Source organism: Anopheles marshallii, chromosome 2 (assembly GCF_943734725.1).
Source record: "Anopheles marshallii chromosome 2, idAnoMarsDA_429_01, whole genome shotgun sequence".
Lineage (NCBI taxonomy): Eukaryota > Metazoa > Arthropoda > Insecta > Diptera > Culicidae > Anopheles > Anopheles marshallii.
Genome location: NC_071326.1, coordinates 18,979,505 through 19,123,683, shown reverse-complemented (window position 1 = coordinate 19,123,683; position 144,179 = coordinate 18,979,505). Strand labels below are relative to the sequence as shown.

The 144,179-nt window shown below is 45.8% G+C and overlaps 9 protein-coding genes across 9 annotated transcripts in view; 5 read left to right on the top strand and 4 right to left on the bottom strand.

Moving 5' to 3' along the window:
• Positions 1 to 11,103, top strand: part of LOC128710470 (nuclear protein localization protein 4 homolog) — a 20,095-nt gene extending 8,992 nt beyond the window's left edge. Inside the window, exons 7-10 of the mRNA XM_053805524.1 lie at positions 10,291 to 10,524; positions 10,596 to 10,783; positions 10,866 to 10,991; positions 11,062 to 11,103. Coding sequence (XP_053661499.1) covers positions 10,291 to 10,524; positions 10,596 to 10,783; positions 10,866 to 10,991; positions 11,062 to 11,074 — 561 coding nt within the window. The 3' untranslated portion in view covers positions 11,075 to 11,103. The remainder of the gene's footprint in view (positions 1 to 10,290; positions 10,525 to 10,595; positions 10,784 to 10,865; positions 10,992 to 11,061) is intronic.
• Positions 11,104 to 12,223: 1,120 nt separating this feature from the next.
• LOC128716372 (uncharacterized) lies at positions 12,224 to 12,925 on the top strand. Its single transcript, XM_053811295.1, has one exon. The coding sequence runs from the start codon at positions 12,224 to 12,226 to the stop codon at positions 12,923 to 12,925; it is 702 nt and encodes a 233-aa protein (XP_053667270.1).
• An 11,367-nt stretch (positions 12,926 to 24,292) lies between these two features.
• LOC128708413 (uncharacterized) lies at positions 24,293 to 73,473 on the top strand. Its single transcript, XM_053803392.1, has 5 exons — positions 24,293 to 24,355; positions 24,433 to 24,519; positions 45,207 to 45,295; positions 45,365 to 45,425; positions 73,384 to 73,473. The coding sequence occupies exons 1-5, from the start codon at positions 24,293 to 24,295 to the stop codon at positions 73,471 to 73,473; spliced, it is 390 nt and encodes a 129-aa protein (XP_053659367.1).
• LOC128708412 (RNA-binding protein Musashi homolog 2) lies at positions 25,447 to 102,355 on the bottom strand. The gene is made up of 7 exons (XM_053803391.1): positions 102,256 to 102,355; positions 75,862 to 75,882; positions 44,825 to 44,924; positions 44,080 to 44,469; positions 43,313 to 43,989; positions 42,900 to 43,211; positions 25,447 to 25,585 (listed from the first exon to the last, which is right to left on the bottom strand). Exons 1-7 carry the CDS (start codon positions 102,348 to 102,350, stop codon positions 25,447 to 25,449), a joined length of 1,734 nt encoding a protein of 577 aa, XP_053659366.1. The 5' UTR covers positions 102,351 to 102,355.
• A 15,911-nt stretch (positions 102,356 to 118,266) lies between these two features.
• On the top strand, positions 118,267 to 120,543 carry LOC128707511 (SWI/SNF-related matrix-associated actin-dependent regulator of chromatin subfamily E member 1). Its single transcript, XM_053802467.1, has one exon. It carries the CDS (start codon positions 118,267 to 118,269, stop codon positions 120,541 to 120,543), a length of 2,277 nt encoding a protein of 758 aa, XP_053658442.1.
• Positions 120,544 to 120,763: 220 nt separating this feature from the next.
• Positions 120,764 to 121,627, bottom strand: LOC128719222 (proteasome subunit alpha type-2). The gene is made up of 3 exons (XM_053812846.1): positions 121,581 to 121,627; positions 121,172 to 121,504; positions 120,764 to 121,094 (listed from the first exon to the last, which is right to left on the bottom strand). Exons 1-3 carry the CDS (start codon positions 121,619 to 121,621, stop codon positions 120,764 to 120,766), a joined length of 705 nt encoding a protein of 234 aa, XP_053668821.1. The 5' UTR covers positions 121,622 to 121,627.
• Positions 121,628 to 122,272: 645 nt separating this feature from the next.
• Positions 122,273 to 123,136, top strand: LOC128708553 (uncharacterized). The gene has a single exon (XM_053803531.1). It carries the CDS (start codon positions 122,273 to 122,275, stop codon positions 123,134 to 123,136), a length of 864 nt encoding a protein of 287 aa, XP_053659506.1.
• A 314-nt stretch (positions 123,137 to 123,450) lies between these two features.
• On the bottom strand, positions 123,451 to 124,647 carry LOC128707671 (interleukin enhancer-binding factor 2 homolog). The gene has a single exon (XM_053802629.1). The coding sequence runs from the start codon at positions 124,645 to 124,647 to the stop codon at positions 123,451 to 123,453; it is 1,197 nt and encodes a 398-aa protein (XP_053658604.1).
• A 341-nt stretch (positions 124,648 to 124,988) lies between these two features.
• On the bottom strand, positions 124,989 to 125,617 carry LOC128719971 (28S ribosomal protein S10, mitochondrial). The gene is made up of 3 exons (XM_053813614.1): positions 125,609 to 125,617; positions 125,291 to 125,535; positions 124,989 to 125,229 (listed from the first exon to the last, which is right to left on the bottom strand). The coding sequence occupies exons 1-3, from the start codon at positions 125,615 to 125,617 to the stop codon at positions 124,989 to 124,991; spliced, it is 495 nt and encodes a 164-aa protein (XP_053669589.1).
• Between the last annotated feature and the right edge of the window lie 18,562 nt (positions 125,618 to 144,179).

Below are 144,179 nucleotides of genomic sequence, written 5' to 3'. Positions count from 1 at the left end.
GTCACCGCTGGCACACGCCCGACAGACGGCGGTGCTACACTTCAAACACCAGAGCGCGTTTGGCATGGCGTGTGTGAGACAGTTCTCACCCTTGCTGCGATACTTGCCCGAACCGATGGCACTGACCACACCCGCACCACTAGTACCGACGGCACTACCACCAACCGCACCAACACCGAGCCCGATACCACCACCACCACCACCTACCACCGCACTACCGATCACGCCCGCCCCGTTCGAGGGCATCCCGGTGGATCCGTTCGATGCCACCGAGGAACCGACACTGCTACCCGTTGTAACGACCACACTAATACCGCTTCCCACACTGCTGCTGCTCGTGTTACTACCACCGCTGCCACCGCCACCCACGGCCACACTGATACCCGACCCGGATGCTCCATTGCCGGCCGTCACACCACCGCTAGTGGTCGGTATCGGCCCACCGGTCAATGAACCGCCGTTGGTTGTGCTCGGGGTGGTGACCACCGCACCACAGCTATCGCCACCATTCGTCGGCTTGTCCGGTGGCTTTTTGTTGGTGGTCGCTATGCTACCGCTCGAGATCATGCTTAGGTTCTGCGACAGATACAGGATGGCGTTGTGTGTCGGCAGCGCGTCCGGCTTCATGTCCGGCCCGGTCAGCTCCGTGCGCTTCCAGCAGTGCACACAGTACAGCTCGTTACCCTTCAGCAGCACCTGGTTGACGCACTTGAGACAGAAGTAGTGCCGGCAGGAGAAGAGTTTCGGCAGTGCGTCCGTCTCGTTGAACGGCAGGTGGCAGCAGCTGCAGAGGATCAGCTCCTCCAGCTCGGATGGGAGCGGTGTGAAATCCATTGTCGTCTACGGAGAGTGATACAAACAGAAAGAGAGAGAGAGAGAGTAGGATTAAGAAAGGGAAAAATCAATATCAGTTAATATGATCGAATTTTAAAGGTATAGCCTTTTCGGAACGGTTCCCCAAAATGGTGGATCTCCGCTACAGAGACGAATCCTGCTCCGTGTAACTAGATCCTTAATTTAATTTAATTGCACGTCCCAGCAACGACATTCCCCAGCAATTCCTGCTTCGGTACAATTATGTTCGTGGGTGTGTTGTTAACCACCAACAAAACACTCCCTCCCACCACCACCCACCGAAATGAACGATATCATCCGGTCGGTCCAGATCCTATTCCTGCGTGTGACCTCTAAGTAGCACAAATTGTTATCGTTTGCCGTGGGGAGAATTTTGTTTTTTTTTTCACCGAGTTCGCTTTCGTCTCCCATCGACGAATTGGGTGTTTCTGCAGGTGAGGTCCATAATTCGATTGTCACCCGCGCGGTACGGAAAAATTGAGCCGATTATAATGAGCCCTGTCCTGTCTTGTGTCCCCTCGGCCACGAACATCGAGGCATCGCGCTAGATCGAAAAGACGCGCGGACGGTCGTCGCCGTGGACCATAATTTGAGGGTTTCTTAATTCAATACATTTCTCACGCGCTTTGTGATGGTCGGTACCCGTTGCGTTGGAAGCGAGCCCTGTGGATCTACCGTCCACCCGCCATCTTTACGGCGTTCCCTGCCGTGGCACCGTCGTGGTGGAAAATGGAAAACATATTGTTGCAGCACACAGGAGGGGGGGGGGGGGGGGGGGGCTGTGTTGTGTTCGGTCTGGTCTCCTTCACTGATGACGAATTGAAATTCGGCCGTTCGATCGATGAACCTAACTCGGAAATGGTAATTGTTCGAACACTTTTTTACGATGTTGTTTTATTTTTAGTACAACACTTGTTTGTACTAAAACAAAACCAGCCACACAATATTAACTGTTCATTAACGTTCTGTTGTTTGTTGTTGCAGCAGATGCCGATTGGTTTGTCGCGGCTCTGAACGCTGGCTGATGTTCCATACGATAATCGATATCTACACTCACAAAACAAACACAAAACGGTGAAAATGGGGGTTTGCTCTAAATTGCGCGCTGCTTCCCGAAAAAATCCTCCTGTGAAGGTCACTGCGAACGTCGACCGAATCCAGCTGAATGGCTGGTCCTGGTTTTTTCGTGGCAGCGACTAACGCAGGAAGGCACGACAATAAATCGTGCACACGTTTGTTAGGGCTTTCCGACTAGGGCATTATGCGTGGTCAAACACACCTGCGAGAGGTTTCTCGCTCTACTTGACGCACTTGACTTGCCTTCTCCCCACCCTGTCAACCGGGAGTCACGATGTTACGTGGGGCAATGACTTGGAACTGACTGCGTCACACGCACGCAAACTCACACAAGCGCCCACACACACACACACACACACACACACAAAGACAGGCTCGTCCTCGACTCAAGGACACACATGGGTCCAAGATTTTCCAGCACCCAGCAACATCCGCCCTTGCACAACTTTAAACACAAAACAGCGAACCAGTGGCGAGTTGAAGTGCAACTACCTACGACTAGGAACTAGGATGACAACCGAGCGCAAAACGCAGCAGCTTAGCTTGTCTGTAGTCGACGGTTCGACTGCTTCGCGTACCCTGCACACTGGGCAAATGGTGCGGTGGTGTGTAGTAGCCGTTTTGCTTTCTCCGTGCTAGAGGCGCGCAAAACAGCCTGTACAGTGCACTCCGCCCCGTGCCGACAGTCCTGCCACTGGTGTGGTGATGCGTAGAATGGAATGCCGACAGGCGTACCCGGTGGATGTGGCCGGCGCGGGGCAGTACCGGGGCAGGCCTGATCCAAAAAACAGTTTTCCCCCGGTGGCCCCCCCGAAACCCCCACCCGAGACACATTCGCTCGATGACGCACGTATCTGTTGATTTTTGTTTTTCCTTCACCACACGCACACACTTGCACGGCTAGCACACAAAGCTGGCATGTTATTACTGGGCAATACTGGGTCCCGCATGTTCCGCGCCTTCCGTAAACTCCCCCCCACATTTTGGGGTTCCCTTCCACCCGGAGGCAGCACTTTCTCTTTCACTCATTTTCCCAAACTCGGCTTTGTGTCGCGCGCGCGGTCTCCGTCTTTTCCCCCGTCACTCACTGGGTGGTGAGCGCTCACGCTCACTCGCTCACGCTCACTCGCTCACGGTTTTTTTTTCTCGCTCTGCTCATTATCCTTCCACATCAGTTTCGGTCGATTTTCACGGCTTCATTTTCATTCGGTGTTCCGTACATTCTCTCTCCTGCTCTCTCTCTCTTATTCTCGATCTCGTTCTCTCTCTCTCTCTCGTTTTTCCTCAAACTTATCTAAATTCGATTTGTTAAACAATTTGTTTTTTTCGACGGTCAGGACGGTCAGCAGCTGTGTTGGACTCCTCTTCCCTCCCCTTTCCTCCCCCTTTTCCACCACCCACCCACGCCTCACAGCACTTTACACGCCAAAGTTTCCCACGAAATGGAAATGAGGAAAAATTCGGTACCAAATTTAGACCTACGCGAGCGTGCAAGTACTCCGCACCAACATGTTCTCCACCTCAAAGCCTTTGTCTTAGTGTCTTTCAGTGGGTTGGAAGCGGAAAAGGGTAGTCGGTAAAATGAAACGAAAATATATGACACTGTGTCCGAAGACCTCCTCCCCTCACACCCCATAAACCACCCATCCCGGAAAGAGCACAGAGTGTATTGCGTATTAGGGATGAAGTATGACCATACAGCACCACCAAGGGAAGGTCTGGTTGGGGTATTCCACAGCTGGAATCAAATCACATCGAACGATACGGGAACGGGCCAACCCAGTGAGGCAATCGTAGTGAAACATTGAATCAACTGAGACACGTCAGGATATTGGCGACTCGCTCTTCTGGAGCTGTTCTACCCACATTTGTATGATGCGTGATGCTGTGCCCCGTTGCAGGATGTACGCTGTCGTTGGTTAGAAAACTGCCCGCGAACAGTCTCGCACACACACATACCACAATGCCAGTGTACCGCGACAGTATTTTCCTCCCCCGGTGTTGTGGCCCGTGGATTCTGCTTGCACGCGCTAGCCTTTTCTTTGCGTCCTGTTCCGCGGGTCGGTCAGAAAGCTCTTGCTTCGTTTGTTGTGCGTTTCGCTCCGTGTGCTTACTGGAGTTGGGTAAACATGTTTCACACTGCCACACACCGATTACACATTCACACGCGCACACAGAACAGCGGAAGGACCGTGGAGGACCTTTTCTTTCTGTTCGATAGGGCCCCGGGTTTGGAGCATAAAACTAAGGGTGGCTAAGGGTGGCCCGTCCGTTAGCGGGTGGGCAGCAACATGGGAGACGAACCGTAATCACTGATCATCCGGGTGTTTTCGCTTGTTTGTTGTGCCCGTCCGTCGGGACGGTGCTGGTGATGGTGGCGATGGTCGTCGTTCGGGTCGTCGTCGTCGCCGTTGTCCTTTTCGCTGTGGACATGCTGTTCGACTGACCCACACTGCACCAGGTGCGGATGACTCGAGTCGAACAATCCAGAGCTCGTCGCAGACACACACACCCACACACACGGACATTCACGGAGTTGCTGGATGAGTTTTCCAACTCGGTGAGAGATGTGAAAATGAGTTCCGGCGAAGCAATGCAAAGTAAATGATGTGTCCCCTCTCACAACGGTGCTTGTGTGTTAGTGTCCCGTGTCCTCCTCTCGGGTTTTCGAGCAGTTGCCGTGATTGGTGAGTGTGCCGACAGGTGGTGGACAGCTCACAATTCGAGCAAGTTTGTTGTTGTTTTGCTACGAGTGTTGGCCAAAACGTTTGCGGATGGGGTAAAATTATTTATATCTTTGCCTACCAAACATCCATCCGACGCAGCCAATAGTTTGTGAAGGTGTGTCGTTACTCTACGCTCTGTTTCAAATGTCATATCCATCATCATTTCTATTATGTTTGTTATTGTTAACTCTTCAGTTTAAACGGTCCATTTTCTTCTACTCCCCCGCGGAAATATTCGTCTTTTTATTTGCTATTCCTCTACCCTCGGGCTTTGGACGAAACTATGGACGATGATCGACTCACAGCTTTATTTACAATTTCTCACACGGTAACTCACGCTCCCCATTTTGGTGAGCTCTCCCTCAAACGGCTTCAACTCCATGCAAAAGCGGGCTGCTGCTAGTCATCGTTATCTCACAAAAAACCCCAACCATATCCCTCTACTAGAACTACCCTACTATGTCCCCTACTGTCGCTGTTTGCCGTGGGGTTGGTTGACGCACACAACCGTGAGCATTCGTGCTCACCACACTTGAGTGTTTTGCACGCTAGGGGCTCTCACTCACTCTCTCTCTCTCTCGCGGGTACTTTTCAACGTACAGCGGTTGACCGTGACCTTGTGATCTGGTGTACCGTGGCAAGGCAATAATAATCTTGCTTTGCTGGGGGAACACATTTGCACGCCTCACGTTTCTTTGCCATGTACCGTCGGTTGCCGCCGATCCCTTACCGGCCCGTTCCGTGCCCGCGCTCCCGCCACAAGCGGCAACCAACGATGGAAGAAAACAAACACACGAGCGCGCGAATCGCTCCGCCGCTGTGTGTCCGTCAGCAGTCAACGCTAGTTCCCGTTGGTCGCTGATTTGTGTGACTAAACAGCTTTTGGGCAGTTGAATTTTGCTGTTGTTTTTTTTTTCCTCGTACCTATTGGATGGATAGTTTATGTTTAAGCGCAATAAGTGAAGTGTCTCTCCCGTGGGGGTTTCGTAAATGATTGTCTGGCAGCCCATTGGATAAAGCTTTAGCGACACGATAGGTAAACGATCGTCTGGTTGACGATTAATTCACGGTTCGGATTACACCGCGTTAGGTTAGTTCGATTTCTCGTTTCCCGGTCACAACGTTGTCTCTGTAATCCCGGTGCCGACCCGGTGTATGAAAGGATACCGGTCAAGTGCTGTCATGTTTGGCAACACTGTTCGTTCATTTGATTCGTTTCCACTAATTTCCGTACTTAGTAACGTTTTTTTTATCTGCCTTCGAACAGTATCACTTCCATCGAATTTTTTCGTATGATGCAATCCCTTTCGGTAATTTGTTTTTTTTTCATCCACAAACGAGAGAAAGAGAGAGCGAGAGAGGAAGAGAGAGAGGTCCATATAACACTTTTCACATAATTTTCTTGTTTTCCGTAGCGGCACGGTATGCACGGTGGGAGGTACGAAAGAGCACAAGGTGTTCGATCAATTCATCCAGCCAGTGGTAAACTTTTCGGCTTTTGCCGAACATTTTTGCCATCCAGCGCTGTAACACACACCACCTGTGCGTTACTGTGCGCGGCGCTGTATTGTGTAACCGATCGACGCCATCGAAAGTGGAGGGCTCTTGTTTCGTGCGTTCCAACAAATTAGTGGGCTACAGAGTGCGCTGAAGAGTAGCAGATGAACGTACCAGGTTTTTTTTTTGGAACACACCAAAAGAATCAATTGAGCCACGTCAAACGTTTGCGAACATTTCCATGGAGGCGCATGGTGCGTGTTGTTGCACTGGTTTTTTTTTTTTGCTTCACTGTAAATCACATACGACGCAGAAGAATGAATTCCTTTGTTGTGTTTCTCACTTTGCTGTACATTTTTTGAGCAAACCCGCTCAGAAAGTCACTGTTAAAATATTAATTTTTAATATAAATATACTGCGGCCCGTCGTCTCCCGAAGACCATGGAGGCGGATGGTACTTCACGTGTGGAAGCAACAACACATACTGAACGCCGTTCCCTCCAAATTACCTCTATCTGGCCTTTTTTTCCAGCTGCAGAATGATAATTACGGCAATGACGGAGCGAAACGAATCATTACTACGTACTGGAGGCGGTTTTTTTGTTGTTAGTTTTGGTTTTGCCCGTTTTGTTTTGTGTGTCGTGGTGCTCGCTGCTTCGCGGCACTAGCCGCCGCCTAGAGCCGGAGTATTGTTTATTTTTGCCAAATCGATCGAACGCCGTCAGCCGGAACTAGGCTGGTAGATTGATGAACGGTTCAAACAGTACCCACTGCACCAGCCGGCCTCCGACGGTCCGCTTCGTCTATTGCGTCTTTCTGCGCCGCCAGTACGGTTTGCCGACGCATCGCGGGATATTCACTCGCTTGTGAGTGAGGTTTTTTCTTTTCGCACTTCAATGTTTTGCTGTGGACACAACCCGGCGCTGATGAGGTTTCGTCTTCCGACAACCGGAAACCCACAGAAAAAAACACAGACCCCTCTTCTTTTGTTGCTTTCCGGATGCCACTTTCCGGATGACGACTGGACGACTGTCGCGCTGGTTGGTGGTGGTCCGCAAGTGTCAACTCCGAGTCCCGAAACCACGCAACGACCTTTGGCGGTGGGGTCTTGGGCTCCGTTCCGTGCCACTGGTTTGACGCGTTGTGACTGCTGCCACCAGCCAACGATACCACAACACCGGGAACCGCACACAGTGCAACACACACACACACACAAAACCCTCTCCTGCGCTTGCAGAGGCTGGAACCGAACCGTCGTACTTTGTTGTTGTTTAGGTGACGGCAAAAAACTTAATGCGTATTTTTGTTATTCCATCTCCTGCGCTCGAGACGGCCGCGCTCGTTTCTCACGCGTTGGTGAGCTGATTGCTCGTGAGTGACCGCCACTCGCACAGCACGGCGAGCGAATATGGTCGTCAGCAGAGCAGTGGAGAACAATGAATAGCTAAACCGCACTACTTCACACTTTTCTCACGCAGTAACGTTTGCTGGGTTGTCTGTTTGTTGTTCTTACCCCAAGTCGAAAGGTTCACTTTTGTTTTCACTTGATTGGTGAGTTGCACTGGCAGATAAGACACCAAAGCTGCTCCGGCCAGTACGGCACTCCAATTCGAGCAGCCCAGCCAGCGGTAGGTTTTCGGTTGTGGTTAGAATTTCCCCCCCCCCCCCCCCAAAAAAAAACAACCCACCCACCACCACCCCCTCCCGTAACGCTTCGGAAAACGATCGATTATCGATTCTGGCGATTAGGAAAGCGATTTGCGTATGGGCCATTGTGTAGCGATCGAAATCGCGAGAGAGAATCCCCGCGACTGTGCGGGAGTGGAGTGGACATTTTGCTGTAACATGCAAAAACAAAAAAAAAGATCAACACACAGTTGTTTTCTCATCTTAATTTGCTGTATCGTCACCCATCATGGAAGTCACTTCAGCAGTGCTGTCTCTCTCTTTCTCTCTCTCTCTTTTTGGTCATATTTTGTAGCTTTATCGGTGCGCGAATTGTTGCCGTAGTTGTTACGTTAATGTTCTAACGTCCTCCCCACATACCCTTCTTACCAAATACTCACTTGAAATGACGCACAATTGAATGAGGGTGTTTTTTTGTCGTTGTTTCGATTTATCTTTTGACCACTTTTGTGCATTTTTTTTTTTTGGGTACTTGGTTTTTTTTTTCTTACCACGGCGATATAATGATGGCAAAACAAAAACAAAAAAAAACGTCATCTCAAATCAACAAAACACAGCTGATGGCAACCGGTTCTTCTCTTCCCATTGCAAGCGGTTTGTTTGCGCGTACACTCACCGTCATTTTCGCCTTAAACTACCCACATTGACAGCTGAACGCAGCTCTCAGGTCCAGTGTCGATCAACTCCGAAAACGGACAACGCTTTGGCGAAGAGCGCGATCGTACCGCCGCGTGCACGAATCGCCAGCAACATCACCATCATCATCATCATCGTCAGTGTGCGTGTTGATTGGTTGTATGTTACGCCACGACAATAAACACTATCCCAACGTGGCGCCTACAAACCGGCAACACTGCCGGTGGTTTGTAGAGGAAGTAGAAGTAAAAAAAAAAGGGCAGGAATTATGCAAATTACGCCGCAATCAAGCACATTCAACCTGCACGAAACGTTCGAGAGAACTCAAACTCACGAACGGAGGAGGGGTGGTGTTCCCTGGTGCTGGCAAAGCCAATAGTTATCATTGTTTGTGGTTGTTCTCTCTTACATGAGTTATCATTAGCCAGAGTGGGTGGGGGGGGGGGGGGGGGGGGGGGTTCAAGGAGGATACTAAAAGAGCCATTTTCGCAGAGAAAATCTATTAAACGTTGCTTTTCGTTGATCTCTCGGTTGGTTCTCTCGCCCTAAAGCTGCCCCAATGATGACGTGTTCAGCTCAGTGAGGATCGGGTGAGTGAGTGCAGTTGATCATGATCATCGTTTGGATGCTCACCCGGAACATCATCAAAAACACGGCTCACCACAGATTGATGATGTTGGCTAATCGGAACCCTTTGCGTTCGGTCATCTGGTAATAATTAAACCGGTTTGTGTAGGTCGCATTCAAAGCTGCTCGGCATTGTGTCCGGTTTATTCTTTATCACGTGATAAAACAGACCCACTCGGGGTTAGTGCAATGTCGTCAAGAAGTTCAATCATCTAAAAAAATAATCATTTACGAGAATAATGTTTGGGAATTCAAAAGGTTTTGCATAATTGTTCAGTGTTTGTGACTTAAATTACTCACAACTGAACGGTGCAGCCTACTCAGAAGCGACACGGTGTTAAAGACTGCACTATTTGAATGGTAAATATTTGCCCATTGCACAAAACTCACCTTCCTCTAGTATCAATAATTACCTTACTTTACCTGGGTCATGGTACCAACACCACCACCACCCCCCACCTCATATCTCTGGATGGGATTTTTTCCTTAGACGTGAACAACGTATCATAATTCAAATATTTTGGAAAGTTAAAGGGGAGGTTAAAGTGTATGTTACTTTTCATGCTTTTCCGTTACAATACGCTTCTGTGGTATGATATTGATTGTCCCATTGGTCGTCAATTTTCTCATTCCCAACCACACATTGTGCCTGTTCGTTTGGATGTGTTTTAAACATTGTGCACACAACACATCAACAAATATGTACACACCGTTTACGTTCGGGCGTTCGAGTACAGATGAGCACGAGAAGTGGCAACCAACTCTGGCAGTGAAGTTAAAATGGCATACTTAAAGATGAAGGTGGTATCTGCGTTTATTCCTGAAGCTTTTCTTGGATGGTTTTTTTTTTTTTCGTGCCGATTCCACACGAAGCATCCTCAACTAACACATTTTTTAAGCATTCTTCTGGCATGATAGATCGTTTGATTCAAAATCGTTTGTATTTTTTTTTTTTGAGATATTGATTCGCACAGGATTCAGAACGTATGAGATTGAACATGTACTTCAAACTAGAAAAGAATTCAGCATTGGTCTCCACTTCCCACCTTAAACTTGAATTCCCTTGAAGGCTTACTGCAGCTATTTAGAGTTTCTAGTACGCGAGAATTACTATTTACATAGCCATTTAATTAATTAATTTTATTCGACATCTGATCGGTATTTTCTTTTTTTTTTTTTGTTCCAGGAAAAGGATGTCTACGGTAATGAGGTGCAACGCTTGGGGCGACCACTGCCGGTAGAGTATCTGCTGGTCGATGTGCCGGCCTCGACACCGCTCGTACCGCTGTACACATTCCTGGAGCGGAAGAATGCGAAGCAGTACTTCCCGGTCGAGAATAGACTGATCGACGGTCACATACAGGATTTCGCTGCCCTAGCAGACTATTTGGCTAAATCACGCACGATGCCCTTCCTGGATGTACGTAAACACTACTAAGTTAGTTGGTTCACTTCGGTGTATGGTATATTACATCTCGATCTTCCCCGCAGGCTGTGTCCGATTTTCACTTGCTGTTTTATCTGTACCGCATGGAGGATATGCTGCCGATGAAATCCCAGCTGGGCCCGCTGCTGGAAGCGGTACGCACCAAGGACAAGGCGAAGGCTAATGAGTGGAAATCGCGAGAGGTGTGGAAAACGCTCGAAGAGCTAATTGAGGCCAGCTCGAACCATGATGAGTGAGTAGTACCGCACTGGTGCGCCATACATTTTGCCACGATCGCCCGTAACTAATCCGCTTTTTGTACAACTTCGTTCCAGCTCCAGCATGAGCAATGATGTCGAGTTTGTGCCGAGTGGCGATGCGGAACAGAACTGGATTTGTACGTTCTGCACGTTTATCAACAGCCGGGAGCTGCCCGCGTGCGAGATTTGTAATCTTCCCAGGTACGCTGAAGCGCTTTTCGTACCGCACGTTCAAACGGACCAATGTAATGTGGGTTCTTCCGTTTTCCAGATCCAGACAATGAAGTGCTAAGCTTGGTTAAAATGGCTGCTTGTGTAACAAAAGAAGAAGAAACCCCTGACAAGCATCACCTTCAGCTCACTGCAAAGATACTGCGTAACATTGAACATTTTTAAAAACAGTTCACCCAACATTTGGTGAACAAAAAAACACAAACTGGAGCGGCGCAACTGTGCTTTGGAAGGCGAACATTATCATGCAGCGATACGGCTACATACTACATAGCTATAAACTGGGGAGGGACTTTTTTAGCCTAATGCATTAAACGAACAACATTTCGGATGGCCAGAGGATGGAAGGGATGGAAAGCTGCACAGGTGCTGTGCGGTGAAAACAAAACTCTCTTCCGCACACACACACACACACACATTCTTTTTCTCTCTACGTCACACCACTTCTCGATGGGTTGCATTGAAGCAGCAGAATAAGGCACGGAGGAGGAGCGCAACTGGATGAGCGAAGCGTAGGGAAGTGATTAAATTATTTATTCAATAACAGCATCTGGCTACGGTGTGAGCCATTCCCTGTTTTCCACCCCCTAAACCCTCCCCCCGCGCTGTCGTGTCAGCGTCCAGACAAGGTAATGGAAGAGATGATCACATTGACGTTGAAGCAGGTGAAAGTCGTCAGCAAACGAAAACAGATAAATCGATAGCAAGGTAAACTGATTCAAATAAAGTCCATCATACAAGCATTTTTCTTTATGTGACGATACCACACTACGAATGACGATGATGACTACATAAGAAAATGTGGAAGACTGGGATGATTTTTTTTTCAGTTCAGACTCTACTGCAAAATGCAATGTGCTGTTTAACTATCATTTACTTGTTTAGCAAAATGTCACTGTACCCATTAATAAGTATTAATGGGTAAACAAGAGTATTCATATAAAGAAGATACATCAGCGCGTCGTTTTGAACACTTTCAAGACTACTGGCTTGATTGAATCAACTCTCGACCGGAATTGTAAGTCGCATTCTAAACGAAGGTAATGCTTTGTATTAAACGTTACAGTTTGTGTATAAAGTTTCAATTGTATTAATGTTGTAATTGTTTGTTTTTTTTTTTGTAGCTATAGCATCAGTGAACAAATATGTGTGCAATACGTATTTGGTGGACGATATGCCTGTTACTTGTTGTGATCATCGAAATGGACTGTGTGGCAAAAAGGAAGCCAACGGATGTTATATCCGACGTTGGCTCGTCGGTCTATTCCCAAAGCGTACATGCGTCACGTAAAGAATATCAACAGCGTTTGCGTAAGCCCGACAAACACATCGCCTTCCGTCTGGTGCGTTACTTTACATTTGGTGGTATTCTGCAGGCAATAGCCGAGGCCACGGGAATCCCTCGTGATACGCTAGTGAAAGGTGGAGCAAGCCAGTTGCAGGATCAGTCAAGTGGCTGTGGGGACGAAATTCACGCGGCACACGTGATTCGTATTGGCTCCATCAATGGGGAACTGAAGACAAAGAATGAATCACTTCACAGAGCGCTAGAAAACTATGTCGGACACACACAGAATGTGCCGCGTAAGGTTAATTTCTGGAGTGGCATTGGAGGCGCGATAGATCAGTACCAGTCTAACAAGCTATCAGCCTTAGCTACAATACACTTCACTGGTACATTATCTGATAATCGGGATATCATTGTACAATTGCAAGCAACTTTTCGAGCAATTGTCGATGAATACGTACTCAAAGAAAGGAATGGCGAATCAAGGGAAATATTTGAAAAAGTTAAGGAAACGATTGATTTGGTGGAAGATAACATGTTGTTTGGCAACGGCACCGCAGGGTATGCCATGGTACAGAACGGAACGTTTCTACAACGGTACAATAGACATGGTTGAATTACTGGAAAAGAATGAGAAAAATACACCGATTATTTTATAAAATTCAAAAAAATAATTTATTTTAATTTTAGTTTACGTTAGAGGTCAGTTTACGGGCCAGAAATGCTATGGCTTAATTAGCATGTCAGTGAAGCGCATCATCCGCACGTGAGGATGGTATTGAAAGTTCTCAACAGTAGGTTTGTAGTTATGTCTGATAAGTATATCAGCCTCCCGATGCTCTATCACTCTGTTTTACTTGTTTCGTACATTTTGCGGGCATTTCCATGCAATGATTGCTTTTAAACACATTTTTAGCTTCCAGATAACCTCACAGCGTAATATGGGCTGGCCCCTTTGCATCTACGCATAGAAGAGATTATCTCACTGAAAGACGAACAGCAGTATAAGCTCCATCAATAGAGTGAAGCATTGCTAGGTATATAAAAGGAATATTTAACGTTTAACGCTTCATTCGTTGGATGCTGTTGCTCTAGTGGTGTGGTGATCGTGTTGCCGTCTCGCTCGATTAAATCATTTATTTGAAAAGATAGATATCGGACTAATCGTTCGTTGTGCATATTAATGTTTTAGTTTTTTTTTTCTGTAACGTGTTAGATCCTGGTTAGAACAGTTGAAAGTCACCATGGTATCCTTACGGTTCGTTTGGGCAGCCTGCCTGGTGTGCATCAGTGCCAGCAATTTGGTGTCTGGTGGAAGACAAAAAACCTCTATTCTTTCCGACGTCTGTTCGACCAAGTACCGATCGTTATCCGTGAAGATAACCTGAGCTGCATGGCGATGTTGGGAGTAGAAGGAGGAAGTCGAAGAACAAAGCATATCGACACTCGGTTTAATTTCATTCGAGACTTGGCAAGCAACAACGTTATCACAGTTCAGTATTGCCCTACTGAATTTATGATTGCTGACGCGTTGACAAAACCGTTGTCAAGAGTAAAATTGGAAACCTACCGAAAGAAGTTGGGACTTCAATCGTTGCAGCTTGAGGAGGAGTGAAGGAATCCAAGTATGCAAGGATTGAATCTTATTCAACTGAATCATAGTAGTCCTTGATATGATTCAATAAAGATAGTTTGTCAGTACCACTTGAAGAGGCGAGTCCATTATTTCCTGCGCTCCTACACTCCGGAATGATTCGATGTACCAGCGGGATCAAATCACCAACCTGGTTAGACGTTTGCAGGTTAACCTCACATTTTCAGCATTGACACCGATCGAAGGATTCGAAAGCGCTAAGGGGTTCGGAACAGTGAAGATTAATCAGTATCAACCCCACGATCGGCATCGCCGCCATCGTCGGCATCGCCTCCATCGTCGGCATCGCCTCCATCGTCGGCATCGCCTCCATCGTCGGCATCGCCTCCATCGTCGGCATCGCCTCCATCGTCGGCATCGCCTCCATCGTCGGCATCGCCTCCATCGTCGGCATCGCCTCCATCGTCGGCATCGCCTCCATCGTCGGCATCGCCTCCATCGTCGGCATCGCCTCCATCGTCGGCATCGCCTCCATCGTCGGCATCGCCTCCATCGTCGGCATCGCCTCCATCGTCGGCATCGCCTCCATCGTCGGCATCGCCTCCATCGTCGGCATCGCCTCCATCGTCGGCATCGCCTCCATCGTCGGCATCGCCTCCATCGTCGGCATCGCCGCCATCGTCGGCATCGCCGCCATCGTCGGCATCGCCGCCATCACCAGCATCGTCGGGATTGCCGTCGTCATCACCATTCGGTAATGCGGAGTGCTATGGGGCACCAGATTTACCCTAAAATATAATTAAAATGAAAGGTTAATACATGTAAAGTAGGAACAATAGTGTTGAAAGAATATTCGGAGTTACGTGTGGTAAGATGAAAGAATAAGCACATACCAGCGAACATGTCGTGTGGCATGGCACGGAAGAAGATCTCCGGAATGATTCGATGTACCAGAGGGATCAAATCCCCAACTGGTTAGACGTTTGCAGGTTAACCTCACATTTTCAGCATTGACACCGATCGAAGGATTCGAAAGCGCTAAGGGGTTCGGAACAGCGAACATGTCGTGTGGCATGGCACGGAAGATCTCCGGAATGATTCGATGTACCAGCGGGATCAAATCCCCAACTGGTTAGACGTTTGCAGGTTAACCTCACATTTTCAGCATTGGCACCAATCGAAGGATTCAAAAGCGCTAAAGGGTTCGGAACAGTGAAGATTAATCAGTATCAACCCCACGATCGGCATCGCCGCCATCGTCGGCATCGCCTCCATCGTCGGCATCGCCGCCATCGTCGGCATCGCCTCCATCGTCGGCATCGCCTCCATCGTCGGCATCGCCTCCATCGTCGGCATCGCCTCCATCGTCGGCATCGCCGCCATCGTCGGCATCGCCGCCATCGTCGGCATCGCCGCCATCACCAGCATCGTCGGGATTGCCGTCGTCATCACCATTCGGTAATGCGGAGTGCTATGGGGCACCGGATTTACCCTAAAATTTAATTAAAATGAAAGGTTAATACATGTAAAGTAGGAACAATAGTGTTGAAAGAATATTCGGAGTTACGTGTGGTAAGATGAAAGAATAAGCACATACCAGCGAACATGTCGTGTGGCATGGCACGGAAGAAGATCTCCGGAATGATTCGATGTACCAGAGGGATCAAATCCCCAACTGGTTAGACGTTTGCAGGTTAACCTCACATTTTCAGCATTGACACCGATCGAAGGATTCGAAAGCGCTAAGGGGTTCGGAACAGCGAACATGTCGTGTGGCATGGCACGGAAGATCTCCGGAATGATTCGATGTACCAGCGGGATCAAATCCCCAACTGGTTAGACGTTTGCAGGTTAACCTCACATTTTCAGCATTGACACCGATCGAAGGATTCGAAAGCGCTAAGGGGTTCGGAACAGTGAAGATTAATCAGTATCAACCCCACGATCGGCATCGCCGCCATCGTCGGCATCGCCTCCATCGTCGGCATCGCCGCCATCGTCGGCATCGCCTCCATCGTCGGCATCGCCGCCATCGTCGGCATCGCCGCCATCGTCGGCATCGCCTCCATCGTCGGCATCGCCTCCATCGTCGGCATCGCCGCCATCGTCGGCATCGCCTCCATCGTCGGCATCGCCGCCATCACCAGCATCGTCGGGATTGCCGTCGTCATCACCATTCGGTAATGCGGAGTGCTATGGGGCACCAGATTTACCCTAAAATATAATTAAAATGAAAGGTTAATACATGTAAAGTAGGAACAATAGTGTTGAAAGAATATTCGGAGTTACGTGTGGTAGGATGAAAGAATAAGCACATACCAGCGAACATGTCGTGTGGCATGGCACGGAAGAAGATCTCCGGAATGATTCGATGTACCAGAGGGATCAAATCCCCAACTGGTTAGACGTTTGCAGGTTAACCTCACATTTTCAGCATTGGCACCAATCGAAGGATTCGAAAGCGCTAAAGGGTTCGGAACAGTGAAGATTAATCAGTATCAACCCCACGATCGGCATCGCCGCCATCGTCGGCATCGCCGCCATCGTCGGCATCGCCTCCATCGTCGGCATCGCCGCCATCACCAGCATCGTCGGGATTGCCGTCGTCATCACCATTCGGTAATGCGGAGTGCTATGGGGCACCAGATTTACCCTAAAATTTAATTAAAATGAAAGGTTAATACATGTAAAGTAGGAACAATAATGTTGAATGAATATTCGGAGTTACGTGTGGTAAGATGAAAGAATAAGCACATACCAGCGAACATGTCGTGTGGCATGGCACGGAAGAAGATCTCCGGAATGATTCGATGTACCAGAGGGATCAAATCCCCAACTGGTTAGACGTTTGCAGGTTAACCTCACATTTTCAGCATTGACACCGATCGAAGGATTCGAAAGCGCTAAGGGGTTCGGAACAGCGAACATGTCGTGTGGCATGGCACGGAAGATCTCCGGAATGATTCGATGTACCAGCGGGATCAAATCCCCAACTGGTTAGACGTTTGCAGGTTAACCTCACATTTTCAGCATTGGCACCAATCGAAGGATTCGAAAGCGCTAAAGGGTTCGGAACAGTGAAGATTAATCAGTATCAACCCCACGATCGGCATCGCCGCCATCGTCGGCATCGCCGCCATCGTCGGCATCGCCTCCATCGTCGGCATCGCCGCCATCACCAGCATCGTCGGGATTGCCGTCGTCATCACCATTCGGTAATGCGGAGTGCTATGGGGCACCAGATTTACCCTAAAATTTAATTAAAATGAAAGGTTAATACATGTAAAGTAGGAACAATAATGTTGAATGAATATTCGGAGTTACGTGTGGTAAGATGAAAGAATAAGCACATACCAGCGAACATGTCGTGTGGCATGGCACGGAAGAAGATCTCCGGAATGATTCGATGTACCAGAGGGATCAAATCCCCAACTGGTTAGACGTTTGCAGGTTAACCTCACATTTTCAGCATTGGCACCAATCGAAGGATTCGAAAGCGCTGAAGGGTTCGGAACAGTGAAGATTAATCAGTATCAACCCCACGATCGGCATCGCCTCCATCGTCGGCATCGCCTCCATCGTCGGCATCGCCGCCATCGTCGGCATCGCCTCCATCGTCGGCATCGCCTCCATCGTCGGCATCGCCTCCATCGTCGGCATCGCCTCCATCGTCGGCATCGCCTCCATCGTCGGCATCGCCTCCATCGTCGGCATCGCCTCCATCGTCGGCATCGCCTCCATCGTCGGCATCGCCTCCATCGTCGGCATCGCCTCCATCGTCGGCATCGCCTCCATCGTCGGCATCGCTTCCATCGTCGGCATCGCCGCCATCGTCGGCATCGCCGCCATCGTCGGCATCGCCGCCATCACCAGCATCGTCGGGATTGCCGTCGTCATCACCATTCGGTAATGCGGAGTGCTATGGGGCACCGGATTTACCCTAAAATTTAATTAAAATGAAAGGTTAATACATGTAAAGTAGGAACAATAGTGTTGAAAGAATATTCGGAGTTACGTGTGGTAAGATGAAAGAATAAGCACATACCAGCGAACATGTCGTGTGGCATGGCACGGAAGAAGATCTCCGGAATGATTCGATGTACCAGAGGGATCAAATCCCCAACTGGTTAGACGTTTGCAGGTTAACCTCACATTTTCAGCATTGACACCGATCGAAGGATTCGAAAGCGCTAAGGGGTTCGGAACAGCGAACATGTCGTGTGGCATGGCACGGAAGATCTCCGGAATGATTCGATGTACCAGCGGGATCAAATCCCCAACTGGTTAGACGTTTGCAGGTTAACCTCACATTTTCAGCATTGACACCGATCGAAGGATTCGAAAGCGCTAAGGGGTTCGGAACAGTGAAGATTAATCAGTATCAACCCCACGATCGGCATCGCCGCCATCGTCGGCATCGCCTCCATCGTCGGCATCGCCGCCATCGTCGGCATCGCCTCCATCGTCGGCATCGCCGCCATCGTCGGCATCGCCGCCATCGTCGGCATCGCCGCCATCACCAGCATCGTCGGGATTGCCGTCGTCATCACCATTCGGTAATGCGGAGTGCTATGGGGCACCGGATTTACCCTAAAATTTAATTAAAATGAAAGGTTAATACATGTAAAGTAGGAACAATAGTGTTGAAAGAATATTCGGAGTTACGTGTGGTAGGATGAAAGAATAAGCACATACCAGCGAACATGTCGTGTGGCATGGCACGGAAGAAGATCTCCGGAATGATTCGATGTACCAGCGGGATCAAATCCCCAACTGGTTAGACGTTTGCAGGTTAACCTCACATTTTCAGCATTGACACCGATCGAAGGATTCGAAAGCGCTAAGGGGTTCGGAACAGTGAAGATTAATCAGTATCAACCCCACGATCGGCATCGCCGCCATCGTCGGCATCGCCTCCATCGTCGGCATCGCCGCCATCGTCGGCATCGCCTCCATCGTCGGCATCGCCGCCATCGTCGGCATCGCCGCCATCGTCGGCATCGCCGCCATCACCAGCATCGTCGGGATTGCCGTCGTCATCACCATTCGGTAATGCGGAGTGCTATGGGGCACCGGATTTACCCTAAAATTTAATTAAAATGAAAGGTTAATACATGTAAAGTAGGAACAATAGTGTTGAAAGAATATTCGGAGTTACGTGTGGTAGGATGAAAGAATAAGCACATACCAGCGAACATGTCGTGTGGCATGGCACGGAAGAAGATCTCCGGAATGATTCGATGTACCAGAGGGATCAAATCCCCAACTGGTTAGACGTTTGCAGGTTAACCTCACATTTTCAGCATTGGCACCAATCGAAGGATTCGAAAGCGCTGAAGGGTTCGGAACAGTGAAGATTAATCAGTATCAACCCCACGATCGGCATCGCCTCCATCGTCGGCATCGCCGCCATCGTCGGCATCGCCGCCATCACCAGCATCGTCGGGATTGCCGTCGTCATCACCATTCGGTAATGCGGAGTGCTATGGGGCACCAGATTTACCCTAAAATTTAATTAAAATGAAAGGTTAATACATGTAAAGTAGGAACAATAATGTTGAATGAATATTCGGAGTTACGTGTGGTAAGATGAACGAAAAAGCACGGACTACTTTTTTAGGTGTCGGTTTCTGTCTGTCACTCCATGACGTTTCTACGTAAGCCGCGACTACACGTCACAATACGTCATACATTTCCATGTATGACAATAAGCGACTCCGACCCGTAGATGCAGCGTGTTCGGGTCAGAGTCGAGTCGAAGTAGGTTCAGTAGGTCCAGTAGGTTTAATGAATTCGGTAGGTGCAAGCCATCATAAGAAAGTCCGACCCGTGGGTGCTGCGAATTCGGGTCGGTGTGGGATCAGTAGGTCCTGGAGGTGCACCGATTCCGGTAGGTGTGTGATGCCATAAGCAGGTTTTGGGTAAACATAGGATAGCAAAAAAATTATCGCAAATTGATGAAATAATTCACTGTTGTTGGTATTGAAAGCCACAGAAATGGTAGTTCTAAAGTGGTGAAAAGCAGGTTTATAATTTTTTGTCATGGCGGAGCTATCGAAATTTTTCCGGAGTTTAAGAGGATGTTAATTGTTTGTTGTGGCATTATTGCTGACACTGTGTAGCAACACGTTGTTTATTGTTTTTATAGAGACTTTGAGCTGGGCAGCTTCATTCGCCTCAATAGCAACACGTCTTGCGAGTCAAACATACACATTTCTTACAGTTTTGTGGCATTGTGTTTGCACGCAAGCTCTCTTCGACATTTCTTTTATTGTTTTACTTTATTTCATGAAACTTTAGTATAGTAACAAATTTAGAAATATATATACACTGCATGGTCAATATGGAACTGCATAAAAGTAGTTCGCGGGGTATGAATGTTAGCTGTTGGGTAAATCTGATTCGGATTCATGAGTCGGAATGAATCTTTGAGTTGAATGAGTGAATCTGAATCTCTATTGCAAAGATGAATGAATCTTTAAAGTTTCATGACCTTCAAAGAACTTGTCCGCTATGGAACCTATATGTTGCCAAACTGTCCTCCAAGGAGCTTGATTCGCCACTGCTCGGAGGAATCATGAATCTTTTGATAGTCGACTCCTGATTTGAACGACTCCTTGGTAAAGATTCATATGAATGACTCTTCTTAAACGATTCATAAAACACAACACTAGGAAAAATCGGAAACCTTCCCAACATTTCGTCTCAAGATCTCATGTAGCAATGTGAAGTTTAAGTTTCGTTGAGGCACAACACACTGACAACCAACCCTTGTTCTTCTATATTTTTCTACTCCAAAATGTTTTCATTATTCCTAAACGACCTTCATGCATCTACAATACACTTGGATATTCACGTAATAAAACTGACAACCGTGACCTACCGCACAAGTCCTCACAAGTTGCTTGATTGTAAAACAAAACCACACGATAGCTAACTAAGATACGATGCAATGTTGGGCAGAAAGATTGAAAACAGAGTATTGGAACCGAAAACTTCCACAGTCGTATGCCATTGTTAGCCAAACAAATGAATGTTGCACATTTTTAAGGTGAGTTTGTTTGCGCAAATGTACACCGGTCGACACGATGCATCACAAACTTATCATCGATCATTGATAATGCACTTCTCGCATGGAGCACATCGCGAATTCGAATTCGCAACCAAGACAACAGCAAAAAATCCCCCCCTCAAACTGGATAAGATAACGTAAACAGCCTCACAGCCGTAGGACATTTTGCGATAAGCAAAAGTCAATAGATTAGAAAAGGGGTTGCAATTTTTTTTTATTATTATTTTGCGTATTTCATGCAGCTTTCTCATTTTCGCTTGCTCAAATGCTCCCTCTTTAGAACCATTTTCGATGTGTACGTTTTATCATCCCACGTGCACATGCGGTTGTTTCGTAACGAAAGATTATAATAATCGCAACATTTTCGTTACATTTTCCATCCGCTATTTTGTTTTCTGTTACGCGTGCCGTTCAGCTGCCAATTTTCATAGGCTCAAGGAAAACGTATAAAAAAAAATGTAGTTGTCGCTAGCGTAGCGTGGCCCAGTTTCCCCAGTCGACCTTCAGGCGTCCTTGAGCAGAAGCGGCGGTGCCGTAGATCCTTCTTCCATGGGCGCATCGTCAGCTGATTGCCTGGCATTGGCTGGGTGTACCCCGGTCGTTATGTATATCGTTGCCGGCATCAACGCGGTTCAGTTCCGCGCACAGTAAACCTCCCACCATGGTAAAACCTACCAACCTTACCCGCACCAACCCGGAAAAGGACGGGAAAAGGTCAAAATTCGTTCACCGAGCGGTGCGACAGACAGCGGCAGCACAGCAGGATGGGGTAGATTTGGAGGTTCTTACCTCCTAAGTTCAGCGTCCATTCGGCTTGCCAAGGCGCGTCAGTTGTCGTCCAAAGAGCATCCCAAACAGTTCATCGTACCGGTGCAGACCAGCAGTAAACTTGCACGCACGTGTACACGGTTCTTAACGGTTGGAGTTTTTCCTTGTGCAAGGGTGAATTTGGAAATTCAAATCACACAGCAACCGGCGACAAACAGTCTGTGGACAAGGCTGTAAAAGCGCTATCGCAGTAATCGCTTCGTAACGGTGCGGTTTTAGGAAGGATCTTGGCTCAATCTCGCCACGGTCAGGGGGGTAAACATCAGTTGCAAGTTCTAGTTGTGCATCACAATTCGGGTGTTTCCACACGCACACGCCACTCCACATCCCATCGCACAAAGCCCGGCCAGGTGATTAATGTGATATGATGTCACACATTGCAAACACAAACCAATAAGGTGTCTATCGTGAATCCCACCCACCCCATTGACCCAACACCGAGCAGGAAAGAATGGGTGCAGTTGTGAGTGTATGGGCTCGTGTAAGGGTGGAGGTTTGTGTGTTCCGGGACCACACACCACCAGCTGGCAGCAGCGGCCTACGTGAGCTAAGCGCAAATTTTGCTTCTTATTTTTCGCAATTTCTAATCTGCAAATCGCGAACCCACCACCACCACCGTCCGGTGGTCTTGTTACCGCCGTGTGTGCCATGCAGTGCCGTATTCTGCACCATTCGATACCGTATCACGCACCGGTTTGGTTGCGATTTTGCGAACACCGTCCGTGTGGAACCATTATCTGCATAATACATTTTCGTTTCGGGCCTTCTAATTCGCTGCAACCAATTGGTAAGTGGCTGGCCGGATGGGTGCAACGACACGTAGAAAGGGAAAGTGCATCTCTCAAGTGCTACTGGAATCGGTTTCACACGTGCAAACAGTGCTAGTGCACGAACAGGAAAGTGTTTAGATTGTTTCTGAAGGATAAAACGTTATCTACCTCAACGCTTTTTGTGCTGAGTGCTGACTCAGTACTAAGTGAGTGAGTGTGTTTTTTTTTTCTTTCTTGAGGTTACGTAATGATTTGAAGACGATGGTTGGGTGCGTCACTTGATCACTTGTTGCTGGATTGCAGGATTTCCATAGTGTGTATCGTTGCGAAGTTCGAAACAGTTGTCGTTACGTGCATTGTGTCAATGACTAGTCGTTGCTAGGGTGCTGCTAGGGGATCCACTTTGCTATGGTTGCTTTAATTATGCCACGTAATTAAATGAGAAGTTAAATCTGAGGAATGTGAAATCATACTAGTTAGAAAGGCGATTTTATCAGGCGATATTCAAGGGGTTTTTAACGTACATCAATGTTTTATGGTTGATTTTTTTTACTGAAAACCCTGTATTTTTCAATTTTTCTGATAAATGCTTTAAGCTATGGATATTCTAAATAAAGAAAACAGTTCGATTTTTTCCCCAGCTTGGAATTAGTGTCAGGATTATCTGGGTTTACCGCTTAAACAAATGGAGCAAATGATTTATTACAGAATTTCAGATTATGTTACAAAGCATCTGGATTGCCATGTTTCGTCTGGAGGAAGGCACCGATTTCATAAACATAAGCTATAATGTAGTGAAATACTTTACAAACTTTTCTTTCACTTAGGCGTTTGATCATCGGCTAAGCTCCCACACAAGACACAGGAGTCGGCTTAAGCACTAATTGACGTCATCTTGGTTGCAGCTTCTCGCTTGTCGTTCCGTTGAGATCTAGATAAAGTTGATGTTTAGAGTATCAAGTGATTTGACATTCTTTTGTCCAGATATTCAAGTCCAAGTTGTAGACATATTCCTTTTAAGGGATTCTTTGGAGATGGTTTCTTTAATCCCCTTGTCAAGTTCTTCAAAATGCTAACTCAACCCACAAAGCTTCCTTCTTATATTAGCGGACTGTCACTGGTAGGATGACAACTAAAGGAGAGATCCTTTCGCGAGTAGAATTTCGAACTCAGTGGCATTCTAGTCACTTACATATCCCAATCCCCGGCCAATTTCCCATCTCTCAGTGACATACTTGATCGTTTCGAGATGCAATCCACGTCATATGAATGCTGGGAATAGGAGTAACTCCGTTTACTTCCTGAAGAGTTGATATTTCATAAAGAACACATCTTAGACCTTCTCGTTGTCTGAAACATTGTCACTTGTGGTAACTATTCGAGTTTAGCTAAGATCTTTAACTACGCTGTGGTTCCGATCTGTAATTTCTTTTAGATACAATCTAGATGCCGAGAGTCTTGGAGAGAAATGATTTAATTTAGTAACTTTAGAAACATTTTTTTTTGGCTTACTATCTCCTGTTTGGAAGGTTTGGTCTAGAAATGTTGGAGAAACGTTGAAAATTTATCGGGTTTCTTTTCAATGATTTTTTAGATTTTTGTAGAATTTATGGACACTACAAATATAGCTATATAATCTTTACCAATAACCTTTTATAAATACTTTTAATTACCATTATTTGTGTTCATTTCCTTTCTCTTATTTCAACTCACAGAAAAATGTCGTTCCGTGCTGTCACTTCGCCGGTAGTACGTCGCTTCCTTGAAGCAAATAAACGCAAGGTGAGAAATCCCTCAATTTACTCCATCGTTATACCACGATATTACGTTATTTATAATGTTCTTGGTTTCTGTTTCAGGTTATGCAACAACGGTTTGCCTCAACGGGCAACCACTACTCGGATCTGCGTGGATTTACAATGACCGATATAAAGAAGAATTATGCCGTAAGTGTCTTGTGGTTTTTCACTAAACTATACACATTTCTTTCAATGTTACAAACGATATGGGGTACGCGATGTTTTTTATCTGGATTAATGGTGGAGAACTGTTTTATTCACTATGTTATATACCATTTCTTATGCTAAAAACCAATCGACCATTCCGATGGCCAGTATCTTACACCTACGTTCATATGCTACGTCCAGTATCGTGTTTGGTTCATATCGTTACGCGATACGATTTCCATCTGCAAAACGATGCTCCGAAATGCTTCAAACGGCTGAGGGCCTTCAATCCCATTTTACAGGAACGTAGTCCAATACGTAACGTTCAGTATGAAGAACGAGAATGGAAAAAAGAAGCGGGAAAACTTATCGATACAGAGGGCCGTTTCCCGCCCGTGACAGAAGGTATCGTACCGGGGTACCTCCGACGAGCGGTGGTCCTTGTTGTAACCGTTCTTGTTAAAGTCGATCGCCTCGGACAGATCCTCGTCTGAGTAGCCCTTCATTGCTTTCGTCGCAACCGGGCCCATATAGTTGTTGACGACCGCAAACTCCATCAGTGAGAGAAACACAAACACGGAACAGGACGACATCCAGACGTCGATTGCCTTCACGTACGATACCGGTGGGAGCGATTGTTGCGATTGGGTGTTTTGTGTGGCTGGAAATATCGTGTACCGGGCGATACCAGTTAGTGATTATGGTGGTGGATGGGTGGAAGCCATGTTGTGGGCGCGGACGAACGGCACCTTACCTAGCGTCAGTAGCGAGGTAACGCCCAGTGTAACCCGTGCCGGGATGGCTTCCGGCTTAATCCAGAACGATATCCACGACATGACCACGATCAGGGCTGACGGGATGTAGGTGTGGAACAGATGGTAGCCCAAGCGCCTTCGGAGATTGAATACCACCGCCAGACAAGTGAAGTTACCGGTCGAGTACTCGATCGTGCAGTCGGTGGTGTAGTTGTTGCTGATATCCAGCTGTGGTAACTCTATTTCCGGGTTGACTACCAGCGGGTCGGTCATGTTCCAAATGAACACCAAATCTTGTACCGTGTGCGATACTACCCACAGTGAGTGGCGCAGGAGTGGTATACCAAAAAAAAAAAGGCAACATATTAGTTTACTTTTATTAGTACTTGATTGCTCGAAATGAATTCCATTTGAAAAAGAAATAATGCGAAAACGTTGTCTGGTTTTATAGAGAGTTGTGGTTCTGAAAGTAAAACTAAAAACAATAGTTAACCAAACATATAGGTGAATTCATGTACTATACTAAATATTTATTCGAGATCATATACGCATCAACTAATTGTTAGTTACTTACCAAATAAACATAACAACAACAAATGCTAGGTTCGGCTTCTGTACAGTGTAACAGCCATTTTTTAGAGCCAAGCAAGCAACCATTTTGGTTGGCCAAAGAGATTAACCTTCAAGCAATGTATAAATACGCTGAGAATTGAGGAACCAGAAAAGATGATGCCCAGCAAGACGCAAACCTGTACGTGAAGCCAGCTCTACGTGTACTAAAAATGGTGTGTACTAAAACATTCAAGAATGAGTTCGGCTCGTTTACCTTCAACAGTGAGAATGGTGTATCATTGTCACAACTCTACGATGAATTCGAATCGAATGAGCGTCTGTACAAGTGTTACTTACATTAAACAGCCAAACAAATGGGGTTTCATTTTAGAAGTTCTCAACAAACAAATTGAATTAAAACCGGATGTCCGTTTCGTCTACAACAATTACACTACTGTGGGGCGAAAATAATCATTCACAAATCAATCAGAACACGGCTTGTATGCTAGTAATACTTTATTTAAATTTTTACTGTTTTCTAAACCACTCGCACTCGAATGTGGCGCCGGGTAGTGTTTTGCTTTGCTTACAAATATAGTACTACTACACAAAACAAAAACACATTTACGTGATAGATAGAGCGCATCAGCAAACAATGCTACGGAGACAGAGAGGCGCTAAACTAAACCGTACTACGTTTCCAAAACCAATCGATAGATACGTATAGATAGTACACTAGTATGCAATGAGTCTACTAAGAAGTATATATATATATATATGTGTGTGTGTATGTCTAATAAGAGGAACAGAAGGAGTTTGTTATTACAAATTACAACCGAACATCTACAAGCTTTACTTCGCGACACGCTTGCTTCGATACCATTTGCCTGACTATCTTTATGCGCGATGTGCGCACGGCTGTCCGCACATTAGATGCGACAACTACTTTTACAACTTAGGAAGAAACTAGCTTAAAAAAACAAACAGGCAATATTATCAAACAACATATTATTATTATTACAACAATATTATTTACAGTAACGAAGTACTAGCGCACTAAGGTGTATCGAACGAAATGGAGGTAAAATGAAGTGTAATGTTACAAAATACCGCTAATGTACTAAAAACTTCATAAACTGAAGTGTGACACTCCAAGATTTTGCCACCTTTTGCAGTGGTTTAAACAGTGGATGCAAGTCGAAAAGAAGAAAGAAGTACTAAGAGCAAAGCTAGAGCTCTGCAACTCTATACACCCTACGATGGGCTGCAGATACCGCATGTCACAGAGTCTTGCAACGATGAGTATTGCCATGATGTACCACTTGTTCTAAGAACTGCATATCGGTATGGTTTTTTAGTATTGTGTTTTCTTTTGCCGTTCTTTTTTGTTTTAGCAAATGTTTACTAGAAAAGCTTAAAGCTCTCTTAAACCGAATGGATTGTGGGTTTTTTAAACGTTATAAAAAGGATTATTGTACGTTGTAGGGTTGAGAGATATTTTGTAGCCCTTGACGGTGTGTGTGTGTGTTCTTTTTTTTTGCATGAGAACATGTTTTGTTTTATAGGGACTTTTTTTCCCCCGTTTTCCAGCTGCAGCTGATCTGTTGCAGTTTGTGCTACATGTTTTGGGGAAGTATGCGCTGTGGTAAGCTTGGTATTCGATTGGCTTACACCAACATATATGCCATGGTACAGCTACTACATTCATTACCATTTCCTACACACTACTACAGGCTAAAGTATACTACCCGCTACTACGAGACTACGTGTTACAGAACAATTGCATTCGCATCACTATAAAAAGTAGATATTCTTTGTTTGCATATATCTAAGAATGTGTCTTGTATATGTATATATTTTTAGATATATGTGTGTGTGTGTACGTGTAATGGGTGTGGTGGTTTTCTCTACCGTACAAATAAGATCAGATTACATTAGATGTATTTATTGTTGAATACAATATAAATCTACTATCAAGTAATACAATCACACCTGGTATTGCTACAGCTACATTATACTTGTTTGTTTGTTTGTTTTTTTTTTGCGTGTCTAATTCTATTTATTTTGTGTTTGTCTTTTTTGTTGTTTTTGTCAATTTGTTTTAATTAGGTATTAAGTTCATAACGTTCAAGTTCATGCATAGACGCTTATATACGCTCGTTTACTACCCTGTTTAGTCGTTGCTTGCAGGGTTTTGAAGATTCTTGTGCCGATGTGTATGTTCTTCTTTGTTTGTTGTTTTAAATCGATTATAAAGTTTCTTACATTTTGCAGTTATTGTTCTTTCAATTGATTTTTTATTATTATTATTATTATAATCATTATTTAATCGCTACATATTGAGTTTGGGTTTTGTTTGCTCGTCTACAGCAGAGTTTAATATGCGCAACGCATGTGTACAATACTGTTTGCTTGCATCGACTACCACTTACCACAATCTAGAAAAGCGATTGAGATGCGAACGTACAATCTAACATGTGTATCATAATCATGCACCGATTGAGAGCGGTTTTTTGTTACCAAAACACAAAAAAAAAGAATTTAGAACAGAATATTGAAGACGATCAACAAACGAAACATTGAGCAGGAACGCAACAAAATAAAAACATTGCCCGTGGTGTTGGACTGTCCCGTCCTTTCAAGTGGTTTCTACTACTGGTTGCCTATGATGGGGAGGTTTGAGAGGTTAGTAGCACAATGATAGAGTAAAGAGAGCAACCCCAAACGAGCACGCTATTGCAGAATTGATATGCTTTTCATCTAGGTGGTATCGACTATATGATTCTAATGATATTTTTTGTTTCACGTTACAGTTGTGTTACGATTATTAACATAACGGGTGGAAAGTAAAACACTAACACTAGCTAAGCAACGAGGAATAAACATAGGCAATACGGTGCTACTAGCTTGTGTCATACGCGTTACACACTTACACTGGTTGTGTAAAACTATGTATACTGAGTACAGAGGGTTTGAAGAAAGGAAACAAATTACGATTAAGAAGTAAACTAAAAAAAAAAAGATAACCAGGACAGTAATAACATTTGCGGTACGAGTGGCTACAATTATTTCAGTGCGTCCTATATAGACCCATTCAATGCAAACTACTAACCGGTATGAGAGAAATTCGGTTAACATATACCCTCACAACGATCAAACGAAACGCAGTACAGTGATACTCAGCAACGCTAGTACACGGTTTACTACCGATTTAAAGTATTTATTGCATATAATTACTGCTTGATTTGCATTTGATTCCATTGAGTTTTGTGTGTTTTTTTTTTTTGCTTTCGTTTGTCCTACATTGTGATCGACTGTTCGATTCCACTACTGGTGTACGTACGTGAGTGGGTGCGTATCGCGTCTACCACCACAAACACAATGCTACTACACGTAACGCGATTAAACGAGCATACGAGGCTTATTGCTATCTTACGAACCCGATCGTGCTGATCGTCCACCAGCGGAGTGGGGGTGGCTGGTGGCTAAGGGTAGTGGTGGGATTTTCGAGGAGCTGTCAGAGGATCTGTGTCGCGGGAGGAACTGTCAAGGGTGAGTCTTGCCACAAACGAAATGGCATTGGTGCGCGGATGTGGTTTGGTTGCTGTTATTGTGAGCTTGAGATGAGCATTCTCATACAAAGGTGGAGCGCAGGTAACCGGGCACTATCACAACCGGTCCCGCTAAGTGCCGTTCCCCATTACGCTATCGCTCCACTAATCGCCGGACTATCGGTCCGATATCCGTCTCGCATGTATGTGACAGATGAAACTAATCTACCAGGCTGGTACGAAACTAATGATACTTTACTGTTTAGGTGAAATAAGTATACAATATATCTAGCATGAGAAACTAAAACTCTCCTACTGAAAGCTAACTATTGAAAACGCTTTGTGTTTTGTTTTTCGTCACACTACGTAATCCACTGGTGTTGAACAGTACAATTATTGCAAAATGGTTGAGCAATACCGCTATGATCATGACAAAATTACTAGCACTACTCCCGCCTTACAAGGCGCCCGCCATATGTTCTTCAACGCATATCACACAACGCAATTATGATAGTACAACACATCAAGAACAACTTCTAACGAATCGTGTTTAAAACTATAGTGAGTATAATGTGAGCTTGTTACACACTTTTTAGATCCACTCCTGTAATGATCCTGTCGTGTTTTGTGTTACTTTGGGGTTAAAGTAAAACAATGACACTGCGGCCATTAGTCGTATTTAGTATGCCGTCGGTGAGGTTGAGGGTTCGTTGTTGTTTGCTATGAATATCTGGAGTAGAATCGAATACGCTCCCTGTTGTCTATTATTGCAGGGATCTTCGATGCTACTAAGCTACTAAGAAGAATCGAATTCGCTCCCTTTCGTCCATTATTGCAGGGGTCTTCGATGCTACTAAGCTACTATGCGTAGTACTCAACAGTTAAGTTAAGAATGAACAATTTCACAATGCAATTTTCATAAAAAAAGATACTTAAGTACGTTGTTTTAAGTACCCTACGGACGAAATAGGAATTCCGTACAAAATTCCGATATTATGAAACAGGGGCAGGAATCTTTACGAACATTGTATAAGTAATGAAATCGCTCAGTTTTCATTGGAGAAAGGAATTCGGCCAATTGGACACATTCTGTGTACGAATCGTTCTCCCTCCAAACCAACAACGAACCATCACCGTCACAACAGTACAATATGGGTGTCACAAGTGTCTAAGTACATCGAAATACAAAGGCAGCCGCATTTACTCTACACGCACCAGTGCCGAAAGACGAAAGATGACCTAATATCTTTCTATCCTCCATACGTCCGGGTGTTTTAGTGTGTCTACGTCTAAATGGGATGACAATACTCTATTGGTTTTTTTTTGTTGTTCTATCTGTTATCGCTTATAATCTCCCACAAACTCCGTTTTGTTTGTTTTTTGTTTTGTTTATAATATATATATATACAAACGTGTGCCAAACGTGTACAGTCTTCTACTTAATGCCGCTACTACTCTACCATTACAATCAACGTACAATCACTATAAAAGCACTGCCTAGCGTACAAAGTTTTGTCTATTATGAGTATGTATGTGTGTGTGTGGGTGTATTTTTGTAATTACTTTTTACCTGGGTTCTTTTGTCACACGTTGCTCCAGCTGCAGCACGTTCAAAACAGAGACACTGAGATTCGGCCGTTCAGAAAAAGGATATTGTTTTTACGTTCATGTAGGTGGTGGCTGGTAGTTGTTGTTGTTGTGTGCGTTTTTTTTTCTTTTAGTTTCATTTCGTTTGCCTTTTCTTCTCTATGTAATCCAATATGTATAGCATTTTGTTTTTTAATGGTTTTATTTTGCTTTATTACCTTTTTTTTACTTCATTTTCTTGTTTTTGTTTTGTCTTTTTTTTCATCCTTAGTTTGCTCAATCACTGCTTCACGGCACTTTACGCAATGCGCTTGTATGTGTGTGTTTCTTTTTTCTTTTTGCTGTATGAGTTATGGGGAAAAAAGGTAAACTTGAGAGTTGCACAATTTTGCCAGTGTTTCGCCTTTTTTTCCTCTTTGTTGCTGTTGTTTTTTAGGTTGCATTTGTCTGCTTGCTTTTACCACGTTTGCTACACTTGCACACATTCCGCCCAACTGGAATGATCGCAAATAGACGACGCATGACGGAAAACAGTGGTAGCTACTTGTTGGTTAGAACAGTAAAATCACATGATCGACAATAATGGTAATAGTAATCATAAGTATCATAATAATAATTATCATATTTTGATAATAACTAACGTTATTGCTTTTCCGTTTTCTCTTGGTTTTACTTTCTCTCCTTCTTTTACTCAGTTTAGCATTGTTTTTTGTTTGTTTGTTTGTTTGTTTGTTTACCGTTTTTTTTTCTTAGTTTTGATCTCTCTATACATCATATACTCCCGTCGCTAGTGTCGTTCCCTCTTTGCTATGGAAGAGATCGTTTGTGTTGTCTTTTGTTTTCCTTCTCGCCACACGCACAATTGTGTAATCATATCGTATTTAAATATACACTACTATCAGCAACAGCAATAGCAATAATGGAAATATACATGAGTTTTCCGTTTCATTACTTTCTCTCTCTCACTCTCCCTCTTTCTTTCTCTCTCTCTCTCTCTCTGCAGTGTACTTTTTTTTCGTTTCCCATTCTTTTTCTTCCTCTACTGCCAACTTTTGTCTGCTTGTTCGGCTTATCATCAGGTCCTGATGTTTTACAAATTCTAGTGTCATATCTCTAATTTGCTTCCCCTGCCCGTCTCGCTACCTTAACTTTGCGCATCAAATCGCTATAATCACAAAGCCCGAAATTAGAAAACAAATGTCAGTAGTATTGTCTGTTGAGTGGATGCTCTTGCTTTGCTAGTTGTTGTTGCTTTGGATCGCTCCATTCGATCCGTTTCGTCCATTTTGTTTTCATCGCTTGCACCGGCAGTGTATGGTGTGCCCCCCATTCTCTCATCCAGACGGGTTTTTTTTTTTGTTTCTTCTTTACTTTTTGGTGGATGTGTGTTGTACATGCGTGCATGTTTTTTGTGTGTTTTGTGTGTGTGTGTGCCAATCGCGACAATAAGGTGATATTGTGTGTTGATAGTTTTGTTTTTGGCCGTAAGTTTAGAAGTGGTATACTGTTAGCAGCACGCACACGTACACATTTAAAGTCGCGTCGCTTGACACCGGTTTTGGTTAAGTAGAGTACGTTGGGGGAGATCGCTTGTTTGTTGCACCTTAGCCTCACTTGCATAGCCAAATCTCGAAAATGGAGTGCATTCATATTCGTTCCAAATAACGCTTACGACACCACCACCGCAATGTCACGGTGTATACCCCCCGGTGTGGTGTATTACTCACAAATCACGCACCTCGGCGTTATGATATTGCTTTTTTTGTATTATCCTGGCTTTTGACACAGGGTGGGGGCAAATACCGAGCTGCAAAACCCTTTCCAACACCGTCGCTAAATTGTCCGTAAATGTCACAATGTTTAAGTACCTAAACGTTTAATCTAGCTTCATGATACGCGACCAACGTCAACTGTATCTTCGCGTCAATTGATTGCTTTCATGAATACATTTTGCTTCACATCCACCCAGTGTTTCTTTTGCTGGTCTCGAACATATCTCTCGGAGTTGGTTTTTTTGTTTCCTCTCACACCACTGATCTCGTCTTGCCCGGGCAACGAGCCCCTTGGAAACACCAAGTGTGATGCATTTAATTTAGAGTAGTTGCATAAAATTCACAGATTTAAGTATAAATCCTAAAAATATAAATACTAATGTGTATTGTATGTATTGGGTGTATATATATATATATAGTCATATATATGTTTTGAAAGCGTCTTGTTTGTCTTTTGTTTATTAATATGCTTAAATCTTTGCTATCCGTGTGAGCGCTGTGCTCGAGTATCGAGTAAACGGGAAAAATCTATCAACAACGGCAAGGGAAGAAAACACAGTGTTATAATAATGAAGACGCGCGCACAACTCGGGATCCTTTCCGCTCACCCAAGTAAAGATCCCATCTTTCGCCCTTCGAAATGGGCGAAACCGGTGCGGGAAATCTTCTAAACAAACTGCACGCACTGGGAGGCACCGGGCGATCGTTACACACCCGTGTCCAAATGCGTTACGCCGCAGTTACAAAAGGGGGATGTTCAAAGCGAAGTGAATATAAAAAGCCAACAATCATTGGTCTTTGCATGCTGTTTGCAAATGTTGTCGTCGCGTCACAGAGCGCCACAAGCACATAACAGGGTACTCATTCGCCTGTGCGAGTAAGATAGGTGCTTTTGCTGCCAAACGTTCCGCGGCACACCCGTTCGTTTCCGTGTTGGTTGCCTGTTGTCCGTGTACGATCGGTTTAGCTCGGATGCTCACTCACGCAACTTCCTGTACATTGTACCGCTTTTAATGGTTTTCACCACCCTGTTTCACCACCTCGCTCGAGCGCATTGGTGCGCTGCGTACAGAGATGAAGAAACTTGCAGTAACTGGATACATCCTCCTCTTCGATCTCCCAGTAAGGTTTACAAGCTCAACCATCTGCTACTAGAACCCCTGCTCCCTTTTACACATACACAGCTAACATGCACAGCTCGTTCATTTTAAAAATGGCTCACAAAAACCTAAGATTCAATATTCGATGGGATAATTTAGTGTGTTTCTTATGGTGCATTTGTGTGCGCCGGAGCGTCTGAGCAAGCGTGTGTTGCCACTCAATCCGCACACCCGGGCCACACTTTGCCTTTGCTGTCTGTTCACCCCTCCACGAAGCCTATTTTACAAATAATACATCTGCTCGATCACGAACCTTCCTTCCATGGTGCTTTGATGGAAGCTTTCTGTCTTTTTTGTTGTTGCTGTTTTTGTTTTTCCCCCCCCAGGTTTGATGGAATAGCTATACTTGCAATGATCTCGTTTTGAAATTGGTCCACGTTGTGTTCAGCGTTCAGCAAAACAATGAAACTATACCGAGCCCCATTTCCTCACGTGTTCACTAGCCTTGTGGGTTCAGAGGGTTCATCTTCGATACAGATCGAACCTTCCATCCCACCTCCAATAGTGCTATGCGTGTGCTTTAAACTCGCCGTACGGCAATGGAGAATTGCACTCAACAGAAGGAGAAAAAAACACGCCACATTCAATATATATATGGCCCACGCACATCCTACTCCTCCTGCATGTGCACCTCAGCTCAGCTGTTGAGGTAGATAGGAAGCTTTTCTGTTTGCTCGTGGGGGGAAAAGCTCCGTAACTACGCGCTTTCGCCATATTTCCGTTGTTGTCTGCCTGTATCGAGTGTATGTTTGCGTGTGTGTGTTTGTACCATCAGGAGAGTTCAATGCGAAACCAAAGCCGGAAACCGGACTTCCGAAAGAAATATCCTTTCATTCCGTCCATCTTTAAGAGGAGCATCATTTCGTACGAATGCAAAAGCTCTGCTCGATACAGTCCGATACAGGCGCAGTAAATCATTCACGATTTACACTTGACTGATCATTTTCTTTTTTTGTTTGCAATTTTAATCCTCTTTCATTTTTTTTTCTCTCACTGTATGTGTGTGTGTGTGTTTTTATTTTTGGTTGTGTTAGCTCGTTTTTTTCTCACTCTCAAAATTGTTCACTTAGAGATATAAATTTGCAGCTCGTGTCATTTTGTTTTTACATTTTCTTGTGGGTTGTTTTACTTTTGTATGATTTTGCTATTCTTTTACACCTTTAGTTGTCTTCTCCTTTCCTTCTTTGTTATGTGTCTTTGCTTTAGTTCATTCGCATTTTTTTCCTCACTTTCACTCATTTACAGTAACAATTCTGCCCTTCAGATTTTGCAGCACTTGCTCTAGTATAAATATATGTTTTTTTTTGTTTATGGAAGAACGTTGGTTACCTTAATTAGCTTACTATATTGATTGCTACATTCGAGCCGTATGTAACACTAGGTATGCTTTCAACTCGTACGTCGAATTTCTTAGTTGGGGGTTTTTGAAGATTTGTTGCTTCTCTTTTGAGTTCCGGGGCGCTCAGATACGATATGTTTGTTTGTTTGTTTTTTTTTGTTTTTTTGTTGCTTTATTTATATACGTTTGCGTGTATTTGCCGTCTTGTTAAATTTCCGTCTGCAAAGATTTATGTATGTGTATATGTAACTTTGTGTTTATGTTTAAGACTTTTAATGCGAGCGTTCATACTTTATAATCTTATGTTTTTGCTTGAAGATAAATTTTACTACACGCTTCTTTTGCAAATTTGAATTAATGCAAACACACAAAGTCAATCTCTACCAACGGTGGAAGTGTATTGTCAAAATTGTAGAAGCAAAGCAAATTCGTGTCGAAATTCTCTAGTACACCCCGTTACAGCACACTGCCTCTCCTGTCAATGTTTATACATGTGATGAAGATTGTTTAACAAACTCGTGCAAAACAATGCGCGTTCGCATTGTCGTTGTGGAATAGGGAAAGGAAAAGACATTAAGGCGACAGAAAAAAGAGCGAAAACATTCTCGCTACACTCTAGCAGTATCTAGACAACATAATAATAAAGTGATTTAAAAATCTACTCCAGTATCCCTTTTCGTTTCCTTCGCGTAAAGGAAGGAAGGAACGAGCCTAACTCAAAACACTCTCACACATATTCTATAATATTATATTTGTGATAGGAACAATAAAAAAGCTACTGCAAAAATGTCAAATAGGAGAATAATCCTTGCTGAAGCTATCAATGCGCCGCTGAAACATTTAGCAGTAAGTGGAGTTTTGGCATGCGTGGAATTTTTTTGTTTATTGCTTTACTCCAGTCTCAAAATGACACAACTTTATCGTATTGTAAAACTGCAAACATTCAGTTCAAAATATGCAAAGAACATACAACTCAAAACAATGTAACTACAACTGTTATGTTGATTGAATATTGAATAAGGATACGAGAAGAAAAGGAAAACTGCGTGTCTAAAGTATGAAACATTTAAAAATTATCGTACAAACTTTCACAAAAACAAAATTATGCTACGATACAAAAATGTGAGTTTGAAGTCTACTGCATTTACAAAACATACGAACGTGGCGAAGTATTCGGCAAACGAACGAACGATCAAACTTATATCTCTAAGCTAACCATTCTCCCTTCGGATTGTGATGGCTTTAATTGAACTTTCATAACGAAGCCCGCTAAGCTGAACTTGGGCAGAGGATATATCGAGCACAAGGTAGTGAAATAGGAAACAGGAACTCTAGCTCCACACACAAGAACACAAGAGAGCAGAGAGCTAGTAAACATAACATAAAATTTTGAAATAGTTCAGCCCTTTGGAATAAAAGCTTGAATAAACCGAAGGTTGACCAAGTTTCCGTTGCCAACATATGTCTGTCAAGCGCAATACAAAACATACAAACTATTTATAGCTACTGTAAATCGGTTAATGCTCCTATGTTTCCATCTCTTAAATGAACGTTGAACGGTGGCACTTGTCAAAAACAAAACCGATGATCATTTCAAGTTTAGTTTTTGGCTTTCCCTTTGCTTTTGCTGTGTGACAGATCACCTTCAACACACGTACACTGCCATCACGTGCTAGTTATGCACATTGGAAACATTCCTCTTATTCGTATGAAATTTTAATCCCTATGGTTTCAACTATCCGGTAGATGCACTCCCTATATTTTGCACTCTCAATATTAGAAACTTTATATTCGTGGTAAGCTTTAACATACAAATGTATGAAAGGTGAATGAAAAAAGCATGATGGACATGTATAAATATGGAAAAAAAGCGAAAAATGTTGTTAAGAAATTGTAACCAACGTGCGTTGAATGGTATTCGTTAAGCTATTTTGTATTATCGGCCATTAACAACAGTTCATAACGGGGAAAAAACAAGATATTTTAAGTACATAAATTTCTGCATGAATAATGTTGGCTTGATACAAAATTTAAAAAGTTAAAAAAAAAATTAAAAAGATTTTAAACTTTTTATGAATGAAAAGTAATCAACCAATCTCGCCACACATAACCGGACATTGTCGACCACTGACCACAGACGATCGGTGTTCAATAATTTATCTTTCGCGCAGCGTTCAAAACGCTTCCACGGTAAGCAACACATTACGAACCGTGAAGGAATTAGCCCCAGAAGCGGTCTGCCAAACTGCATGGCACTTCGTAAACGAAACGTGACTGACACATTGAGCGCTGCGGCTAAGAATAGCTTGCAATCGTCGTACCGAACCCACATCCTCTCCCTTGTGGGCAAAACTTGGCGAAGGGAGGAGCAAGGAGGGGAAAAAACCACAACAAAACTCAGCCGACGTACGATCGTTCTTGATTGATGGATCGGGTTATTCCTGTCCCATCCACCTTCACCCCACCTCATGCAAGCGGGGAAAACGCATGGCCAGTCCGGAAAGAAAAGCATGCGAATGTTTTTCTTCGAATGTAACAAGAGCATGGTGCGTACTCTCAGTAGAGTTTGAAATGGCGCAAGCAAGTGATAAGATACTGAGCTCTTATGTCAGTAAAATGAGTAGAAACACGCCTCTCGCTTCTTATTGTACCCTGTGCAACGCCACATTGCGCCGACATGAATGAAGCGAATGTGTGCAGTGACTTATTTTAACTGATCTTCCTAAAATAAATCTAATACGTAACGCCCGGCTGGAACCATTGATCGGCAATTCGGCTCTTAAAATAGTATCTCGTCTTGCAAATAGCGTCTAACTAATCGATGTTGTTTCCTTCGACTACGCTAGAAAACTTTAAAAACATAACTAAAATATTGATTGGTAGCTAACGTAAACCGATGCTTAACTAAAACAGTCTTCATGATGTATCTTATGAATCAAATGATGCGTTAAAATCCTGATCTCCTTACAAAGCTTAACCGTAATCTCTACGATGTGTGGGATGTGTACGTCCCAAGGTGGATGATCGCATACGTATTGATCGTTGCTTCGAATCGTTCAATCTATGCGATCAAAAGGCTGAGTGGAAATGGGGGTTTAGGAAACCCCCACAGGTAGTACTGTATGTGTGTGCCGATTGCAACCCGGAAAGGGGAGTAAGAACTGCAACAGGTGGGTTGCATTCGGTTAGCTACCACGTGACAATAGCGGTAGTGGTGATGAAGACGCCGATCTCAACAGTGGCTTTCGGGATACAATCTAAAAGGATACAGTAACAGAAATAAATTAAAAATGTTATGTAAATAAACAAAGACGAAAACAAAATCTGAAAACAATAATATGAGCATGTTGTTAAAGTTCGGTTACCAAACATTAAAAGCATCCACTAGTACAACGTTGTTAGTCGATTAGCACCAGCACCTAGTTCGGATAACGTAAATCGTTGGCAATACCTTGGCACTGCATTGTTTCCCCAGTGTCAATTAGCTCCACTTGTCCTGCTTGTGTTCCCTTCTACCCATGCTATTGATTATCTATTTCTGACACCGCGACCGAAGTCACGCAAAACCCCGTTGTCCATCAGCATTTTTGTTTTTTGGTTTCCGCTCCTATTGTTAGCCTGGACCGGACACAGAAATAGACGCACAATTTCCGCCCACTCCCGGAAAATCCAAAAGCGACACAGCGGGAACACCCCGCAGGATCTTTCGTATGAAGGAATGGTTTCAATTATGCAAAACGCACCCAGCCACAGACAAGGACACCCGGGGTCATATTCCCTTACGGTGCTGTTGTGGCTTCGTTTACCGGATTCGGTCAACCACCACCCATCGACGGCTGGGACCGAAGTCATATCTGGCCCCGTACCATCTATAAATACAATAAATAGATGAATTATGAACTCCACTCCAAGTCAGTGCGCGTCTTGCGAACCGCACACGCCACACCCTTGCCGTTCCCTGCCGGCCGAGTGGAGTTTGTGTGTGTGTGAATCATGCCGAACCGCGGCCAAACGGCGACAGGAGGTGTGGACCTAGAGGTGGATGTGGGTTTAAAAATAGCTCCCCACATGACAGACGAGTAGTGCGGTGGCATGGCCGCAATCACTTATGAATGGTTTAAATGTCAGTAATGAGAGCGCGACATCGAACGGGGGCCCCCACGTGAACTGCAGCGTGTCCAAATCATGCACACACACACATATATATTCGGGTGCCAAAAAGGTGGAACGCATTTCGAACCTGTCAAAGACCTTGCCGTGTGTGGCCGGGGTTCATTAGGATCCGAAGGGTTCCCCGTTTATTGGGTGCTGTTGCCGACCATTCTTATGCAACGTGGATATGGTGCTCATTGCTCCCATCCAAAATTAACATCTCATTTAAATGGTTCAAACTACTGTAAACGAACGATGAGCTATTGCTACACACTGGCGAAATTGTCGGAAATACCTAAAATTAATAGTTTACAAAAAATAATAATAAAGATTCTAACGCATTAGCTACCACAACCTGTCGAGTGTGAAGAGAACGCAACGAGACTAGATAATCGAAGAGAAGAAAAACAGTAGAACAATCGATCAATAGCAACCTGACGTTGAACATTTCCTCCAAGAACAATTGAAAAAAAACAAACAAACAAAAGCCACAACACAGCAGAAAAAAAGTACAACAATCACGAAATCACAATGGACAAGGGCGAAAAGGTAAAACAAAAACCCATAACAGCAACAAAATGTAACACACAACGCGAGAGAAACGGAAGCATTAGAGAGTGAGAGAGCAAATCTCGCGGGTTAGGTATGTGGGGTGGGTGGGTATGTTTTTAAAAATAATTATATTTATTAGTTTTGTCATTCGTGCTTTACAAATGCAAATTAAAATACAGTAGAAACTAAAACGCATTCAATCAGAATCATAAGTACATTCGGACTTTTCGTGTCCGCCTTACCGGGGGGTGTTATGCGGGTTATGCACACTGCACACGGGGCGTCTCCATTGTGTTCGGTGCGACGGGAAGCTTTTGACTCGCCGCCCGCCCAAAAACACATTTCGAACAAATGGCATACGCGGCCCGGCACATGCACTCGCGCACGCACGCCTAACACCCGGGGCGGTCTACACTAAAGAAACACACTAAAGCGTATTATACGGGTATACTAAAACCAAGTACTAATAAATAGTAGATGATGTATGGGAGCAGATATAGTAGTATGTGTGTGTGTGAGAGAGAAATCAAAATGCTTAAACATTATGATGAGAACGTTACGCACGCAACCAAATGTGGATTAAAAACTATAATACTAAAAAAAAAACACAAACGAATGCAACTCGCGCGCTTGTCAAATTCATTCACTAAAATAACGACGCCTTAAGTGCTAGTGTGTATGTACCGCATAGATTATTTTTCTCTTTCTCTTCTACGTTTCGTATGCGGTGTGGCGATAATATGGTTGCAAAAGTTTTAAATGCTATAATAAAGGTGTAATTTGATAGCAGCGCGGATATCGAAATGCAAAATGTTACAATTCAGGCTGTTACATTACCAAGGATGCAAATGTTAGGTGAAGATGACCATGTTTAAAAGCCGGCACCCAACTCCTGTCTCTGCGACACTGGTTTTACGACAAACAAATGGCTAAAAATAAATGATACGCTTGAACGCTAGGAAACGAATTACTGCCTCTTTTGTACAATCGACGCGTATCGACCACAATGAAGTATGAGCACAACTAAGCTATGGAGAAGCGTGTTAAAACGTGTGTAAACAATAACTAATAGTAACACATTCGTGTACTCGTGGATAGCACGCGATGAATCCAGCCCGTGCAAAACTTCCACATCGTCTAAGCAGTATCGTAGTATCCTAATCTAAGCTTCCTCACACACATTCAAAACCTAACGATCGTGAATTGATATTACATCTAAACGAGGAAAAACTATTCCCTGTGTTTATAACTTTGTATTAAATCGAGCATTTACGTTTATACTAAAAATGCAAATGCATTTTACCGAATGTTTGGAATGTTGCATGTTGCTTTCCTTGCTACCTTTCTTCATGCAGTTTTTTTTGTATTCCCTTCTTACACGCCTTTTTATGTGTGAGCGAACGAAACGAACCATAATGTAAAAAAAAAACACTGTAAAACCAGTCGATGGGCACACGGTCAATGCTATACAAATTAATAAAAAATTAATCACCTAACTGCTAACATGAATGTTTGCCTCAGAAAGTTTAAACAATATTATCAAGTCTAATATTTAAGCGTCTTGAAATTAGTGGGGTGAGAGTTCTCCGCCGGTGGCTGGAGTGCCTCTCCTTGACAGTATTTGTTGGTAAGACAAACTATATCTACGTGTAACTTCAGGTTCAAACGCTAATCGTGGAAAAGATTGTTGAAAAAGGATTTAAAAATAGAAATGCATTGATCAATGACAAAACTGATCTGTTTCGCTTACTAATTATAGCTGCTGGGTGTGATACTGCTGTGTAACGATGCGATTTGCAACACATACACCATGTACAGCTACAGAGTGGCTGTTTGGTGAGTGGCCAGCTATCAGGAGCTTAAGTAGTCTAGAAAGCGTATTGTAAACCGCGAACCGAACCGAAACTAAAGCGATGATTAATCCCAAAATGTCCAACGGACACATACACATACACACATCCAGCTACGCTTTAAAACTATACTACTGCCGTTTTCCATCTCTGCCGTCCGCTTCGGTTATGATGCGTATTTTACATATTTATACTATTTATACTTGTTTTATTTCAAACTTTATGAATGGGATTTTGTTTTTAATTAAATGAAATGTTTCGCGTGTTCTTGATATTTCGTACATGCATTACTTCTGATAGGTTTAGCCTTTCTTACTTTCTCCCCCTTGGTTTAACACACACGTTTCCTCTGGCGCATTTGCTAGAATTTCCCCGTTTTCATACGAAACGTTTCCTTTCATTGAGCTGGAAAATGTTTGCTTTTCATTTAAATGTTTGTAATATGCAGTCGTTGAGGACACGGAAGGTTAAACGAACAACGAACAACGAACGAACTCTTGTGTCTTAACGCGCGTTAGTCCACGGTGATGTGATGTTTGTAAGGCGGTCTATATGGCATCGCGATGGGTTTAATAAACGTACACATGCTCGGTGTTTTATGTTTAACCTTCCAAAACCGATCCACCACAGTGATGGTTCATCGTGTTCGATCGCCCGCCCCTTTACCATGCGCGCACCACCTATGCGCGGCATTTATTACCAATTTCATCCCTATATAGTATTGGTATTTCGCTTCAAACAAGTGTTTCTAAATAGTGGTAGGTGTATCGGGGAAAGATGATCGCATTGAAAATGATATATTCTTCTCCTTCGAAACATTTCACTCAAGCGCTACATGAGCTACGCGCTCTTATACTGAGAGTATGTACGTACAATTTTACATCCTTCCTTATCTTCTGACAGTACTGCTAGCAGCGATGATTCTAAGGTATTAATCTCAGCCAGGAAATAAACATCGGAATGGGAACAGAGCAATGTTTGTGTGTGTGTTTGCGATGGATGATCATTCGCATGAGGAATGCAGGGAAGGGTGGTGTTCAGGAGTAAATGAGACGAAGAGGCAGAGAGAAAGAGCGCGCGGTTGTGGGGTTAGATGAAATTTATACATACATTCCCATGCCGTACAGCGAACCCCAGTCGACGCCCTGGAAGCTCGACATATCAACGTTGGTCAGGCTGTATCCCGGGTAAGGGCTCGTCAGCCCGGCGGCGGCCATCTGTGCGGCGGCTGCTGCCTGCTGGCTCGTCTGCTGTGGGGCAGCTTGCGTAGCCACCGTTGCTCCGGCCACGGACGTCGGATGCGGCACCTGTTGCGGCTGACCCTGGGCGGCCTGGCTGGCGGCCACGCCCGACAGTGGATTAACAGCGGCGGCTGCATTCGCGGCGGCGGCTGCTGCCGATGGAATGGAGTATGGCGAGTATCTGCGACAACACACAAGACAAAAAGGATCATGCAAAATGTAACAAAGCTACGCAAAAGCACACAGAAGCCATCAGTCATCAATGTGCCCCGGGGTCCTTACCTAAAGCTATGCAGTTGCGGTGGATATGTAGTAAAGACTTTGCCGAAACCATTTTGTACTTGCATGGCGGCGGCTGCCGCAGCAGCCTGGGCAGCTTGAGCCTGCGCCTGCACCAACAGCTGGTTGGTTGCGAGCGGATTCACCAGACCCGGATTACCGCCTGCCTGGGCCGCCCCAACGAGACGTGCAGCGGCGGCCGAATTCGGTGCGGCCGCTGCCATCGGAACGCCCAGATTGCCCAGTATGATGCGCTTCTGCAGCAGCTGCTGTGCGGTCGGAGCAACCGCCTCCTTCGGTTGGGCCTTCTTGCACTCAACCTTCTTGTTTTTGATGGTGTGGAAGTGAATTTCACACACCCGATCGACGACATCCTCATTCTCGAACGTGACGAAACCGAACCCGCGGTGGCGCTTCGTCTGCTGATCCATCAGCATCACCGTTTCCTCGACCTTGCCGAACTGGCTGAAGTAGGCCTTCACCTCCTCGGCTGACGTGTCCTGGCTTACGCCACCAACAAAAATCTTCTTCGTTTTGTTTGACTGCGTCTTGGGTCGATTTTTCGGTGTAGCGTGTTTCGGATCAATCTTCTTACCGTCGAGCGTGTGGATTGGTACCTGTAGAACTTTGTCCACGCTGTTCGGTTCCTGGAATGTGATGAAACCGAACCCTCGGCTTCGCTGTAAATATAGAACAAAACACAGGAACATTCCATGCTCAGTATAACGGAAATGGAATCAAATTTTGCATCAGTCGTCGCTTGTACCTACCTGTGTGACGGGATCCTTCATGATCAGTACGTCCGTAACCGTGCCAAACATGCCGAAGTACTCGCTCAGCTTTTCGGACGACGTTTGCCAGCTCAATCCTCCAACAAACAGTTTCCCCGGCGCCGGGTCGCTACCGTTGTTCGGTGTCGAGCGGCCTGATGAGCTGCCATTGCTGGCATTGCCTCCCTTGGGGCAACCGTTGGCGCTCGCTCCATTCACCTGCTGCTGTTGTTGCGCCTGCACCTGCTGCTGCTGAGCCTGCTGCTGTGCCTGCTGCTGAGCTTGCTGTTGTGCCTGTTGCTGTGCCTGCTGTTGTTGTTGCTGAACCTGTGCCTGTACCTGTTGCTGCTGGATCTGTTGCTGAATCTGTTGCTGCTGGGTTACGGTCGGCTGTGGTTGCTGCTGGGGTGACAGTACCTGCGGTGATGTCGGTTCTCTGTGAACACATTTGGAAGAAACGAACACCATTTTCGTAAAATAAACATTCGACGATAGGTGCATTGTTTGAGGTATTCAAAGATTGAAACACACGAAAGCACGTTTCCGGCTGGTATAAATCTTCTGTGGGCAGAATTGAGGACTTGTTCACAACACAACTTGGTTTGGCTCGCGTTTTATCAACGGTTACTATGACTTGGTTGGTAACGAACCATCGACCGTACGTCATTGCGACACAATGTGAACTAGATGCGAAAAACGTCGACATGTTCACTTACCTCTTGATTTGCTGTTGGCTAGCGGCTACGGCGGCTGCCTGAGTTGTGAGTAGAGTCGGTTTCAGTGGTACCAGTGTTGGGTGAAGTTCGTGTGTGTCCAAAAGTCCATTCGGGTCTAGCGTTCCGGCACTGCAAAGGACATCAAGCAAAGAAATGCATAGAAGTGTTAAAACATTGCGAATTTTATTTACTTAGTAGCTAATATTAATTGCTGTCATTGAATTCAACATACAGAAGTTTGACAATCCTTCCACCTGTCAAATTGCGTGATGCGTCGAAGAGAAAAAAAAACAAAAAGAAACCAAAGAATCCGGCAAGTTGTTGGGTTGGATATCTTGCGGCAGCATTTTTTGCTAAACTAACTTCAAGTATCAGTTAAATAATTCTAACAAATTCTCACTGCAATTACAGGTTGTGCCGTTGGTGGTCATCATGGCAACGGCAGTTATCGGATGTACGGGCTTCATAATTTACGCCAGTTTTACCCGCGTGGATGTGAGGTTGGTATGCTCGCACATCGAAACGCATAGTTGGTGCTACTGAATTGTTTTGTTTTTTGCTCACTACAGCTTGAACAAAAAAGTGTTCCCGCATGACACCATGGACGTTATGAATCCACAGAAAAGAAAGGTAAGTAAAGCTCTTTTTTTTGTTTAAAGCATTTTACCTGCTGCCCCACACAAACTTCTTCTTCGTACTGTTTTAACTTATCCCAGACACGATATTCAAAGTGATCCATAACATTCAATCACGTCAAGGAAACCGGTGTCTACGGATACCATTAATTACTACCATCAACCATGGGGATTGTTGGGACATTTTCTTTCATTTGTACTGAACCTAAAGCTCACCGTGTTTTCACGTCCGGTTCCGAACCGAATGCGTAGTTTTGCAACGCAATGAACTTCTCTTGCCTTCAAGCGCTACAAGTGTATTTGGGTGTTACTAAAGGAATCAAAGGTAAACAAATTCATAATTATGCCCCCTCTTTTTAAAGATCTCTAGCGTAACTATGCCACATTCTCCATCCGGCCATCCGGTAAAGGATTAGTAGGTTGCGTGTTAAACAGCAACTGGATCGGGGCAACAAACATGAAATAATCTACATCATTGACCAGCGCACTAGGCCAAGCCCTAGATTATTTGCCGGGGTATGCTCCTTCCTCTTAAACGAGACCTCAGACGAGGAGTTCTCTTTCGAGGTGTTCAACCCCATGAAAGGAAAAGGTTTCCTAACTTTCAGCCACACACTCTCGTGCCAATCACGTCCGACCCGCATGAATAAAGCCGTCAAGCCCTCGTCTTAGTTGTGGCAGCAGTCACATGACAGGTGGGAATGAAATTTCACCTGCTTTTTTTTCAATGACCGGTCCTGGACCGGTCGTGTACCAGAACAACTTAACCTACTCATTGGCAGACGGAAAACAACAGGTTACAACCGGAAGAACGGGGTTACTAACTCACACAGCAAATCCAACACTCGTGTGACGGGAAGGATAATGGTGGTAATCCTTTCCCTAACACACATCGTATGCTCTCTCTCTCTCTTGTTCTTCCTTGTTGGTTGTATCTTGCCAACTTGCTGGGAACTATAATTCTTTCGGGTGAAAAACATGTTCAGCCTCGAAGAACTAACACTGTACCCCGCATACTTGCTCAGTAAGGGATGCCTTAATCGCGTCAGGATATGAGGGAGACGAGGGATGAATTCTATACGGAGGGCTTCCGAAATAGGGCGTTGAACTCGAACCCTCGCGATTATTCAGGAGCGTGTGTATATGGGCGTGTGTTTGTGCACATAACAGTTATTGTTCATGCCCACTGTTTGCCAATGTGTTGGTGAAGTCCGCTCTTCGGTGTAGCCGAAAGGGCGAGAGCGGAAGTCCGGAACGACCTAGAATCCGCAGCTCCCATACTCTACGTGAAACCCGATGTCCGGATAGCCGGAACGAAAGCAGGTCGGTCTTATGGTGACCGCTATGTATGCCGTTGCAGAATTACTACCGGGTGTTATTCAAGGCTTAGACAATTGTGATTTCACTTTTAGAAACTCATTAAACCCATTGGTACTACACTGAATGAACCTGATTAAAAATGCATTTAAGTAAAATTTGTAATGGGACATGAAAGATAGATACACCTCTTACGCACCAGCCCCCAACAACGTCGGCAAAGGTCTCCCAATTCGCCCAAGAATTTGCCAACAAATCGAATCTTCAGCGTTGTTGGGCTATAAATTTCTATTCGTTACTCTACGATGGCATACATTTCAGAACCCTCCGTTAAAAGTGGTCTCAGTTGCATAAACACAATGCCGACCACACTGCTAACAATAGCCCGATACCGGCAAAACGCATAAACTCTCCACGATGAAACGCTATTGATTTTCATTCTTTCATCCATCCGAGCCCCTCTGTTTGGGACAGCAACAACAAAAAAAAACTCTCCCTTTCTTGTCCCTTTGTAGAGATCCAGAGCTGCTAGTGCTTGGGAGAGATTTTGCAAGTTGCGATTATAAAAAAAAAATCACTGGAACTCAGCGTGTGCAAGCATCCTTGGCGCTGCTAGGACGAGCTAGGCAAACTGGAAGACGTATAGTAGGGGAAGATTCGGGAAGTACCGGGATTCAATCGTTGGAAATAGGGTGACCAGCGTTTGGGATAGCACCGTTTTTGACGTCATCGATGGGAATTGTGCACCAACACACACGCACACACACACACACGCAAAAGCGAACGGGCACCCCAAAAATGAGAGCTAGTTATAGTATATTCATTTGTGGGCTTTTTGCCTCCTTGTCGGAACCTGCCAACATGACACATCAGGATCTGCGCATGTCCGGGGAGAGAACTTTTTACCTTTCTAATACCGTTGTGTATGTGTGCCAACACGCACACACACACACACTGTTTCTTTCTCCAGAATAGACATTCGGTAGGCATTTTCCGATGTGCCGGGATATGGCACTTGCCACCGTAGGGCTGCTTTCTCTATACTTTGCAGGAATTTTCCGACTCTGCGTTTGTGTGTGTGTGTGTATGGATCTGGAAATAGGATCTTGTTAGGATATCTCCTCATATCGATGGTTCTGTGGCAGCCACAGCTCTTGGGGATTATTTCCTTGCACAAAACTCTCCCCAAAAGAATTTGCCTGAATATCATTCAGGATATTGTACTAGAGTAAGTAGCGTTTAACACGTTGCTTGTTTTAAGGATAAAAGCTACAGTCCACCCTCTCTCTCTCTCTCTTGGGTGTGTGCGCAATTACTCACACAACTACATGGAGCCATACATACATCCACGGGCATAAGATTTTGCTCCTAATAGTCCTTGGCAAGGAATGGGGCCGCGTGCGTGTGCGCGCTGTGACTGCTTGCTACGTGTATGTGTGCACCAAGCCCCGTGTGGCTGGTGTTGTCATGACACCACCGGGGAACTCCGGCGCCGGATAAAGGGAAGTAACCGTCCCTTTAGTCGTTAGGATTGGCTCGACCAGTGCGGATCTGCCTCGTGGAAAGGGCGACCCTCATTATCCTTCCTTTAGCGAATCAAGATCTCAATCACACTTGCTAGAGAGGCAAAGATGGAGCATTTCGAAACGAGGTGGCCATTTGCTTTCAGCGTGGTTGATATCCGTGGTCGTCAGCAGCAGCATCAAAGTTTGTTAGTGAAGGAAAACCGGGCAAAAATGGCACTTTAACCGTCATTGCCGCAACGTTAGTGCACAGTTTGACAGATGCAGATTTGGAATGTATTTTCCGATGGTGGCCAAACCTTCCAAAGTTCTGCAAAAGACGGAGAGGCCAGCGTGTATATCTCATCAAACCCACCCAGTGTTTCTTTGCTCTCTTCCTCTCTCCCTTTCTCTCTCTCTCTTTCGTCCTGCACCGTAGCTCATCATCCTGTGCGGAATCCTGAGGGTGCCACACCACATCGCCCTTGTAGTAAATATGGAGGGTGGTTGAGTTGCCAAAGGCACGGTGCAAAGTAGCACAAAAGGCATCGGGCACACCGTGTTCGCTCCGCACACAATTGAAACGTGTACGCCAAACGAGGAACAACTACCACCGTAACCAGGCGGGCGCACACTTGCAAGTGGTGCGCGCGTTTCATATCGTCACCGAATTCCGGGGAATGTTGTAGCGTGGCATACACACACACACCCACTGAACGGTCCTCGAGACAACACTCTCTTTGCACTCTGCTGTGTGCACTGTGGGAGGTACGCAGTTAAGTGAGCTTTTCTTCACACCGAACCCGCTCCTTCATTAGTATGTGTGTGTGTGTGTGTGTATGTAGGTGCGTCTGTGTGTGGGAAAGGCGAGGGAGGCGTGTGCTCGCGTTTTTTCCGTCGCAAAGCATCACACACAGGATGATTCCATTTAGCAAGCAGTAGTCGAAACACAGTGCCAAAAAGGTGCGACCCGCAAGAGTTGTCCACCAAACGGTACCGACCTCAACGAGGCATGGATTCTCAACGCCGAAGCGCCATTTTCCTTTTTTCCGGTTAAAATCCGTGTGAGGAAAATGCAAGTGGTGGTGGTGGTGGTAGCAGAAGTGTTGGGGAACAATGCGGGAACTGGTGAAAATTTGTGTTCGCGGATTGTCGGAAACGCATACCGGATCTTCAGTCGCTCGGGAAGTTCCGGGAGATCTTGGGACATTTCTACCGGAACGTCCTCTAGCCGTCGATGATATTGTCCTGTCACAGCAGTACTTTTTGCCTAGTTTACTGTTGTTTCGGGACATTTCCACCGACGCTAGGGTTTTCATCCTTCCGTCCAAACCACCCCGCCCCCACAACCGATACACATCCGATTGTGAGCTACCTGCGCGGGGCCGGAACAGTTCGCAATGAGCATTGGTTTCATCGGCCAGACCATCCGCGGCCCAAGCCAACTCCGAGTGCCAACCCGGTACCTCGCAAGGATTACTACTACGGGTCGCTAGCCTCTTCTCAACCGAAGTGTGTTTGTGCTTGTGTGTGTATGTGTGTATGTGTGCATGTGTTTATGCCCATGCGGGGACACTCCAATCACGAGCAACTGACAAGAAAACAACACCATAGAATAGCACTCGTGTTCCAGGTTTTGTCCGCACCGTAACAGTGGAGCCACACTCTAATTGGATTAGGCGCTGCTAACATGCCAAAGTAGAGTTCGATCGACATGCAGATAAGCCCCCGGGCCCTTGTGTGCCACCACTGTGGATTAACTATATGGAGCCGCCATGGGGGGGAGCGAGCAGTTGAAATGACACAGCTATTATCTTCCTCTTCCCCCAAGAGCATCGAGCGGTGACACAGGGTGAGGCATTAAGCGGCAGAAGAAGCAAACCCCGAAAACGGCTCGTACAGACCAACCCTATTATTCAAGATGGCGGCGAAACAGGCACTCTATCGCAGTGTTTCACTCTCACCGACAGCGAGCCACACACACGCGCTCTGTGTTCACCGTTCACCGCTTGCTCTCCCTTCGGGGTAACCACGGTGTTTCGTTTAGCATAAATGTTTCCCATCCATCCTAACGTCGTCATTGTTGGGGGGGGTGGGGGGCTGCCAGGCTGCCCCGTCTATGTGAAGGAGTAAGAAATTCACGGAAGAATTGAATCCGTGTTCGAGAGACTCTTTTTCTGTTGGCTGAAAATGTTCTTCTGCCCTGCCTGCTTAAGGAACCGTGGAGGAGAAAGGGAAAGGCACATAATGCAGCCCACCCCTGCAAGCACACCAATGATACAATGGACTGCGCCGTGTGTGTGTGTGTGGTTGAGCGTCGCTCGACAGCCCTCGCGATTATCGATCTGTTCTTACTACATCCGGACTGCCCGGATCCGGAACGGTACACCACCGGATGCGCGACAGTCCGTGGTGTGTTTGTGGCACACGTCTGTGCCAACGAAAGGAGACGAAACTTTTTAGACTGTGCTGGAAAAGCATATTAAAGACGGTATATTATAACGACTATTGCAGAAAATAAGGCACAGAGAAGCAGCTCTGAGGTCAATTGCGAATGGTGCGGAATACCTTAAGGATGTGACTTTGAGATTAATATCTACTTTGACATTTCAATGACATTCTAGCACACGCATCTCCGGCAGACTTTAAGCAGACGACGCTGTGCATTGCAAGTACACGGGAGCTCACGGAATATCCTTTTTTCTCGCGTACAATCGTGTCTTTTCCAGTGCGCGTTTGATACGGCAAACTCCCGGCAATAGGCAATAGGTAGTGAAGTTATTGATTATTGTTCCGCGAGCAAACGGCGGCCGCTTCCAGGGAGTTCCGGAAAAAGCTACCTACAATCCTCACCAAAACTCGTGACAATGGATCTATCCCCTGACGTTTCCGCGAGGGAAGTGGATGAGTATGAGTTACGCCGGAAAGATCCTGCGCTTGGGTACAGGTTCTTTCTCCCGTATCGGGGTTTTGCTGGATAATCGGAAGGATGCTGATGAAAAACAGTTATCCTCAGTTCCCTGGAGTATGTACGCCCCTGGCAAACCTCTTGCAGCCTGCTTCCTCTTGCACACATTTTACCTTTTCTATCAACTCCGAGAGACCGCCGAGATACGAAAACCTCGTACGCCGACAGACGAGGGTTCGGTGAGCGTGGCCCTTTAATTGAATATTAAAGCCTACGGACAGACACACACACACTTACACACACGCACCACGAGACATCAAAGGACTTCCCTTTTTCATTACGACCGTCCCTCTCCCATGCTAGGGGTGACCTGGGCCCGCCGATGCGCATACAAACAAAAATACGCGATCCATCGCGCACGCAACTCCCTACCGACAGATTGCCACATCAAGTCCGATGCGAAAAAGATGAAACGAAACCTCACTGTCACGGTGTACCCCGGTTCATTATCCCCGAAACAACAATGCTGGCCGCCCCGCGTGGTACGCGCACGGTCTGCTGGACGGGACAGAGCGGGGCGGACACTGTCGAGGAGGGCAATTGCATTTTGCAAAATATTAATCAAAAGCGAAAGCTACCCATGAGAGACAAATTTCACCGGCTACGTCATTCATCATCCATCGAGGTTGGACAAGGCGAATTAAGCCGATTCCGAGAATTGTCCTTGCCGGTGTTGGCAGCCGAGTGTACCATTCCATGGAAATGCTTTACGACTGCCCTTGATGAGTGCCTTCCGTTCCCACAGGATGACTCGGTGCGGTATAATAGGGGCGCTTATTTTTAGCAACACAGGGTGGGGTAAATGGGACGACAATGGGGATGAATTTCTGGAAGGCAGCGTGTATATATAGAGTCGGAATAAACGAACGAATAAACTAACGCTGATTACTTTTCATTAGTTATTGGAAGAAACATGCGCACTAGGGCTCTGTGGCGTTTTTTTTTTTCTTCTCTTCTCTGTTTATTAGTTGTTGCGAAGCGAAATGGAAAGGAACATTGACCACACAACGCACACACACGCGCACCCCTTGGTGAGACGGTCAACGTCACCGGGCAAAAATGGTTTCCTTTTCACCACCTGGCATGCGCCCAGCAACAGAAAAGCTCGCACACTTTTGCTGCCTGTTGGTTTGTGTCCACGATAAAGGATATTCGTCCTGTTCAAGTTGAGTGGTTCGTGCCACTCGCCGCTAGGGGGCGTTCGCGCTTGTATCGCTTCCACTAGCTGTCGATAGGGGGCGTTGCTTTTGTAGGGAATTTCTCAGGGAAATATTGTAAAATGGTTATTTCTCCGTAACTTTTTTTTGTACCCTTCCGTGTGTTTATCTCTTCTGTCGCCTGGAAAGCGTGGGCTCCGTGGTGTTGCAAAGTTGCAGCGAAAATCAGTACCGCCTCGTTGGGTAGGGTTTTTCCTCTTGCGTAACGTCGCTCGTGAAATGAAACGAACACGGCGACCGACTCCATTTTGGACGGACTGTTGAAGTGTGTGTGTGTGTGTTTCGCTTGGCAGTCGTGTGGCATTGGCAACAACAAATTAGAATCTCGCCCAGATTGGCATGTTGAGCGCGGTCAAACATATTAAGTCTACTGCTGCTCCTCGCTGGTTTGCTGCGATAACGCTCGCATGAAATGCAGAACACGATGATGTACACAAAGTTTATGCTCGCCTTTTTTATGGTTTGCTTAACACAGCGCGACATACACGGTACGGCCGAATCAAACAAACAAATAAATCAAACTATTTAGAGCACGTCGAGCCCCTCCCGCCTCCCAGTGCCAACCGTTTGATCGATACAATATTCGGCAATGAAGCCACAATCACCAAAAGGAAAAAGGGGGTTTGTGGGTGGAAAAACAACTGACAAAGTATGAGCGGAAGACACAACCTTACCAACCGACTGTGGGAGGTGGGGTGGAGTGGGGGGAAAACAAAACAACGAAGGACCTTCTTTGAAGCGCGTGTCCTTATAACGATTCGTAAAGCATATCCCACTAATCTAGATATGCATTCGTTGTTAATTGCCATACTAAGCACTAAACCCCCTAGCTGACCTGTCCCTTCCGCTACATCCACTCAGCCATGCGAACGTACACTTGTGGGGTCTCGCAGGGAGAGAAAAAGGAAACAGTAGCCCAAAACTTTCCGTGTGTGACCAGCATCAACATGACATAAATAATCCATTCGATTCCATTCCACTTCCCACCAGCAATTCGTCCCCAAAACTCAGCTTTCTTTTGGTTCATCCTGTTTTCCCCCCTTCGCACCTTTTTCCACCCTAAACGCCACCGCCTCCACCTTTTCATTAGGTTTTGATCCACTTTTCCACTTCTATGAACAATGGGCCAACAGCAAATGGGATTTATATTTATATCGAAAAGCACGAAAAACAAACCCCCTTGGGCCGGTGGTGGGGAGGCAAACAAAAGCACGTTCCGGGGGGTTTTTTTATGCTGTTGTTGCAGGCACGCGGCGCGAAAAGCGTTGTGAAATTTGATGAAAATTTATTGTCCACCACTTCTCTTGTCAACTGCTGCTGCCCACTGTCTGCCTGCGTTTAGCTACCGTTTCGCCCTCGGTGGATGCGCGGGTTTTCGGGGAGAGAATAAAAAGCTTAACATACTTCTTTTGCTGCGGCTTTTTCGCCATACATTCCATTTTCCTCCCAGCACCAAAAACGCACGCCACAGTTCCGAATTTGCTCGGACCACGTGGGGAGGTGGTGGTAGCGGTGAGCAGTAAAATTGTTTGGCTAACCTCAAACCTACCCTTACCACACATTCACCCGCCCCGATTATACGGGGTAGCATTAGCAGCCGGCAGAAGGTGGTAGAATAACGAAAAGAAGTTAGCAGAATAGCAACAGCAACAACAACAACAAAAATAATGGGAATAAATAATAAAACATTGGCAATTGAGAAAACGCGCGCGGCAGAGAATCGGAACATTCGCAACGTACGCGGTTTCCACGCCACCGTCAACAATATTCCAACGGCAACTTCCAACTTGGGAGTAGGAGTACGGTGAAATCATGATTTTTTTTTTCCATGGTAGGTACCATATATTAAACCTCCATTTCTACTAGTGAAACACGGAAAACTCCATGCCACACGGCAAAGTGGAACGGGGTGGCCATATTTGTTTCGTCCTTTATGCCGTGTAGGTACGCGAGCTTCCCTTTTTCTTTTAGCCCTTCCTCCCAAAAAAAAAAAAAACGCTGGCCAGGAAGGAACACACCGTGGTGCTATATCATTTCATTGCACCTACAAATGCCCCATCTGCCCGTGCTATCGATCACACGACGCTACAAAGCAAAGACACGCACAAACAACACCACACACTCCAATGGATGTTCGCTGCCAGAATCGGGAAGAGAAGGAGAGAAAAACACACGCAAAAACAACGAAACCCTGTTGTGTCAAGCCGTTCTGTGTGAAGCCCATCTCGTGATTGCAAACACCGCAAGCAAGCAAAAGAAAATGTTCACACTAATGACAATGCTTCGCAAAGAAAAGCTCGCTTAACGATACAGGCGGATATGCCGGGGCAAGGGGTAAGGGAGATGTGGTGATAGTAGCAACAAAAACCCTCCCCATCTCTCTGCCTGTGTGTGTGTGTGTGTATGCATAGTATTTTCTTTTTTTTGTTCGGAGTCATTTCAGCTAAAGCAAACTAGATAAGACTCTGATGCTCTGACGCCGCCATATCCTGCTTCCGTTTGGTTGATATTCGTGTGAACGGACGAACAGGAGAACAGGAGAAAAAAAACAACCCCCGACACGCCATCTCACCCTGCTCTTATCCTCGAAACGAGCCGAAAGTGAAGGTGAAATGCTTTTCCTTTTATTCTCCACCCCTAAAAGGGGGAGGGGAGGAGTAGCTTTTTTTTTGGGGGCACAACACCGATCTTCAGCTCCAACTCTGGTGGAAGAACCTTGGTTTTTTTTTGGTTAGACATTCGGGAAAAAGACACACTCGGCCGAGGTCACTTTTCTCCGGGTTTGCTCGCTACTTTGTAAGCTATGCTGACCACCACCACCACCACCAACACCAACATACAGGCGCGCACCATCATTACCTTCATCATGATAATCAAGCGCTAGAAGTGATGGGCACACAGCATCCTCCAGCAAAACGGAAGACGGATTAGACGCACGATAAAGACGACCAAATATCCCCGACGTTGATGATAAGCGATGGAAGGTACTGGCCGCGGGAGATATGGAGACGCCCGGTCCCGGTCCGCCCCACCCACGCCCCACCAGTATCAAGTAGCGTCCGGTCTCCCCTATGAAGATGATGAACGGCTACTAATTCGTCAACATCTTAGCGGTGAGCTTCCCGGCGTTTTTTTTTCCATCCTGTGTATTCGGGTTGCATGATACACTTTCCGGGTGTTTTGTTCGTTTCGGGAAATCTTTTTTTGGGTTTAAGGGGAAAAAAAACACGCCTTAAGCCACATCGACAGCAAATGCTCGACATTAAGCTTCCGCCGATGTACCCTCCTGCACGGGGATGTGGTACCAAAACGCAAAACGCGAAGCAGGAAGATTTACAAACATTTGCGTGTCAGCATAATTGTGTCCTGTATCGAAAAGTTTGCACCACCATCTCAACGGGAACTCCCCCCGCCGAGTAATCCCGATTCAATGGCATCAGGCAGCGGTGGACGGGAGGCGATTATGTATGCTTCTTTATATTCTTCAGTTGTAAAGCGCTCGACATAAAACAACAATCCCGGATGTTCCCGGATCACGAGCAAAACCAAAGACGTTCTAATCCGGCTTGGGTCGGGAGGAAAACGATAAGCAAAGTATTTATTCATCGCTTGATCGATAAACAGGATTATGCAATTATGTTAGCGATTGATACAAAAACCATGGACAGGAGACGCACCACGCGGGAAAACGAAAGGAAGCGAACCGTGAGAGACTTTTCTTGGAGCCAAATATCTCTCCCTCTCTTTTTCTCTCCGATGATAAAGTTGTACCGGAAAGGAAAAGCTGTAAAATCACAACAACAGCAAAAAAAACCTTTAAAATTCAATTCGTATAGTGCTTTAGTATCATCGCGCGGGCACATTCGCGACAAATGTCTTCTGTTTTAGTAGGAAACAATGGATCCATTTTATCCATTTGCTCCTCCGATGTTTGAAGGGGGTCTTTTTTTTTTGCTACACTTTTCCTCACTTTTCTCACAACTGACAAGGGTTGACACTCTCGTTCCCCACACTTTCGGGCGCCCGCCCCTACCACCCCAATACATTTTCCCGACGCGTTCTGTCACACCAACGTCAAGTTCGGCTCTCGACGCTCGACGCTTCATTAATTAATGATGTTAGAGCAGATCCGCACCGGACCGGACGAATTCCTTTGGCCGTAAATCGTGTTTAAAGTATTTCCCTTTAGTAGTACGCTGTAATAGTTCGTCCTGATCGTCCATTCGCACACAGCCTCAACGGTCGGTGTAATGTTTACCTTTCCGCAATAACCGGTAAAGTTTGCTTCATAATTAAGCACAGTTTGGCATTTGATTACTTCCTTTGGCCAAATTTGTTTTTCCAAGAATGCAGCATCATTTCATTCCGTCATTTTTATGCATTTCCAACCTTCACGCTAAAAGGTAGTTTTGTTTAATTAACAACCAACAAGAACATACCCCGAAATTGTTGTGTTCGCAACGTTTCCTCCACTACTAGTGGTGTAATGTGAGTGTGAAGAGTGACGGTGCCAGGAATGTCATTATTGTTATACCCAGTTGAATAAAATGGTCGCGGTGGTTGTTTTTTTTTTTTTAATTAAACAGGTTAACAACTTCAAAATTTAAGACTTGCTTTCACAAAAGCTAAAAATTCGTTTCTGAGTGCTTTACTGCAAACGTCTACGCATAAAGGTGTTGGGGAGGGGAGGAAAATTGCATTCCTTTACGCTTGAAACCATTATTGTCCTTGGAGAACCCTTTAAAAGATCTCGTCTTCTTTTGTGAGTCAGATAAAACAAAACCAGCATCAACCTCGCTCTCGCTCCCCCCCCCCCCCCCCTCTCTCCCCCCTATTCAAGATTATCTTTCTGTCACAAATGATAGCTGCTTCGGAGAGCGCAAAGAGTCACAACAAAAAAGTACGGCTTTTCCACATGCGCCTCCATGGGTTAACGATTCGCCACACGACAAACACTTGGGCGAGATAAACAAACCATTCCCCCTCCCCCCCACTCATGTTACACAGTGGGTGAAGGATGTGCGCAACATTATTTCCCATTACGAGCCACCGAACAACATAAGCTTATGTTTATGATCGTTTCTATTCTCATGGCTACTAGTGCTGATGGCTCCAAGAAGGTTAAAGCACTGTGTGGGTGTATGTGTGCTTGGAGAAACTTTGGAAATGCGTGTGTGTGTCAGAGAGAGCGAGAGAGAGAGAGAGGGAAAGAACGAGAGGCTCTAAGCGGATAATGTCGTTCTAGCCCAACGTTCCCTCCCAGCATATCATCTGATTTATGATATTAAAAATTCCACCACCAACGCAACATTTCTGGCTCACACGCACTCACACACACACATCCATACTCAGAATCCATAGTGATGTGTGGTAAAATGCATGTGTGAGATGGAAAGTGTTTGTAACAACAAATAAACATGCTCGACACATCCCATAGCCTGCTTCGCTCCGTGGGATCTGGTGCTCTTTCGCACCAACTCCACCAGCAAGCGTGATGCGAAGGTGTGCACAAGTCAATAATGTTTCCTACCGTACGGGGTGAGATTTTCTATAATTTCCCAACCTAAGCAGCTTTTACAGCCTTTTTGCTGCCCCGAGTTTGGAAAATGAAGTGACACATACTAGAGCAGTGCGTCGGAACGATAAGCAATGAAATCACCCGGCAGCGGTGCGCGTTGATGTGAAAGCGATTATGATTGTACGTGGAATTCATAAATCTTATTCAGTGCGCCGGTAAGATCAGCATGGGATGGGGGGGGGGGGGATTCCATTTACACTGGCGTTGATAAATCTTTGGAAAATCTGGCAAGAGAGAGAGGGAGCTGTTACTCATCCCCATTTTCCGAGGACACTGACTAATGAAGCTTCCGCTTTCCGCTCCCCGGTTTTGTCCCCCAAACCCTTTTTGAAGCTGATGATGATGATGACGCGCGGTACAAAAGAGTTACTATCTTTCCTGTCTGAATTCCGGCACGGGATGTCCCATGGAACTGTTGAGGTGCCCGAATTAAAGAAGCAGAAGTAACAGAAATACGTCAAATCAAGTGCATCTTCACTGTGTCGATGATCTTCGTAGGAAGAATACTCAAACACCTACACACACACCCATACATTTGTGCGACGCCTACTTCGACGCATGCCGAGCAAAGCCGATTTTCCATCATTTCTTCGAAAAAGTTCGTGTGCCACACACACACACACATCGTTTATGTCTTCTTGCTTGCGATGGTGCGAAAGAAATCGCATTCTTTCGCAGTTATGTCAAGGCACCGTTCCGACCCATAGTCCGGCCTGCTGGTTTGTAATCTCTGGAACCTTCCTTCCTTATCTCCTCACAGGCGATTGGTTCACGGTTTTACGTAAGTGAACCTTTCTACACGCTAGTTACGCAACAGCACAATGGTAGTTTCCGATAAAGGAAAGCCAATGGAGGAACACCGGACCGAAAGACCTATGGCTTCCCGTCTGGGAACATTTCTTTATAAGTCGATTTCACCCTCCGCCCACCCACCGCCATGGGTGGGGAGAGAAAAAGGAAGGAATTTTATTGTCACTTTTCAAGCTCGTCTCAAGATCCCTTCTTGCCCCCGCCCAGCCCATCACTTCTTCCAGGGTTTTCCGACCCAAAAAACCGGAACCATCGGAAGAAAAATATCCTTCAGGCAAAAAAAAATTGTCACCCAACCCACCCCATCCCCTCCCACTCACCGGGCGAGAGATGGGCAAGAGCGTTGGTTCGAAAAAGTTTGACAGTTGTGCCGCCGCTTGTCCTTTTTGTAGGTTCCCCAGGCCGCGCCCGTGGCGTGTTTAAAGCGGCAAAGAAACGAACGACACGAAGTAGTCGCACAGCTGGCGCACTCATGGGCGTACTCGATGCGTTTCCACGGCAGCTTTCGTTTCGTACGGGGAAACTTTAACTTTTCCCCGTGGGCAAATGGCAAATGTGGTGCTTGTAAGTTTGATACAATACAATCCAAAAACGATGTAACCGTTGTCGACAATATATGAGACACACAATGCTTCTGCGGGGAGGAAAGTGAGTAGAATCATTTTTGAACGCACAGGCAGTCAACGAGTGAGAATTAATTTACGTTTCTTTTGTTGAGGAAAACATCACAAAACGCTCGAATGTTTCAATTGAGCCGGCGCAAACTTATCACAGGAAAATCCTTTTTTAAACAAGTCTATTATCCATGTGCAGGGTCCCCTAAATTGGTTGAGAGTAAAAAAAAAGCCGAAACGAAAATCCATTTCTTTCTATCTTAATTGCACACTTTGCGTAAACATTCCGTCTCGCTGCCTTCTTCTCTACGCCACGATCCCGAACGCGGAGTTTGCGTGACACAAGCGGCGCTAAAGTACGCAGGGAATAGAAAATAAAGCACAATTTGATGATGTTACCATCGTGTGACGCCTCGCAGGGCCGGGGGGGAAAAGGGGAAAAAGTGGACGCTCATTTAACACGGCCGTTGTTGCGTCACACGATTTGATGCGATGGGAGTGATAAGACAATAAAATGAAACAACTCAACTTGTAATCGTTCGAGTTAATTCCCTCCGGTGGCAGTCGGGCACGAGGATGTACACGCAGGCAGGGAATGTCTCGCTCACGCCCTACCTGTTAGGCGGGACGCGGCGTGGAAAACAAATCAAATTTGTGTTGCTTTGAACTTTTGCTATTGTTATAAGCGTCAAAACGTTGATCAAAACTCACAGTTTAATTTACTCAAATGAAATATCTTCATCCTAAACGCCTGAAGGTATGCAATCGCGCAAAAAAAGCTCTTTAAATCAGGGCTTCTGAGATTGTGTGTTTTAACCGTTTGTTATATTGCTTATTTAACGGCTTGTGCACTACTTGGACTCAGCGGACGCCCGTCTGGTGCAAACCGTCTTACGGAACACGGTTCAATGACTTATACAACACACGGATCAGCTGGATAAACACAACGTTGACCACGTCTCCCGGTCCGCTCACCCATTCCAATTCTCCCCATGCCAGAAACACTCTCTAACCCCCACCCGCCCATCATCCATTTTATGATTTCGCACGACACGCACATATTACGACGGCTCGTCCTGCCATTTGCCCTGAATATAATGACGAGAGGGCAGTGGATGGGCGCACACACACATACACACACACACACAATAGAGTGCGTGGCATCGGGGCGAGCAGAAAGTAGAGCCTTACCAACGTAAACATAAACAAATTGATCTTGAATTGAAAGTACGTGCCCATGGGAAACGTGGTGGCACGAGACTGTGTGTTAGGTCCCCTCCCATACGGCCCAAGGCAATGGCGGTGGTCGTTACCGGTACCCGGGTGTTGGCCTTTGCATGCGACCGACATTCGTCCACATAACGATATGGCGGATGGGCGTTGTAGTAACCGCAGGGTGCAGGGATTGAAGGAGGGTAGATTAGCTTTTCGTGACCACACTTCGGTGGTTTTCCATCGTGGGAATCCAGTGGGAAAAACGGAAGGACCGTAATGTAGTAGAACACCGCCGGAAAATCACTGGCGTTGGAGAGAAGGTGTGGTGGCACTACTGACGAACCAGGCAGGGAAGGCCTGAAGACTCCAAAATGAAACGATTTTGCTAGTGGGGGAGGAAGTGGGAAGAGGGGTCGCGGTTTTCAAGGCTCTTACTCTCTCCTGGGAGGATGTTAAGCAATGCTTGAACCATTTTTTTCCAAGCATGGACGATAACGGGCGGTTTGGTGGAGAAAAACCCCAGGGAAAGCGGACGATTCGCTCCATCAAGTACACGCAACCTGCGACCACAGGGACCATACCAAAAATTTCCTTGGGAACACAGTAGTTCCCGCTCATTAATACCGTAATGTTGTAAATGTAAGTGAAAGTGTGGCGTGATTTGTTTCCATTGATTTGGTCTAGCTGTGCGTGCAGAACTTTCCCGTCTGCATGCGAAGGAATTTTAGAACTTTGGAAAAAAAGTAACGTGGAGTTTCACCACGAAACGAAACAAACCAAGATTCTGTAAATGATACAACTTTAGTGGAAATGATTTCTTTACGTCGGAGCATAGCATAACGTGAGAGGAATAGTGGAGCCGATTTGTTATGAATTGAAATGCGCCTAAAAGTATGCAATCAACAGCTCCCTCTTCGGCTGTTTAGTGATGGTTTTCGAACACTGGTTATTCTTCTTTTGTTACTATTGCTGGACAATTAACAACGGCAAAGCATACCACATACACCATTCAACATAACTATTTGGCCACCTGTTTATTCGTGTGTAAGATGAAATGATGTACCGCACAAAAGCGCCTGAATGACGGCAATTTCACCGAATAATATCAAAAATGTTGCAGTAAAATTTCAAAACCTTTCAACATGAAAGACAGTGCATAATAATACGGCAATCATTCAATCGACACACACATTCGACGCTGGATGCTCACACTCGAGAGCGCAAAAGGGGAACGAGCATATTGTGATTCGAACGTGTACTGCGTTCGAAGGATAATTGTACGAAAGGAAGGTGAAATAATTTTAATTCCATACAACCCCACCAGCCTGTGTTTTGGTGCCGTTAGAGGAAGGGTGAAGAATTTACACGTGGCCATTTTTTCCCCGCTGTTTGCTGTCCCTGGGAGAGGATTCATATGTCAGTCCATCAATAATAAGATTTTTCCATTTCATCGAACGCCAAACTCGCCGGGATCAAGTTGTAAGTTGCAAAAACAAACTGATAGCAACTGTGTGTGGAGGGGAGGAGGAGGCGGGGGGTTAATTCCATCTCCCAATTCTTCAATTAACGCAACGCCCTTGGGGGGGGGGGGGGGGGGGTCACATTGCACCAGAGAGTAGAGGCGAAAAAACTGATGTCGTCCACCGTTATTATTATTGCTTTTTCTCGGTGCCACACGATACCATCAGCTCTTTGATAGATGAACCAAAAAAAAAAAGGCCACCGTACGGTAGTAGCTTGGCTTGTGCCACAATTTAAGTCCGTTTAATTTTCATCCTCTTAAATTATTCATACTCCCCGCTTCGCTATGCATCCTTTTTTTTGCCATGGGGTTCTTGCCCCGGCTGGGCAAGAGATGAGGATGGGAGATCTCTTGCTGGAAAATATTATTACGCACCAACACACCACGGGAGTGTACGTTTCGCACGCGTGCTTACCATAACAAAAAGGAGTATCGTAAGGTTTCATTAATAGCGCATCACCATCACCTTCGCTTCGTGCGGAACAAATCGGAAGCGACTGTAAACGGATCCTCCATCGTGCTTGCGTGATTTCTTACCCTGCTGGGTGATCGGGGGTGTGGCGGAGGGATGGGGGTAGCGAGTGGTTTATGCTTTTCTGTCTTCGATGCAAAAACCCCTCTCGGAACCCGGGTTTTGCTTGTTTTCAAGTGGGTAAAAACGGCGCACATAAAACACAACCAACAACAACAAAAAAACCCGCTCGAAAGGATTGTAATCGAGATAAAGGCGAAGAAAAGCGTAGATTAGTCAGCATATTTCAAAAGAGGTATTTCTGCCAACTTCGCCAAACACTTCTTTTTGGCTTCCGAATTACCCAGCATTTCTTCTCAAAAGGATGCGAAGGAAGATCACTGAAGTATGCAAGCAAACAAAAAAAATGGGCGAAACTTTGCAAACACGGCGCGTGTTGGAATAATCGTTTGAAGCAACACGCACTTTCGCGTTTGAGAGAGGGTAGGGGGCCTCGTTGTGGGGCCATGTGGAAATGTCATTCCTAATTGGGTCTCGATTGTGACGGTGAAGGGGTTTTCGGGTTGGGCAACAACCGGGCATGATCGTGAGAACAGCAGCCAGAGGAGAGTGTTCAACAGGGCCCTCGCTCCCTCCCCCTTCAATCTGCGAACCATTCGCCAGTAACGATATACACGTTTTGAAACGTGTGTGACCCGCGTGTGATGATATCCAGCCTTGCGGAGTTGGGGTTGGGCGAGGTTTACATTAATCCTTCCATTACTGCCCGTCCGTTGCGGGTCTCGCACTGTGACACCAACGTTCACATTCAGTCTATCCATTCGGACGTGAGTAAAAAATTAAAATCCCAACCCCCGGTCAAGGATGCTTGCGGATGGTTCGCACTTCAGCCGGGCTTTTGTCTATTCCACCCAAGATACGGACCGGACATGGAAAGGATCTTTACAATTCGACTCTGCGATGGCGATGGTGTACAGAGCGAACGCTGAATGCGCACACAACCATCCTTCGTTAATCCTGAATCGACTGGGTTTGTGGGGGAGAGGGTACGACGGTGCCGAAACCTTTTGCCCTTCACCCGCATCATCGCGCCGCACACCTAAACCGCACCCTAGAAGAAGTACACATATCCTTCGAGTTGACTCGAGCAAAAAAGAGACACATAGCAATGGACGACATTAAGATTAAATGCAACCTTCGGAGTCGTTCGTGCGGAAAAATCACTCGGAAAGCTTCCATGGTCCGGAGGCCACGGATCTCGGAGTTTCTTCCTCGGAAATAGATCCTGTATGTGTCCGGTATGGATGCGCGTGTGCTGTTTTGTGATTGCGTCTGTCACGCTGTGTGCGGAACACATTTTCCTGCTCGAGATGCGTTTGTGTGTTGCTCCTCTATATTGTATTAAACACACTCACACACATACATTCAGAAGGTACAATTTTATCGCAGCATACTGCTGTCGTTCGGGGAAGAGGAAGGAAGAAACAAAAGGCCAAACCAAACCCATCAACAAACTCTACAACAGGTTGTTTCCAACAGAAATGCAAATAATCCCGTAGGTTAGCGTCACCATGTTGCCGGCCTGGAGAGGAATGAGACCAGAGACGCGCCTTGACAGTACTAAAACCACAGCTGAGACGGCAGCCGGTAGTACCTTTTGTGTCTTGTGTGTTGTTTCCTCTGTACCTGGCATGTGGTCTCATCGCGCAATCTCTCTTACGGCAACGCACAAGGATGTAGGCACGGCGAGCTGGCCTCAAGTTTTGCACTACACCGGGAGACGGATTAAGAACACACGCAACACAGCACGGAGGTTGAGTTGTCGACGACCGCAAATTAAGACCCTTTTTATAGGCCCGCCCTTGGTACGTTCAAATTTGCTGCGAGCGACATTATTTTGCGTCACCTTTTTGCACATTTTAATGTCCGACTCGAGAACCCCGAAATTAAGTGAAAATTGGTTCATCGATGGTAGTAAATTTATTCACTGTTGGGTAATGGTGGTTTCACATTACATCAGCACTGCCAAACGTTGCCCGCTTGCTACTAACATAGGTTTTGATGTGCGAATTGCATAACTTTAGGCGGTTTCCCGGCAGAGGAAATGCGAAACGAAAGGATCGTGTGTAGTATAACTTCAACATTACAAAATTGCTTTTTTAATATTTTGTTCCTCACAAGGATGAATCGTTTCGTTTTCCCGCTGAATTCGATGGCGCAAGGCACAATGCGCAATACCGTGAATGAGTTACTGTTTTACTTTGCCCATAACCAGGACACCGGACGGAGAAATCATCAAACATTAATAAAGCTTCCCCAACCTAAGTGGGGTACGGGAGGGGGGGGGGGCCTCCATTTCTTTCCGTCCGATAAGTGTATGTCTCGTTAATGATAACTGGAGACGGAACATCAAGGGAGGGGTTGGAAAAAAAACCTCCTCAATTCCCCCCATCACCCACAACGGGAAGGAAATTTGCTATTTTGTTTGCTTTCGGGAAAAATAGTTCACCAATCGGCGCATGGAGTTCGGCCCCGACCAGTTCGGCTGGAGCGCAAAGGCTGGCAACGAACCACGAGGGTTGGAAATTAAACATTCACGGGCAGCAGACACCGGGAAACGTGCCTTCGTGTGGAAAACTATCTTTCCTTTTGCCTATTTCTTTGGTGGCCTTGCGGCAAACAACTGTGCCAGGCTATCTGGTTCGGAACATTCAACTCCACACCATTGCATTGGGTGGTGTGGTGGTCGCCCGTTTCGCCTTTCGAGTAGCTTCCTTCAGGACATCATGGCCGGCATGGCCCCGGTTGACAGCACCAGCGGAAGGAATGTGTTTCTCCTTTTGCATTTTCCTGCAAACACGCTTGAAGTTGTGCATTTGATTGCCAAGCTGCGTTGCATTCTCGTTAATGGCACGAATATTTTGTGTAGGTTTTGATTTTCAGTGCACTCAACTGCACTTTTTCCCTTGTATTGTTCGCTCTTTTCCTTCTCTCTATCTCTCTCTCTCTCTCTCTCTGTCCTAATGAGGTACACATTTTTCCATCGCATTTCCCTGCGCATTGTTGTTTATCGAATATTGTAAGCGGGGTTTCCGCGACCAAGCGGTAGGACAGTTGCACCGATATGCTTCGCCATACTCCAACTAAAACCCCCCCCCCCCCAATGTGGCGGTGGGTATGGTCTGTTTGCCATAAAGATAAGTGAATATTGGCCTCAAATTTTGCTCTACACTCTTTTTCCAGCGCCCCACCATGGAAGCTAATTTTATAGATTGTTTATTAATGCACGAGTGTGTGTGTGTGCGGGTGGGTGGGTAGTTCTTTTTGCCCCCGAAGCGTGGTGCAAAAATCAAAAACAGGGGGGAGTGGGAAAATGTTTAGTTTGACATGTTTATAATTGCATTCCAAGCCATCGTTCTGCACATTGAGGCAAACGAACGAAATTCCCCGATAACTGGCGATGGTCATGGACACTGTGGGAACTAGTGGAAAACACTGGCCCCTTGCAGCCACAAATACGTTTGTTAACAATTCACAACGAATACTAACAACAGTTAATGTTACAATTGTACCGTAACTAGTGAAATTTATCGTATCGTACGCGGTATTATGAAGTATATCACCATGCAGAGCGGACAAATGACAGTGCCTCGTTCAGGAGCGCCCAGTTAGCGCGTAGCAGCTCCCTGCCATACAGTGCCATCAGCATAAAACCATCAGCATGAATTATGCTGTCGCTGCTCCCGCTCCTGCCCCTAGCTACACCGGACGTTTGCGACCGGTTATACGAAAATCGATCAAACTTTATCGATTTTGAACCCCCCCCCCCCCCCCCCCCCCCCCCCCCCCCCCCCCCCCCCCCTTCACAACCACATTCTTTGGCACGGTTTTGGCAGCTTTGGCTCGGGGAAAACCCGATGGTAAAGCCACATAAAAACGCGCGTCCGAAAAGGCTTCATAAAGCATATTTGATTACTCGAGTGCAAGTAGTAAAGTGGCGGCGGCATGGGTCGCATATCAAACGACCGTCATAAAATCGTCCACCTCAAATGATACTAATGTTTGTCCTGTCGAGTGTCGAGTCCACCGTAACAATGTGTCCTTTTTTTTTTGAGTTTTGATTTTTTTTTTATTGTCGTATTAGAGATGGCAAACATTGTACATGGTGGGGTGTTTGCCATATTTTCATTGCGTTAAACCGTGGTAAAAGAATTGATTTCAGTTGCAATGGCGACGATCCGCGTGTGGTCTCGTGGGTTCAAAAATAGCAACCACCCAGGAAACCGTACCTGGGCGCGCAGGGCAGGAATCTATCTATAACGGTCGCATTCCAACTGATGGACCGAAGCACCCGAAACCGTGCAAGAAAATATAGTTCGACCTCTCGCTGCTGCCAACGAAACTTCGGCAGCGGAGAAGTAAAACAGCAAAAATCAACAAACGTGTACCCTGCCCCCATCCATTTCGTTATTACTCGACAATATTTTCGTGTTTTTTTTTTTTGTGGCCGTTTTGTGGCCATCCCCGTGTGACACCAAGCAGACCGCAGCGAGAAGGTGTGTTGCTGTGCTCTGTATTGACTAAGAGAGGTCATGCCAGGAGGGGGTCGGGTGCCCAGAGTATATGCTTTTTGAATCACTGCCAAGCTGACAGGAGACATGCTACCTACTCCGTGTCCCGATGTGTCTCGAGACGCGGGGAGGAACCAGACCAGCCAGAATCACAACCCGGACGAACCCATCCAACCACCCGAACAGAGCAAAACAGACGGATAAACCACACACACCATTGAATGGCGGGTTGTTATATCATCGTTGTCATCATCAACGTTCGTCGAACTTTGCCGGCAGGGTGCGCTCGGGAGCACCATCGATTTTCGGTACCTAGGAATAAAAAAAACCCTGCAAGAAATGATTTCGCTATAAATTTATCCCAGCTCAACTTAAATCGAACCCGTGTGCGTCGCCTGCAGGTGTGAAGGGTGCACGGGAAGAAACCCCCGGGGGCCATCAAATAAATCCTCGAACGTCGTCGTCGTCGTCCTTCGTCTTAAACCGCTCACTCACTCTCTGTTGCCCCGATGATTTATGGTTGCACTTGAAGGAACAAAACAAAAAACGGTCGTCGGTGGTGTCGGGACGACCTTAGAAGATGGTTTGGCCAACCTGCTTTTAAATGATTCGTTGCTTTGGCGAATCGAATCGGTTTATAATTTTGGCATTGGATGCTTTGGTGTGCTCCCTCGAGAAAAAAACAACAAACAGTACCGATAGTGTTCAAATGTACTGTACGCTGGGTGGGTAGAATGAGCAGCAAAGCTCGGCTGGCAAAGTCACTCCCGTGTGTCAAAAAAAAACAACAAACCAGTTTCAAAAATGGAAGCTTTCCACTATCAGGAGACTTAGACCCGGAGACAAGTCCTCTAGCATTCCTGATGTGGCATAAGAACCGCCAGAGAATCTTGAACTCCGGTGCGCTTTGGCAAAGTGGCTCAATGAAGGTAATATTGGAAGAAGAGTACAAAAGAAAAACCCCCACACACATAGGATTAAGATGGTGAAATTGCTGTGAGGCTATGATGACGTTCTGGGGAAAGTTTCCCCCCGTCGGAGTGGAAAAATTCCTTTTTGTGCGCCCGGTGTGTTTCACACGGGGGCCGGTTCGTGGATTGCTTCGGGAACGCGGGACCATTTCAGCCAGCATTCAGCAGGCAGTCAGTGGCTTATCGCATTGCGAACGCGTCTGCAAGGTGGAAAATGTATCGTTGGCACATTCACGCTCACAACGGAAACACACACACACACACACAACCGCTCAACCGGGTGGCTGCAAAACATCCAGAGGGTGCAAGATGGCGGCATTTCTTCACGATTTCTTCTGGGGAGCCTTTGGGGAGTTTTTGTTTTTTTTCACTCCCCGTTTCACAGTCAATTTTCCACAAATGAGGTTGTTTCTGATTTGACAGACATCCGGTACGACCCATGTACGTTCCTCACGGATTGCTACACCGGTGGCATTCGATTCTAGTGTGCACGTGACCGTAAAACGCTGAGCGATGAAATATTTCACCGAATGCGCCCATTTCCTTCCACTCCACAGGTACGATGGTGTGTGCTAGGGGTGTACCGCCATTAGGGTGACTACTGAAAGTGACATAGGAGCTGCTCCATTCTACACCCGGTGCGATAGCAGCTTCACACCGCAGTGCAAGGAATCAAGCGGAATCAATCCTAAAAACAAAACAATCTTCGGGTGCTTATGGTGATGTATTGTCCTTGACAGTTTTTGGTGGCGGTCCCTGTGGTCCCAATACGGCCCATTTGTGTACACGTACGAAACGGCTCTGTATGTAATGGAGCGTATCAAATTGATTGGAAGGAACAGATTTTTCATTTCCAACCACAGTACAACGACGCATATTCCTCCAGCTGTCGTTAGCTGTCGACATTGGCCCTAAGCTTAATGTAGTCAACCGGGAAACGGAGCGTAAAAAGCAGGTTGCCCCAAACGTTATGCATATTCGCCTGCAAGAAAAGCGCTGAACAAACTGAAGAGACGGCATTTAAGAAGGCTTTATATTGATGTGTGTTTTATGGACGAAAACACTGTTTAAATGCTGCAGACATTGAAGTAGTTGGAATGTCGCTTCTACTGCTGCTTGCCCAAAAAGCTCCCCTTGGGGGAAGCTTTAATGTAGAACGTTATTAGGAAGCCATATTCAGTTAATACACTTGGATGAGCGTTCCAGTTATCCGATGTACTGTCGGAAGTCTGTCGGATGTGGTAATCTAGTGGCAGGTGCTCCGAGCAGTGCCGGGTCTCATATGGTTCCCTCAGGGCCTATCGTACAGCACCCATTTCCAGTGATTAATCAGCGTAAACCGATACGATTAATCAATTGGAAGAATCCATACATATTTTGCCATGTCTCCCGTACGGCAGCCACACAACCCCAGGCAAGAACCTTCCCAGAATAGTCTAGCACAGCGGAAATGGTAACTCTATACACCAACATCCTGGACGTAACGTGTGTACCGTGCGGAATATGATGCGCGCTGCTTTGTCCGTCTGAAACCACGGCACCGTACACCTGTGGTGCGGACGGGGAAGCGTGTGGCGTCGTGGGTGGACCAGCGGGGAATTGTGCTTTCCCCATCGCAGATGTAGCGTGTGTTGTCCCTTCCGGTGTAGCGTGAGTTTCGCCTTTGACAGACATTAATTCTGTCGACTTCAATCGCGTACAAACGGAAGGAAGGCGGAGATGATGTGACAACGTTGGACTAATCTTTAAAGAAGTCCGTCCGTTCGTCCGTCCGATCGCGACTGTGCTGCCGTTGCTCGCCAAAACCGAACCGCTGACCTAAAATATGCGAGAATGGCTTCTGCCGGTGTCTGCCACAGCCGTCATCCTTGTCACAGGTTGCAAATATAAAAGTTTACTCCAAGAACATGTGAAGGAAAATAAAGTACGATGAGTTGACGGTGTATTTATAGACCTCCAGGGGAAGCCTTACGATACGATGGTACATTCTTCCTTTTAGAGCCTACAACCTTTACACACACACACACACCCACATATGTATGTTGCACGGACGTGTTCTTCTTGTTCGGTGACGGTGCTGTTACAAGAACTGCCTAGACGTTGGGCGGTCTTTACCACCTCCGCTTATAGTCGAACGATAATCGGCTAATGGAAGCTTGCCAACTGCACTCGAGCAATGAGTACCACATACAACACGCCACCGGCACAGGAAGTGGTGGAAGCAAAAGGCAATGTAAACCGGGCCGAGAGCTGAAGAAGAGAGCCCACAACGACCCTTACCCTTTGTACCGGGCACGCCGTCATCAGCTAGGCAAGCGAACCTGCCCGGGACTGTGTAGGCGTTTTGCCCGAGGATAAAATCATCCTGCCGCCAGAGTGCACTTTGGAAAAACTTCCCACTACGCCCGCACATCGCCCGTCCTCGACTCCTTTTTTCAATTCCGGCAACGCTCCCCAATGCACCGGTAATTAAATTTTCGCTTACATTCACATCCCGCCCGGGTTTTTCCTGTTCCGCCGTACTCATCCGCAACCTCGTCCATCCATCCATCCATCCATCCATCCATGGCATGCCTCACGTGGCGTTCTATGTTGAACGTGGTTGACAGTGCAATGTCGAGAACCGACGGGTGGCACAGCGTTAAAGCCGAAGGCCACTAACAAAAATAAAAGAACGACAACTCATTTCACATTCACCTGTGCAAAATCAACCAACCATCGACAACCGACCGAACCCGGATTGCTGATGGTTTGTTAGGTGCCTTGCCATTGCCCGCCAGCGTCAAACAATCGGGCAATCGAGCTAGAGCGGTGGGGATGTTCGCTCCGTCATCCAGTGCCAGTGGAAGGTGGCAAACCGAATGGATAAGGTCGCCCGTTTCTCCTTTCCCACCCAGCCCAGGCCCACTCGCCCGCCGCATGAATATATATGGAAATAATAATCCAATTTAAAGCGGAACCTTTATCGGTTCATACCGCGAGCAAGGAAGCAAAAACCCGAAAGGTATCTAAGCTTACCCGGTGCACCACAAGCACCGACCTCTGGAATTAAGTTACCCAATCAGCACGCTAGTTATTGGATAGAACTCACGCTCACCGCTGCCTGTGTGGGGCGCTTTGTAGGGTTTCTACACCATTTAGCAAGTGAAGAACGACGCCCGGAAAGGTGCACACTTGTAAGTTTTCGTCACGACGATGGGCAACGTGCGCTATGTCTTCCCTGGGTTGGGGAAGAACTTGAGAGCACAGGAAGAACAGAACTTCCTTTTTACAACAATGGCACACTACAAAAAAGGGGAGTCTTTTCCGAGGAACACTATAGCAGTTTCTAGGTTAATACGTTTTAATCTCATAAAAAACCCCCCGCACGAGCTGGAACGGCACTGCGCTGTGCTGCATTGGTAAAGGATGCTATAAAAAGAAACTTTTTACTACGATAAAAACGATCCATAATCGATCACAGTGTGTGACAGTGGACGGTTTATGGGTTTCACTCTCCCGGCTACTGAAATTCCACTCATGCGACTCAAACGCTTTTGATGATTTGCAACAAAGAAGAAATGGAATGTAAAAAAAAATCGATCGGGCAGCACATCCACCTAAAAATCGCAAAAAAGAAAGAGCGCCCGGGAAGCTATAATACATGGAACAATTTTGTTAAATAATGAAATACAAACGGAAGGACCGTAATGTAGAAATGAGAGCATTAAAAGCAAACCATATCAAAGAGATCATCAGAAAAAACATTTTAATCGAACATTTCTGTACATGTAGTATAACTTTAGGCGTTTCGTATACAAATTTGCCTAAATGTATGCAATCTGCATTGATTGAATTGGCTTTTTTCCCGGTAGTGAAATTTTCTACTTACGTCATGCTTAGAGCGTTCCTTACTCTTATCAGTGCGGTGTGTATATTCGTGTGCTGTTTTCCGAATTTTATATGCCCAAATCACCATTCGGCACCACGACCGACCTGCTTTTATTGTTCCTTCCGTTTTGGAACTGGATCAAATAAAACTCGTAGTGCAGTACGCGCCCGCCAAAAAGAGGAAACTGTACTGGATATGTGTTATGGTGTCGAATGGTTTTTTTTTTCGAGAAGTTTGCCCGCTTGTCGGTACACTACTCAGGAAACATCATGGTTTGTATTTCGACACCACATCCCATGGCTGCCCCTAGAGCGATCAACATTTATTTATTTGTTTTAGCCCGATAAACAAACTTGCTCGTGCTGCAGATAGTTGTTTGGCGGGCGGGCGGCCGTATCGTCCGGGCTGACTTTTGCATTTTGATGGCAACAAGCTTCCTTCCTTCCTCACCTTCCTGCTGTACCAGCGCAAAAAATGCGCTCATCATCCGGATTTCGTGCCGCGGGGTCACAAGTTATTGATTGCAAAAACAACAAAAGGAACGGGGTCCAAACACATTATTACACAACATATTCCCACAATAAACCCCGGTCACCTTGCGCGTTCTGAAATCGCACAAATCCGATGATTTCGATAGTGCCGTGGGGGGGCGCGCGCGCGTTACCAGGCAAACAACACCATTTCCCTTGTCCAATCGCCTCAAAAACGCCCACAGACAGGATGATGATGTGTGCGCTGTTTTGCGTACTGTGGAATCTGGATCCCGCATCATTGAGCCGATTTTCCGCTGACAATTGGATCACTGGATGTGGATTTGGTCCGCGCACGTTATTGCTTCTTGACGTGCCCCATTATTATTGGATGGACTTTTATTGCCCATCCTTCTGTCAAGTTCGGTGTACAAGCTCACCCGCAAAAAGGCTGCCACACACACACAGGTTGAAGTGGGACTCAACCGTCCGCCGGACGCCTTCCATCGCCTCGTAATCTGTTGTGTCCCGCAAGGTTCGATATTTGTATGGCTTTGCGTGCTCATAATAAAGTGCGTCGTAAGTGGTCGCACGGTTTGACATTTTGTGCTGAGGTAATGAGACGATGCGACCAAAAAAAAAAGAAGGATCACGTTGACGAAGCCTTTGGGGAAAATGTGTTGCGCAAAAGGTTCCAAAAGAACAGCGGTTGCATCACTGCCCGTTTAGATGTTACATTGTACTGCAATTCTTCTGACCGGCGTGCTAAATTTGGTTTACTTACTAACCAACAGATTACTACAGTCAACTTATTTATAATTGCTTTAATCCTTGTTTCTACTTTCTCCATTGCAGATTCTTGTGTACAACCAAAAGTATGAACCGAATCCGGAACTGCACCAGGCCCTCAGCTACCGCGAGGAGTACGAAAAATTGGACAAATAAGCAGATCGATAGCAGGAGCCACCTCGGATCGGATTGACACCGCGCCCTGAAACGACCCTCTGTCACCTCACGGGACAGGATGAACAGTGGAAAATGCGTGTGTGCGGGCGTCATAATGAATAAATATAGCTAATCGATCCGTTCTGTTGCCCACGGGAAATGTGTGCGCGGTTGCTCCCTCCCCGTTCGGGCTCGCTATGATTGTTGTATTCGATGTTGACTGTAGCGAATAACGTAGAATCGCTTGAAGAAAGCAACAAAAAAAAAGTTTAACTGTTTCAGCCTGCAGAACTGCATTTGCATTTAGAACGTTTTGTCTGCTTGCGCTCGCACATTTGCTAGCGTTTATCAGCATCGTGTTATAGAAAAAAAAACGCACCCCATCATAAACACACAATAAATACAAATCGATGTTTGAAACCGCAGTACCCCCCTCAACCGAGTGCACGATGCACCACTGCATGGCATAGCGAGCGCGAGAATGCGATGCGCGAAAGAAATCATCATGATCGACATCAAATGAATGGAGGAGAAGAGAGAAGAAAAAAAACTATACAAAAGAAACAGTCACGACATGCACATAGGCAGAGGGCAGCATCTGGCTGCTGTCACTGCAAATTGAATGAATTAATCGATTGATGCGAGTCGACACCACTTCCTGTGTCTGCTGCCCGCACAGTATCAAACCCGGGGGGCCCGCACACACATACACTCACACATTCCTTGGTTGAATTATACATTAGATAAGGTTTGCGCCACCTATATGTGTGTGTTCGGAGGTTAAGTTGAGTTTCAAGAAGTCAACAGAACACTGTAGCACCCTTGATTGAAGTTTCCCACAAAGCCACCCATTTACCCTTGTGTAGCAACGCCACACAAAGAGGATCCATTGTGGCGATGGCGGGGAAGAGACCTAAGAACATCTACTCCTCCACATCATCATCATCATCATCATCGGACGTCGACGTCGTTCAGATTGTTCTCGTTCGCGTGGTATCAGCTGGGGAAGGATGAAGCACCGCCGCGCTCTATTTGAACATTCTTCTCGTATGATTTAATCCATCCGGTATGTGTGTCGGAACAACCGGGCGATGTTGCTGCACACCCACTAGCCAACAACGCCGATCGATTAACTGCAGCAGGAGCTGAGCGATGTTGTGCAGTGGAGATGGCGATAAGTTCAACAGATTCAGTCACCAGGCGGCATCATCATTCTTATTGCGTGTATGGTTGTGTTGTTGGGGATGTGTTTGTTAAAAGATGATCTCAAAATGCACAACGATAAACGATTTAGTGAAGCATCTCTCATCACTGCCGTTGTCACTCAGCGCACGAGATGGGCAAATGAGGCCAAACGGCGCAAAGGAAGGCGTGGATGTGGATAAAAAAAACCATAGAGGCGTTCGGGATTGGAATTACTTTCGAAACAAATATCAAATGTCGTGTGTGTCGGACATTATTGAATAGAACTGTTTTTCCAGAACACTTGAGACAGACATTCCAGCCGATTTGTATACTATTGTTTAATTAATATGTAACCATTCTCACTAGAGCAACTTCTGAATAATTCGTACTTGCAGCAGATAAAATTGCGTTGTGGTGGTGGGAACAAAAAGTGAAGATTATGTAACTTCACCACCATTTACCAAATCCTTCCGGACGTGATCTCTACCACGTCCGCGGGTGTGTGTGTGTGTGCGTGTGGTTGACCTCATCCTTCCCATCGCTGCGCTTCCTCGTGTTGTCCAACTTTGATCTTCAACGATAAAGGGCATACTTTAGCAGCAAAGGGAATTATGTGCGTTCTGCTTTCACCAACCCGATCCACCCCACACAATTATGCTGCTGAAAGGATGGACCGACATACATACACGCACAAAAAAATGCTTGCAAGGGTTTAACGCATTCGTGGAAGCGCAGTCTCATCAAGTTTTGGTTGCGATCTTCTCCCTCTTCCCTACCTTCACAATAACTCACTCAACACGAGAACTGGTCGCGCGGAAAGGGGTGTCCCCTTGTGCGATGGAAGGGATGGACACGGACACGCCACGGGTGCAAAAGTCTTAATATAACGAAGAAAACGGACTCGGAAGCTCGAAGGAAGTGTGGCAGCGTGCGGACCACCGGGCGGCACACCACACTTTGTTCTGATTCATTTCCCGCTTGCTCATTACCGGCCCCCCCTCCCGTGACGATATCCTTCTCAAGCTCTTCTTCTTTAGCTCAAGAGCCTCTCTTTCCAACGAGTTTTTGGGGATGGTTGGGGGGGAGCGTTGCTGTTCGGTTCTTGGTCTTACTTGTACGTATCTGAGGGTGTATGTGTTTTTTTTTTCTTGTTTCGCTTTGGTTTGGTTTCATTTCGCATTCACCTTTCTCCTCCACACTTACCCAAAAGTGGCTCCGTGCAATCTATAACGAGAGAAAGAGAAGAAGGAACAAGAACGGACAATGTTTTACAAGATTGTCTACTTGTGGGGACACGCGGGCGTAGTAGGCAGGTTTGTTGTGTTGGCTGTACGAATTATGCTTGTGTGTTGTACGGTTATACGGGGCTGGTGGTAGGTGTTAGGCGGAGAATGCTGACAACATAAAAGGAAGGTAAAACTAAAGATGGATTGGGTTCGTCGTGTGTTCCACCCAGAACGCAAACGCAAAACGGGTAAAAAAAAAAGTGTGCAGTGTGGATGTGTGTTTGTAATTAATATAAGTGTGCTTATGTGTGCGGGGAAGGGTTCTTTTTTTTTATTTTTGTCTGTTCAGCGCGCCAAACAGGTTGAGTTAACAACAAGAACAAAAAAAATACAAAAGGAAAACGAAAACTAAAAACAATTCCATTTGCTGCGCACTATCCCACACACACACACACACACACACACACACACCGGAGCAGAGAGAGAAAGAGAGACCACATGCCACATATTACGCTAAGAACAAAATACCACAACTGAGTCAGAGCAATGCATTTAATTAATTCATGTTAAATTATGCTTACGGTTAGTATGGGGAAAACGGAAAACAAAAATAAGTAATATTTATATATATATTGGAGTGTTAAACTCCTCCGTCTAAATTGCGGTACGACCGAAGGGGGCAACACAAGAAGGGGCAGGCAGGCATTGTGCAGTCATAATACAGGCGAGCTAAGCAAGTAATGTTTTTACATACCAAGGAATGCTTATTAAATAACAATCAAAATCCCAGCACGATTAAACGTAATGTATCCTTTTACGAAAACAAATTATCCTTTCAGGAGGGGGGGGAGGCCACAAAACGAGATGAAGTTCATCCCATCTCCACAATCTCTGCCACACTTCCGCCTTCCAACACAACATATTGAAAAAGGATCCGAATTCCGTACACAACGATGATGGACGGATGAAGTGAAGAGACTTTGAGCAATTTAAGGTCATGCTTTTGTGCATAGAAAAGGACACAGTCTTCCATCCCTCGGTATGTGATTTTTGTTTCTAGATTTATGTTGCAACCCACGCGGACTTAGTTATGGACGGTGGGAACGCTTGAACGAGGTGGACACGCAAAACTAATAAGCATCATTTTGAGTGCTTCTACCGTTCGACGCGGTAATCAACACGCAATCGTCATTTGGCAAACATTTCATACGATCCTTTTTTTTCTGCCCCGACACATTCACACACTTGCACGCGCACCGGTAACAAACACGTGGTTTAACAATTAATCTCCGCTTTCCGCTGGTGTGAGACAGAACTCTCCCGCAACCAGTTACCACGATCGTCGGCCAACACATTCTTGTTCGCACGAACACAACGACAAAAAAACCCAACCGTAATATATAAATATGGTTCGCTTTTCGATCATTCCGACCATACGATCCGTCCCGTGCCGGATAGGGCGACATTAATTAAGCGTTAATTGCTATCGTGACGTGCGTGGCACGAGAAATCTTATCGTCCTGTGCACGGGCAGTAATCGAAGATGTCCCGTGTGAAGAAGGGGAAAGAAATTAATGCTAATGCTTTCAAGCATCTCACATTCCCTGAAGGATGTGTTAGTATTATAAAAAAAGAAAAGATTTTTCTACCAAAACACATCCATTTTTTTTCCTTCCAGTATTGCTTAAATTGATTAAAAACTTACAGTGTTTGCCCCATGTTTACTTTGCACGACGTGGAGGAACATTTTTAGTACCAATGTACACCCTACCAGGCGCCTCCATTTAGTACAGCATAATGTACTAATAGTTTTGTGTTTGATATTCCTTTTGCGTTTCTAATCGATGTTGCAATAGAAAACAATTTATCGTTCTGCTTCTTTAAGCCATCGTACGTTTGGGCCCATTTGTCCCATCCTGGACAACGGCACGGTCCGCTCACTAATGATGGTGACCTTAACTCAGATGAATTATTCGAAGAAACTTTGCACCGGAAACGACGCATCCGAAATGGAAATACTATCCGAACATTTTGGGGTAGCATTGATCCACAAAAACTTTTCGCTTTCGCCACCCTTTTCCCCCTTGCTGCAATCAATATTGTTGCGGGATTCGAAAAGCCCATCAAAGACCCCCCTCCCTATTTCGTTGGAATCTCATTCCCTTCATCAGGTTTTCCTCTTCGTTCTTTCCACGGGGTTGATTCCTTTATCTTTCCGAATTTGCCAAGAATTGATCAAGCGTTAATTGAAGGCTTCACCTTCACAGAACTAGTGGCCGTTTCGTATCAACTTGTGCTGTTTTGCTGTGTGTGTGTGTGTGTGTGTGTGTGTGTGTGTGTGTGTGTGTGTGTGTGTGTCTGAGTCCATGTTCAAAGTGATCTTCTCATTCGACACAGCTAGCGAGAAATGGACCGTTACCGTTCCTGGGAAACGGCGCCGGGGATAAAGAAGTTTGATGGGTTTCTTCGAAAAAGGAAAACAAAAGCGATCGTTTCTTTCCATGTCGAAATGGTAAGCGGTAATAGGTAGCGGTCATCTTGTAATTGTAATCACAAACGGCCAAATAAATGAAAGGGAGAGGACGAAAAAAGGCGGATATGGTAGGCAATGTCGGCACAGTGTTCATCCGCCGCAATGGGCGGAATGAATATTCTCAGATTGGAATTCAATTACCGTATTTCGTTTTGGGGCTAAACCGGCGCAACAAGCAGTACCGTTTTTAGTACAGAACGGCACAACAAATAGGATCTGCCACCTGGTCGAACATTTAGGGTGGACGGGGAGGGGCCGGACAAGCCATTTGCTTCGAAGGAAGCAACGATCTGCAATAAAGGGAGGGTGCGCGCGTGCGAGAGCAATAAAAAGTCAACACATGAAGGTGACACCATAAATAGGTGGTCCGTCCCACCACCCAGCACCCACACACCCACCATCCTTCCTCCGGTCTTGCACAGTGACCAATAATAGAAGGAGCTTTTCTTGATTTTCTTCCCCGGCTCGATGGTGGAAATAGAAATGAATGTCAAAGAACGTCATTTGCTTCCCACTGTTTCTCTCTTTCTCATCATCGGTAATGTTTCTTTCTTCCATTAAGGGGAGGTCGTGCGTAAGCTTTTCCCTGCTTACACGCGGGGACAATGATTGCATTAGTAACAGCTTTCGTGTTTTCGACCGCAGGCGTAAACGAACAAGCATAAATAAGAACTCAATGCTGGATAAATCCGACAACAAAAAGGAGGGCCCTCCCCCCCCAACCAACCTCCCATCCCTCCCGATACTAATGTCGCTTCGTTTCTTTGCTGCTTTATCCTAATCATCACACACTAGGGAGGATGGGGAGGGGGGGGGGGGGGGGGGTGAATAGAATTTAGTGCAAGAAACAAACATTAGCACACACGCACACGAAAAGCGCCATTTTCCATCAATAATAAATCGTGCAAATTGCTCCAGCAATACAGCAGCCCGGCTGTGTGTGTGCTTTTGTAATTCAATAAATAATGCATGAAACTTTTCCTTCCACGGCGCTTCTAAGCGCCAGTTTGCAAAAGGAGTAATGGCCTTTCATTAAACTTGTTTCTCTAATGAATGTTCTGTAATCATTCTTCTTTATGCAAGCATATAGAATGATGTCAGGCAGGCATTAAAGAACCATCTTAAAGAGAGATACTACCACAAAAATCCTATCCAGCATTTACGTGCCTCAAAACACAATAAGAAAGGTACCACACGGTATCTCGATGTCCACTCCTGTCTCGCAAGTGTCAATCTCTAATGCTATTACCATTTCTTTACACGTCTTAAAAAGACATCATGCCCACATCAAGCACGCTGGTGGTGGATCAAGGAAAATGATGTCCAGATGCGAACGACACACCGGCACACCCTCCGTGCTCCTATTGCTTATGTCTTAAGCCACACGGACAAATCTTGGCCCCTAATGTCAGGAATACCAACGGCTCCCCAATAGTGCCCACCTCCTTCACCTATGCTATGTTGGAATCGTTTCATATCGTTGTGACGTTTTCGTTTAGCAAAACATAGAATTGGTGAACCTTCGTCATGGCCGTATTTCGACAGTTCAGAGCAGGCATTCACCGGCAGCAGCTGGATTAAATATGCCTTTCGTCTTTCCACATTCTCATCTACCGTTCCCCAGGAAAAAAAACATACAGAGGAAAGAAGCACGAGCCACATCTTAACGGTAAAGGCAGGCAGCTGGACATAAAGAGTGCCTCCTATCCGTGCCATTAAACCACCTGTGGTTCCGGGTTTCAGCTGCTTGCCGAATGGCGCTCACTGTAAGCCTGTTTTGAAGCTGCACGTATTTCAATTTCACCTCAAGATGTCTGGCAGGCACCACCTGCATCTGGCTCCTGGGCCACTATCTCACTGCTGGCTGATGATTGGGGGAAAGGGGGAGGGAGGGGGGAGCATATGCCGCACGCAAAACAACATCCTGCAAAACATGGCTTGGTACTGTTGAGATGATGCGGGTTTTTTTGGCGTGCAATGGAAACGTAGAACGGAAATTATAACGACCCGGTAGGCAAGTCGTTGGAGTGCAGTGAAACATGTCCTTCAATCATACGGCAGTCGATTCCGGGAGGGTTAAGGGTGTTTCCTAGGCGGATTAACGTATTTGGTTCGTATGGAGTTTGCAAATGTCAAATAATATTACCTAACCGAGCTACCACCGTGATGAAATGAGGTTACCATGGTGATGACTATCGCTTGGATAAGAACATTCTGCATAGCTCAAGGATAAATAATGAATGGCAATGCTTACTATGTATCAGCATTATGCTCGTTGGCTGACAAAAACAAATTAGCCACCCAAATATATTACCTTTCCTTTGGTTATTAAAAATTACTGTAAAAGTTCCAACTGCATACAACTTTAACTGTGTGCGGCCGGCGGTACCATAAAGAACGAGTTGAAAGAGATTTTCCACTCCCACTGCGCGCACAATGACGCGATTTTGTTGGTCGTTTTGTTTTCCGCTGTTTTCTCCCCCCTCAATGACGTCAACCTGGAGGAAAATCCGTACCATGAAAAGTAAAAATATCATTTTTCTTTGGTCGGAAAGTAAAAAAAACCGGTGTAACCGTGTACAATATACAACAAAGTCCTGTTGCCAAATTGGCCACAGCCACAAAAGAAAAACCAACAACAACAAAAAAACACATCCCAATGAAAAGCGGCGCGACCAACGACCGGAAAAAAGCCACCCGGGGAAACATCGCAATTCACAGGAAATTCTGAACTTCAGTATTTCGGGTTTCGGGTGGATGAGGCGGTGGAAAACCCGGGACGTGGCACGGACCCCGCTACGGATGGTTCTTTGTATTGTTTATTTCACCCATTTTGTCCTTCGAACCGGAAACGCGGGACACGGCTACTTTATCAAAAAAAACCCCCACGACGAAAGCTGGCCAACCGACCGCGCCTTTTGTGGGAGATTTTCATTCCGATGAAAAGTTTAGCCCGACTCCGGCGTGGGAAAGCAGCCACGTCCTGGATCCATCCATCTCAGCATCTCCTCCTCAACCCGTGCCAGAACAAATGAACAGCCGAGACAACGAGAACGAGGCCAACAGAAAATAACAAACAACCACCACCACGAAAGAAGTGAGACAAAATGTACTAAAAATCGTGGAAAAACACGACTCAGGAAGATTGGGCTCCGCCTGGTTCGATGAAGCACGAAAGAATTGCGCTCACCGCACGGATGGTTGGATCATCTGGTGGAAATACAGTCTGCCCATTTGTACTGCACTTGGGGAAAAACTTTCCACCGGATGGTGGGTCCTGTCCTTTGAGGCGATGAAACGATGGATGTGGGATGCGGAGGGATACATAACACCACCCCGCACACAGACATCCGTTTGGAGCCGGCCAACCATCCAAGTTACCTTGAATCAAGTGCATTCTGTGTGATTTCCAATTTTATCGCATCATCCAAGCAGCCCAACTGGAGCGATACGTACGAAATGCGAAGTCGACGCGTGCTTAGTAGCCGTCGGAAACAAACAGCACCGTACCTGTATCGTCCTGGCGTTTGGTGGTGCACGGCCGCATATTACACCGGGCACCATTCGAACCAAACCCAATACAATGCAATATTACATCGCACAAACAGAAAGAAAGGTAGCAAGGAATCAGATTTGTTGGGTTGATTTATTTTTGGTTCTGCGTAAACGCCATTGTTGTTGTTTTGGGATGCTCTAATCTGCAACAAGCAGAACTCTAGGCATAACACAACACATACACACACACACACACACACACACGCAGCAACCATTTTGTTCGGTATACACATCGACCGCTTCGCTGATTGGTTGAGCTTTTGCTGATTGGTTTTGCCGTACGGAGTGCCGAGTGCTAACCACAAGCAGCGCCTTGATTGGGACGAAGCAGCTGTGCTTCTTTATGATTAAGATGAAAACGCAATATGTGTTTGTGTACGGTTTATCTTTCACTTCTGTCGGAGCTATTTTTTTTCCTTTTTCTCAAAACATGTGTGAGCGTGTGTGTGTGGCATAGAAAATGGAGCGAGTTGGATGTTATTTTAAAGATTTTCCACCGGTGGAATAATTCAGCACAACGGACGCACCACCATCCATGGCCTTCGTTTTCAATGTTTGACTTGTTTGAACAAACTTTTACAGCTCTTCATCGCCTCCCCTTCTTCTCGCTCATTCCACCCATTTCCTCTAGCGAAGAGATCCTTTCTCTGTTTGGTGGAAAAGTAGGCTCATCGTCACGTCGATCGAACCGTAACCTGAGGGGGAGGGGAGTAGGGCCTGCTAAGATAAACATTCTACCAAACGAAGCTGCACATTGATGGTTTCGCCCAAGTTTGCCAAAGCCTGTTTGTCGAAGTCACCCGAAAGGGTCGAGTACACATCGAACAAACACCTACTACTCGAATGTAACCTTTTCGGTTCACGTACGCAAGGAGTTCCGTCCTTCGTTTGGGGACAATTCTGTGCCTTTGATTAGCAGTTTATACACACAGTATTATCGTTTTGGGGTGTGGAAGGACACAGTGAAAGGGGTGACACTCACACACACGTACTAGATTAAAAAAGGGGACACTCCACCCATACAATGCCTTTGTTTTTATTTGATATCCGCTCCAAAATCGAACCCCGATTGATCTGGACACGGGGTGTGTAACGATTTAATTGCATCCCCCCGAAACAAAAAAACGACGGCAAAATTGAGCCCAACTTTTTTTTTAAAACAGAAGAATGTCCCCAAAAGCGGCCGTCAAAGTTGACATGACAACATCAACAGCTGACGCATTGTTACGAATTAGTGACGCTTTAGAAGGGGAACTTCATTGGAACGCAACCGGGTGCCATGGTATGGGCTGGCCTTGGGCTTGAAGTTGGTTAGAAAAATCGGGCTACTACGACGAATGCTGCCTCATTAACACACCCCACAATGCTGTGTTACACACAGCATTGTTTCCGCGCAACGTTTGTTCGATTGTGTCATCGAACGGCGGCAGAAAATGTCTTCAAAAATCTAATTTTCTCCACTTTAGGTAAAATCACAACAAAAAAATACGAAACGCAATCCGAACAGCATTGAGCATTGGTCGGTTTAATGCCACGGTGTTGTGGGGGAATCACTATTAGCCTGCAGCTGAAGATCGCCACAATGCAACCGGTGGAGTTGCGGGTTTGGGATGCGCAAATGTGTTGCGGTGCGCGCCGACTATAAAGTGCTGGAAATGTCAAACATTACAGTTGTCCGCCGGCTCGCACACATTGCATTGTGTCTGCGATTGAGAAATGACACCGACGGCGGTGCAAACATGAACAACATGAACGACTGGCTGAGCTTGTACATTTTTTTTAATTGATACGCACACAAACACGAAACCATTTGAAGGAAAAACCCGACACGCTTGTTACCGCGGTTGAAGGGCGCGCACATTCGCTCGGTTGATGCTGTTGATGCGATCGGATTCAAAACATTGTGTTTAGCGGACCACGTTTTGTGAGCACGAAATAAAAAAAAACACACACACACGCGGAACAAAGAACGTATGGTGGTGCGGAGGGCCAGCGCGAGTGGCTGGCGTACAACTCAATTTCCCACAGCCGGCAAAAGGAGAGAGCGTGTCAAATATGAATTTAGTGATGAAATAAATGACAGTTTCTGAGCTGTCAAAATCAATACAGGGTTCGAATCATATTAATTTCGTTTACCATATTTCTTTACATTTGATTGCTATCTTGCGTAGATCAAAGATCAGTACCATTTCACAGTTTTGTTTTTAACTTTTTCGTTTTAGAAGAGGTTCGTGTATTTTACCCATTTAAGTCTCTTTTCCAATAGAACACCCTGTGTCTAAATTTTCAACAAATGTATCAATGTCAGTTAGTTATTTGACTTTGTTAATCCTCTTATTCAATTAAATTAAGTTTATTATATTTTATTCATCTACAACAGTCTACAGACTCTAGAAGAAATGTAACTTACGGGCAAACAGGAAATAAAACACACACATTTATATAAGTACCTGCTAAAAAAACAGGATAATTGTTCGAATGTCCCGCACAATCAACACATGTACATGAAACGTTTAATGCTAGCAAATGCTGAGGTAAAGAACAAACGAACGAAAAGTATTACAAAAAAACGGCACAGAAATTCGTTTTTTTAATATGGTCAGACGATCTTCCACGGTTCGTTCCCATGGTAACGCAACAAAACAACACGTACTCGCGTACCGGCATCAACAAAGACGAAAAAGAGGAATTCAGACATGACATCCCTCCTTCCATCCCCTTCCCTTCCCCATTACTTCATCCCTCCCTCCGGTGATGGGGCGATTGATTGTTTAAGAAGGAAGCAAGGCGAGAAAAAGAGCAACCTTAAGCGCTTCTTTTAATAACAGAACACATCGCCATCCGAGCCTGCCAACGGGTTCACGAGTTCAACATCCATCCGCTTTACGCTTCTGCCGTACATTTATACACGAGTGAGTGTGTGTGTCCGCATGAAATTGATCACCCTGTGGTGGCAATGTTGATCGCGAACTAAACCCCGAACGTAACAACAACAACGCACCGTGAAGCAATATCAAAGCATTTTATTTTCCAATCGATCAAACCGAAACGCGGGCAGAGCCTTTCAGGCGGTTCCCCAGCTTGCTTAGCCCATCAGCGCGGCACACACAAACACACAAAATGTGTAGCCTTTTTGCATTTGCAGCAGCCAGCAACCAGCAACCAAACAACGGCGGGTTTTTGCTATGACACGGCGACGTGGTCGTGGTGTGCCGCAGTCTTCCATGGAATCGCCATTAATAATTGCCATCTTAGGTTGCTGTTGGTGGGGCGGATTGGATGGCAATAAAATGTGAAAGAAGACAAAAGCCCATTTCGTCACAGCAGTTGGAAGGAAGGCTTCTCGCCAGCCATGTGAACACATGGGGGCCACGTTGGGGCGATGCTTTTCTTGTGGTTCTAGTGTATGCGCTCCGTTGCGATGTATTAACATTTCGGCTGGTGTGAAATTGCTTGCCAATTAGGGGGGTTTTTTAAACACTTTAGAGTGTTTTAGAGTGCCTTGTGAATAAATACGACCTTAAAAAGTAATGATCGTCGAGCTTTTGAGTGTAATAAGCTGAGAGCCAACTGCCAAACCAACATTCACCACCATGACTCTCAAACTACAACCACATCGAAACGAAACGGATGTGCGCGGCAAATACATTGGAAAATATGATTGCAATCATGACCACACGTGTGGGGAAACGGGTGGAAAATGCACAGCGAGGGCGCAGGGGATAATCACAGATTTCCACGTGCAAGTACGATGACTGCACGACGTGACAAGCATGTTCCTTTTTATTATTTTTGCTCTTTCCCTTCACGAGCGCAATTTTATGTAATTAAGACGCCACAGAACACTCGTCAGGGGAGGAGCGCGTCGACAATAATGGTGTCACCCCCACCAGACCTGCTGTAATCCGCAAAAGAAAAGCAAATATTGCAAACTGGTAAAAAACCGAACACATTATTCTGTGCAATTTTATATGCGAGATTGAATGAACACTCCGCATTTGATGGGGATATAGCGAGCTGGAGGGAGGAAAACAACAGCTCTACCCTTTGGAATGTCAACCCATCCGGTGTTCCTGCATCCTACGACTACTAACCGAGGGGATGAACAGTGGCGGGTAATTCGATCACTCGCAAGATATACGGCAAAACACGTAGGATTGAATCGTGTGTTCGTGCGTTCATTATCAATGCGGTTACCGTGCGACATACACCATCGCGCACACAGCATCTTACCGGCCGCCTTTTTTTTTTGCTGTATGTATCATCGACGAGCGTGGTTTGATTATCGATAGGATGAGATCGTGCTACCACCTCGAAAGTTGTCTTCTGCACCTTTTTTGTTATCTACTTGTCACCTTCCATGGACACACGCGGAGTCCCACTCGCGCTCCCTCCCCAGCGTGTGCCCATTAATGTGTAAAGTTGCTAAATTTTACCACTCTTTGCTAATGAGCTGCAAAAGCAACCCCATCCGGACCTTGTGTTTCTAGCACTTCATCAAGAGAGGAAACAATGAATCCAAAAAAAACGGGCTTTGAACGAAGCAGTATTTTCTAAATGTTTAATTTAAAACAAAACAGCAAACCAATCACATGCTATTGGATCGAATCAGCTCAATCCATACATGACACAATATAATAATCTTTTGCGAGAGAAAGAGGGGCGAAAGAGGGTTTCCAAACACCAACAGCAGGAAAATCAATCAAGTGTCCTTTGTTACATCCTGTCAATGTTTATGGACAGTGGTTGGATACTCTCGTACACCTCAGTCCATTACCGATGATGGGAAGAATATTTACATTTTATGCTAATCTACCGCACCACCAATCAGTGAAACTTCCTCGTGTTTCGATTGGTGGTTCTTGTTTGGGCTTTACTGTTCCGGTGTAAGCAATAAATATGTTTAATCAATGTTGTACAATGTCCAACAACCTCAAGAGTGCTAGGCCTGCCATTGCTGGCTTTCTATTGACTTTATTCACCCGTGGCTAGATAATCCGTCCTGTGCACGGGGGATTGGTCCCGATGGATTTTTGTCCCGGTTCTACCCGGTTCTCTGTTGTAAAATGTAATTCATTTTACAACAGAACGTTCCCATTTTACAACGTTCCCACCTAGAGGTACGTACATTACGTCGCGCTAAAGAAACCAATCGTCTGGCAGATCATCGTAAGGCTTCAACAACAAAAAAAAGAGTGACCCAAGTGTAGGAGACCCGTTTGTGACGTGAGAAAGAAAATTATACCATCCACACCCATCATCATCATCATCACCACCACCGCCGCCTCCACCACCGGTCATCATCTTGAGCCGGGTGAGTTCGCAACACTCCCGCTGGGTGAAGTGTGGTGGTTATACACTCAAAATCGTTCTTTTCCGAAGCTCAACCACCACAACAAGCTGAAGAACAAGGTGAATGGAGAGCATAAAGCGATGGAATTCGTTTTTATTTTCTTCTGCCCGGCGCAACCTCTCGCTGTGTGTGTGTGTGAAGGGGTGTGCACGCTGATGTTGCATAAAACTAGCTAAAATATATTTCAAAGTGTAAAATCATTTCTTTACTCGCCTTTTCCACTCGATCGGCAGGCCGCCGACAAACGAACGAAGCGCAAGTAAAGAGGAAACGGGGCAGGCAAAACCGTTTGTGCCTCACCTTTTCCCACCCCACGGCACACACACTACGGGCAGAGCAATTTGTTTATGACGTCGAGACACAATTTCTGCTCGTACCACCGATCCGGTGCTACGTTGTGGAAAGACGAGATGATACAGTTCAGCGGCGGAGAAGAATGGGTAGATATACACGGGCGAATGGGATAAATCAGCACCACATACAGTCACACGGCAGTGCCCACAAAGACCGTCATGGCCACTCCCTGCCCGCCCGCCCGTGGCATGGTAGGACATAAATCCTAGCAAATCACACCAACCCCTTCCTTTACGTGTCCGCCCCATCAGATACATATTCATATCGAAATGAATTTTGTTGCTTTCCTTTTGCTCGTGCGTACTGTTAAAAGGCACAACGTTACAATGTTTCCGTCTCTGTACGACACAAACTATACAAGAGCCACTAAAAACTCATATCAAACGAACGACAGGCTAATCATCTCGATGGCTATTTACCGACACAATGAAATGGTGAAAAGCTGATTTTTCTTTCTCGCTTCTCTTCTGGCAGCTCCAATCAACCGGTTCCACCGGAGGAAAAATGTTTGATTGGTTTTTCTGTTGCTTCCTTTGCTTTCCCTTACATCTTCATCTACTACTTGCTGCTGAGTTTTCCAATCTTCATACCATAATAAGTTCCTCCTTCTGCGCGCGTTGTGAAGTTTGTGCTCTAATCTGGAACGGTTCTCTGGATCTAGGATCTAGATATTTTAAGGCCAAACAAAATAAAGAAATGCTAACAGTTTCCTTCGCGGTCGTAAATAATTCTACACCACTTTAAGAAAATTCGTTCCATTTTCTTACGACCGGTTGATTGGACGTGTTTTTTTTTTCTACCGTTAAAATGCGTTTGGGAAGCAAACAAATAAAGGAATGCCTTATTTATTGCGAAACAAAACGCGTCACAAAACCCAGCGGTTTGTAGAACGTACACATCTTCGCTTGTACTTTCACAGTGTGCAAGGCAAAAACTACACACACACGCATACATATTTGGAGTAAAAATAAAATCAAGCAACCACACACACACACACACACAAACACACACAAGGGGTTCTTGAAACCGGAATCCAGATGGTGGTTGTTATCGTCACCCCATCGAATGTGGGATGGGATCCGGCGTGAAGAACGGAAACGGGGGGTTCGTCGCTTAAAGCGTATCAAGTCTCTCTTCGACGATGTCTCTGGTTTCCACCATTCTGCGGCGTGTTTCTGCTCTGCTCCGAGCATTCTTCTGACGCCACAAGATGCTTAAAAGCTTGATGAAGGGGGGGAGGGGTAGAATGCCCCCAAAGCCGGTGAATATGTAACGCAGACAACGTTCCGCACCGATGAACCCGCTGTAAGTTACCACCCAAGAATCCCGAGTCCAGCACCTTCAAACACCAACACAAATCCCGCCGTTTTCACTTCACTTTCGTTCACGGATTTTAAATGCTTTTTGTTTAAAAAAAAACACACCCGGAATCGTTCTTACTCGTCGGTTGCGCTTCCCTGTCGCGGGGGGGAAAACCACAGAAACCCTCGGCGTGGGGATGTTGCGGTCTGTTTGTCCCAACATCGCCAAGGGGGGCAACCGAAAAGGGATGATACCATAAAAAGCGTTTCCCTTGGCTAAGGGAGGGAAATCGTTCACCTTCTGCTGGTAACGTTAATCTACATAAGCGTGTGGCGGCTTATTGGCCTCCGCCTTCGATTTGTGCACTTATCGATTTGCAAACCGGTCAGCATACACACATCAAGACGGTTGGAGATGGTGGTTGGGGCGGGGTTGGACTGTGTTCTGGACAGCTTAAACCGTCTATGTGGTCGATAATAAGAGAGTTCAGCGTACGGTGGTAACACACGGCCATCTCCCATCATAAACGCACACACAGACACACGACTCCTAAAGTGAATGCTGACGACCAATGTTTACTGAAAGGGAAGTTTTGCACTTTTAGCGAAGCCAAATGGGGGGGGAGACCTCTAGTAAAACTGCATTTACCACGGAGAGAAAATGGAACGAGATGGCAAGAACGTACTCGTTCGTTCCGTACGTTCGGTCACTACAATCATGGGATGCTGTTTGGCTTGGCGAGTCATTTTACCATTCGGAACTCCGTCCCAGTTCCCTCTCTTGCAGCTCGGAGAGCTGTATGCACCCTGCTCTGGCTCGCTGTATGCACCAGTAACAAGGGCTCCCACATACTAAACAAAACGTAAACACACACAGAGATAGTGCATTTGCGATCGCCAATTGCGAGCGGACAAAATGGAACCTCGGGGGCTCCACAAGGCAACTGAACTTTTGCACAAAACTGGTCCCCACACCGGTGAGGGTTGTGTCAGACAGGGAAAAAAAGCCTTCACCACAGCTGTGTATCGGTTCGTAGCGGCAGAATAGGCGTCCAATACCATTCTATCTGACGATGATCATCATCGTGCTGGGGATGATGATGATGATGGTGGTGGTGGTGGCTTGTTGAAGTGGACCGTGAAGAATGACCCTCCGGACATTCCACGCACACAATCCCTCCACCTCACCAACCAACTGCTCGCTCGTGCAAAAAGGGGAAGGAGTAGGGACAGAGAGACGCGTTTCGTTCACTGCTCTGTGGTTTGTTGGTGGTCGCTGAGACATTTCGGGTGTTTGGCAGAGAGGGCAGAAACAGCAGAACCGAAAAGGGGTTGAATCACGTGCGTGTGTGTGTGTGTGAGTTTTCCTGGCCTTCCCATTATTGCCATTTTTACCTTTACTTCTTCCTTAATACCCCCACTCCATCAACAACACACTGCCCGACCGAGCCACGAGATCTCCAACACAGCTCCCTCTCCTTCCAAGGCCTGGCAAAGCGTTCGCATCTACACCGACGGTAAAACCTTCGGAATGGCACCGTGTGTTCTGCAGGCGCTGGTAGAGTGCGCATTGAAGCGATGGGGAAGGGATGAGACGGTTCGGTCAGCAAGCGAGTGGTGGTGGCTGTGTTGCGGTTTGTTCATTGTCTTCTCACAGAGCCCATCTATCTCGCCCGTATAGCCTTTCTATAGCCTCGATCCTTGGCCCGTACAAACTTCTTGCTGCAACTTCAACCATCCAGCTTCAAAATAAGCTCAATTTTCATTCTTACAGTTTCACCCAAAAGCCGAAGCTCATAGTAACACCGTCACCGTCGTCACCACTACCACCAGCAGAGGGCGCTTGTCATGAAATACCGCACCGGTCGTAGTAGCCCACTCGATCATGGGTCGGAAAAGTAAAAAAAAAAACAAAGCAACAAAATTTTCTCCATTTTCCCAGGGTTCTCTCTCTCTCTCCCTCACGGTGCTCATTCCCTCCCCAATCCCGCACTTCAACGCTAGAAAACGGTCAGAACAAAGCGGTGCAAAAGAATGGCGGCGAACTACTAGAGAAAGAAGCGCAACAACAACAACAAACAAAACGAAAAGCTATCCCATTTTGCATATTTGCTACGTTACTACGCGCTGTAACCAAATTCAAATGAATGTACCACAAAACAATGGCCCCGGCAAAACTAAAACCCATCATTTACAAACTCATGCTGCCACACAGCTAACTAACGGAGCTGGAACGGAGCAGAAGAACGTTGGATGATGGTGTGCTAGCTAGCAGCCAGTCAGGCTGCTCGGTAAACTTCCTGTCTGATGTGCCATTCTTGCGGCTGTCAACATATTCAACACTGGATGAGACACAAAGCAACCAATGAATGTTTAATCTATTGTTTTCTTTTTTTTGTTTTGTGTTTTTGAAACTTTAAACCGAACGGAAAAATTACTTCCCTAAATTGAGGGTGGCTCGAAAAGAGGAACAAAATAAATAAATACTACAATAAAACCTGGACAGTGAAAACGCTATCGCGATCAGCCAAAAAGCTTTCGAGCGAAAGTTTATTCATCATGTAAATGGACTCAGCACAAATCAAAACTTCAACTTCAAACGCCCCGTGACGCGTGTGATTGTGGGCCGGTAAAAAAAAAACAAACAAAAAACGCACACCCAACAACCCGATCGTACGCGCGATGATCGCGATGAAGCAATGTTTTGCAATTTCCCGGCATCCCAACAACAAGAGTTTGCCTTCCAAAGCTTCTCACTAGAGGTTTGTTTAGATTTTCTCCTCCACTTCGCAAGCCAAATCTCATAGCTGGCGATGAGTGATGCAATCCCCTGCTCCTTCCCCATTCCCCCATTCCGTTTTGCGCGCTGGGGGATGAAAATTGTAGCATAAAAACAATTCGTTTTCCTCATACTTTATGCGCCACTTTTAGAAGCGGGCCACCACCACCACTGTTTAACTTTTCTGCTCTCCCGGGTTTTTTTTTTGTGGCCCATCGATCATTTTTTTTTTTTTCGTTTTAGAGGTGCCTCGGGTGAGACACCTTTGAACGATCGCTCAGAGATCCCTCCGCTCTGCTTTCGTCTATTCCTCGCTAACGTTGCACACTGGACTGTGGTGGGTGCTAGTGAATGTAACAAGCACGAGCGCCAGGTACCAGCGTGAATGCTGAGATCTAGGTGGGTTTGATGAAGTAAGAAGCATGCCCAGCATAATGTGCAGAGTATGGATTAATAATAGGGCCAGAGTTAAGCTGCTTCATGTGAAAGCTTTGGTTTAAAAACTGGGAGTGTATTAGCGCCCATTTAAATAAATCTAAATAAATTCTTTTTTCCTCTTTACCAAACGCGAGGGAATGTTCCTACCTATAGTAAGCTTCATAACGTCGTTTAACACAGTTTATACTCCAACTAACTCTCCAAACATAGAGTTATTTTTTTCTAACATCTACCATTCTCTTAAAATCTCGTTTCAATGCCACCACTGGCAAATCCACCCTCTCAAGGCCTGCCAGCTACAGCGGACCTTACTGCTTCTTGATCTCCAAACTCCTTCACCCAACACCGATGACTTGTCGGGAGGGGTGGTGAGTGCTGCTGCTGTGTGCTGTCTAGCATAAATCGACCCAACAAAAGAATCACGCTAATAAGAGCACGCACAACTTTTGTTGACTCCACACAGTGCCACCCAAAACGGCAGAAGAAGCCAGTAAGCAACATATACCCAACATCGGAAAACCAACTTTAACTTAACGTGTATGTTTGTGTGTGTGTGTGGCAGCGAGTATGTTTTAATTCGCACGAAAAGCAAGAGCTTGATGTAATTATATTCGGGTGGGGGGTCGAGGGTGAAAAAAAAACTTAACGACATGCTTTAACTACCGGAGCAACCCGGGAGAGTTTTGATGGGTAGATTGGCCGAGGTTGATGGGTGTTAATTCAAAGCTGCAGCAGCTGCCTGAACTTGTACACGGTGGTACAGAAAATACAGCTCTCCCTCTCTCCCCCTCCCGTTTCTAACCTTTTCCGAAGGTGTTTGGTTGGTAACAATTTGGAGCAAGGCAGACTTGCTCTCCGTCTGGGACGGAACGAGATGGCCGAACAAACCGACACTGAACCGACCGGGACGAGAAGGCGTGTGCGTCGGTGTCAGGGGGGAGGTTAGCAAAGTTAGCGAAGCAATCAATAAAAACCCCAAAGTGAAGCTCTTTTCACTTTGGCAAAGAATAAAATCGATCGAAAGTCATCACCGTTTTTGGGGTGGGGAGGAGGAAGAGAAAGAGCCATTCGGAAGGCTACCGTACCGAAAGAAATAAATAAAAACGGAAACACGGAAAACGTGACTTCTGCAGCGATTACTTCTTCTGCCAATGCAACAACACGCCGAATCGAAACCGAAAAACAGGGAAAGAGAGAAAAAAAACACACACATATTTTCGTCTACGCCTAACAACGACGACAGCCCTTGATTGCAAACTTTTAGGGAGGGAGGGGGGACCTGATGGGCTGGGCAGTAAATGTCTACCCACTCCGCCACCGATCAACCACGGAGGAAAATGCTATTAGACACGGAAAAGTTGTACTCGGCTCCCAGTGGCCAAAAGCAGCCCTTTTGCATTTAATCGCTTTCAAGCCGTTGCAAGAGAACGAACAGAAATTGAAAGTTTTGTCCGAAAAGCTTTATGGGTAGCGAATCAACGGGCGCGCTACATTTGACAGGGAACCACAGTTGGGAAACAAATGGCGATCCGGGCTGTTGGAACATTTCTAAGTTCATTGGCACTAACATTTACGTTTGAGATATGGCATACGCGAATGGATACCCCGGGACTTAGCTTAGTGGGAAGGTGGCATAGTAATAGTATCGATCGCACCAAACGTCGTACTGAAAACGTAACTTTATTCTAACAACCTTCCCCGCTGTTGGCACTGGAGCCTCACAGGACCTCGGCTACCCTTCTGCCGGGTACCTCCAACGCTGTTTGCAAAAACCTTCTGGGACCAACTTAAACTAATGTGTCTGGAAGGAGGATTTTGCAGGGATTTGTAAGAAAAGCAACAAAAAGCAATACACACACACACTGACTGGTTTTATACTAGGGGGAGGGGGGTGTGGGAGGCAAATAAAATTAGCATACAACTCGTACACGTGTGTGTGTGCGCGAGTGTGTTTATGTGTTCTGTTCAGACGAAAGGATAAGCAAAAGAGAAACATTGGCCGCCCAGGAGTGGGTGGGTTGCTAGTAAACAAAACACCCACAAACTATCACCACGAGTAAAACAGTACACAACCGCGCCGGGCTTGGTCGGTTGACAACCGAACAAGGGGGAAAGAGCGGGTGGCCGCGCGTATTAAGTTCGCAGACGGCAACCATTTGTTCGGCGTGACGGGGAATGGGATATGCAACCCCCCGTTGAAAACCCTGCGATATGGTCCGCGCAAAACCCCTGCCTACCGTAGCGTTGTTGGGGGCAGTTTTGTGGCATTAGTGTATGCGAAGGGGTGTAAAGCTGCAGATTTTTTCTTCTACTGTAATCTACTCAGTTCTCCTGGTGTGACAAAAAGCCTACATCCTTGTATCGGATATGGCTATCCAGGTTAAGCTATCTTCTAAGTTACTAAGTACCTGAATGGCAAATTGTTCCCAATTGGACGAGCAAGAGTGTCATAAATTAACTAAAGTCTATATCGTCTTTTGAATAACTTCATTCGATTATAGTAGAACTGTCAGAGTACTGCAATAGGCTTAAACTTCCTGCTGTCATTATTTTTTCTTCTGTCAGCCTTATGTTATTCATAGCATTGACAGCCAATAACGCCTATTCTGATGAAGATATTGCTTCAGAGGGGGTGTAGTCTTGATGTAGTAGATCCTAAGTAGAACTGTCATTATGACAGCCTAGTGCCTAGTACTGTCATTATTCTTTCTTCTGTCAGCCTTATTTTCTCACAAGCAATGTCAATAAATATAATATTGATGAAGATATTGCCTAAGGAAATAGGCAGTCATATTGGAGCAGGGTCTAAGCAGAACTGTCATTTTTGACAGCTAAGTAACAATACTTGACAATCTCATCTCCTTTTCATCTGTCAAATCAGTGTTTTTTTTTTTTTTTTAATACATGGTGACCAAATATTGTGGCTTTAAAGATGATAGTACCTCAGAAAGGATTTTATTTTCCGCGTGGAAGTGACAGTGCGTTACTCACTGTACGTTGCCTACTAGTTAAACCACTACAGGCACAGCTTTCGCTCTACTCCATCACCGATGTGTGGTTTGAAAACGTGATTTCCGTACGTACTGCTGCAAATATAACCACAGAGAGAACCACCCCGGTCGTTTCCTTCGTTCCAATCCGCCCAGACCAGTTCCACCAGTTCCCCAAGTGCGCAATTTTGCGAACCCAACCGGCATCTCCGAAACACTCCCCCAATCAACCCCACCAACCTTTTTTCCTACTCACACACTATACCCACGGGGGCACTAGGTGAATGGGGTGTATATGTGTACACCTTCGAGCACCGCATCACGTTTATCCCCGCGCCAGTCCCAGTGGCTTTAATATCCATCCGCCCCGTACCCGTCCCCGTCCCCAGCTTGGTGTTCGTTTACAAGCAGTGCGCACGAAACAGGCGTTAACTTCGCGCGTGAACGGAGCGCGTTTCCGTTGATTATCCGTTGGATTCCACCACCACGACTGCTAGTAGTCGTCACCGTACGGACGGATCTTAATCTGATTCTGTATGCATAACAAAAGCACAAAACACAGAAACGAAACACTAGCCAGTAGATCCGAACGTGTACGTATGGGCTGGCGCAGACACCAGGAAATCATGGCGGAGTTTGGAGTTCGAGAGGGGGTGACTTTTTCTTGCAGGCAGGCAGGCTCTTGCAGACATTTACAAGGCTCCGCGAAATGGGGGAGTCAGTGGCAAGAGTGCGCGTAAACGCGTAAATTTTACTAGAAAACCATCCCCCTTTACACCCCCCCTCTTCCCGAGTAGGTGGGGTATACGACTTTTATAAAGGTTCATGGCACCCGACCTGAACTCCACCGCCGACGAGGCGTCGTTTGGCGCTCGCGACACTGGCAACCTTCACGACGCACAAACATCACCGCATCGCTTTCTGCCGCACACAGTGGGGTCTGGGTCGCCGTTCGGTCGTACGTTCGTTCCCGCGACCGGGTTCGTTGGTTTCTCAACCTTCGAAACTTGATTGAAATTCTCGCCATCCAAAGGCAGGTGAGGCACGCTGGCAGGTTGTGGCAGGGGTGTGGAGAGCGTATGCTGTAAGACGGTACGCTAAGATAAAGACACATTGGAGCGATTGGGAAATTGGTGCCTTCCGTACAGAAGGTTGCCTTCCCGACCGGTCACAGCCAGGGCACCAATTATTGTGGCCTTCCCTGAAGTCGTTCTGCGGAAGCGCACACACACACATGCGCCTCTTGGGAACCTTTGCCGACAGGTAGTGGTGTGGACGGTCGTCCAACAGGTACGTACCAAAGGCACGAAATAAAGGTTGCTTGGCGGAGTAACGCAGGTACTAAGCCCAACATTCGCCATACTATCTCTTGCATCTCGACGCAAGGATGTCCTTGACCACAAAATGGTGGACCCATTCGTCGAAGAACCGCATTGGTCATGGTCATTTCGTACGTTTGGTGCTGCTGCTGTGGTTTTATCAGCATCAGAAATGTGTACCTCGTTACAAAATTCGTCCAACACAACATCCCTCAATAAACTGATTACAGACGTTCCCGGAACTGGGATGACGTTCGACGTTGCCCCATCAAGAGACCGCGCTGTAACAGTCCATAAATTGATTATTTTCAAAACGGTGTTACCTTCCCCAAGTACCATCCCGTTCCTGCAAAGGTACATAAATCCAAAATCCACCCAGCCAAGCTTGACGAGTCACTATTATCTGTGGAACGGGCACGCTCGTGCTTTTGTCATCATAATCAAGTGTTTATTCTTATGCACAAACAATATTCCCCCCCCCCAAACCAGGGCGGAAAAACGGCCCGTTCGCCGACCGAGCGAACGCGGGTTCGATGGTAATTTAATTGGCGAAATGTAATTATCGAAAAATGAGGCTATAAAACCGGCTCCAGGAAGAACTTGATGCGCTTGAAGATGGGCCGGGCAGATTGTTCACTTTAGTTTAATTATATTCCTTGCAAATAAATACAGTTCGGCGAATCGATGGATTTATACGCAGTGGATAAACTTGGCGCAATAAAACTTTGCCTTGTGGAATCACCCGCCTCGCCGGAAGGCCACAGTTGATGCTTTGTATTATTTAAAAGTTTCATAGTTTCAGCCTGGACCGAGAGAGCTTTTTAAAGGGTGGTTCGAATCTACAAGGTTTAGAGTTTTGAGCCTGTGAGCTCTTGTGGACTCGAGGAAAGGAATAGTCCAAAATAGATCGTTGATAGTTGGAGTGAGAAGAGAACAGCAACAACAAAAAAATCCCAGATACCTTCCAAGGAACACACAACCAGGGTGCCACATAAGCGGTAAGCGGGGATTTTTGAAAAGCAAAACCAGGTACCGGGAGGACCGGGTTTCACAGGCACAACACCAAAACCTTTACACGAAACCTTACAGGCTCGAGTGTTTCTCACAGGCAAGTTCTCAAACGACGGAACGGTAGGAAGCACATTCAGAACGCACATAAAAACTAACATCAAACCTCCCGCTCCTTCGTTCCCAGCCCGCAAGGGTGTACGGAAACCTCATCATCCTCATTGTTGTTGGGCTTCGATGCTGTTGGTGAATGACGCGCGGTGTGATGATACGAAATGCGAACTTAAAAAAAAACACACACACACATAATCGTGCACCAGCGGAAGGCACCAAAGTTCCTCCAGGCACCAGGCAGACAGGGTACATAGTATCAGCACACTAGAACATGGTAGACAAGAAGATCGGTTCGGTCCTGGTCTTCGGTGGTATTTCCCCCCCACGAACTTCGAAACAGATGAGCTGCAAAGCATGAGCTCTTCGTGTGCCGCTCATCACCAGCGCTTTAACGATGCGAGCTTTTTTTTTTGGTGGAGCATCGTTAGCGACGACATTGAACGAGACCGAGGCCGTGATGCCTCGCTGTGGACGGCTAACCCCTTTTCCACAGCCCCTCTCTCGTTGCCTACTCCCCCGGGGGGGGCGGGGGATGAATGGTTATGGTGTTCTTCAACAAGAATGACGCTATGGAAATCAAGAAATTTAATCAACCGCGAGGAGCTCCGGCACGCTAGAAGAGGAAAGACGACGAGCGAAATAGAAGCACAACGATTTGAATCGGACCGAAGTGATGTTTGGTTCCTGTTTGAAAACAGCTTTGTGACGGCTGTTGGTGCCATCGAACTGCTGCTCTCTCTCTGTCTCGTAAGGTTCGGTGTTGGAAAAGCTATTCTAGCAAAATCGTTTCTACAATTAAATGGCAAAAATCAACCTTTTACAGTAGTGGACGCAACCACGTGGGGGAATTCGATGGAAAACGCCAGAATTTGACCGAAAGGAAGGAAGCGATTCGGTGGGAATAAAAAGTCGTTACTGGCAGCATTGGTGTGCAAATAATTTTTAGACCGGTTGCTTTTTTTATTGACGGGGGAGGGGGTCTTGACCCCATCCGTAAGATACACTTTACCTAAAACACACCATCTCTACACGCAACATTAACCATAGCCGCGTCAATCCGGGGAACCATCTCCGAAGGATGGGGATAGCAATAAAAAAGATTCAGCACCACTACTGCTCCCCCTGGCGCTACTGATGCGAACAGCCAGACCACAGCATCGCACAGCACAGTACACCCTTCGTCCGTGTTCGTCCTTAGCAGTGTTTAATGAGCGAAATATTTTGTGTGATTCGATCTGCTGATGAGGTCCACGGGTTACCGTACCGGATACACAAGCACCCGACGAAAGGCGATTAGGGGAAGGGTACGTGACGCAGCAGAACACAAAGGGGGGTGGGCAATTCCTTCATATTCACCCGGGTGCCAAATCTGGCAACTCACTGCGTGTCCCGGGGGCAGGTTTGGTGGCGAACAGTCAAGCTACGCGCGAACGCAACGATGGGAAGTGGTCATGCAGGGCCAACACACACACACTGCCGATTGCTGCTACTAGAAGACGATTTGCAGTTCGTTTAATTTTATCTTGCGTGTAACGACGAAGGAGGATTCTCCGTTCCGACCAGTGCCGTTGGCTTCCCATCGTGCTCGATGTTCTGCTTCCAATGCCAAAAGTCGATGATGAGTTGGCACGTACGAAGGCGAAGAATGGCAATACGATTGATCTTTGTCACTGTCACTGTTTGGGGAAGAAGCGGAGGGACTTTGAAGTTGACCTTGGTTGGTAGAGAATAGGCACAAGGATGGGCGATTATTTGCCAGAAGTTACGGTTGATCTCGTTTGCAAAACAAAGTGTTTCTCATTAGCACAGAAGCGCTTTGACAGTTGTTTTTCGGGTACCTTGCTACATTGGAACCAGTCAACAATTGGAGAATTTTCAATATCGACAAAACATCCTACACCTGGTCCGTTTCCTTAGCGTCGTTCAACCACATCGTAGTTACAGGGGTCGTGACATTTCTCACGGTGCCAGAGAGGTCCAATATGTATGCATAGTTCATGGGATATTTCAAAACAAAAACATAACACATAAAAAAATAGCAAAAAAAAAAGACCCTTTAAGCATTTGAAGAACATCGGTAGTTTCGACCGTTCCGAAACGATATTGAATTCCGGCAGGTAAAACCGTTCCCTGTTCTGTATTCTATGCACCCAAACAAGCTAACTTTTCCTTCTACCGAAATAAATTCCTTTTTCGTCCCTTTTTTGTGTACAATTGCCTCCTTAACAAACACGTGAGGTCTGCAAGATCGTGCCGATGTGTAAAATACAACCATGATAACCCTCTTCCAACCCGAACCAAAAGAGTCCAAAAACCTTAAACCAATCACCCTATCGTGCCGTGGACTTTCCCGAAAGCCTTTTGTTTCCCCTCCACGAGGGGAACGCTGGGAAAACATACTGTATGCTAGCAGCATAATTTTTGCTTGTTCGTTTAGCGTTTCAATTTGTTTCTCATTTTCTCGCACCACAGCGAGGTTGACCCATCGAAACGCGAAACTCGCATACTCGAGAACGATCGCAGAGATGGCTTAATCGATTTGGCATCGAGCGAAGAAAATCCATCCCACCCCCCTTGGCAAGTCCATCACGAGCTGTGGTAGTGGAGGGAAAATTGTTTGCTCGTGGCCGCATGTGGAGCAAATACTGTGATGTTCATGTCTGTGGAGCGAAAATTACATGGTCTCCCCGCGCAGCTTCAGGCAAGCCGTTTTGCGGTATTTGCGTCAACTAGTTCAAGGGTGATCGACATTGGGTGATTTTTTGTTTTGTGTGTGTTGGTTTGGTCCATTTCGATTGCACACTCGTTGCTCCGGCTCGATCTTTTCTCCATCAATGCAATTGTTTTCGTTTTCGAAGGACAGACGGCAACAGTTGCTTGTATGTCATTAAAATTGTGTAACCAATAAAACAAAAATCCACTTCTCCAAACGCACTTCATTCTTGCGGTGCACACATTGCTTCACCGGCGTTGCTCCTAATTGCATTTGCCTTACAAACGGCTACAAACTGTCGCCGTTACGATAAGTTAAAACAGGCGAATTATCTGTCACAAGCAAGCATGCTTTGGGAACACTAACTTCTTCCCGTGCTTCTTCAACGACTTCACCACGATGGGTGCGATGGGTTCGCTGCCGCGCTAAACCATTCCCCGTGTCCCCTGCACAATTTTCCGAGAAGCAAAGAGAGAAAACTGCACCAAGGTTCCACCCTTCGGCTTTTCTGTTGCCATTAGCAACAGTCGGTAATGACATTGCCGCCTGCACAAAAACCATTGGGCACCGTTCTCCCCCCCCCACCATTCGCTTAACCGCGCTAAAAGGAACGAACTTTTCGGACGAAATCCAATTAGCATGCGGTGCGGTGTGTGCCGGGGCTGTGCGGAGATTGCAGGTGGAGTTTGATGGTGGGGCAGGGCAGGTTGGGGTGGTGTGGTTCAGTAATAATTATTTCTTAGCGTTGCTTATTAACATGCACCAAGGCAACCAAGGGTGCCTTTTTCTCCGGGCGAAAGCAGCATCTTCTTTCGTTTCCAGGAATCGTTGCACCGTTTGTAGTAGAGTGCTAATATAAACGATCCTTCTCTCTTTACCAAAACCAGATGCACATTTCGCTATGTTTGCTAATAATTTTATGAAAAAATGTGGCATGATTGTGGCACAGTTGCATATCTGCTCATAAAAGCAGTTCCTCGGTAATAGCTGGGAGCGAGATTTGATCCCAGAACGGTTGAAATGCTTCACTCGCGTGCTACCATCCATCCCTACTGATCGGCACAGGTCGTAAGCGGTTAATAATCAATAAATTCTACCAGCTCATATGATGCCTCAAGATAATTTTTACAGCACATGATTTTGTTTTCGAAAACCAATGGAATCGAGCGGAGGCATTCATAAATTTAAACACCAATTCTAATGTGTATTTTACATCAATGGTTTTGAGGGATTAAAAAAAAAGGATGACAATAAAACAAAAAATCTTCATACGAAATTGTTATTGCAACTGTAATGGTAACACTCATGCAAGGATCTTTCATCATTACACACCAATCTTGTAGTAACCTTGCTGTACAAACCCGCCATTCAAAGTCATGCCGGGAAATTTATGAACAACAACCCAAAAAAAAAATAAATAGCTTCAAATTAATGCGATGAGAGCGAGAAAATACATTCCAACAAATGCAGCTAATATGCAACCACGACCGTCCATTGCACATACGCGAGACCATAAAAAACGCACAGAAAAATGGAGTAGGCATTGAGTAAAACAAACAGAGAGTGAAAGCTTAGCAGCAACCTAAATTTTATAGAGTACCAATCGATACCAATTAGTGTAACATAAGTAGAGCTAATGCTAAGGAAGATTAGTCGGTGGAATATCCGTGTGTGGTTAGAAATATATTGATCAAAAGTTTAGATGACAACAACAACAACAACAAAATCCCAAAACACAATAAAGGAGAAAACCAAAAAGTGGAAAACTTTTCCGTAACTTGTTATTTTGCAATAAAATAAAATACGAAATAACCACAACAACCAAAAGAAGAAAAAAAACAAACAAACTTCACTGTATACAGAATGGGAGAAGAAAAAGAAACACACAAACGTAGAAAAAATAAGGGCACAAACCTTATGTTCGGTACGGGAACCGCCGTTGGGCCCTGTATCGGTGGAGGCACATTGTATGGATACATTTTGGCAGGCATAGTACTTTCAAACAGCATTTTTCCGCTCTGGGTTTCTGCTGTTGCTGCTGCTGCTGCTGCTGTTCCCTCTATCACTGCTGCGATGCTGCCGTCGGGACTGCGTTCTGCTATATTCGGCCACTAACAATACACTACCAATGAAGCGGTTCTGGATGCAGGATATGGGGCGCTATTTTGTAATACACTTTGTAGTATCGCCCCACTGTCCTTTCCTATTCGGTTTGCTCTACGACTGCCACTATAGTAGTAGAAATGGTAGTAACACTACTTAGATACGCTAGTTAGAGGATACGTTCTACGTTCGATGTGATGAGGGGGGAGAGGCGGGAGTGGTTTTTTTAACTGTTTGTTTTGGTTTTGTTTTTTTTTCTGTTTTGTTTTCACGCTAATGATATAGCACACACTACTTTTCTGTTTTACGTTTGCTGTTATTTTACTTGCTGTTGTTTGCACACTACTTAGTTTTTTTTGTTTTAATTTTTACTTATTCTGAAGAATGATTACTAAAGACTTCCGGCATTTGGATGAAACAACACACACATACCAGATACGAACGAAACTATGTAGATTCCAGTACTGTACAGACAAATGTATGCATAGATAGAGAAGGGCATAAAAGGTGAGTAATGCGGTGCCTATATAATGGTTAAGTTCGGTAACGCACTTTCTGTTCGCAAAACTACAAAACACTAAATCATATTAATGCATACAGTACACGCGTGGCACACATGTAGCAAACGCGTAGCCGCACGGGTTAAATTCTCTTCCAGGATCTTCTGATTGTGGATTACACCCCAAATAAACAGCTTTCGCTTTCTAGTGTGGATTATATATATTATATATATTATATACGGTGGTATTATCTGCTTTTCTATATCTCACTATCGAAACGCACACTAACACACGCACACATACACATACGCTTCTTTGTTTTGCTTTTTTTTTATAGATTTTGGTTCACACTATGGATACAGAAAGAATCAAAAACCATTAGATAAAGGTGAGAGGTAGCTAAAACACGTAAATAAAGATTACAGTAACAGTACGGCTGGTACTAGTTGGTACGGAGGATTATACACGCAGCAAAAGGAGAGCATTTGAGAAGGAGAGCGAGATGTGGAGAATGTATAGCTATCCGACACTGGGCTTCCGTATCTACGAATGCAGTCACTGCCCCTGCCGAGAGGGCAGCATTACCGTTTAGTGTTAATTATTACAACAGACTTCCCTCCCACACTGCGCACGCGATAAAGCGTCCCTGCACAGCGACACAGGATACGTTACGGAGTGCGAATGTGGCAATACTGTGTGTCCTTTTACGTTAAAGCAAACTGCATACATATACACACATTACACCGTGCGACTATCGAACACACAGCAACAGTGTATACTAAACAAACGTCCACTAACCATGAACGATACGGACGAGTGAGAGAGAGAGATAGAGAGGCTAACGGACTAACGTAAAGGAGATACAGAAAGAGACAGATGGAGAGCGAAAGGATGTAAAATAATGCTTGTTACAAAATGACTTTTTATATATTAGCACGTTTTTGTACACTTAAAACAATCTTCTTTAATGCGCTAACATTAATACAGTATTTTAGACAAACGAAGCAGTTGATAAGATAATGTTTTTTATTGTTTATCCAAGCTAAGATGCCTAGCAGCAGAGGGTTTAGAATTTCGTTCGCCTTGTAGTATGTTACACACATTAAACTATTTCCATTAACCTAGCTTAAGTTGTCTAAAATACTGTTTACATGTATGAAAGTAAATTTTTAAAAACTATCAACAACCATAAATATTATAAACAAACAAAAATAAATTGTTCGATCGTACAAACCGAAACAAACGTATGTAAAAACGTTAGCAGAAACGAAACGCAATCAAAAGGAACAAACGAAATGACACTAGAAAGGGGGAAAAAAAGAATGAACGCATGTAATTCACACTATACACATTACATTTTTGCACACTATTTCGTTAGACTATTAATATGGCATATGATTGGCCTGTCTGAGTTTGAGTCACATAATGTTATTGCACTAAGCAGTTAAGACAAAAACATACGACGACAGCACGCACGGCCCGCAACGCAAAGAACGAGAGACACAAAAACGCATTATGCACTAAAATAAAAATCAACAGTAAAACCCTGTACCCGGTTGTCGGCTCGCTAGTGGTGTAGTGTTTAGTACAAAGGTAGTGGGGTAGTACATACTAGGGACAATCTAAATGGCAGCATCTGCCCACAGCCACAACGCAGTTTGGTGGGGGCACCGGTGCGACGTTCAGCGTCTTGCGTTCTAACTATAGCTATAGGTCGCGCCGTGTTCCAGCAATCTAGGATTCATTCTATTAGCTAAACTGGTCAGTTACATGGAGTACGTTAATTACTGCACAAACTATTCGCTCCCCCGTCCAAGAGTATATATATGTATTAGGCGGTATAAATGCTTTTCCATCGAATAACACTATTGTATGTTGATATGTATAAATAGGATATGTGTTTACAGAATAAAAAAAAAGAACATTATATGCAAATCGTTAGACCTAACGCAAGTAAAACAAAAACACAACAAGAAAGACAACACGAAGGGATAAAAATGCATAACAGTATGGCTACTAAACTTTCCAGTGTAAGGATGCGCTAGTATTAGAGAAAGGAGACAGAAAGAAAGAATGTGTTGTTTTGCTTGTGAATTCTACCTTCTTAAAGTAAAGTAAATTTTGCTTCAACTAATACATTCTAATACCAAAAAAAAAAAAACAAAGTAAAGGAAAGAACAATCAATGCAAATAATATGTTCAGAAGATGGGAATTAAACAAGATACTAGTTATACGTTTTAAAACTCCTGCAAATTAAAGGAGCACTAAAAGATGCGATTTTCTCCAGCAAATGATCGTGTTTCCTTCGTGGTGGAAACACAGTAAGAACACGAAATGGTTTAGAATTGTAGCGCTATGCAACGATGGCAGATAGCAAATAAAAAGCATCCTTTTATTAAATCGTTTCTCTTGCGTTTGCAACAAATACAAAATGATTGTAACAGTTTTCGTAGGTTTTGTTTTACTTTTTAAACACTTCTAGTGTAAAAAAAACAGTCTCGTTTATCTTTCAAATATATTTTTACTGTAGGGGAATAAAACATGATAATCAGCCTTTCGCTCAATTTCCCTAAGCCCTTGGGTACTTAAATCCTATTAGTAATGGAAGGCTATTTATTAACATTTGATAATGATGCACTGTCGTTCGTCAGTCTACTCTAGCGGATTGGTGTCAGAAGTGTGAATTTACCCACCTTTCGCTGGGAACCAGGGCAATCGTGTCATACTGTGCCCTCTCTTACGGATGTAGTTTGGGTGTCTCTCGCATCTGCATTTGATTTTATTGTCCGCTTTCATTTGGTTTTTTTCGTGTCTTTGTTAACATTTGGTTTTATATGTTATCTATTTACATTTATTTGTTGGCTTATTTGACTTTTAAATAGTTATCAATTCTTTTCATCTTTATGTGTAACATTTTATAAATATGTTTAGTATTTTTTTGTTTTTTGCTGTATTATCGCTACGCTTATCTCATCATTCTATTAAAACATCACATTCCTGTGGTCCCACACAGTACAGCCTATAAAATAAAGCACTGAACGCTAAATGTAATGGAAACCGTTCCGATAAAAAAAAAAAAAACAACCCACCATTAAGCAAGATCGCACACACAATTTCAGGGAGATAAAATACCCCCATTTGAACAAACGAACGAACGGATCGAAGCACAATATGATCGATAATCGGGCAGCATCGAGAGCGCAGGAAATTGCCATTTTCCACTCCTCGCCTCCATGCCTCCATCATTGTGACGCTCACTTTTGAGAAGCGAGATTGATGCCATTACACCAAAACCAAAAGAAAACGGGCGGCTATAAAAGAGCGGAACCCAGCAACACCGATCTGCGAAAGGAAACGAACATTTTGCTCCTATCGGTTCCATCTGCATTTTTAATCCCACCATGCTCTCGAGAAACAAAAAGCAAACAAAACCTAGTGTTGCATTAGGTTGTCCTTCGGTGCAGGGCACAATATTCGACAGCTGATCAACGGAGTGGTACTCTTCGTATGAAAGCCGCCTTTCATCCTTAACTGGTGTTAAATAATTATTCAAATTTAATGCTTTGCCCTCGGCGACCGAAAGACTCGCTCCACACCCGGATCGGGTTAACTTTGGAGGGAAAAGCAAAGTTTAATGAAAAACTCGTGCTACACACGAGTTCACTGATGGACAACAACAAAAAATAAAAGGATGTAGGACGACCGGCAGACCGGTTGTCAAAAAATACCTAGTAGTACAAATTAATTCTGGACCGTTATCATTAAAAGTTGAACAGGCCCGTGTCCCCGCCAGCAAAACTTCATCAACGAACCTTTTTTTTCTCTTCTCATTTTGCCATTCTTCCAGCTTCATTGATGGTTGGTCGGCGTGAGAGCTAAGCTAATAAGAAAAAAAGGAGCTTCCTAAGCATATTCAACAGCCTGCGATTCGTTACGGGGGTGGTGACCGATGCAGAAGACGACCACCAGTGCGCTGTTCCGTAAGCCGACGCCCGTCAATTAGACATCGTTCGAACGAAATTAACCGCACCGCACCTTACCGCTCTGCATTCCTTCGCTTGTTCGGCCGTGAGGTTTTGGGACAAAAAATTGGCCACACTCGCAAATCATGGGCGGAGGAAGGAAAAGCGGAAAATATTCAAAATAAAGCCCCTAGTAGGCGGTGGTGTGTTCACGAGCAGCGAAAAGTACACTGCCTCATTTCGCTACTTTCCGTCACTAACGTTGCGCAAAACGGCTTTCTACGTACCGCCAAAAAGTGAATAAAGTGATTGCAATCGTAAAACAGGATTACAAATCGGAGTAGAATTTAAATTTTATTACATCCAGCACACCCACTCACCGCACGTACGAAGTGAGGTGGGTTGTGTTTTTGTGTGTGTGTTTTTTTTTTATAAAAACAAAATAAAAATCACCTAACAAAGTTTTAATTTTCCTGCGTTTACTTTTACACGATATCCGACATTAGATTGTGGGGATTTGCTGCAAGCCCCCGTACGGTACTGCTTCGCCAAGAAGCGTTTTGATAACTTTTGCCGAATTGGAAAACTTTTCCCAGCCCTCGCCAGACTTCCGTTGCCAGACCCGTTTGGCAAGCCATGGATTTCTGGGAGGGAAAATCGATTAAAATAGATAATATGAAGAGCGACTTAAGGTGTGGTAAGCGGCCCTTCAGGTACCTCGCTCACTTGGGCTCGGCAGGATCGGTTTAATCGAAACCCGGCAAAACTTTTCGAGCAAAAGGTTGTTTTCGGTTGGCAAAAGAAAGTTTCATTTGCGCGGAAGTTACAGCGGAGGTGCTGGCATCATAGAACGTGTAAGACAAACAAGTCGTCGAACAACCGAACTATCATTTGATCCGATATGTCCGACATTTCACCAATGAATGAATGACTCTACTCGAAAGATCGATTAAACACAACACCAGGTTACTTTGATTCCGAAAAATCCCATAAAGCAATCATCGAACATTGTCGTGTTTGTCTAACCGTCGAGCTCATCGAGCACTTGCTCACTTTATTAACTGGTTAAAAACAGCATTTAGCATAAAAAATCCCATTTTCTACTGCAAATATCATTTTTGACACTGCCCAATAGTAAGATGTCAATAGTTTACCGAACTGAGTCATGACCATCTTGGTTCTTTCATCAGAATCCTCCATAGTTTAGATAAGACATCGAAACGGCACACAGCAGAAAGAGAAGGAACACATATGCAAGAGAACTGTAATGAAAACATAAACAATGAACGCGCTCGGTGCGCTTGTGTACAACAGAACAACAACATCGCAATCGCCTCCCTCGTACACATGTAAAAGCGTGACCAGCATCATCGAGAATGTCGTGATGTACACACACACACACACACACACAGACACACACAGCGAACAAAGCATTTGCCTACTCGGATGCACATACGATTGTTTGCATGCTGCGCAAACTAACTCGCGCGATCCTTTGTGTAGCGCGCATCTCATTCCTGCTCCGTTTCAGCACAGCCACACATATCAAGACCAAAACGCTACAATTGGGTTCACCAAACGTTCGTTCCCCGCGCAAGGGCACGGGGATACGCTTTTGCAAAATAATTAAAACACAAAAAATGGCAACATATGCGTGTTTGGAACGGAACGTCAGCAGCGTAAGCCTGGCGACGCTCAGCTTTTCTGGAGAGCGCAACGCAATGGGAAGCGATGAATACATTTCATTTTATTGTGCACCGGGAACTGACGATGAAGTTCGGCCACACAGTAACGGGAGAAAGGGGGAGAACAAAGCAACAACAACAAAAACACACACACACAGAACGTGTGTTTGTGTGCACCCATAACCTTGGACCAGCTGCAAAAGTTGCGTCCCTCGAGCGTGTCCAAACACCAAAGCCCCCGGCAGTTGGGGTTCACGTCCCCTCACGGAACAGTGCACAGCAAAAAAAAAAAGAAGCCAATGGGAGTCAACAGTCAGTTCCCCGGTTCAACTGTGTGTATTCTCCAGTGAACACACACACACACACACACACACATCACATCGACGCGCGAGATACGCGACGCGTCGTGGAGAAGATGCGCGCCGGTTGGTTGCGTGTGTCCATGCGTTGCCATGGTTTTGTTTACGTCGACGGACTGCAGATGGAGATGACAGATGACGCGCACTACACCGCTCGCACTCCTATTCACTCGCGGGCCGCATTAAGCCGGACTGGATTATTATAACAGTGACGCACAAATTAAACGCGAGCCCCCCGTGCGGTCACGCAAATTAACAGTGTGTGTTGTGTTTGAATTTAAGTTCAAGTGATGGTGCTGATTGGTTGTTTATTTATTTATTTTTTTTTTTTTTTGAACGAGTCGGAAACAATACTGTGTCAAGGGAAATTCTATTTCTATATAGAAAAAGTTATATTCCTCTCCCCGCAGTCAGAGGCACGTTCCTATTTGAATGATTCCGTCCGTGTGCTGCACGGATAGAAATCAATTTATCAAAAGCCACCACTAAAACCCCAACCATTTAACCTTTCCCTCCGGCAGGGGTTAATTGAATGTACAAATAAGGCAATTTCCTGCAACACAAGCGTTCTGTAAACGGGGTTTTCCCGTTAGGCATCACGTTCTAACTCAAATTAACGCAACACTGCACCGTATGCGTTACCATCGTGGCGTTGGTAAAGCAAAAAAAAAAGAGGAAAGAGTTTCGGGGGAAACAGTTTCCCATCGCATGCTAATAGGATGCAAAAATAATATCCACACTTTGTCAAACCGGTGCCAATTCGCTTCCACCACCTGAACGGTACAGGATAAATTGGGTGTTTTATAACAAAACCTACTTTTAATCCATTTTCCATACATCCCCCCTTTCATCCCCCATTACCAGTACGCCACCGGGCGTTATTTCGCCAATGCTTGCCTGCTTTTTACCGTGTCAGTGAAAGTGTTTCACATGTACTAAACGATCGAGAACACGCAACTGGAACTCACACACTCTTTCTCTCTCGCTTACTTGGCTGCAACACACTCCGGAAACGGCTCAATCGACCACCGCCAGCGCCGTGCTACACAATAACATTGTAATTAAAATTCTGTACCCGCTCTTTTTCGCATAATCTGCATTTAACCGTCACCATCAGCGCCACGGCTTTTGTTGTGCACTATGTGTATGGGGAGGAGGGGACGTTGTAGTACACGCGAGCCGCGAGAAGAATTTATAATGTTGTGGTGATTTTTTATTCGTTACATCCATACTTTTTGGCGAACGTTTCGAACTGGCAAGGCACCTGGCTAAACGATAGGGAAACAAGTTGGTTTACGTGCGGTAGTGCTTGGCTTTAAGAACACCGTACCACTAGGCATAAGGCACTTTAAGGGAATGGCTAACAACAAGCGAATCTCGATTTAAAAGCCCTTAATTTCGGAAATGTTCCAAAGTTAGCCTTCTTCAAAACTTTGAACACATTAACATTACTAATGGTGGGATGAATGGGACTCAACATACGCGAAATGGAATTAATCTCTGAGCAGTTATGCATGCTCCTGAAACATTATTATGACGATGCATAAATCTTCAAGAACATTCGACTAAGTCCACCGCTAGTGGTTTACCAAAAGCAGCGTGGCGTGGTCGTTCAAGATTCAGTAATGTTTTGAGAGTCTTCTCATGATTGGGGAAACTCTTCAAGGAAGATTCAACTGATTGACTCTTCTCAAAGGATATGTAGGTTTAGGTGCATCTGATTCAGATTCACGAATCTGAATGAATCTTTGAAGTAAATGAAGGATTCTGAACCTTTATTTCAAAGATACCTGAATCCTCTTAAACTCATCAATCATTAGAAGTTGTGACCACTACCATCCAGTTTTAGGCAACCAGGATGACTCCTCACTACAGATTCATATGGATGACTCTTCTCAAAAGATTCATTAAGCGCAACACTAGTTTCATGCATTAAGCAAAGAATATTAAACTGTATTGCACAAAGTTCCGTCCAATTGTATAGCTGGTCTGGAATGGCAGAACCAATAAAATAGGCTATCAAACCCTTTTTGTTTAAAAAAAAAAACCCTGACGCAGAACCCATCGATACCTCCTCCGGGCTATTCAAGACACTTCTACCTCGCCTCGTTCTTGTTCAAACGGTTTAGTTAACCCCATTAATCATCGGGCCACATTACTGCGTTGCGGTGTCGGCATCTGCTTCAATCGATGACGTTCGCAAAAGAACCCTAACGCTCCCGGTCTTTCACCTTCACCTTGTGCTTCCGCTGTAACGCCACCGTTCAGGAACTGGCGTGTAGGTTTTTACCCATCAAACGGATGGCCTTTCCGCCGCATGGATGCCACAATCGAGCATAATCATCATCCCTCGCTCGAACGGGTATTGAGATTTTGTGGAAGTGGAGCCACCCGGGTGATGGCCACCCTCCGCAGCACAGTTGCCATTTGCTGCCATTTTCGTGCCGTTCAGCATTCAAAACGCAAAAGCGAACCCAACCCGGTACAGTGACGAGCGCGAGCAACAACAAAAAGAAATGCGAGCCTTCGGTTGTTGGACCCGGTTAGGTCGACCGATTTTGGGCCGGATATTTATAGGGTCCCCACATGTGTTTATTTTAATGATGATTATGAAGATCACACACACACACCCACAACCTTAGATAGGCTGACGGACAATACGGGACAAGCGTTCTTCTTTTACCCATGCCACATTCGGGAGTGTATTGGAGGCAAAAGGTACCACTTCCGGCTTCCGTTCGAGTTGCACTGAGGCGACACTTAACATAAATAACTGTGTTATTGTTTTTTTTCCCCCCACTTGCTACGTTCTCGCTTTTTGTTTCGTTGCCCCGTTTTGTTTGTTTTATTTTTTGTTACTTGCGGCCCTATTTATCTTCCCCATTTTCGCAGTGGCAGACACATTTTACACATTTGTACTACGATTTTAGGTTATTTATTAATTAACGAAGTGTCACCCGGATGGTACGCCACCCGAATTCCATTCGAACGGGGAGTTTGACGGTCAGCTTGGTATAACGAGCAGGAAGAAATGGTTACATAAGCACCAACATTTGCTGTTTTTTTTGCTCGCCAAGGTAACGCTCCAAAACGGTCATCAATGGTGGCGCCAATGTTAGGTCCCCCCCCCCTCCCCTCCCCCTCTTTGGACGGTTGTGCAGTAATTCCAAAAAATTCCAACCAAGCCATCAAAAGCGTTCTTTGCACCGGTCACTGACTATCGGGCTCGAGCAGTTGGTTGGACAGCAGTGTTATGAATCCCAGAACTCCCACGGTATTCCCGTGCAATGCCCGGTTCGTTCTACGCCCGTGCTGCTTCCTGAGAAGCGCACCGATAAAAAGAAAGGCCGTGGCAACGGGAAGAAAAATCAGCGCACTTGAGAATTCATTTTTTAATCGTTTCGTTTCGCTTTTTTCTGCCCTACACACTACACTGGGGCTCCTTCATATCTGGAGCCGCCACCCTTGTCTTGTTTTCCAGCCCTCCGCCCCGCACGATTTTAACTTCCAACGCCGCTTTTACTGTTTTGCGTCAGCAAAATTCTGATCCCCTTTCGTGGCCTTTAATGGAGGTTCTGTGTATGTGTGTGTGTGTGCGCCTTTTTTTACGCTAGAGCGCGATTTTGGTCTCATTCGCACCACCACGGGCAATTCCGGGCAATGGCTGTGCGAATAAAAGAGACAGCACACAAAACAAAAACCCCCGCGAGCAAGAATGGAAGAGCAAAATGGTAGCGCAGCTGGGGTGGAGGGGGGCGATGAGGAGATGCAAAAAAATGACATCGAGATATGCAACATCGCACCACAGGAATGAGCGGAATCTGGATATCCCGGGGTTCCGGGTCTCTCCTGCTTATGCTCCGGGGATGGTGCCGTGTTGTGCAGCCTTACTTTCTGCCTTGCACAATTACTACCAAACGTAACGGTTGTGGCGATCCTGCACCAGGTGATCCCACGAACACCACCCGGAGAAAGGTTAGTTGAACCACATTTGACGGACTTTTTGCGTCAAAAAGGTATCACTTCATTCCGTAACGCACCCACACACACACGGTTCGGAACTCCAAGTAATATTACTCACACGGTGTTTGCTGCGGTAGTGAAGTTACGTCCCTTTTTGTTTTCGCTATATCCTGCAGGATAATTCCATGCATCCAGGCGATTCCACCGAACGTCACAGAAACGTCAGATAAAAACGCCATTTTCAAATCTCTGCTCCCATCGCTCACTCTCTCTCACACTTCGCAAGGACTAAAAAGAGAGGGTGTAAATGTATGTGAGTGTGTGTGTGTGTGTGTGAGGATATGTCATGGCGACGGAGAAAAACAACACGCCGCCAAGGATATCGGATGCGCCCTTCACCCACGCGTTCGCATCCAACTGCCCCAACAAACAACAAACACCAGCCTGTGTTTGATCGTTGTGTTGCAATGCAGCAGACAAAAACCCGGCTAAAGCAGAGCCGCGACCAGATTCTTCCTGTCCCCCTTGTTCGTCTTCTGCTGCTGTTGTCATACAGTCACATGCCATCTTCAGTGGTTGCTTGATGCGGGATTTTGCCAAGCGTAATGGCTGCTGTTCCGCCATCAGTGCTTGTGCATCGTCATGTTTGTTCGGCTTGTCTCCCATGAAACATTGCAACATCGAACTTTCGTTTCATTGCTTTGGTACAGTTTACGGTTTCGGTTTTTCCATTTTATCATTTAACCTCCATTGCCCCATTCCAGTACAGGCATTGCATTTCGGGTTTCGGCAAAACAGGCAGTTTAAAAATATATACCATATATACCCTACAGGCGCTGTCCTTTTTTGTGCTCCAGTTAGTTATTTTCATTCGCATTCTCCAATCCCTCTTTATCCCTTTCTCGTGCTTTCTCCCTCACTCTTTATCCTTTCCGTCTTCGCTCTTGCTGTACGCTACATCCTTCTCTCTCTCACTCTGTCTCTCTTTCTCTCACTTTCCAGGATATTTTTACAGTTAGCAGCACTATTTGAGGTACACAAACGCACGCACATTCGCTAATAGAACAAACCAAAAAAAAAAAGGTAAGAACAGGATACACCAAAGGATCCGACGAACAGGAGCAAAAGGACACACACACACACGCAAACACATTCACGCACGTACACACAAGCACACCACGTCTTTCCCAAGGGCGACGACAGCAGCTGAAGGGAGTTCTGGACGAGCTATGGGAGGCACATCTGCCGGTGGTCACAATATCCTCCTGCAACTTGCGCTGTTTTGGAGCAGCCGTTTTTGGGTTTTTTTTTCTTATTTGCTCGATATACCAACACTCAAAACGAGGGGGGAATGCGTTCAGTAGTAGAGCTCAACACACACACACACACACGTAAATCGCATTTCTCACAGAACATACCGCGCGCGCGTTTCTATCACGACTCTCGCTACTCTCACACAACAGAGCGGACTGGCAGCTGCGGCTTCTTGATCGTGCGTATCAAATATGTACGCAAGAGGGCGCCCGCGCGCGCGTATGTGTGTGTGTGTGTGCGCGCGTATAAAAAGGGAACCAGTCACCACCACCACCACCGTACTCCATCCGTCATCACTCCAGCGCGTTCCTTCGCTACACTTCTTCTTCTAGCGTGTGATCAAATCATTCTCACCGACGGCACTTAAAGGCATAATGAAATGAAAAAAAAACCGTACAGCCCCACGATGCACAATGCGCACACACACGCACACACGTTCACGCTACACACAGAACAGGCTTTAACGTGAGAGACGCGGAATCGCACACATGAATTAAACAACAAAAATGCGCGTTTCCTTTCGTCGGGAAGTTCTTTATGCTGTGTTTTTGTTGTTTCATGGACAGAAGGCTCCCTCTCCCTCTCTCTCTCTTTATCTCTCTAACACGCAGTTGGCTTCTTTTGTTATGGTTCTATCCCTGTCGTGCTGCTTCACGCACTTCATCATAGAAGCCCCCAATGAAATCGTGCATAAGAACGGGAGGAATGAAGAACAAGGAGTAAACGCTTATTTTGCTGTTCTTTCATTCGCTTCTTCCACACACACGCGCGCTTGGAACACCGATGTTATTTATTTCTTCACACACACTCGCACACACACACACTGCCTCGTTTCCATCTTCTTTGCTTCCACACACGCTCCTTATGCTTCCCCTCCCCCCCTCCCTATCGTTGATGCGTGATGGTCTTCACCATGCGGCCACCCCTAAACAGCGGTGGCTCCTTCCCTTTTTCCGTTGGATCCTTTTCCGTTCTGTTTCGAAAACTCGTTTTCTCTGCACATTTCTCTTTTGTTTGGGGCATTCGGTTTTGGCCTTTTTTTTTTTTGCTTCATTCTACTTTGTCTGCTTTGTCTCGCTAGCTTCTGCTGTGCGCTTCTGCTGATGTCTGCGTTACCCTGTTCCACCAAGCAAACGCCACGCCGTCCGCTGCTCTCCGGCTGGTACAACAGACGCCGGGTTCTTAGATTACTTACGTCCTCCGCTTTCTGTGTGCCACCTTGTTCGACCCCGTTCCGCCGATTATCCTTGACAGGCAAACCACATGCCTCCTAAAGCGCACACAGCAGAGAAGCGTTCTCGAGGGCTAAAAGTACGCTTCAAAGGAGAATTGAGAAGAAAAAAAAAACCTTCTACACACACACACGTGTGTGTGTGTGTGTGTGTGTGTGTGTGTGTTTGTCCATCCATAGAATGTCGTCGTACGGCAGGATATATTGTGCCGACAGAACATAGCGAAAAAGAAAAAAAATTGCCGAGCATCCGAGGCAACAAAACACGCACCAAAAATGAAGCAAAGGAAGAACGCCTAATGGCGACACCAACGGACAAATGGCAACTGAATGTGCGTCCTTTTTAGTTTGCAGAACGTTTCCGGTATGTCAGTATACAAAAAAAAAAACAGTGAAGGCAGCACACATACCACGGCTATATGATTCGCTTTTCTCCAGAATAAAGCAACGCACTAAATCGTATCCGTATTCGTAGGAAGGGATCGCCAGCAATGGCTGCTTAAATTTCCTTTGCGATGCATAAAATGGGAGCTCCCAGGTTAGGATATGCACGCCATAAAGCGAGTGGACATGATGCTGCTCCATTTTCGGGATCGAAGCCAACCAATTTTTGGACGAAATTCACTCACAAACGCAGAAAAAGCCACCTTTTATGCCACAAATTCACATCTGTACGCAGTTTCGGTAGATTGCAGTATTGTTATTCGCTACATGGGGCGTTTAGAATACGCTGCACAGAATGCTGCTGCTGCTTAATTCGATTTAGCAACTAATCAAACGAACAACAATTGCATTAACACTCACATTCACTTTGTATATTGGGAGCGAGGGGGGGCGCGCGAAAATGCTGCGAAACACTTTTCCTTCGGCAGGATACAGGATATTCTTTTTTTCCAAGATCGGTATAACGAGAGCCACGAAAACGACACGTCCGTACTCTTGCAAGCGTTGGAAGTAAGTGCGTGCGAGAGCAAACGCTAGCGCCGAGCTCGGTCAGTTATGAGAAACTTGAAGCGAGCGTCCAACTGACAGCCTTTCTGCAACAGTGTGAGAAAACGAGAAGGCAACACGTTCCCTTTGTCGCTAGCTGTTTCATCTGTGGTGAGCGATTGAACGTGCGTCGTTACCCAGCTGGCAGGAAGTATCTCACGGTACTCAAAAATCGTTCGACTAAAGCCACGGGGCCACGAGCGATGAGGATTCCCTCAAAACTCTAAACATTGAGTGACTTGAGTTTTGAGGGAAACCTGGCTCATCTACAAAAGTCTCAAAAATTTTTGAGACTTTTTTGACAGATTCAGCCAGTCAGCAGCTCAAAATGTAAACAAAACCTGTTGTATCTGCCGATGGTATGGCGAAAGAATAATGGTTTATTTTTTATACAAGTACACTTTTTGCGTACTATTATGAATGTACCTACATTCTGAAAGTGTTTTATGCGTAATTATGATTGTACAAGCACAATGTTTTGGCGTACGGTATGATGTTTTTATGTGTCTGCAACGTACCTTTTGGAACACTGTGTGACAAAAGTTGTCAACATGTTTTATAATTGAATTGATACTTTTCAACTGCAATATGATTGATCGATTAATCTCCTGTAATTAAGAAAATGATGATTTAGTTTTTAATCAAAAAACCACAATTTTTTTGACCATATTTTCCATAAAATTGAAACAAAAATACAGTAGAAACAAGAAATAAAAATATATGAAAAACATTTTACTCGTCACACACTGTATGTTGTCAACGTCAAATCCAGTAAGGTCGTCACTGAACTGAAATTGAGGAAAACCTCAAGAGGCAACGGAGACTTTGGTTTTGAGTGACTTTTTGAGGTAAATGAGTGACTGAAGAGGTTTGAGACGCAGTCTCAACGCTCGTGGCCCCGCAGCTTAACAGTTAAAATCTCATTCGACTAGCCGTAGTTAGTGGATCGCTTATTTTCTCGAGAAAAAAACCGTAGCTACCCGGTCGATTCCAACACAAATACATACATAATGATCTTTGTTTTGAATTTCTTTAATGGATTCGCTCGATCTTATTGTACAGTGACGTGCACTACTTTCGTTACGCTTCTTTCGTAAAATTTAAATTCACGCGTTACGTAAAACTATCTTTTATTTTACATGTCTCAATTCTTTCACCATTTATGTTCAAAGAACCATAAGCTGGAAAAAATAATGAATCAAATGTTAGCAGCTTGTTTGCTGCTTTGGCCAAGGTAGACAGCTGCAAGAAATTAACTCACATTTGCGCCTTCTCCTTCTTCACGCATTTCTATTTCCTTTCTCTTTTTCTCTTCCAAAGCTAACTCACGTTTCACGTATCATCTCATTGCACAATGGACGCGTTCACTGGACCGCACACAGCAAACAAGTTTTTCACTATGTCTGTTGTTTGTTTCATCAAAATCACCAAAAAAATACGTTTTTGATTTTTGGTATTTTTTCTCATTTGCTTTTCGCTTGTTAGCTAAATATTGTTGCAAAATTCTTGATTGGTCTAATTTTTTACCATACGTCTTTCGTACGAGCAAACGTCTGCACTTAAAACGTCTGTTCTGCGGGTTGTCATCAAACTGTCAAAATTCTTCTGACGGGGAAAAATAGCGTCTAGCTTTGCATTGGGTAAGAAAAACCGTTTTATTTCTTGCAAAATAGATAATTTCGGTGCTATTTTAGCGTTTTTATTCTCCCTCTGACACTCCGTTGAACCTTTTTCACTGTTGTGTGCAATTTGTACTTTTAGGAAAACCATTTTAAAGGCTCAAACTTGCGGACGCCGATTGGAATCGGAAAATCAAAATGGCGCTGCCTGCCAACTATAAACACAACATACCGGGTCCGTCGATGCCTCCGCAACGGATACGCCCATCGGGCTCGGGCGCCGACCGGAAGGACAATTCCAGCCCCTTCATGCACAACCCGCATGGTAATCCGGCGTTCAACCCGCAAAAGATGGGTAAGGCTTCTGCTGCGTCCGAGTCGAAAATGATTAAGCCACCGAAACCGCCGGAGAAGCCCCTGATGCCGTACATGCGCTATTCGCGCAAGGTATGGGATTCGATCAAGGCTTCCAATTCCGATCTGAAGCTGTGGGAGGTGGGCAAGATCATCGGTCAACAGTGGCGTCTGCTGCCGGATTCGGAAAAGGAGGAGTACATTGCGGAGTACGAGCTAGAGAAAGCGGAACACGAGAAGAACATGAAGGCGTACCACAACTCGCCGGCCTACCTGGCGTATCTTACGGCACGCAACAAGGTAAGGCCCGGTGATGGCGATGGTCACGAAACATCATCGCGGTCTAGTTCGAAGGGCACGCAAGCCGATCGTCGCATTGACATTCAACCGGCCGAGGACGAAGATGATCCGGACGATGGGTACTCGTTCAAGCACGTAGCGTACGCTCGGTTTTCGCGCAACCATCGGTTGATAAACGAAATCTTTTCGGACGCGGTCGTTCCGGACGTTCGTTCGGTGGTGACCACGCAGCGCATGCACGTGCTAAAGCGCCAGGTGCAGTCACTTACGATGCATCAGATGAAGTTGCAGCACGAGCTGCAACTGATTGAAGAAAAATTTGAAACGCGCAAGCGAAAGTTTGTCGAATCGAGCGAAACGTTTCAAGACGAGCTGAAAAAGCACTGCAAACCGGCAGTGGATGAGGACACGTTTCAGAAGATGGTTGATAGGCAGTACGAAATGATGAAACGAGACCGTTTGCGGGCTCTTGAGGAAGCTCAGAAGCCACCCGCACCGGTTCCGGCACCAGCTCCCGCACAACAAACTCCAGCAGGAGCTGCGAAAGCTGAATCGGACCAACCGCAAGATCAAGCCGCTACAAACGAAGGCTCTGCTGAGGGTGATACTCCGGCAGGTCCGAAGGCAGAATCAACCGAAACAGCCCGTGATCGGTCACCACCGGCGGCAGCTGTTTCGGACGAATCTCAAGGATCGCAGGATTCTTCGGCTGGTGGACCACAACAACCGCCAGTTGAGAAGATGGACACTACGGAAGACGCTAAGCCGGATGCTAAAGATGAAAAGGTGGCTGCCAATGTGTCGAAAACGCTGCCGGAAGTGACTAAGGAATCTGTTACACCGGCTTCGAATCCTCCTGCCGTTCCAGATCAGCAAGTTCCGATTTCGTCGCTTCCACCAGGTGTCCCTCCTACTCCCCCATCTCAGGGAGGAATTCCACCAACGCCGCCCGTTGCTACAACACCACCAGCAGAACCGAAGGCGGAAGTTCCGCCTAGCTCCACAGTACACCACACTGGTCCTGCCCAACCACCGCAACAGGCCACACACCATACGGTCGTTCATGGTGCGTATCCACCTCACACCGCTCCAGTAACTTCCGCGCCCTCCGGACCAGCCCCACACCAAGCGCCGATTGTACCCACGCCCCCACCACCATCCCACACTCCGGAATCGCAGGTTCCACCACCGAACGTAACCGTACCGCATCATCAGCCACCCCATCCTCCTCCCCACCACATGCCACCGCATATGCAACCGCATCCGGGCATGCCCGCTCATGGGCCCACATTCCCCGGCTATCCACATGCCGGTTCACCACGTGCACCGTACTATCTGTCGTCTTACGGGGCACACCCACAACCGTACGGTCAGTACGGACACTATCCGTACCATCAGCAGTATGGCCCTCCGCCACCACCACCCCCCGGTAGCTACGTAACGGGTGCTGTCCGACCACCCGGTGGACCGCCCGGACCGATGGGACACTATGGGGAGGTGCATCCGCATCCAGAAGCGCACCACGGCTACGGACCACCGCCACCGACGGCCGGTGGCGCTGGCCCACCCAGTGGTATGCCACCCGCACCGGGTGCACCACCACCCACACCGACGATGGTTACAGCAACGGCTACTGTAACGCCACCAACGGGAGTACCATCAGTGTCTCAACCCGAACCGGGTGAGATTGAACCGGAAAAGGCACCGGTCCCGGTTACCGTTGCGACTCCTCCAGTATCTACGCCGGCGTCGAAGAAGCGTAAGAAAGGTGGCGCTGCAGCAGCTGCCAAACACGACGATGCGGACAAGAAAGACGATTGATTTTACTTCATGCTTAAAAGATAAGACTTCAATTCAATGTAACTTAAAGGGAAGCATTTTAATAAATCTTCTTATTTGCCACTATAACCATTGACCGAAAAGCTTTTTAATCATCCTCATGAAGAAAAGTATTTTATTCCAAAGTATCAACCCCACCGCAGTAATTCTATATTACCGAAAAAAAAGCTTCATTCACGAGCGCTTAAACAGTTAAATGAGCTTATGGAATATTGGCCAGGTAATCCTGCACATCGGATGGGTCCAGCCGGCGGAAACCGTTCGCATCACAAATGCCCACCTCGATGTTGTCCGCGTTCATCTGTCCCTCGAACCCTTCCTTCAGTGTAAGAATCGCCGTGTGAACCGCATCGTCAAGCTCGAGATCTTCACTGTAACGCTTCTCGAGGAACGTTTTGCCGTTGTTTGCATTTTTGCCCATAGCCGTCGCCTTCCACGCAAAGTATGCACCGGACGGATCGCACTGGAACAGGTACGGACGGCCATCGTCCCAGCCACAAATCAGCAGCGAGACACCAAACGGCCGGACACCACTAGTGGGGACATAAAGAAAATGGCTCATTAGATGCGATTCTGGTTGTCATCCAAGTAGGCGCATTGTTCTACTCACCCCGATTGCGTGTACTCCTGCATGACGGTGGCAACCTTTTGTACCAATTGCGACGTTGGAATGGGTTCGCGGTACGTGAGGTAGTAGTTCTGGGCCAACTTACGGGCCTGTTTCACCAGCAGCCGATAGTCGGGCCCCATGCCGGAATAGATCATACCGATATGGTTCGTCACCATCTCGACCTTGTGCACACTGTGCTCATCGTACAGGATTGATTTCTGCTTGTTTTCCGTTGCGATCACAACACCGTTCACCGCCTTGATACCAACCGAGGGTGCTCCAGCCGCAACCGCCGCCAGGGCATACTCGATCTGAACCAGTTTTCCCGAGGGGCTGCACAAGGGCGAGAATAGTGCGACATTTTGTTAGCTGGATTTGCTTGCAGATAACCACATAATAAGCAGCTTACCTGAAGGTGGTCAGCGAAAAACTATACCGTTCCGAAGCCATCACGCACAGTTCAACTTGATGCTACACACAGGGAGAATGTTTTTCAGAAAATGGTTTCAGCACGGAGAACACAAAACTTGGCAAAACAGCTTGCTCACCGGCATTGACAGCTGGTTCGCCCGCAATAAGGCGAAACCACACGCGGGCGAAAAATGTCAATCGAGCGACTCGCGGGCTATTGTTTGAAAAATTTGTTAATAATTATGTAAACTTTTGTAAAACATGCAATGGGAATTTAATAATATTTGATGGTGAACAATAATTTTTTGCTATATCAAACACATTCTTTACCTATGTTTAAGTTTAATTAACATTTTATTTTGCCATAAAACTTTGCGCCGCTGGTCCATTATAGCAGCCTCAAGTGAGGATGAGAATGAGATTTTCCACGTGAAGGATTTTCTCATTTGTTGTGCTCAGCAGCGGGAACACAAAAAACGGGAAAAACATTCCAACGCTAGAGTGTGTGTGTGTGTGGAGGTCCGATTGTCAAAAATTTTCACTCGCTCGTACAGCAAAATTTTCACCAGAGGTTCAAAGGACTCGGAAATTTCATTACCATTTCGTGCAATCACATGGGAGTATGTGCACTGGAGCTGTTGCTGTCACGTGGAGTTTCAAAATTGTTAACGCGTTTTTTCGTTCCAGAACATGCGGCAAATGGACCAGAAGTATGATCTCTCCAAGTGTCACGCGTACAATGAGAAAAGTTCGTTCGCGTTTTGGATCGTACTGGTGCTGCTGTTCTGCTTGGCGTTGGGCAATCTTTGCCTAACCCTATCCATAACGGCCATTTTACGGATCTATCGGGGTATGGAAAACATCGAGCTGATCCAGGATGCGGACGCGATCAAACTCTACGGCAACATCGATTTCGATCGTGTGTACAAGCAGGACGGTCTGCTGGAGAGTTTTTACGAGGAGCCGCTGGAAATCACCGGGGACGACGGTGACGTTTCGATCAACCTGGTCAATCGAAATGGACATTCGCATAACAAAGTTCAGCTCACGAAGGCGGGCAGCTTTCTGAAGGGCATTAATCATTTCGATGTGAAGGATCCGATCACGGGCAAGCAGGTGTTTGGGACTTCGCGGCCACACTACAACATGCCACAGGGAGCCATGGTGCTGCAGGCCCATCTCATCAACAGTGGTCGCATTGCGTCACCCATCAACGACACACTAAAGCTGCAGACACGGAACCGACTCACGCTGAAGGGCACCGAGGGCATCCGGATGGAGGCCAAAGAGTTGCTGTGGTCGGCGGATCAGAACATCTTCCTGAAGTCGGACAACGGAAGCACCATGCTGATGGGCGGAAACGGTGTGTGGGTGAACGTGAACAATTTACCCGTGGTAAAGAGTGACCACGGTACACGAACGGGATCGTCTAGCCAGTACAAGCTGTGTGTTTGCTATCCGCAGGGACGCATTTTTCGTATGGCAGTGCCAAAGTCGCACAATACGCGTGTTAACTGTGCTCATTTCAGCGCCAAGGAGAATCCCTGTGCGTAAACAACGCGCATTCGCGAACAGTATTAGCAGCGTTAGGAGCGAACATATCGGCCATATTAGACGTAGATCAGGTCTAGTTGCTCAAAGAACATTAAATTCTAGTCGTTTTTTCGTTTATTTTGAAATACTCAGTAAATCACCCTTGCGGGATTTACATGCGGTTGCAGAATGCGAACGTATAGTAGTCAGTGCATTTCGTTGAATTACATCGTAATGAGTTAATGTGTAACTTCTAGTCTAAAGTATCATTAAAATCCCAAGCGTTCCCTCTAAATGCTAAATGTATTGGACCAAGCGTCATGAAGTCATCGGACTCACTCCGTCTGCTCTTCGTTTATGGTTTCTCCCTCGACGCACTCCATGTCGTCCTCCTCGCCGTCCTTCTTTTCCGATGGCTTTTCGTACGCTGGTTCCAGTGGGGATACAACGACACCGTCCCACACGGACATCTCCTTCGCGACGGTAGTATTTTCTACAAAGCCAAGGATGTGTTTGTATCCGCCATGGGCCAACACGCGCACCAGTGTTTGTGCCGTCATGCAACATTCATCCTGCTGCACCAATGTCATCGATGTGTGCACCCGGAAGTGGCCGACCTCGCACGGATCCGTAATACCAGCTGATCCGGGCACAAACAGCCCAGAAGCCAGCAGTTGAAATACGCGCCGGAAAGCCACGTTTACGGGCAGTGCCTGACGGCTCGGGTTATTCATGATGACGGAATGGGCAAGCAGATCGCAAATCCACGGATTCAAAGGCTTAAACCCGTCGAAGCGACGTGCAAGATCCTTCAGTATGCGTATCAACACCTTTATGGTTGAATGGTGGGCATTTTCCTCGAACCAGCGCGTATGCCGAATGGCGGCCAAATGGCTTTGGATGATTTTGAAATCTAGATGCTTTTCCGTCTCCAGTTTGCGCATATTTTGGGGCAACGTTGCAATCAGACAGCGTACCTTCGCGAGTGAGTTCGATATTTCGAACCCCTTTTCACTGTACGTCAGCGAAAGTGCTTCCGCTTTGGGAACGACTTCCGTTTTCATTGACTTTTCCAAATCTTCCTCCACCTTTTTGCCGAGTGCTTCGGCGCAGTCCTTCGTAGGGAGTGACTTTAGGATGATGACAATATCGGCCACGTTGTTGCCTGCCATCATCGTGCCCTTCTTGTACGATCCAACTTGGCGTACCTCTTCCAGCTGGCATTTGGTAAAGTCTCCCGGGGCGATCACGATATTGTCCAGCACGCCCTGCACCTTGGCGACGAGATTCGAGATTGCGGTTTGTTCCGCTGCTGTTGGAGTGAGATCTTGGCTGCGTTTTAACAGGGCATTGGTGAGTGCTGAATCATCCGGAGCCGGGTGTACTCGGGGGAAAGCCATTTCAGCCAGGGTAAGATCGAACGGATGGCGGGGAAGAAATGTTTTCTTGTTCATGTACGGTGCTCCACGGCCTCGCATACCCATTCCCATTCCACCACGGCCGCCACCACGCATTATCCCTGGGCGAACCATAATTCACACTGGAAACAATACATCACAAGTAGTATTAACACTTTAGCATTAAATAATTGTGGTACTTACAATTTAAACTTGCTATTTTCGCGATTCTTTGGCGCGGTTGTCCCGGTTGCCGGACGATACCAAAACACAAACACTGTTTGATGGAAGTGTCGAGCGGATGAAAAATTTTGACATTTGCACAGCAACTTGCAGTTTGCTATAAATACCCAACATTACCATAAAATATCCCACAACAATGCGATGATTTCAGATTTCTTGCTTTTTTCATAAAACAAACACGACTTATTTTACTACTCGATGTACAACTTTATTAACTAATTTACACCGTACTGTTACTTTCGTAAATGTTCCGGCAGTTGCTGTAACTCCACTTTCGTCACCTTCAAAGCAATTCCCTCCGGCAGGTTGCGCTCAATGTACTCCAGGAACGTGTCGAGCGTGGACCCGGTAAGCTTGTGGAAGTGCATAAATCGGTAGTAATTTCGCACCTCGTACTGCACTCGATGTTTCTTGTAGATGTGCACCGATTTCAAAAGCGTCAAACGATCTTTCGCCGCTTTGCGCATTATCCAGCTGCAATAAAAAAAACAATACATGATACAAACCGGACAAAATTTGCGAGTCGCATACGTACTGTTTGCCAACTTCTATGTTCAAATGTTCTGCGGCCGTTTTAGCGTACATAGCATAGCTTTTCATCACTTCCGGATCGATTCCTTTCATCTGTAGTTCTACGCGGCTGTACAATTTATCCGGCACTCCAATGGAGCCCGGTTGTTCGATGGCATTGGTGGTTGATGCTACCACATCTGAATACCATCGTACGGGGTGGATTGGTCGCGGCACAACGGGTATAACGGTGCGAGCTAGATTGAACCACTATCGGAAGAAAGTATATCAACTGAGTTAATAGATTTCATCCTGTTTTTGCACTTTTTATTGCCGGCTTCACCTTCAGCATGCTGTATTGTGTTATTCAACAACAGACGGTAAACAAAAAATACCAATGTCAGTTTGACAATAAGCACGTTCGATGTTTTTACACTGGCGATGTTTTTTTCTCAGCTGATTTGCTGAAGTGCTAAACAAAATTGAAAATATTAAAATAAAAACGTGATTGTTTGAACTTTAAACAAGGAAATCGGTTTATTTAAGTCAATACAACTGCATGTATAAAAATATTGCAAGTATACTATGAAGAAGAACTCATTTCAATGAGGATCATCGCGCCCGATCCTTCATCGAACAGTAAAAACCCATCCTGTTCCAAGCTGTTCTTCGAAAAAATCATAAATGATCATCTTTTACCATACCTGGCGTGTGTTTTAGTCGTATAAATCGACTTTTATTGCAATTGTTAATAATTCCAATATTGCACTGTTGCACTGAATCAAACAGCACCGATATGGTATAACTGTGCGCATGTGGTGCGGAATTCCTTTTCCAGGATATTCCAACGAAACGGGACAGGGATGTGTGCGGTAGAACACGATTGACATTTACGTACGGGAGTAGAAGAGACAACATGATTAGAAAAAAAGAAACACACTCACACACAGTTCCTAGTGCGAAATCCGTTCCGGGTCGGCAAATGTGGCAATAAATTGTACAAAATATACACAAATTGCAACATAGTGGGCTAGTAATATAAGGTAGAATTAGCACTAAGTAGCGCTGCAATCGTTGCACGATGATAGTCAGGTGAAGTGTAAGCGCAAGGTGTCGAAAGTGGTCAGATATACGCCAGTGGATATAGTGCAGAGACGGACGATGCCATCTTTGCCGAATGGGTGTACCTGAGTGTGGCATGGATCTTTATAGTTTGGAGCCCAGCAAACAGTGGGTGGAAAACGAGAAGTGAGTGAGAGCATCTAGTGACGAACCACCACCAGCCACACACCCGGGCAGGACACAGCCAATGCGTCCGGCCTGGTACCATGGGCCAAACTAACAGCGGTTCATGTAAGTAGGATCCGTGTTCGGGAAACGATTTGCAAATTTACATAACCTCAATCTGATGGGGAGGAAGTTACAGTAAGTAAGAGGGTGGAAGCAAGGAGCGATGTAAACAATGCGGCCGGAAGAAGTTCAGGGACAGCAGGACCGGCTGATTCCCACGGTGGTTTCAACGCAATTATGTACTTCATTGCCTTCTAAAACGGGATGGCTTCGCTTAGTAGTCTTGCAAGCTGTCGATTCCTTCCGAGGGTCGCAATCCTTTTTCCTTCCAATTTTAGAGACAATCGTCACGTGTAAGCTGCATCAAGCAGGAGTACCACACCTGTCAGCAGGTTGCTTGTCCCGGGTTTCTCCTTACCTACACTATGAGGAAGTGAAGCATTAATGGAATCGAAAACTCAATCTATACGCTGACGGAATGGAGAAATTGGGGAATCCTACCACGTTAAGGAAGCGGAAGAGAAGGAATCTAAAGCAAACGCAACGTGGAAACGGTTCTTTTCCTTTTTGGCCTTCTCCTGCAGCTGCACGAAAGATAAACCGATCGTTGCTTCACCGCGTGAATCGCATTTCATCGTGGCAAGTGTATTCCCCCCGTCGCTGACGGAAATTGGGCTCGGTTCGTGCGAGACAAACGGCGAAAAAAATGCTGGCAAGACGTTCGAATATTAATCGCTTACACCTTGCGCAAGGAAGCGGTGAAATTTCTTCCACTTCATCGGAACCAAAGTGCTTCCATCCGGTGGAAATGATTACGGCGACCGGCGAACAGTTGCGATTACTGTTTTGCATGCTTCCGTTGTATGGGGGAAGGTTATAATTATGCAGAGACTAAAATTCCGTGCTGCTGTTGATCTACTCAGCCGAGGGACTGGTTATGTTTTTCGAACATTGTCACCTGTGGCCCACCCGCAGTTTCTGCCCAGCGAGAACACCGAGCATCGCACAATGGTGTAGTACCATTATGCACGCCTCATAACCGGCTGAGAAACCGTATCCACGCGGGTGTGTGGGCTACCGGGGCACACACACCGTGCTGCTCCGGCCCGACTGATTGGAATCGTATTCTGTGTGACATCGTTAGAAACAATAGGCTTCGTTTAGCGTACCATTCCACAAGGGCTGCCCGTAGCGAATGGACACACTCCGCATGTGGGTGAACTGGCGAACCGTCCGTACACCGGCACCCATGTTTTGCGATTACGTACCTTTAGACCATGGGAACCATTCCGAAGCTGCTCTTTTGCCAGGCTTTAGTGTCGGAGAAATCCCGGGGCTTCGTTACTATCGGTTGATACGTTTTAAGCGTCTGTTTCGTTCCGCAGTGAGGCTTCAGACGATCAGCTGTCTTCAGAAGGAGGGTGTAAAGCAATCGATCGAGAACGCAAAAAAAGAAGATCATAAAACAACAGTTTTTCTCGAAGCCTGTAGCTTGGGAAGCATGATCGGGATTGGGATGTCGAAAATTAAGGACAGCAGGGAAACAGACTGGGCCGAAGGTTTCGATACCATTCTGTTTCTATCTAGGGAATAAAATAAAATCAATTTTCCAACTGTTTCGTTTGGATTTGAACTGTGACGGTATTCGAATGGAAGGATCGATAGAAAGTAGAGAGAAAAATTAAAGCAAACATATGCGTTTGAATTTTTCATACCATTTTCCTGTGTGGGAATTAAGGTAAAAACCCTTGTTTAGACGGAATTAGAATTACAGTATTGTTAAATAAAACGGTTCTTGCTTATTTTAACTCATTCTTTATAAATGTTTTTGGTTCGAAGCGATCGAAACCTAATGAATGATTTATTGTCTATTACTACACTGCACTCTTTATAGAAAATTGGGCAAGATATTTTAAAGATTAATGTTATCAAATATTCTTTATAAATGTTTTTGGTTTGAAGCGATCGAAACCTAAATAATGACTATCTATTACTACACTATTACTACACTGCACTCTGTATAGCAAATTGAGCAAGATATTTTAAAGTTTAATGTTATCAATTTCTACAAGACACCAGTGCCACTTTTACGGCCAGATGCTGTAAATCTAGAAATAAATCCAATGTTTTCCCATTATCCTAGTGGCCCTGGAACGGGTCCTTAAAACAAAACAACCCAAAAGCATCCTTGTTGACATCTGCTGTTGGGCACTCGATACCGGTTAATAATTATCATCATCTGTGTGCGTATAGCACTTTCTACAATTTTACAGCATGGACAACAACAAAAAACCCTCTTGCAACCATCGTGCTGTGCTTGTGGCAATCACAAGCAGGTCAAAGCGAAGGATGCATATAGCGTCATCAGTTACAAGAAACAATCTTGCTGCTACACCCAAGCGTGTGCTGCTGCTGGGAGAGTCGGTTGCACATATATGCAGGCACCAGCACGGGATCGACAAGGCTTCTGATGCTTGATGATCGTTCAGCTGTTCTGTTGTTTTTAGCGATTCCTCTTTTTGGCTGGCCACATGCTACCACATGCGAGCGAAGGGCTTTGCATATGGTCAAGCGGTTACGATTCTGATAACCAGACCAAACCGGACGGACCGATAAAAACGTTATCAGCTGGCGAAAAAAAAAAGAAACGATTACGCGAAGATGATGGCTTCTGTACGAGAGGAGAAAAAAGGAGCACAGTTTGATTAAGTGTTGCGGATGGCGACACATACCGAGAAAAGCAACATGTTGCAGCTATGAGAAGGAGGTTCGTATATTAAAATATGATCGCATTTTGTTCTCATTTCGTTTTAGTGCTGTATAATATCGGAGGAACTGTGCGTTGAGTTTCCGGAAGGTCATTACATTAGGCGAAGTACAGATTTGGGGCGAGGATATTGTTTATGTTTATGGACAGTGTATGCGAAGCAATGTCTGTTATTCATGAAGGCAGCACAACTGTCTCGCTACTGTTATGCTTCTTGGTTGCGTTCTGTGCCATCTGCAGATGCCATACACTCGTTCGAGTGCCGCAAATGACCCGCCAGAAATGATGGCAGTTTTGAATTGGAAATGAGTGTTCCATACCGGCAGGACCAATGTGTTATTCTTTGGAAGAAAGGACGAGGGACTTGTGCTGTTGCATTACCAACCATTTTCAGCGAAGGATGACGCGTGCGGTGTTATTTTTCACGCCTTCGTATTTTGTTCGGATTAGGAGAGACAACCATCGATACAAGAGTACTTGGATAGGTTAGCTCTTAGCTAGATGAATGAAACTGTACGACGATCTCATGATCTTGTAATGGTGTGTGTGTGTGTGTTTTTTGAGCGCTACACCAGCTGGAAAGGTTCTTAATTTTCTTCCATCAAGAAAACAAAACTCTATATTTGGTAGCTGCGATTCTGAAGCAAATGATTTAGATGCACACATTAGCATTGACCGTGAGATTGGGCCGGTCGAATGTAAATACACGTGCATATATTACATTCCCACCCTTCCGATAGAAATCTCAATCAGATGCCGCCTTTCAAACGTTGCTCCGGCGGGATTCGTTTGTAAGCAATTTTCCCCTCCGAAACGTATTTACGAGCCCCGAGCTCTGGCATCGTCTCGCAAGCCACACGTTTTCCCTATCGATCGTAAGAAATTCCAATCAAACGGAACGGAAAAATCTAATTTTACATCCGTACACATCGTGCCGCTAATCGCGTGCGCTTCCCAAAACACGATCGCGATTTGTGGAATGGTTTTTCGCTGTGACCGTGACTAAGATTTTTGTTGGTGCTGTTGAAAAGCGAAAAGATGCTCTGAAGTACTCCTGGTGTGGGGTTTTGCAGATGAATTTAACACACCAGCCTACCAGGCACAACAAAATGAAGCATGCTTTGTGGATAATATTCTAGCACTGGTTTTTTGTTGCTTTTGTTGCTGTTGCTCACTAGACCAGAGCCTGCATTTGGTGGAGGCCATCTTGCACATTTGCTCCCTAGCAAAACTGTTGTTTATTTTAAGTTTACTGGTAGATCTTTTTTGCTTCTTGTTGGCTTCCACCGTCCATGCCAACGGAGCGGTCTGGGCGATCGCGAAAAAAACAGGACCAGACCCCCCCTTACTATTTGGCTACAAAACATGCGCTTCGCGTAAGTCGCTTCACTTTGTACAGTGTGTTCATCATTTCCATCCATCACAACGCCCCACAGGCAAGTGCAGCGTCTGTTTTCACGCAGTTGTGTTTTTTTGTGTGTATTCCTCCTTGCTGTTGCACTTTTCACGTGAACGACGACACACACGGTGACTGGGGGAGAGTTTTCTTTGTCCCCAGGCCCGTCCAAGGCCACGGCGGGACAACCGTTTGGCAAGAGTGTAGAAGGAGCTGTGGTGTAGCACACCAGACACGATGGTTTCGGGTTCAGCGATCCGTACGTTACTTCATGGGGACAGTAGCAGCTGTTAATATCGCTGGTGTTAGTCTCTTGGGGGCACACGTTTTACATCTTTTCTTCGGGAGCTCTCTCTGCCACGCTTACGAATGCAGCGCCGATGAAGATCGCACTGCTAGTTAATGTTGACAAGGGTGGGGAAGCGTTTTAATGAGTTTATACATTTCCAGACGCGTATCCATCATTCATTTCAAACAATCAATCCATCTTCCAAGTGTTTAAAATTACTTTTCTATGTTTTTTTTGTTTGTTTTAATTTTAGACAGTTTAGAGAGGAAAGGAAATAATTTTCATCTCGAATCAACGCCACATTGTAACGCAATGCAAAACATTCCCTCACACGGGACTCAAAAGCCGGCAGCTGCATTTATTACCCCGTGCGGAATTTGCTTTGTTGGAGAGATGCAAAGAATATACGGCAGAAGCGTCATCTCACCACACGCCGCGCATATTTGCTTGTTAGCAACATCTGCCGCGTTATGTTTTGGGTGACGATCGCCTGATGCGTCCGCGCTTTTCGCTATCAATGGTGGCGTAAAATGTATGTGTTTTTTTTGTGTGTGCTCTCGCGTGGTTGTTGCTGTCCAAGCTTCTTGCTTCGGACTCGTGCATATTTATGATTTTTTTTTCTTTGTAGTTAAACAACATCGCGCCACCGTCCAAATGCACACACGCGGATAAGAAAGGGTGCTGGTTTTGGCTTTTTTTTATTGAAGATATCAAACTACATGGACAAGTGCGCGTGCCGGTAGGATAATTCGCGCACTTAGACTCTTCCGGTGGACCTAACGTAACAAGCCAGCTAGAAGCCCATTCCAAGGCTGGTTTAACTCGTACGGGTGCGTGCCTGAAGTACACACCCGACCGGAAAGGGCAGCATTTAGTGAGTCGCACTTCAACTCGGTGGCCAATATGTTTGGAAGATGGGAGTTGGGAGGGTGTAACCTACGACGAAACACGTGCTTGCGTAATTGTTCGGTCAACACCGTACAGTACCGACCGTACTGAAGGAGGGTGCGGTGGTATCCAGAACATATAGGAAAAGCGTGCCGCGTCACCGCGCTTCGATGCGCCACAGCCGCGGTTGGGTGATCGCGAATGAACGAACGTTTATGAATGGGTAATTGCACTTGAGGAACCAACAATGAAACTCATAATAGAAATCAACCAACTGGTTGGTGGTGATGATGCTAGAATCTCCTCTGTGTCGGGAATATCTCAGCGGAAGTGAGACCAGTGTCAGACCCATTCGTCGCATCGATACACACAGAACCTTGTGAAGCAGCATTGATGCGTTTGGTTTGGTTGTTCTGTTGAAGAACACACTGGAAACAGAGGTCAACGCATCGGGTGAACTGCGCGGGGTTTGCTAGGTGGCACGTGGGCCCGGAAGCACCGTTCCGGAGTTTTAGGCAGCGTTTAGCTTCAGTTTTGTTCGAACGTGACCGTGATGTTCGGTGTGCGTTAAAAAAATACCCCCATACGCAACGTCCCGTGCACACAGCACAGACACTGCCGAAAACGTTTTCCCTTTGGGTGGGCTTTTTGCGTACTTGTTTTATTCTACCATGCCCTTCAAAAGTCCCCCTTATATCTGGAATGGAGCGAACCTTCGAGTGCGGTGACCTAAAACTGTCGTGCCTAAACGACACTCGGAAGACTCGGCGCATCATCGTTCGGTGGTGCAGCATATGGAAATGGATTCAGGCGTAACCGATGGCACGCGTACCGGCGGAAGCACTCGTGCCTGCAGCTGGTGCGTTTCGGTGCCGGTGTTTCGTTTCCTCGTTGTGGTGCCCGCGCGCTCTCGTTGTGTTGTATGTGCCCTCCGGAAAGCATAATGCAATTCGCCACGGTTTTCACCGCCGAACGAGGGAAGGAAACGAAAGGAAGAATAAAGAAAGACACGCCGTTCATCCCGTGCGCCGTTGCCTTTCCATGTTTGCCGGGGTTTTTTTTTTCGGTAGCCGCATTAGGGATCCGGGTTTCACAGCTTTGACACCGAGCGGCATATTGAGCACGTCGACGACGTTTCTTTTGTCGTTGTGCGTTTCGCTGCTTCTCTTTGCGTTCCAATGCAGCGGTGTGCGATCTGTTTGAGCATAGATCGGAAGATCAGCAGCATCCGAATGGTAGACGGGATCGGAAATTTGGGACGCAGCATATGTGCACTTTCATGCTATAGTTCTTGAGCGGCCGTCTTCTGAAGATGGCATGGCATCGCTCGACATTATGTACGCGTGCGGTTTCTTCTTTTCGTTGGCATTTGCTCTTCTTTGAGCGTGCCATTTGCGAAGTGATGCGAAGGGAAGAACGTTGGGAAGATCCTTTTTTCCGGAAGGTCTAAAGCGTGAGGATATTGCAATTCGAAGGATAAGATATTTGAGTGGAAATAAGATTAGTTTGCATTTTTACTATTACAGATATTAAAATCGTTATCGTTTTATATTGGGTTTTTGTACCATATAGAAGGGGATATATGATATCTCCCTCAAGATGTCTTTGGTACTGTATCTGTGCATCTGAGAAAGAATCGTCCTGAAATCCTAGACCGTCAAGCATCGGTAGGAGCAGATGGATACGAACATGAAGCAAGGAAGACGAACCAAAAATCCCAAACGATGTACCTCTGACACCTTCTGGCGTGCGCCAGGCTTCACTTTTATGCCCTTCCTCTCGAAGCCCTTTTCCTTCTTATGGGACTGCACCCCAGACACCCAAACCTCTGTTGTTCAAGCGTGCCTGGAAGATGTATGCTCCGGGGATAAGATCTTTGCAAAGTAAATTGAGCTCGACGCACAAGACAAAGAAAAGCTGCACAGCGTACGTAAGCAAAACCGCAAATACTATTGATTGATCTTGATCCCAGGGAACTGGGCAACTGCTCTCTGAGTTCCTGCTGATGTGCCATACAAAAATAGCAAAACACCCTCGACCGCGACATATGGTCCTCGTTCGCTGCATGCGATGCTCCACACCGGTTTGATGTGCCATTGCCTTTGGTGAAAAGGAAATCCATCACTCAGCGCGGCACGCGGAAATGACTGCCATGATCGTGTTCTGGCAATCCCGAAACGTGGCAGCGTGTATCATTCTGCGTTGGGCATTGTTGGACTGTTGGCACGCTATTGTCGATCCATCTGTTGGCATTTGCCTTAGTACTGGTTCAGGTTTAGTAGACCGCACCGCGGATGCATTTTTACGAACAGCATAAAAAGGTCAACCCCTTTTTAGCGAACATCAATTGGTGGTTGTGGTTGGCAAGGTGTTGAAAATATTTGGAAAATCTTTTGTGGATAGAGCGCTTAGAGAGACCATCTGGATCTTTATGTTTTTTCTGTTACTGGTAAACTGCGCCTTTAAGGACACGCTGAAGACGTGATTATTAACAAAGGCAATCGGAACAATAATTGTTGCAATTAGGGAATTAATTGTAATTACTTAGTAAGTTAAAGCATTAAGTAGCTAATGAAAAGAGTTAGTCTAGGATCTCTTGTCTTAATATCTTAAGGCTTCGATTTTTAAAAGACTTCGGTAAAGGGGATTGGCTGTCTTCCTTCAAGCATGACGATAGAGGGTGCTTTTGTGTGACTGAAGCATGGAACTTGTTTGCGATTTATTTGCTTAGTTCAAATCTTTTCTTGCATTGATGACTTCAACATCCATGGTCTATGTTGGAAAATTGTATCTGTGATCGGCTTGAGTTGTGGAAAAATTGGAAATAAATTAATGCTACCATTACTGATCTTAAATATGTACAGCAGATGTTGCCACACTCTTGATTGACGGTGCTGTGGCTCCGGTAGGCTGGTATCGTCGTCGTCCGAACCAAACCGAAACCGAAATGAATCAACGTAAAGGGTGTCCCACATAAAATAAAATTACGGTTATTAAATAACATTAGAGTGAGAAAGTGAGACTTTAAGAAAAAATGAATTGTGGTATGAAACTACATCACCCCGGAAGATCGTAGGGCCCTCGTGTCGTTTCTACAGATGTAGATCTCCCCGTTTACAATCACGGTAGTAGCGAACTAACGAATGTGCACTACTTTGTTTGAGAAAATGAGCAAATCGCTTGCCAAATCATGTATTTCTTGACAAACTTTGTAGGTTTCTGCTCCCTCAATTCCTCCGAACATCAAATTTGTCCTTGGGGGTGAACAACAGTACTGTTGGGCATCTAGACATGATCGTCAACACAATAGACAACAAGGTGATTTTTATCTTATGTGATTATTAATACAAAACTTTTTGATTGGTTCTATTGCTACTAGTGTGATACTAGACAACGAAATAATCAGTTATAATGGCCAGCTTTAGGTATAATGCTATATTGGTGTTAAATTCACCCCTTCGTTACTATTTTTACCACACCCAAGCAGTCACACATTAAATACAATCTCTCCCGAAGGAGCGCACGGGGTTGTACGATGTGATTAACGCTTCTCGGAAGTTTCTACCTTATTTGTGTTCATAAATGTGTCTCTTCCCCCCAAAAATAGATCGTTTATCCGCGGTCGCGAAACAGCGCAAAATAGGGGAGTGGAGTGTGTGTGTGTATGAGTCTTTGGAGGTACACGTAGGGTGTGGTAAAAATAAATATAAACTCTTCTCCCTGCCCGGCAGTGTGGATAGTTTGTCTTCTTTTAAGAATTCGATGAAGCCGAAAGACTGGAGAGATGTTACCAGTCCTTCGGAAGGGGGTGGTTTGTGTCGTGTTTTTTTTGTAGTTTTGTTTCCACTGATATCATGTTGCTGGTATGTGGGACATACTGAAACGCCAAGTAGTATATCTGTTTAAATATAAATAGACGAAGAAAGAGATCTAACATTAAGGGAAAATGATGCGTTAAAAATGTTGTCAAAAACGAAAAAAAAACGCTGTTTATACACTGAACACACACCCGATGATGGTAGATAGATGTGGGTCGCGTTAATATGCCTGCTGCAGACGTTACGCTAGTTTTGTATGCGCAAGGCTCACACGACACGACGGTACACCTTGTCACATCGTTATCAGAGCAGCCCGGTGCAAAGCCGTCCGAGGGTGCCCGGTGCTAAACGATCATGGTTACGATCGCCATCGATGGGACGGAGAGAGAGAGAGAGAAAAAAAAGCGTAAACTGTAAACATTTATATAAAAAAAATGTTTGCTATAACGGCAGAGGCGCAGCTTGACGCACGATTGGCATATCATCGTCGCCTGGCACCCGTTTCGCTCCTCGCTGTTTGGGGTTAATGTTTGCACACACGCGCCTTTTTCGGCAGCTGTTCCGACACCGGAACCGGAGCCTCCCCATCAGGCGGCAAACGACCCACGCGACTGCTGCGGGTTGCTTAAGTTTGTATCGTTCGGTTTTTTTTTTTTTTTGTTTGGTTATGTTTCGGGGTCCTTTTTTTTGTCGGGCAATTTTTAATATGACGCTGTTTACTGAGTTCCGATATAGCTCGGCGGTTGATGGCTGGTGGTAGCCGGTGGTAGAAGAAATTTGCACATGGCGCGTGTCGCCGGTACTTCAGAAGCGGAGCAACATAAAATCATCAGAAAGCGCATAAGATGAACCGAACGAAAATGAGGCGCAAAAAAAAACGACACGAAAAATAAGTCTGATGAGAGGCGTGCGCCCATCGGTGTGTCCCGTTAATGACGATCGTATATAGGGATCTTGACGCGCAGCAGCCGGCCCCAGGATCGTCCCCGTCACCGCTATTGACGATCAGCAACATATTGACTTACGAGGCGCAAGGTGCTTTTTTGCGTTCTTTCCTTTTATTTCTGATTCGGCTTTATTTTTTTTCCTTTGTTTTCCCTTCTGTTTGTCTGCTCGCAGCGCTCAGGTCCAGCTGTTTCACAAGCAAGGACGAGACGAGCCTGATCCAACTAAAAGGAACCACAGCAACTGCACTGCGTGGCTTCAGGTTATCATCCATCCTCGGTCATCAATCGTGTTTTTGTTTCTCTTCTATCCCATCTCCTCATCATTCGAACCAGGGACCCAGAAAGGAATCAAAGGAAGAATGAGGAAACCGTGTATGTAAAACATCTGCGCGCACACGCACTCTAAAGCGGATTGCTTTTCTAAAGCGTTCTTCATCGTTTTTTTTTCCTGTTGTAGATCGTGATCCTCTTCCCGTTGGATTGAACCCGTGGGATGTCGTTTAGAAGGACCGAGAGATCCCCGGGACACGGGCATAAGTGCGACCGGGTCCGAAATGCTCGCTCCTGATTGGTCGGAGGTCGCGTGGCACCGGACCGGCATATAATTGTGGCTTGGAGTTTTTTTTTTTCGTTTTCTTGATGCTTTTCTTCACTGGCCTGCTGCCACCACCGGCTGCTATCAGTTTTATTTCCCTGGCAACTCACTCTCGGCCTCCTTGTGGTCTCGTCCTTTAGCCGCCCGCTTTGCTTGGTCCTTCTTTCATCAAACCCGTAAGGGAAGCGGACGCATATGCCTTACGGTCCAGGCCGAGAGAAGTTTCATTTAGCAGAAAGGACCTTACGGTTGGGTTCTCGCAGCGTTCAGTCGCTGGGCCTTGGGGGAATCCTTGTTGCTTTTCGAGCGAATTGATTGGTATCGGTCGCACGCCAGTGCTACGCTCGATGCCAGGACTACGCTACTCCGGCAGTATCATTTGTGAAAGGACGAACCTTCGAACTCTGTACAACTGAAACGTACTCTTACAAGAAGCAGTACGTTCAAGATTCAGATCCTTGCCAGGTTTCGAAAGCAATCGAAAGGGAGAATATTTTCATCAAAACGAAATCCCAAAAAGCAGCTGTTCCTGGCGTATGCTCGGGTATGCTTAAGGGAAAAGTGGTTTTTTAGGTTCGTCTCAATAGTGCGCGCTGCAAGGTTTGCTGCAGTTCGTTTCATTCGAAAACGGGACGAGGTTTTCAGCCCGATCGAATCGTCCTCAACATTTCCTGCGTTGCAGTGCAATTGGGCTTTGTTTGTGCGATTTTCTAAGACTCTGTTGGATTCCTTGAAGGATTTTAAGAAGATGGTAGAGCTTGTGTTTCATTACGGAGTTTTCCAAATTTTGCACAAATCCTTGATCGTCGTGGTGTTGCATCTTCTACCTGGTGCATGAAATTTTCTTTCGAGACTTAAAATAACTATTCGATGGTAGTAAAAAAACGACTTAAATAGTAAAAAAAAATAGGTAATCCATTTTTATGATCACTGTGGGAACCAGGTCTTTCAGGAACATCAGTGTCTTTCAATACAATGTGTACTTTAATACAATGAAATTGAAATGCTGACCTCACGTTTTAATGATTTGCTCTAACCCATCAACCTAATGAAATGTCTCTGGCTTTCGTCTTGCATCTCATAATAGTCTACCAAACGGCACGATTCAAACACACCGAGTGAACATTTTCGAAACCAAATCAATCCATTTGCATGCCACGAGCAGCACCACATAGGGCGGCGGTGCGTTTACTTCGTGAACCACTTTTCCGTGGGCAATCGGATTTTCGTGACCACCGGTAGAGGTGCTTTTGTTTTTCCCTTTGGTTAACCAAGTGAAAGCTAATTGGTTTGCGCTCGCGCACATTGCCCTAGTGTAGAAATTAATTAATTCGCGTTTAATTAAAGCACAAACGCGCGTGTACCGCAAAACACATCCCAAAACTAGCGCAAGTGGGTGCTGTTTGTGTGAGTAGTTGGATAATTAATTTGAAACCAATTCCGGGACGCAATGTCCGGGGGGGATGCGCTGTACCGTGCAGTACTTTGGGCATTAATTTCGCCAGTTTAGTACAGTCCATGTCCATGGGCGATGGGTTTCCGGAATAATGGAAGAGCAAGTTTCAGAGGAGCTGGCAAAACAAGGAACTATCTATTGTTTGAATCGTATGTGAATTAGCTTTGGAACACAAGCACTAAACCTGTACAGTCTGATCAGTTATTTTAAATGAACGAACGAACGAACTTTGTTCGTTAAAATATGTTGCTGTAGTTCGCGAATAGTCCCCAGGTTGAAATATCTATATAGGCAGGTCGGGAAAAAGTAATTAAACGAACTATGGTACAGGTTAGAATACCACATATTGAACGGCATGTAACGCAGGTTGAACTGCTCGTAACGCAGGTTGAACGAAGTGTAACGTGAGTGGAGTGATTTGGAACGGCAGCTTGTGCGAACTACCCGTCAAATGTAGAAGCATTTAGTGACCGACCAGACCTAGAACGGTAGCTTGTGCGAACTATGTGTACGAGATACAGTATGAGAAACACATTTTTATGAGAGTCAAAAGAACGAAAGATCTGTACCGTTCGTTTAGTTCTTCACAAAGAACGAACCGGTTCACCCATGTTCACGCAAACCTTTACTTTGCATAAAATTCCATACGACTTATATACGGCTAGTAATATTATAGAAAAGGGCAAAATCTATATCGTTTTCCCACAACTTTCTACCAGCCAGTAACATGCTTCATGTTTGTATGATGAACTGCATCCGGACGCACCTTGTCCATGGATTTGTTCCACGTCTCGAATCAGTTCATTAACTTTTTTCCCAATTTCCTTTGCATCCGGCTTTCCCGCTATCTGCCCACAGTGATGAAAGTTTTGTCTTCCTGTGCCCTCTACTGTACATGGCTAGTGTGTTAGAAATTTAAAATCGAGCTCATTCCCACGCCACAGCACACATATTTAGAGGGAATATGCCATCACACACGGCACTGCATCAAATCGTCCTCGATCGGAATGGTCTGGCAATCCCCGGATCCTCACACCAACATCTGGCAATGTGTGCGCGATCGGCTCCCCCCCAAAAAAAAAAACAGGACCTTTCCGTACTGCCGGTATCTGGCATAATGGTTTTCCACCCTCTCTCAGTCCGTGCGAGTTGTGAGACTTTTTCCTTCCTTTCCTTTTTAGTGGTGCTGCCAGTCGATTTGGTGTTGTTTTTTTTCTTCCTTCGCTTTCGCTTGCCTGTCAGTTCCACTTTATCCTACGCGCGACGTCTGTTCCTCGAAATCAAATTAAACGCACGGAGCGGAAGAGGACATTTCCGCTTTTTTCCTATCGGGTTCAGGATTTGTGTGCAAAGTATTGGGTGAACACGCAGATGTAAAATGGGTCCCGTGTGTGTTGTTTCTCTCGCTCGCTCTCTCCTGTTGCTTCATATCTGTTCTGGCAGCAAATGTGATGTGCTCCTTTTGGGTCTGTTTCCTTTCGTAGGAAGAAGGATTTCCCAACATCCGCCAAGAAAAAAAAAGCGGAAGAAAGACGATCTTCCCGTGGACGAAGATCGGAAGTAAAGGTCGATAGATCGGTGTTAGCATTTGCTCACTTGTTTTTTTTTGCTGTTGGTTGCCGCTTCTTCCCAATCTTTTCATACTTCCCGTTTTCGTTTTGGGCAATTTTTTCTACCTTTTTTGTTCCATTCTCTATCCAGCATCGATTCCTTACTTCCGCATCCTTGCGTTTCCTTCTGCGTGCGCATTCGAAGATCGACAATGACCATCCAAATTCCGGTTTCCGGTCGTGTTGACCTTTGCTGATTTTGCACACATGCCAGACCGGACAGGATCTGTCAATGAGAGACGACTGAACCACTGTTCAGGGATGTATTGCAGGTATATTGGGCGAAGGTATATTGATAGCACCTTCAATTACGGGCAATTTTAGAAAACGAAAAGTGAGAAGTTTGACGAAAAAGAAAAAAAAAACACATCTGGCAGCGAAAAGGTACGGCGGTAATTTACATCCTAGAAGGATCGGTCCTAAGAATCGAACACCCCAAACCATTCTGTGATGCGTTTTGCCCGTAGCGAGAAGATAATGAGATGCACCGTGCAGCTGGCTAAAGCATCGATCGCATCCGATCGGTTTGGGGTTTTTTGTTGGAACACAGCAGGGACATGATAATTAGGAAAACAGGATAAACCGAAGATTATCATTCCGCCAGAGCTGGTACGGCTGTTGGTGTGTTGTGTTTTGACAGCGGGATGTGTAATTGCCTTTGTTTCAAACCATCCATCGGCACCGTCACAGGAGATGAAGTTTTATTGCCCAGCAGACACACTCACATACCGACCGACCGCAAAAGGGATTCCTCCCACCGTTGCATCGGTGGCATCTGGGAAAATCAATCTACCGTCCGGAAATGCCCGTTCGGGAATAGTGCCAGATGTGTGGAATTTGCATTTTCGCTCTGTGTTTGACCCTGGCGATCCTTTGGAAGTCGATTTTTACCGTGCGCGGCCTGTTACCAACCTTCGACTTGCAAGCGAGTTTGTTTAGTGTTTATGGTGTGGGGCGGACAAAGGATGGGAAAGTTTGTTTTAGCAGCGAGCGGCGGCGCTGGTTTTATGGTTTTGCATTACCGTTGCTATTGGTCCCCGTAGCGCCAGATGAGGAAGCGGGAAGTTGTGTGGGAGATTCCTAATATCCTGGGAAAATTGGATGTTCGTGGGTAGGTTGCATCTCTTTGTCTTATTCTTTCAAGTCTTTCGGGTTGCAACTGTGGAAGTTTTTTTTGTTCTTTCCTATTCCCTTTTTTATTCCTTGGCAGCTGTTGCGTTTATTTTACAAAAAAAAACTGTTAATTAAAGCACTCTAATAAAAAAATATGAGTATTTTTTTAACATCTTCTTAAACTAGAAATCTCGTGTCTCTCACTTTGCCTGTTTTGCTTCGTACTCCAGGTACGAAGTTATAAATTATTTGTTCATGGCATTCTTCCCGTGTTCGTCCCCTTGCTGTGTATTTTTGATGACATTTTCCCTGTTTTGTGCGGAACAACATAAAAGCAAAAACAGCGTTCGGGAGCAATCGTTCCCGTCACGGGACACTCAAACGGGAAGAAAAAATAGGTCGAAATATTAATGATTCGCCTGGCACCGATTGTTGGAAGGTTTCCCTGATGGATGCACCTCTCCCACAATGCACGGCGACGCAGCAACGAAACAATGCACTACGGCCGGGAATCAAAACAGAGAATGTAAACAAGAGAACTACCAGGGACGAGATTCCATGGGAAAATGCTCAAGGTGCGATCATGAAAGATCGCGATCCTTTACGATACGTGGTCCAGAATTGGGATGGAGTTCAATAGCAGTTGATGCTCCGGAATAGGACATCTTACAGCGATCCTCATTTTTTCGTCTTTCCTAAAGGTACCGATAAACATAAAAAAGAATCCATCCCCCGATATCATTCTCGGTTGTTGGTAAGTAATGCTACATGACGTGTGGAGTTTTACGAGAAGCAAGAGCAAGAGAGAAAGAACAAAAACTATTCTTCTCGATCGTGTTCATGTTGTTGTTTTGTATTATACATCTTGGTGCTTTTAAAATATCTCTACTTCGTTTTTTTTTGCAGGATTGAACGAATGCAATGAAAAGCTTGGAAGAAAATGTTCGTCTTTTGTGTATTCAAAGATGCGCTTCTTTTGTGTGCAATTTTTTGGCCACACGACACTGACCGAGGGCGCAGGTCATACTGCCGGTCGATCGTACCCGATCGTACACAATGTGAAAGACACGGGGTGCGCACAGCCCATTGCACAAGTTGATGAACCTGAAAAGATGTCCAATCGATTTTCTGCTTGCGTCAGGTCGGACATTGTTGTTGGCGTGGCGGCGACTACATCCATCCGCACCGTAGCACCGTAAAGTGTCACCTGAGTTGGATGAAATGTCTACGCCGGAATCGTGTTTGCTGTAAGCGTTATGTATATTGGCGGATGGATGTTGGATGAATAGAATTCTCGGAATCTACCAACTGTGCTGGAATTCGTACCGCTCGTAGACATTCCGGTGCTGCTTGATCATTGCCCACTTGTGTGGAGAACAGTTTTTGTTCGGAAGGATGTCAAATACTCCAACTCAACCAGTGGCTCAAGAAGCTCTCCCGAAATGGTGTTGGACACCTGCAGCTGGAGGGGTAGGATTAACCATCGACAGGCAGTCTGGTGGCATTGCGTCGAATTCTTCACTGAAAAACAGCGAAAGGGGCCAACGTACCGGCAGAGCCTTTGCACGGCAAGAACAACATTCCAATCAACTATCGCTATGCTATTCCGATTGAGGCACTTACCAGCACGGTCTAATGTAGTGGAGATTGGTTATTAATAATGCTGTCGCTGACCGCATCCCCCTCTCCCAAGTGCACTTCACACGGGACGATATCAACACGTGCCAAAAACTACCATAAACCGGACGCTCGAAGTGGTGCTTAGAAGCTCATCAACTCTCGCGCAGTAGCTTGTAGAATGTGTTTACGCTCCACCACAGGCACAGAAGAGGATGTTGATCGTTAAAGGGAAGTTTTGTTGAGAATGGGTGCTCGGGGGCTACCCAACGGGAGAGCACCAGTGACGGCTTGAGTGAAGTCCAAGAGTCCCTGTGGCTTCGCGGCACTCCATTACGTATGATTCATGCAAAAGCGCACTTGTCCGGCATGCCTTCAGCGCACCTGGTGGACGCCAACTTCTTTCGGGGTCCGGTTTGACCTACTATACGGTGCGGTGTAACGTAAACGAAACCCCCACACAACACACAGGTGCTTTGTGGAGTTCGGAATGCTTGGTCGCGCTTGTCCCCATTTGTCCCACGGTTGGGTGGTGTGCGCATGGTGCGCAGTGTAATGTATCCGTCCCGCCGGCGTTGACGCTAGGCCTGGGGGTTTTAGTTTCACTAACCGGACCGGTGCGGTAGCCAACGCAACTGGTAAATAATTTATATTTTGACGTCGATATTTAGTCTCCACAGAGTCGGCTAAGGTGAGGATATCTCTTGTGATGGTGTTATTTTTTTTCTCTCTCTTCATGCTACTGTTGTTGTTGATGGTGGTGTGGATACCGGTTAGCAGAGCGAGGCTTTTTGCCTAGCATGCAAATATATCCAACGTTGCCTGCTGGCAAGTTGTTGCTGGGTGAGTCAATGCCGTGTAATGTGTAAATTAATAACAGAAAACTTTCATTCTTCCACATTTAGCTCAAGTAACATACGGAGGTAGATATACATCTTGGAGGATTCAACACCATACACACACAATACGGCAGCTTTTCAACGAACCCCGTTTCCGGTGTGTGCGTTTGCGGTAACGCGAGGTGTTGTTGTTGGAAGTCTTCTCACCCAATCATGCCTGTGGTTCATCATTAATCAGCTATCGAGCTTGCTGTATTTCCCACCCAAAGCGGGGAGGAGAAAAGTCTTA

Bases quoted from the DNA above. Each gene is read 5' to 3' on its own strand.
- LOC128708553 (XM_053803531.1), top strand. From the start codon at position 122,273: ATGCGGCAAATGGACCAGAAGTATGATCTCTCCAAGTGTCACGCGTAC.
- LOC128707511 (XM_053802467.1), top strand. From the start codon at position 118,267: ATGGCGCTGCCTGCCAACTATAAACACAACATACCGGGTCCGTCGATG.
- LOC128707671 (XM_053802629.1), bottom strand. From the start codon at position 124,647: ATGGTTCGCCCAGGGATAATGCGTGGTGGCGGCCGTGGTGGAATGGGA.
- LOC128708412 (XM_053803391.1), bottom strand. From the start codon at position 102,350: ATGCTGTTTGAAAGTACTATGCCTGCCAAAATGTATCCATACAATGTG. The intron at 75,883-102,255 runs GTTTGTGCCCTT...CTCTCGTTATAG, and splicing joins GTTCCCGTACCGAACATAAG to ATTGCACGGAGCCACTTTTG. The intron at 44,470-44,824 runs GTAGCCGCTAGC...CAGCAACCACAG, and splicing joins TCACAACTCAGGCAGCCGCC to CCGACCGTAACCCAGCAGCA.
- LOC128719222 (XM_053812846.1), bottom strand. From the start codon at position 121,621: ATGGCTTCGGAACGGTATAGTTTTTCGCTGACCACCTTCAG. The intron at 121,505-121,580 runs GTAAGCTGCTTA...GCCCTTGTGCAG, and splicing joins TTTTCGCTGACCACCTTCAG to CCCCTCGGGAAAACTGGTTC. The intron at 121,095-121,171 runs GTGAGTAGAACA...TGTCCCCACTAG, and splicing joins CAGGAGTACACGCAATCGGG to TGGTGTCCGGCCGTTTGGTG.
- LOC128708413 (XM_053803392.1), top strand. From the start codon at position 24,293: ATGTCGTTCCGTGCTGTCACTTCGCCGGTAGTACGTCGCTTCCTTGAA. The intron at 24,520-45,206 runs GTAAGTGTCTTG...CTGCAATTACAG, and splicing joins ATATAAAGAAGAATTATGCC to GTTGTGCCGTTGGTGGTCAT. The intron at 45,296-45,364 runs GTTGGTATGCTC...TGCTCACTACAG, and splicing joins TTTACCCGCGTGGATGTGAG to CTTGAACAAAAAAGTGTTCC.
- LOC128716372 (XM_053811295.1), top strand. From the start codon at position 12,224: ATGGACTGTGTGGCAAAAAGGAAGCCAACGGATGTTATATCCGACGTT.
- LOC128719971 (XM_053813614.1), bottom strand. The intron at 125,230-125,290 runs GTACGTATGCGA...TTTTTATTGCAG, and splicing joins AACATAGAAGTTGGCAAACA to CTGGATAATGCGCAAAGCGG.